General features: G+C 48.6%; 2 protein-coding genes across 3 annotated transcripts; one reads left to right on the top strand and one right to left on the bottom strand.

The window, feature by feature from the left end:
* The first annotated feature begins 22874 nt into the window (after window positions 1–22874).
* On the top strand, window positions 22875–35097 carry SKP1 (S-phase kinase associated protein 1). Its single transcript, XM_068980384.1, has 6 exons — window positions 22875–23001; window positions 25695–25791; window positions 29629–29702; window positions 32451–32594; window positions 33540–33680; window positions 34287–35097. Exons 2-6 carry the CDS (start codon window positions 25695–25697, stop codon window positions 34320–34322), a joined length of 492 nt encoding a protein of 163 aa, XP_068836485.1. The 5' UTR covers window positions 22875–23001; the 3' UTR covers window positions 34323–35097.
* Window positions 35098–39217: 4120 nt separating this feature from the next.
* TCF7 (transcription factor 7) lies at window positions 39218–71034 on the bottom strand. 2 transcript variants are annotated; one of them, XM_068980434.1, is made up of 12 exons: window positions 70795–71034; window positions 70529–70595; window positions 69880–70004; window positions 48644–48752; window positions 47762–47849; window positions 46221–46313; window positions 45004–45123; window positions 44419–44581; window positions 44199–44306; window positions 43657–43705; window positions 40577–40821; window positions 39218–40236 (listed from the first exon to the last, which is right to left on the bottom strand). In XM_068980434.1, the coding sequence occupies exons 1-11, from the start codon at window positions 71032–71034 to the stop codon at window positions 40742–40744; spliced, it is 1242 nt and encodes a 413-aa protein (XP_068836535.1). In that variant the 3' UTR covers window positions 39218–40236; window positions 40577–40741. The 2 variants fall into 2 exon arrangements, with proteins under 2 accessions (XP_068836535.1, XP_068836536.1); XM_068980435.1 differs by lacking the exons at window positions 39218–40236; window positions 40577–40821; window positions 70529–70595; window positions 70795–71034 and adding an exon at window positions 40822–40844 and having other exon boundaries at window positions 69880–69975.
* Between the last annotated feature and the right edge of the window lie 49146 nt (window positions 71035–120180).

The following is a 120180-nucleotide window of genomic DNA, read 5'->3' as shown; positions in this document are numbered from 1 at the left end:
GGTCCACTCTTCTCTGTTCTAATTGATAATATTTTTGGTAGCTCGTGGAGTTGATTGTCCAAAACACCTTAGTTTTTCCATGTCTCCTTTTCATTTTGTTCTTAAATGCTTTCATGAGAAATACATCCTTCTCTCTTTTAAAAAAATCATTTTATGCCTTTTATTTCTGACTGGACAAATAGTTTATTAATGTGCAGTACTGATGATCCAGTGTCCAAATGATCTAGATATAAGCGGTGGTTTTACAAGTCCTGTGGTTAAAATTTACTCCAAAGGAACTCATGCCCTGTAGTTGAGTTTTTATTGTCATCCAGGTACAAATTCTCTAAACTTTGTGGTTAACAGAAGAGGGCTTGTGGGGACTTGCTGGAGGTAAAGTGATTAAGGCTCCCAAGCTTCCACTACAGGGATTTAGGGGATCGATCCCTGCTGGAGCAGTTAGGATCCTGCCATCCTTTCTGTGTGGCCCAAAAAATCCCTGATTATGAAGTGGATAAAGAAAATGCATTGCATACTTCAGTTTAAAAAAGTTTTTAAAAAATAAAATACATTGTTAAGTATAGTAAATTTCCTTTAAAGACATAATTGGTGTTGGTGACTTCTCAGTAACAAAATAACGATTCTCAGTTTTACAAAGCTGCTTGTTCAAAAAAGTGAATGCCTTGCATATTTGAGACTGAAGACTTGGAGAAATTTGCTTTGGAACTTACTTGTAAGGGTGAAATGAATCGATAAAATGATGTACTCATTTCTTAGGTTGAATATCCTAAGCAAACATGACTTTTTCTTGATTGCAGTAGGTGTGTTTTGGATGGAAGTGTAGCGTGTCAATATTGGATAATTTTTCAGAACTTCCTGTGGCTTAATAAGGGAAGGATGTTTTTTCCTATGGTTCTTAACATTGATGCCCACAGAGATTTTATATCTAGATTTAAGAGCCACCGCTCATTTTTCCAACTACAAATTGAAGAATACTGGATTTTGTGGTGATTGATGGTGATCATGGGTTTTAGTGAATAATTAAAATATACCATGTGACTATTCTTTCAGTAGTGACTTAACCTGTCCTGTGTGATAAGTAGTCCTTCATTTTCAACTGTAATGTGTCATTAGGAATGGACCTTAAGATTGAGTAATAGGTGTGTTTGTTATGAGGTAGATTGTGTTCCCATGAGCTAAAATGTTTTTTCATTAAAGCCTTAATCTCTTCTCACATGTTCTTTGATGTATTACTAGCTTTCATGAACTTTTTTTTGGCCACACCACACTACCACACATGTGAGATCTTAATTCCAAGACCAGAGATGGAACCATGTACCCTGCTTTGGAAGCAGACAAGAGGAATGAGAGGAGAAACTATATGGTGTATTTGGCCCTGAACAATCTTAGTTTCTTGGAAAGAAAGTAATGACCAACCTAGATAGCATATTAAAAAGCAGAGACATTACTTTGCCGACTAAGGTTAGTCTAGTCAAGGCTATGGTTTTTCCAGTAGTCATGTATGGATGTGAGAGTTGGACTGTGAAGAAAGCTGAGTGCCGAAGAATTGATGCTTTTGAACTGTGGTGTCGGAGAAGACTTGAGAGTCCCTTGGACTGCAAGGAGATCCAACCAGTCCATTCTGAAGATCAGTCCTGGGTGTTCTTTGGAAGGAATGATGCTAAAGGTGAAACTCCAGTACTTTGGCCACCTCATGTGAAGAGTTGACTCATTGGAGAAGACTCTGATGCTGGGAGGGATTGGAGGCAGAAGGAAAAGGGGACGACCGAGGATGAGATGGCTCGATGGCATCACTGATTGGATGGACGTGAGTTTGAGTGAACTCCAGGAGATGATGATGGACAGGGAGGCCTGGCGTGCTGTGATTCATGGGGTCGCAAAGAGTCAGACACAACAGCAACTGAACTGAACTGAATCTTTGTTTCCTGTAATCACATGGAAAAGAATAATCTCTGTTGTTCAGTTACAAAGTTGTGCCTGACACTGCAGCCCCATGGACTGTGGCATACCGGGCTTTTCCGTTCTTCACTATCTCCCAGAGTTGGTGGTGCCATCCAACCATCTTTTGTTACCCCCTCTTTCCTCCTGCCCTCAATCTTTGCCAGCATCATGGTCTTTTCCAATGAGTTGGGTCTTTGTATCAGGTGGTGAAAGTATTAGAGCTTCAGTATCAGTCCTTCCAGTGAATATTCAGGGTTCCTCGGTCCAAATAAAACTACCTCTAATTTTCATTCTTCTAATGATCTGTGACTGAAAGTAGACCACGAAGACAATAAGCCCTAGCTCACTACTTCCTGCCTGTAGCCACACCAGAGGCAGTTGTCCAGAAAAGGGCTAGAGAGAGGACAATCAAGATATTCTTAATAGTGGTAGAATAGCTTTCATGTCCTCTGTAAAGCTCAAGGTGATAGGAAATCTGGTTACAGCCTCTTTGGTACCACAGCAGCATATTTTGTCCTTGGCTTTGTTTTATTTCTTTAAATTGAAATACGGTTGATTCACAATATTGCATTAGTTTTAAGTGCTGGGTTTCCTTAAAGCAGAAGCTTGCTTTTTTTGACTGTGCTGTCAGGCATGTGGGATCTTAGTTCCCAACCAGTGATCAAACCTATGCCCTTTGCATTGGAAGTGTGGAGTCAACCACTGGGGGTCAGGAAGGTCCGTAAAGCAGGATCTTAATGATTGCAGTGTAGGCCCTTTGTAGTGTGTTTCCAGCTTTTCCTCAGATCCTAGGGAAAATACCCAACACGAGAAATTAGTATCCAGGATGGCTAGATGACTTGGGTGAAGATATTTGTTTAAGCCACCTTTTAGAAGCACATTGACATTTCTGCTTTCATCTTGAGTGGTAGATAGCCTACATCATTAGGTATGTTTGAAGAGTGCACAAGTGATTGGTGGCTTCTGAAGTACATGAATTTGATACTGCAGTCCTAAAAGCAGTTGCTGATGTTCTAAACTAGGTTAGTTCTGGTGGTGTCATTTGTGAATGAGGAGGGGAGAGTGCTGAAATGACCATTACTGTGATGGGGTTAATTAAATTCAGAGTGGTTAGGAGAGCATTAGGGATTGGACCTTCAGGACTTGAAATGGCAGCAATAGCTAATAGTGAGTAATGTCAAACACTAAGCATTTCCCATCTGCCAGACAAATGGATTATTTTATTGAGTTGTCTTAACGGTTTAAAAGGGGTGGGAAGGTGAAGCTGTTTTGGCAGTGTTACCCAATTCCTTCAATTTCAGAAGGCATTAGAGTTCGCTTTCCTTTGCTGAGATTTGTATTCAGTGGCCTTTACGTAAGAGCCTACTCAGCTTTTGGCTCTAGAGAAGGTATGTGCCTGATCCTGCTTCAGATAAGCCACATACGCTGCAGGCCCTTTGGGAAGCATGGTCAAGGAGGTTTTTACACTGGCCCTCTTGAGTGTTGGGTCGAGTCAAGTATCCTGTTCACTGCACTACTGAACTTCTGAAGCTTGTATAATAACTTCACTGTGTGTCTAAAGGACATTTATATGAGGTAGATTCTGAGAATTGAGTCTGATTAAGAAAAATTATTTTTCACTTTTGCTACCTGCCATCACAGCCTTGTTATTCCTGAGGTGAAGGAACATTCACAGGGGACTTAGACTGACAAATGTATTAAAGACAAAAAGGAAAACCTATGATTTATTTTAAGGAGGTATGGGTGGAATGGGATATCCCATCCTCCAGTTTTGTTTTTTTTTTTTTTTTGAGAGAAAATGTGGGTTCACAGCAAAATTGAGATGGGACAGAGGTTTCCCATATGTCCTCTACCCCCACATATGCATAACCTCCCCTACTGTGGACATCCCCTATCAGGGTGGTAAATTTGTTAAAGTTGATGAATATACATTGACATGATCTCCTGGAATTTACAGTTTACGTTAGGGTCCATCCAGTCAGTCTACATTATCTGGTTTTGAAACCATTCACCTCAGATTGGAAGCTGAACCCATGTGCTGGGACTCAAGCCCAGCCAAAACCCACAACCAAGATCACACATCTAATTTCAGGACTGAATTATGCTCAGGTTCTTGATGTCTCATGCCAGAAAGAATTCAGTGAGAAAATGGTAGATAGGAAGTGGATTTATATAAACACTCCACAGAGCGTGGATCATCTCAGAAGCTGAGAGTGGCCTCGAAATGTGATGGGGTTAGCTTTTATGGGCTGGGAAATTTTCATAGAGAAATCTGTATGCAGGTCAAGAAGCAACAATTAGAAGTGGATGTGGAACAACACACTGGTTCCAAATCAGGAAAGGAGTACGTCAGGGATGTATATTGTCACCCTGCTTATTTAACATATATGCAGGGTCCATCATGTGAAATGCAGGGCTGGATAAAGCACAAGCTGGAGTCAAAATTGCTGGGAGAAATATCAATAACCTCAGATATGTAGATGATACCACCCTTATGGCAGAAAGCAAAGAAGAACTAAAGAGCATCTTGATGAAAGTGAAAGAGGAGAATGAAAATTTGGCTTAAAACTCAACATTGAGAAAACTAAGATCATGACATCCGGTCCCATCACTTCATGGCAAATAGATGGGGAAACAATGGAAACAGAGACTTTATTTTTGGGGGCTCCAAAATCACTGCAGTTGGTGCCTGCAGCCGTGAAATTAAAAGATGCTTGCTCCTTGGAAGAAAAGATATGAGCAATCTAGACAGCATATTAAAAAGCATAGATAGTGCCAACAAAGGTCCATCTAGTCAAAGCTAAGGTTTTTCCAGTAGTCATGTATGGATGTGAGAGTTGGAGTATAAAGAAAGCTGAATGCCAAAGAATTGATGCTTTTGAACTGTGGTGCTGGAGAAGACTCTTGAGTCACTTGGACTGCAAGGAGATCCAACTAGTCCATCCTAAAGGAAATTAGTCCTGAATATTCATCATAAGGACTGATGCTGAAGCTAAAACTCCAATACTTTGGCCACCTGACGTGAAAGACTGACTTCACTGGGAAAGACCCTGATCCTGGGAAAGATTGAAGGCAGGAGGAGAAAGGGACAACAGAGGATGAGATGGTTGGATGGCATCACCGACTCGATGGACATGAGTTTGAGCAAGCTCTAGAAGTTGGTGATGAACAGGGAAGCCTGACTACAGGGGGTCACAAAGAGTTGGACAGGACTGAGCAACTGAAGTGAATGGCTTAATTTTTGTTACTCAGTCGCTGAGTCATGTCCGACTTTTTGTAACCCCAGGGTGGTGCTAGTGGTAAACTGTTGGGGTCCTTTAATGAACCGGGACCTGGTGGTCCAGAGGCGACGATAAGAAAGTGAAAGACAGGCTGATACTCCCTGGTTTATGCAGAAAACCAATAAAGCCCTTGACACAGGACTTGCGTCTCTCATGAAGGCACCGGGCGCCTTCTCGAGAGAGTCTTAGAAGCCTGGGCAGGAGAGTGAGCAAGACGGGTCTCTGTGCTCTCAAGAATCAGCTGAGGAGAGAGAAAGAAAGAAAGAAAGACACGGGGACCCAAGCTCTGATGGAGCAAAGGTGCTTTAATGATTTCTCTGTGAGTATATAAAGGCTGTGGTACAAGAAGTTTCTTTCGACAATGATAAAGATCAGAAAACTAAATGTACAGCAACTGTCACCAATGGAACAAGGGATAACAGCCACAAGGTCAGGAGACAATCCATATCTCAAGAAAGGGGATCGAGACTAAGCAGTTTTGTCGTAAAGAGAATGTTTACTAAAGGAGATTCAAGCCTGTCTCACACAATGACCTCAGTTCCTGGGAGCAGAGTGCTGTTCCGCTTAAAAAGAAACAAAGGACTTGTGAGAATCGGCACGTAGGAATCCTGTTAAACATTCCCTGACAGTAAACCCACCTGCCAATGCAGGAGGCATAAGAGATACCAGTTCAATCCCTAGGTCAGGAAGATCCCCTGGAGGAGGCCATAGCAACCCACTCCAATATTCTTGTCTGGAGAATCCCATGGACAGAGGAGCCTGGAGGCCTCATACAGTTCATGGGGTCACAAAGAGTCAGACACACTTGAAGCGACTTAGCATGCATGGACTGCAGCATGCCAGGCTTCCCTGTCCTTCACTATCTCCTGGACTTTGCTGAAGTTCATGTCCATTGAGTTAATGATGCTATCTAACTATCTCATATAGGTTTCTAAAGAGGCAGGTCAAGTGGTCTGGTATTCCCATCTCTTGCAGAATTTTCCACAGTGTATTGTGATCCACACAGTCAAAGACTTTGTCATAGTCAGTAAAGCAGAAATAGATGTTTTTCTGGAACTCTCTTGCTTTTTCCATGATCCAGCGGATGTTGGCAATTTGATCTCTGGTTCCTCTGCCTTTTCTAAAACCAGCTTGAACATCTGGAAGTTCACAGTTCATGTATTGCTGAAGACTGGCTTGGGGAATTTTGAGCATTACTTTACTAGTGTGTGAGATGAGTGCAATTGTGCGGTAGTTTGAGAATTCTTTGGCATTGCCTTTCCTTGGGATTGGAATGAAAACTGACATTTTCCAGTCCTGTGGGTACTGCCAGGGTTTCCAAATTTGCTGGCATATTGAGTGCAGCACTTTCACAGCATCATCTTTCAGGATTTGAAATAGCTCAACTGGAATTCAATCACCTCCACTAGCTTTGTTTGTAGTGATACTTTCTAAGGCCCGCTTGACTTCACATTCCAGGATGTCTGGCTCTGGGTAAGTGATCACACCATCGTGATTATCTTGGTTGTGAAGATCTTTTTTGTACAGTTCTCCTGTGTATTCTTGCTACCTCTTCTTAATATCTTCTGCTTCTGTTAGGTCCATACCATTTCTGTCCTTTATCGAGCCCATTTTGCATGAAATGTTCCCTTGGTATCTCTAATTTTCTTGAAGAGATCTCTAGTCTTTTCCATTCTGTTGTTTTCCTCTATTTCCTTGCATTGATTGCTGAGGAAGGCTTTCTTATCTCTTCTTGCTATTCTTTGAAACTTTGCATTCAGATGCTTATATCTTTTCCTTTCTCCTTTGCTTTTCGCTTCTCTTCCTTTCACAGCTATTTGTAAGGCCTCCTCAGACAGCCACTTTGCTTTTTTGAATTTCTTTTCCATGGGGATGGTCTTGATCCCTGTCTCCTGTACAATGTCATGAACCTTTGTCCATAGTTCATCAGGCACTCATTCTATCAGATCTAGTCCCTTAAATCTATTTCTCACTTCCACTGTATAATCATAAGTGATTTGATTTAGGTCATACCTGAATGGTCTAGTGGTTTTCCCTACTTTCTTCCGTTTAAGTCTGAATTTGGCAATAAGGAGTTCATGATCTGAGCCAGAGGCAGCTCCTGGTCTTGTTTTTGTTGACTGTATAGAGTTTCTCCATCTTTGGCTGCAAAGAATATAATCAATCTGATTTAAGTGTTGACCATCTGGTGATGTCCATGTGTAGTCTTCTCTTGTGTCGTTGGAAGAGAGTGTTTGATATGACCAGTGTATTTTCTTGGCAAAACTCTATTAGCCTTTGCCCTGCTTCATTCCGTATTCCAAGGCCAAATTTGCCTGTTACTCCAGGTGTTTCTTCACTTCCTACTTTTGCATTCCAGTCCCCTATAATGAAAAGGATATCTTTTTTGGGTGTTAGTTCTAAAAGGTCTTGTAGGTCTTCATAGAACCGTTCAACTTCAGCTTCTTCAGCATTACTGGGAAGCAACAGAACTGGACATGGAACAACAGACTGGTTCCAAAGAGGAAAAGGAGTACGTCAAGGCTGTATATTGTCACCCTGCTTATTTAATTTCTATGCAGAGTACATCATGAGAAACGTTGGGCTGGAAGAAGCACAAGCTGGAATCAAGATTGCCAGGAGAAATATCAATCACCTCAGATATGCAGATGACACCACCCTTATGGCAGAAAGTGAAGAGGAACTAAAAAGCCTCTTGATGAAAGTGAAAGTGGAGAGTGAAAAAGTTGGCTTAAAGCTTAACATTCAGAAAACGAAGATCATGGCATCTGGTCCCGTCACTTCATAGGAAATAGACGGGGAAACAGTAGAAACAGTGTCAGATTTTATTTTTTTGGGCTCCAAAATCACTGCAGATTGTGACTGCAGCCATGAAATTAAAAGACACCTACTCCTTTGAAGGAAAGTTATAACCAACCTAGATAGCATATTAAAACGCAGAGACACTACTTTGCCAACAAATGTCTGTGTAGTCAAGGCTATGGTTTTTCAGTCTGCTAGTTTATTAATTGCTGAGGGAGGATTATTAAAATCTTCAGCTGTAATGATGGATTTGTTTGTTTCTCCTTTCAGCTCTAGTAGTAGTTGGTTTCTGCATGTTAAGCTTTGTTACTCAGTTCAGTTCAGTTCAGTTGCTCAGTTGTGTCTGACTCTTTGCTACCCCATGAATCACAGCACGCCAAGCCTCCCTGCCCATCACCATCTCCCGGAGTTCACTCAGACTTACGTTCGTCGAGTCAGTGATGCCATCCAGCCATCTCATCCTCTGTCGTCCCCTTCTCCTCCTGCCCCCAATCCTTCCCAGCATCAGAGTCTTTTCCAATGAGTTACCTCTTCGCATGAGGTGGCCAAAGTACTGGAGTTTCAGCTTTAACATCATTCCTTCCAAAGAAATCCCAGGGCTGATCTCCTTCAGAATGGACTGGTTGGATCTTCTTACAGTCCAAGGGACTCTCAAGAGTCTTCTCCAGCACCACAGTTCAAAAACATCAATTCTTCAGCGCTCAGCCTTCTTTATGGTCCAACTCTCATGTCCATACATAACTACTGGAAAAATGGTAGCTTTGACTAGATGGACCTTTGTCAGCAAAGTGATTTGTCTGCTTTTTACTTTTGTATTAATATTTTGTCTAAGTTTGTCATAGCTTTCCTTCCAAGGAGCAAGCTTCTCTTCATGGCTGCAGTCACCATCTGCAGTGATTTTGCATCCACTATTGTAGTATATATAGAGTGTTCTCACTGCGCCAAATATGTTCTGTGCTCCACCTGTTCACAACTCCCTCACCCCACCCCATTCTGTTGCCTGCTATCTAAGTGTGGTAATTTACTTTTCTCCCTGTTAGCCCAAATTGATTTTTGAGTATTCCATACCAAAACGATCCTGGTATTCTAGACTCTTTAATTAAACATCTGGTATTTTGTACAGGACCGTTGGAAACTAGTCAGTTGTTTAGGCTTTAACAAGGAGAGTAAATGGAAGCTTCTGCTTGCTTTTCATCACTTGACAACCTCTCCTCCTTTCTAAAGACCATTAACTTAGTTGATATTTTAATACTCGTAGTAAATTCAAGCAGTAAAGATGTATACAAAAGTCTCCCCCGCCTTACATCCTGTGAGGTTCTTTTAATGATTCTAGATACCTTCACAAGCATACATACCAGCACGTGCCTTTTTGTATGATGGTCATGCTATATCCCTCATGATAATCATGAAAAGTAAATTTCTTCCCTGGGAGTAACTTGGGTTCGCTTTACATTTGTACTTAATCATCTCCTGGAGTTTGCACATAGTATTCTCTGTGTGTTACTCCTGGCCCTTTTCAAACAAATGGTCACAGACACTTCGGTACACTGCTTTGGTTTAGCACATTATCCAGGTTTTAACATCTTGAATATTGTGCCAACTGTATGCACGTCCACGTATTTCACAAGTAACAATAGTGAGCTGGTGAAAGTATGCTGGGCCTTTGATGTAGCTAAGTTTTAAACAGGGAGGCAAATTAAGTTAATTCACAAGGAGTTTGTTCTGTTTTTGTTTTTAATTTATTTAAGATGTTTGAATATGGTAGTAGTTGGGCACAGTTCCAACATAGGGTGTTTGCGAAGGCCTTGAGAATTTCCCAGGAAGCAGAGCTTTCAGTTTGAGAACTGGAACAGTTGATCACCCAATATGGGGTTCTCTACCTACCTTTTGAGCATACATAAAATCTCTCCTGCTCTTAGCAGCTTGGCAGAATCAAGGCTCTGCTTCGGCTGTCATCTGGGTTTCTGGTGGAGGAGTGTGGGAGGGGAAATGGTAGCTGGATGGATACATTCACACCTGAATCCTAAGTTCTATTGGTGGACTGGTCAGCAGGAACCAACCTATATTTAAAAGCCTGTGTCTCTGGGGTTTACTGATTCCCAGCAAAAAGATATTTGTCTAAAGGGGAGATGAGAAGTAGGAGTATCACAGACAAGTGACAGGATGGCCTGGGGATGGGGGACTTGGGAACGATTTTGATGTCATTGAAGCACAAGGCTGTGTCCTTTCCTCATAAGACAACTGGATGGTGAAGAAAGTGGAAGAGTATACTGAGGCAGGCCTTCTGATTGCTGGTGTGTTGTCCTGGGTAACTGTAGCTTTGAAGTTTCTTCATTAGATACTTCTCTTTTGTTAGCCAGGAGCTTCTTAAAATATAACAGACTTTGAAAGTGCAAACAGATTTAAACACTCATTCAGCAACTACTTACTGAGCCACCTGTTAGGTGCCAGGTGTTATTCATTTCAGTTCAGTTCAGTCTCTCAGTCGTGTCTGACTCTTTGCGACCCCTTGGGCTGCAGCACGCCAGGCCTCTCTGTCCATCACCAACTCCTGGAGCCTACTCAAACTCATGTCCATCGCCTCAGTGATGCCATCCAACCATCTCATCCTCTGTCATCCCCTTCTCCTGCCTTCAATCTTTCCCAGCATCAGGTCTTTTCCAGTGAGTTGGTTCTTTGCATCAAGTGGCCAAAGTATTGGAATTTCAGCTTTAGCTTCAGTCCTTCTGATGAATATTCAGAACTGATTTCCTTTAGGATTGACTGGTTGATCTCCTTGCAGTCTAAGGGGCTCTCAAGAGTCTTCTCCAACACCACAGTTCAAAAGCATCAATTCTTCAGCGCTCAGCTTTCCTTATGGTCCCACTCTCACATCCACACATGACCACTGGAAAACCACAGCCGTGACTAGCCAGACCTCTGTGCACCTGCCTTTTTGTCCCCCATGTCTTAATAGGCAAGACTCCAGCCTCCATGATATTCCCTGAGTTCCAAAGAGCAGAGTCAAACAGTTGCTAATCAAGGGAGGTGGTTGTTATTCAATCACTCAGTTGTGAACAACTCTTTGCGACCACATGGACTGCAGCATGCCAGGCTTCCCTATCCTTCACCATCTCCCAGAACTTACTCAAATTCATGTCCGTTGAGTCAGTGATGTCATCCAACCATCTCATCCTCTGTCGTCCTCTTCTTCTGCATTCAATCTTTCCCAGCATCAGGGTCTTTTCTAATGAGTCAGCTCTTAGCATCAGGTGGCCAAAGTATTGGAGCTTCAGCACCAGTCCTTCCAATGAATATTCAGGATCGATTTCCTTTAGGATTGACTGGTTTGATCTTGCTGTCCAATGGACTCTCCAGAGTCTTCTCCAACACCACAGTTCAAAAGCATCAATTCTTTGACGCTCAACCTTCTTTATGGTCCCACTCTCAAATCCACATACATGACTACTAGAAAACCCATGAAAGTGAAAAGTCACTCAGTCATGTCCGACTCTTTGTGACCCCATGGTCTGTAGCCTGCCAGGCTTCTCTGTCCATGGGGATTCTCCAGACAAGAATACTGGAGTGGGTTTCCTCACCATCCTCCAGGGGATCTTCCCACCCCAGGGATGGAACCCAGGTCTCCCACATTGCAAGCAGCTTCTTTACCATCTGAGCCACCAGGGAAAACCCATAGATTTGACTATAGGGACTTTTGTCCAGATAGGCAAAGATCAAGAGAGGAGCACCCACAAAACTACCTGATTAGGAGAACTGAGCAGCTAAAACCCTCCACCCTAACACCCCAATCTTGTCAGAAACCCTACCCACCCTTTTAAATTTTGTATAAGAGAATGCCAGACTGTTACTCCCTGGATCCTTATCACATAACCCTGCCAGACTATGTAACCTTTCCTTATTCCTGGGGTGGGGGTTTGGGATGGCACAGTTCTTGAGGTTTTAGCCTATGTTTTCCCCTTTGCCTGGCAAATAAATAAAACCACTCTTTCCTTCTCCTCCAAGACTCTGTCTCTATTTCTGTGCACCAAGAGCCAAGATTTGGGTAGCAGCAACATCCCCATCTGCAAGGAGATTAAACCAGTCAGTCCTAAAGGAAATCAGTCCTGAATATTCATTGGAAGGACTGATGCTGAAGCTGAAGCTCCAATACTTTGACCACTTGATGTGAAGAACTGCCTCATTGAAAAAGACCATGATGCTGGGAAAGATTGAAGGCAGGAGGAGAAGGGGGACTACCGAGGATGAGATGGCTGGATGGCATCATAGCCTCAATGGTCATGAGTTTGAGCAAGCTCCAGGAGTTGGTGATGGGCAGAGAAGCCTGGCATGCTGCAGTCCATGGGGTTGCAAAGACTCGGACACTACTGAGTGGCTGAACTAAACTGAATATCCCCAGAAATTTTTGTCTTCACCTGCTGGGACAGAGAGGTTGGGGGCAGCAGGATAGAAGCTGCTGAATAGTAACCTGTTATAATCTAGCCTGGGATTTTCTGACCAAAGCCTGTGGCTGAACCTGAGCAAGCAGGATATGGCTAGGGAAACTGACACAACCATACTGTAGGGACTCATACAAATATCGAAGGGACCTAGTTACCACTGGAGGATCCCCTGCACTTCCTGAGATTTCTTCTCAGTCATCAGAAGGACTGACACAGATTGCCAGCACCTTCCCTCCAGAACTCTGTTTACCTTGCCTGTTAAAACCAGCACAGTATAATCAGACAAGATCTCTTTCCTTCCTCCTGCCACCAGCTCCATCAGCTTATCTCTAATTTTAATCTTCTCAATTGGATTATTCCCAGCAGCATAAACAAACATGGCCCATTATCTTCAATCCTAAAAGCAAACTCCTTTTTTTATATACTCCTCTTCTCAGCAAAGCTCCTTGAAAGAAATGTTATCTATTATTTTCATATTATATTCTTTTCTCAGTACACCACTTTGTTGAAATGATTAACTTTATTAAGATTACTTACATACTGCCAAGAACAGCAGATATTTTTATGAATATTAAATTCCAGTTTCTTGCATTTGAAGCAATTGATCTAAACAGTTTCCTGGAAATAATTTATTCTTCCACATTTACTCAGTTGGAGAAGGAAATGGCAACCCACTATAGTACCCTTGCCTGGAAAATCCCATGGACAGAGGAGCCTGATGGGCTACAATCCATGGGGCCGAAAAGAATCAGACATGACTGAGCAACTTCACTTTCACTTTACTCAGTTCAGTTCAGTCACTCAGTCGTGTCTGACTCTTTGCAACACCATGGACTGCAGCATGCCAGGCAGGCCTCCCTGGCCATCACCAATTCCTGGAGTTTACTCAAACTCATGTCCATTGAGTCGGTGATGCCATCCAACCATCTCATCCACCTTCAGTCTTTCCCAGCATCAAGGTCTTTTAAAATGAGTCAGCATCAGGTGGCCAAAGTATTAGAGCTTCAGCTTCAACATCAGTCCTTCCAATGAATATTCAGGACTGCTCTCCTTTAGGATGGGCTAGTTGGATCTCCTTGCAGTCCAAGGGACTCTCAAGAGTCTTCTCCCACACCACAGTTCTAAATTATCAATTCTGCCCCCTCTCCCCTACTTCAGCTCTTATTTTCTTCACGGTACTTACCTGCTTAACAGTCCCTTATTTGTGCTTGTCACATTAGAAGATAAACTCCCTGGTGTCAGAAGTCTTTTTCTTGTTTACCACCGCCTCTAACATGGTGGGGTGCAGCGGAAGCTAGAGAGTATGAGATAAATACTCATTGAAGAACTGGCGAAGTCCATATACTGGCAGTTTTCTGGGCCAGTTAGTGGGTCACTAGTCACAGATTCTCCTGGGGAAATCCTTGACACTCAGTGGCCTCTTGGCTGATTGGCCTTTCTGCCTGGGCATTCAGTAGTCACAAACTGACACCTGCCTTGTAGGACCTAATCAAACCACACTTGCCTTCACTTCACTGATGTCTTCCTGAGTCTGGCTCCTAGAATGCTCAGCATCTCAGGGCCTGGGCTGGATCTCCATAGGCCAATAGCTAGCAGGCTAGGCTGCAAGCCTTTCAGACAGATTGCTCTGTCTGGTAGTCTCTGTCCCAGTGAGCTGGCTCCAGATTCTACGCTGGTATTGGGGTCTGCCGATCCCCCACATAGGCAAACAGTGGGAAGACACAGCTGGCGATTGTAGGTCATGCCTGTCATAGTTTTGTCATTTGCAGAAGAAACTTTGATGCCCTGCACTGCCCTGCTCCTGACTGAGCCTAGTTGACTCCTGCTGCCAGGACTTGCTGCGTGTGAATTCGATTTCTCAGAATGACACTGTGGTCCTCAGAACTGCAACAACCACAGTGTGTGTGAAAAAGCTGTCCCAGCATTCATGCTCTAGTAGTCAGACCAGGGGTCTGGACAGGATTCTGGGTCCAGAGGGGAGAGAGGGCAGGGCAAAGAGGACAAAACTCGGAGGGGAAAGACTCAGTAAAGATGCTCCCCTTGGAGGGCCATCTGGGCTCTCAGGCACTATCTGCTGCCTAAAACTAGTCAGTGTTGCTAGTTCTTGGGGATTGTCCAAGACCAGCCTGTTGTTGTTGTTTCAGTTGCTCAGTTGTGTCTGACTCTTTGCGACCCCATGGACTGCAGCACGCCAGGCTTCCCTGTCCTTCACCATCTCCCAGAACTCATGTCCACTGAGTCGCTAATGACATCCAACCATTTGTCTTCTGGCGCCTGCTTCTCCTGCCTTCAGTCTTTCCCAGCATCAGGGTCTTTTCTAATGTATCAGCTCTTTGCATCAGATGGTCAAAGTATCAGAACTTCAGCATCTGTCCTTCCAATGAGTATTCAGGATTGATTTCCTTTAGGATTGACTGGTTTGATCTCCTTGCTGTCCAAAGAACTCTCAGGAGTCTTCTCCAGCACTACATTTCGAATACATCAATTCTTCGGTGCTCAGCCTTCTTTATGGTCCAACTCTCACATCCATACATAACTACTGGTAAAAGCATAGCTTTAACTATATGGACCTTTGTTGGCAAAATAATGTCTCTGCTTTTTAATATGCTATTAAGTTTTTTAAGGAGCAAGTGTCTTTTAATTTCAAAGCCATAGTCACCATCTCAGTGATTTTGGAGCCCAAGAAAATAAAGTCAGCCACTGTTTCCATTGTTTTCCTATCTATTTGATATGAAGTGATGGGACCAGATGCCATGATCTTAGTTTTCTGAATGTTGGGTTTTAAGCCAGCTTTTTCACTCTCCTCTTTCAGTTTCATCAAGAGGCTCCTCTTCGTTTTCTGCCATAAGGGTGGTGTCATATGCATATCTGAGGTTATTGATATTTCTCCTGGAAATCTTGATTCCAGCTTGTGCTTCATCCAGCCCAGCATTTCGCATGATGTACTTTGCATATAAGTTAAATAAGCAGGGTGACAATATACAGCCTTGATGTGTTCTGCCCAGAGTCCGAGTCCCCAAAACTGAGAGAATAAGACATCCACAGCAATGCAAAAGCATGAAGGGGTTTTATTTCTAGCTCGAGCTAGGGCTCCCGCCACATCCAACGCAGTGGAGTGGAGCAAGGAGCCCCGAGCCCAGATTTACAGCAGTATTTATAGGTTTTAGAACAGAGAGTTGGCAAGGGCTGATTGGCTGCAGGAGTTTCCTAGTATTTACTAATTGGCTAATCTTTATTGGCTGCAGGGTTTTCCTGGTATTTACTAATTGGCTATTGGCTGCAGGGGGATGTCTTTTACGTCCTGATAAACTCAAACCAGGTTACGGGGAGTATGCTGATTAGACAAGTCCTGGCATCCGTGGGGATGACCTCACTGGGCAATGACTCAGTCTTTCCCGTGAGTCCTACCTTAGTCCCTGAAGCCTATCATGGCGTTTGTTAGGTCCCAACAGATGTACTCCTTTTCCTATTTGGAACCAGTCTGTAGTTCCACGTCCAGTTTTAACTGTTGCTTCTTGACCTGCATACAGATTTCTCAGGAGGCAGGTAAGGTGGTCTGGTATTCCCATCTCTTTAAGAATTTTCCAGTTTCTTGTGATCCACACAGTCAAAGACTTTAGCATAGTCAATGAAATAGAAGCAACCTACTTCTACTTTTCTGAAATTCTCTTGCTTTTTCTATGATCCAATGGATGTTGACAATTTGATTTCTGGTTCCTTGAATCTTTCCTGAATCCAGCTTCAACATCTGGAAGTTCTCTGTTCACGTACTGTTGAAGCCTAGGTTGGAGAATTTTGAGCATTACTTTGCTAGAGTGTGAGATGAGTGCAATTGTGCGGTAATGTGAACATTTTTTGGCATTGCCTTTCTTTGGGATTGGAATGAAAACTGACCTTTCTAGTCCTATGGCCACTGCTGAGTTTTCTGAATTTGCTGGCATACTGAGTGCAGCACTTTCACAGCATCATCTTTTAGGATTTGAAATAGATCAGCTGGAATTCCATCACCTCCACTAGCTTTGTTCGTAGTGATGCTTTTTAAGGCCCACTTGACTTCACAATCCAGGATGTCTGGCTCTAGGTGAGTGATCACAGCATCATGGCTATCTGGATCATTAAGAAATTTTTTGTATAGTTCTTCTGTGTATTCTTGCCACCTCTTCTTAATATCTTCTGCTTCTGTTAGGTCCATACCTTTTCTGTCCTTTATTGTACCCATCTTCTCATGAAATGCAAGACCAGCCTGTAGGGCAACACTATACCTGTCCCTGCCTTCACGGGGTACAGTCTGCCCACTCTGAGCCCAAAGGGGCACCTACATGTTCCCATAAACTTTCCTTCTGGGAGAGAGAGGGGAACAGAGAAGAACTTGTGTTCTTCTGGGAAACCTTGATTTTTCTGCAGTGAGTCAGCCAAAACTAGGTTCAAATCTCACCTCCCCACTTGTCTGCTGTGTGGCTGGGACAATTTTCATAATCCATCTCAGTCTCATGGGCAGGCCCACTCTGGCTTGACAGTCCTCCAATCGAGCCTATGCCCACAGTTCTGTGATGGTGCTTGGTACAAATATGGATCAGGACATTTTCTCCTGTACCGTTTAAGTTGGATACCCTTCTACAGGGAGCTTCCATGGCAACTTCCAGTGGGTGGGTCCATAGTCCTCCAGGGGAGACCCAGGGCACCGACTGGCTGTAACAGAATCAAGGAAGCGGACTAGTGGCCGTTTCCATAATGTTGTCTAAGGCCTCAGTTAGATACTTCCACCCTGGGCAGATGAGACACAGGGGCATGCAAATCTCCTCCACCTTCCCTCCCAATGTCTTTCAGTACTTCTGCAAACTGGGTTGTGGAAGGCTGGTAGTCATGTGAAGGGCAGGCTGTGTGCACATGTGCTTGGTCCCTCAGTCGTGTCCAACTCTGACTCCATGGACTGTATCCCACTAGGCTCCTCTGTCTATGGAATTTTCCAGGCAGGAATACTGGGATGGGTTGCCACTTCCTCCTTCAGGCAATCTTCCTCCCCCAGGGGTGGAACCCGCATCTTCTGAGTCTCCTGTATTCTTTATGCAGATTCTTTACCACTTGAGCCATCTGGGAAGCCCTGAAGGGGAGGCTACAGGGGCTTGAAGTTCCATCTGGATTTGACTCTGGACCCATGCTAAGCACACAACATCCATTTTCATACACCCCCCCCCACTTTTAAATTGCTATGACTTGTATACAATACACAAATATGGTTATAGCTCAGTAAATTTTTATATGTGCATACACCTGTGAAACTGCCACCTGAATCAAGATAGGTAACTGCCAGCATCCCAGAGCTTCCCTCATCAGTACCTGCTTTTCCTGCAAAGGAAACTATTATTCTGTCTTCTCTCACCAACATTAGTTTTGCCTGTTTTTGGTTAATTTTAATGGACTCATAAAATAAGTACTCCTGTGTCTACCTTCTTTTGGTCAACATTGTGAGATACATCCATGGTTATATAAGTGGTTTCTTTTTCATTGCTGTTTAGTATTCCATTGTATAAAGATATAACAATTTATTTTTTCATTTAACAGTTGCTGGATTTATTATTTCTATTTTTTTTTCTCTTAAAAGTTACTGCAAACATTCCTAAACATATCTTTTGATGGATATGAGGACTTACTCCTGTTGGAGATTAGTCCAGAATTGGGATTACTGAGCCACTGGGTATATGCCTGTTTAGTTTTAGTAGATGCTGTCAATTTTCTGAAATATACCGATTGGTACTCCCACCAGCAACGTGTGAGAGTTCCATTTATTCCACATCCTTGGTAATACTTGGTATTTTCACTCATGCTTAGCCATTCTAGTGATTGAAATAAGTTTCATAAAAATTCTGAGGTAGGTATTGCCAAAAGCCCCATTCTACAGACATCAAGACTGAGGCTAGAGAGGGGAAGACATAGAGTCCACCCAGATCACACAGGATGTGAAAAGCAAGTGGGCAGCAGCAGATCTATATGATTCCTGTGCACCATGGATGTATGAAATTTTGTCAGAAATTTTGGGTGTGCCAAAATAATAGGTCTCTTTTTTATATATAATTTTATTTATTTTTGGCTGAGCTGGGTCTTTGTTGCTGCTCTGGATTTTCTCTAGTTGTGGCAAACGGGGGCTACTCTCTAGTTTTAGTGTGTGGGTTCCTCACTGAAGTGACTTTTTTGTGGAGCATGGGCTCTAGGCCACTCTGGCTTCAGTAATTGTGGCTAATGAGCTCAGTAGTTGTAGCTCTTGGGCTTTAGAGCACAGGCCTAATAGTTGTGTTGATTGAGCTTTTTTGTTCTGCAGCATGTGGGATCTTCCTGTTCCAGGGATTGAACCCATGTCTCCTGCACTGGCAGAATTCTTTGCCACTGAGCCACCAGGGAAGGCTGATGGCTTTCATTACTTTCTATAGTACCTACTTCCATTTGACAGCAAAAATATAACCTGTTCATTTCAAATGGTTGTATGATCACTCAGTCATTTCAGGGGTGTGCTCAGTCAAGTTGAGGGTTTTGTCCCTCTTCTATCCAGGGTCACAACTATATCCTGAGCTTATGTGATCATGGCATGGAGTGGGAGTTGAGGGGGCTGGAGATTGTCTGGCCCTTGGTCAACATCCATCTTCCTCCATTGCTCATCGAGGCAGGTAGACTTGACCCCTACTAGTTGTGAACTGTCATCCTTGATTTCTACTGTGCCCACAGATGTCTATGTCTGTCCATGGTCTCTGGCTTGGATTGACCAGATTCTTCTAGGTTCATTTGGTTCTGTTTATTACATCCCACAATCTACTGTCTGCCTATCTAGGCTCTCTTTGAGCAACTTACACACCAAGCACAGATTCTCTTCACTCTCAGAGCTCCCAAACCTTTCTGGGGAGTCCTATTCTCCCCTTATCCCTGGGTAGAGGGGATTGGGGGAGGAAATGAGAGAGAGTCTCTTCTCAGAGACCCACCCCAGTAGCTAACTGTATTGCTCTCTTTGATATAATTTTTTCCCCGCCCCCACTCTTTTGGAAAACTGACTCTGGTATTATCATACCTTCTTCCTGACTCTACTATTGGTGATATAAAACATGAGTCCTTTAGCCTCTTGGGCTTTCACTGCTCCAAAAGAGTTTTCTTGCTCTAAACAGCTTTGGGTTTCAAGAGTCCATTTTGCAAATCAAGATCCAAGAATTTCACTTTTTTTTTTTGCATTCGGCACTCTCTCCACAGGAGTAATAAGGAAGTCTTATTTTAGATGATTTTAGATGGAAGACTTAAGAGTTTGACAACAGGGAAGAAGGAGGGGCTAAGCAGAGGAATGTGAGGCTTAGAGAGGTGAAATAACTTGCCTAAGGTTACATAACAGTCAACAGTGGCTGTGCTCACCACTCTATCAGAAGAGCAAGACTGAGAAAGCTGACACAGGAGGAGAGTACAGCCAGTGGATCTCTGACCATGAAGACTGGGTTACTTCTTAGCTTACACGCTGTCCTATGGCTATGGGTAGTTGTCTGAGAAAGGGAATGTGATTGAATTCTGGGCAGGAAAATCTGATTTTAGATCCACTGAGAGGGCAGGTCTTCATACAAATGCTGTCAACCCTTTTCAGCAGTGAAACTCTATTTACAAAGGGAGATCATCTCTAGAAATGAATTCACCATAAAAACCAGATTTTCCCACCTGGACTGTTTGAATCCCAGGGCTTTAGCTTCCCTGGAGATATAATATGCTGGGAATGGTTAATCAGAAAATATTCCTGGCATTTGGGGATGGGGCTGAAATTCAATATCTGGGTTGTGGTTACAGAAGCATAGCTGGTGCTGGAACCTCAGCCCTGCTCTGCAGTGGCTTTGTGACACTGGAAAAGTCCTTTCTCTTTGGTTTTATTTTCTTCCTCTATAGCACAAAGAGTTTTGCTCACAAGGTGTGTGGAGTAATTGAAGTAAGCATGAGACCTCAGCTTTCTCGATGCCATGTTGGAATCAGTAGAACTCCCCCCACACCCCCATATTCCGAGGGGACTCTGTGGGGGCCAGTCTTTTCTGATATGGGCTAGCGATTATGTATATGTGCTAAGTCGCTTTAGTTGTGTCTGACTCTATGCGACCCTATGGACTGCAGCTCATCAGGCTTCTCTGTCCACGGGATTCTCCAGGCAAGAACACTGGAGTGGACTGTTGTTTCCTTCTCCAGTGATTATGTATAAATGAGTGGAAATTCGTGTTCCCCAGCCTGTAGCTCACAGTGCTGCAACTGTTTTATCTCTCCTGAGTGGACGGTAAGGTTGATTCAGAAAATGTGAAGCTAAATGAGTCACCTTTGACAGACACTGCTGGCCCCTTCTTAGCAGTGCTTCATCACTGAGTTCCTACCATAGTGGTTTCTCAGCTTACCCTTTAAGAATCACTTGAGAGAACTTGTTCAAAGGCAGAAAAACCTGCCCCCAGGGAGTATGATTCATTAGATCAAGACTGGACCTAGGAATCCTCATTTTTCTTGACCTGATGCCAATTTTTAAGTAAAGAAATTTTTGAATATGTAATACATTTATATGGATCAAAATCCAAAAGGTAGAAAGGGTATAAAGTGGAAAATGACCCCAACCCTCTTCTCTCTTCACCTACCTAGTTCCCCTCCCCTGAGGCAAACGACTCCATGTTTATCTTTCCTGAGATAATCTATGCATATGATAGCTGTAAGGGTAATAAGATCTGCATTTTAAAAACAAGACTTTTCAGGGACTTCACCTTCCAATGCAAAGGGAGCTTCCCTGGTCAGGGAGCTAAGATACCACATGTCTCTGGCCAAAAAGCCAAAATAGAACCAATACTGTAACAAATTCAATAAAGATTTTAACAATGGTGTACATCACAAAAAATTAAAAAAAAAAAAAAAAAAAAGATTCTCTTGGTGATTCTAATGCTGAGGGACCACAGACATACTTGGAAAAAGCATACTCTTACTTTATGCCAGGCCCTGTGCCAGATCTTCAGACTAGATGTGTGACTGGCACTGATTAGTATGCTCAACAAGACTAGACGGTACCACCTGGTATGCCATATGCAGGGGAGCAAAGGGACTCCAGTGGGCCTTGAGGGAGACCAGAAACTGGAGCTACTGAGGGCAGGGTTGTGCTGTGACAAAAAAAAAGTATGAGGCCTGTAGGTCCTTTCATCTTCCTGTCATCAGCTGTGGCACCTGGCAGACACTGGATACCACAGCCTGCAGACAAAGACCTGGTAACCCAAGAAGCTGCTTGGCCTCCCTGCCTGGTCCCATCCCAGAAGAGCTGTAGGCCTCTCCTTTCTTTAGGGGCCCCTGTGTGGAAGTGTCTTTTGTCTCTTTGGCGTCAGGAAAACCAGTCACGTGCTTGTTGGTTAGGTGAGCTGGCGCCTTGTCTCCTGGGGTGGGGTGGCTGTTGTTCGCTAGGCAGAGCAGGGTAGAGCTGGTCAAAGTCCCTGACTGGCGAGGGTGGGGGTGGGAATTTTCAGACTAATCCCTTTCCCTTAAGGGTTGGGTTCATCCAAAGGAAAATTATCAGGGAGCATCCCACAGCGGCGTTCAGAGCGGGTTGGACTCTGGCTGCCTAGTTTGCTGCAGAGCTCTTCCCCATTTCAGTCCTCACTCCCACCCCCCAACTCCCGCCCCAGGCTCAATACACTTATGCAGAACGGATGTTCACCGGTAGAGAGAGACCTCCACTCTAGACTTGGGCTCTCCCTGGTTATTTTGGACTAGAGGCCTTTTCAGAAGTCCTTGGTAGGAAATACGGGTTAACAGTATCAAAAACTCCTTGTTCTGCCTCGTTCTGAACCTGTTCCCTCACAAATGAAAAAGGGAGTAACGATATTTCACCATATGGATTATTGTGAAGAGTGAGGTAACTCAGGTTCAGGGGAGGGCACGGAGGCACTAAGCAGAATCTCACAACGCTGACTGGAAACGCCAGCTCCATTCTGAGTCCCAGTTTCCCCACCCTGAAAGGGAGTCACAGCCCCTCCCAAACATCACCCACCCAAGAACACCTCTCGTCGCTCAACCCCTGCTTCCGCACCTCTATCCCCATCCTTCTCCTCCCAGTTCACTCCCTTCCCCCTCCTTCCCCTACGCCCCTGGCTTTTAGGCTTTTCAAGACCTGGGTCTTTAATTCAGTTTAGGACACCCCCGCCTGAAGGACCCCTGGAGACCGTGATTTACAGCAGCCAGTCCGCTGTTCCTGCTTTGAGGAGAGCGAGCCGAGCTTTCGAGGAAGTGGGTGAGAATCAGGGTCCGCCGGATCTCGCACAGCCGCGTCTCCACCTTGCCCGCCCCGCTGGCCTCCGCCTGCCGTCAGGCGATCTCGCCGGCCAGCCCCGCCGGTTCTGTGACGTCACGGGCCCCAGGGTCCTCGGCGCCTGCGCCCGCTCCTATAAAGGCCGACGCCGCGCCGCCCCTCTGCGCTGTAGTGCTCTTGTTCTCCGCTTTTCGGTTTTGCTGATTGACGACGTCGCCCTGCTCACTTCAGCCTGCGGCCCGCCATCTCCTTGAGACCTAACACCGTAAGTGGACGCCGACGGGGCTGGAAGGGGCGGGTTGCGAGCTGGTGGTCATACCGTTAGGGCTTTGGCCAGCTGAAGGCGGGAGGCACCTGGGCCTGGCCTCACCTCAGGCCTGGTGGAACAGTTGTCGACCCCATTCTCCGGGAGGTGCCAGCGGGCGCCGTTCTCCCACCCCTTGGGTCGACTCGAGGAGGCCTCCTCTAGTCGCGCGTCTTCACGGCCCCCCGTGAGTGCCCGGCGGGCGGGAGGGAGAAGGTGCGAGTCGAGCCTGGGATTGGGCCTCCTCTTCACCGGGCGACCATCAGCCGCCGCGGTGTTCGGCTGCAGGCCCAGTCTGGGGCCGGGGGCCTCCCTTGTCCGTAAGCCTGCCGGCCCCAGGACCCAGGGCGAGGGTGGCGGTGGGGCTTTTAATGGAGTTCCCGGGGCTGTCGTGAGTGTGGGCGTGTGTCCATGTTTATTGTTTTGGTGTCCGGAGCGAGCGTGGCAGTGGTAGTCCGGGAACGCTGGCTTCTTGGTTCATATCCTTTCTCTCCCGTGTATCTGGCGTCACTAGTCACCGGTCCTACCTAACTGTTGGGACCGAATCTTGGCAGAGAGCCGCCTGCTCCTTCAGAATATTTCTGTTTTGCCACAGCCAGGGATTGCTGAAACGGTTGTTGTAATAGCAGATGCCATCGTCATAGTGGTGTCGTTTTTTAGGTGCGTTAACTCGAGGTGCCTGGCTTTTTTTTGAAGGGATATTCATTCCCTGCTTTGGTTCATTTTTTAATGGAGACTTAAGGCTTAGATTTGGGGTCATGAATTTTTTTCATCAGAGCCTTATTATAGTAGAAGGTTTCTGTGTTATAGAGCAATGCAGGTTTCATTCTACCCCCTAAAAGGTGTTAGAATTTCGGGTCACTTAAAACAGGCTTTTTCCTTTATGATGATAAAACCCACCTCTTAGAGGGTGATTTAATTTACAAATACCGGAGCATAAGGAGTTGAAGGAATGGTCTTGAAAGCATTTCAAACAAAATTTCATCCATTATTAAATTTTGCAGTGAATTCCAGATGTTTAACACTAAAAAAGAAAATTATTTGAGTATCAAGTTTAGTGTTACAAAGAGCATCAAATTACAGATTAAGCGATTGCTTCCTTGCTGTTGAGTAAGATCTCAACTCCTTTAAAAGTAACCTAATACACGAATTTGACTATGAGTAAGCAGATCTTGCTGTTTATCGAAAGTTATTTGAAATATGCTTAAACGTAATTTTATCAGCTGTTTTGCCAGACGTGAGGTTCTCTAATAATGTTCACTCCAGTACATGGAAAGTAAAAAAAACAACAAAGAATGTTTCATAGTTAGAAATTGAACTCACATTAAAATACTTTTTCGGGGGATACCTTTTGTTATCACCTTGTTACAGAGAAGGTCCTCTGCTCTGGGTCTTTACCCATGGAGCTTGACAACTGCATTATTGGCAGGTAAGGAGCAACATGGAGAAACCACATATTGGTGAAATGAAAAATGAAATGTGATTCTCTCCAACCATGGATGAGGGAGAGCTGGGTATTTCAATGGCTGGTTTTAAAACAACTTTATATTTTTGCTTCCTTGTGCTAATTTGTTTCTTTGGGAAATGGGAATTCTTATCTGGGGAAAGCAGAATAAATATTTTAACTGTTTTAATGGGTTTTAAGTCTTGAGACCTTAACAAAGGTTCAGTCAGTGTTTTCAGTGTCAAATTCTCTGTTTTTAAGTTGTAATGACATCAAAGGATTGAAAAATCTATACTTGAAATTGAAAGAGGTCTTGAATTTTTAGGGTCAGGTATTGCTGCCATTACCCACTTCCCTGAACCACTCCCCCCAAAATCTGAAGATGGTAAGAAATTGCTGGCTTAGAAGCTTAGAACATTTCAGTTTTAAAGAGGGTTTGTTTTTTTTTTTTGGTCAGAATTCAGCTCTTTTGAATTGTTTAATTTTATGTAAGAAGTGTCCTTTTCCTAATGACTCATAATTAATGTTGAGTTAATAAATTTTTTTGGAGCAAGTAATAGGTTTTTACTCTTGAGGATTTTGGAAGATCTCAAACTGGGGATACCTGGACAGTCAGTAATGAAAGATAAAAAGGAAATTTAAGTTATTATGTTTAAGTCATTAGGACAACATCTGCTTATTAAATATTATATTCACTTGTTTATGGTCTTGCATTGATCCAAACATAAGTATATCCTGATCTACTCTTTGATCTGAACTCATTTTTCACTGATAAGTCTCACTGCTGGGAAAATTACTATCTTATTTGGTAGCTTTGTTGATTTTGTACTGACCTATCTCAGGTTTGCAGGTGGTTAACAGTGGCAGTTAACTATTCAAGTAGGGGTAGTCAGTGAGAGCAGAAAGGCAGAGTCAGTAAGTCCATTTTAGATGTATTTTGCATCAAAATTATAAATTATTTTTTTCTAAATCTTAAACCAATGAGAGCAGGTGTTAAAAGCTTCTGTACCTAGGAGTTATACTTAGAAAAAAGGTTTCTATCTTTGTGTGCTAGCCTGTGAATAATGAGTGCTTATAGTGTTATATATTGTAGGTTCTTAGGATTTTATGGTTAATGAGTTGGAAGGGCTCTAACAGGCTACGGTTGATGAAATGCCATATAGAAGTATTATCTCTTAAATTTCAAATTCAGTATAATACCTTTTTTTAGATGCCTTCAATTAAGTTGCAGAGTTCTGATGGAGAGATATTTGAAGTTGACGTTGAAATTGCAAAACAGTCTGTGACCATCAAGACTATGTTGGAAGGTAAGTTTATTAGAAAACCTGGGTCAGGGGAAAGGGGAAGAAATATGTAGTTTGATATAACCTGTAAACATAGTCTGGAAGTAACATTCTGTCAAAATTGCTCGAGGGTATGAAGAGGTAAAGTTTTTTCTTTAAAGTATTAACTACATCTATCTGATAGAAGTCATTTTTTCAGCACTTTCTGAGTTAGTTTTTTCTCTTATTAAGTAGATAATATTGTAGGCTGTTAATAATATGGAAATGATTTCCAGGACTCAGATAATGGCCCATTTCTCTTCCAAGTAAATTTGCATTCACATTTCTAATGGCAAAAACTAAAGCCTTTGTAAAGAGATACTTTATATATGGCAGTTAAATAGAACACCTTGTTTCAACGGAGGGAGTAAGCTGAGTATGTAAACCAAGTAAAAAAACCAAGGTTTTTTTTTTTTAAACAAAGTTTTCCCTTTTATTTTGTCATTCCTTTGAAACTGCAGAGCATGAACACTACATAAAGAAGCCAAGAAAACAAATCCTGAAGCATTTTAAAACTTTTACTATTAACATGGATCTCTTACTAATATCAGTGGGTTGGTAGACATAAATAATATATGGAGATACACAAATCAGTTTCTAGAACTGGTGGAGGAAAATACTTAAGAGTGGTAAGAATGTTCTTTAGTTCAGTTGTCTCCATATCTGCAAGGGATTGGTTTCAGGACCCTCTGTGAATACCAAAATTTATGGATACTCAGTGGTCACATGGTATAATTAATGCATTAGTCCTAGCGGTGCTATGGAAACATCTTGGCTGCTGTTATTCTTTAGGCTTGTGGAGAGAATAGTGTGTAGTCCTAGTGAGGTGATAGTTCAAACTAGTAAAGATGTTTTGGGAGAGCATTCTGAGGTAAACTGAGACAGGATGTGTTTAAAATTTGAGGTTTTTTGTTGGGGTTGTGATTGTGATGCTGTAGTTGATAGAGCTGAGTAACAAGTTTGAGGGGAATGGAAAGTAAATGACTTTGAGCTTGAACATGTTGTGTAAGAGATTCTCTCAAAAGATCTTTGTAATAACCTACTGGTCAATTGACTGTTGGCTCTTGGTCCCTGAGTTATAGATCGCTGGAGATAGACTTAATTTGAGGGGGGGGTGTGTGTATAAGTAAATGAGATTGGCAAGTGGCCATATTGAAGCAGGATGGGGTGTTAGGAATGGAAAAGTCAGAAGTGGAGAAGCTGGAGTAGAATTTATGAAAGCCAAGGGAAAAGGGAGGATTATTAGATTGAAGACTGATCGGATTTCAGGGATAATTTAGACTTCTAACAAGTCAGATACTAGGTGTGGTAGAGATGGAAGCTGAGAGGCAGAAGGTTGGTCTTTTTTTTTTTTTTTTTTAATCTGAACATGCTTTCAGATTTTTCAGTTTTTTAGTTTGGTAGTTGACAACAGTTATATGGTACTTACAGTCCTGTACACTGGTTAGCTTACATGGCTTACTTCAGTTAAGTTGTAAACCCCTTGATACATCCCACAATCACTGTTCATCAAGTATGTGTTGAATGAAGAACTTGGTCACATAGGTGTGAAAGCTAACCAACTATTCCTAAAGGCAGGTGAGTAAGGCTTTATCTAGATGTAGAAACTGATGCCAAAATTATTGCCTAAATACTTGGCTTTGGCAATGAAGTAAAGTGTTCTTTACTTCATCTTCGTTGGTGCCTGGCACCCTAATTGGTCCTTTGCTGCTTCAGAGAAGCATTTGCCAATAAGAACGAACATAGGACTTCTTGGATCACTGAAGCAAGTGAATAGTAGACAGCAACAGTTCATTTCTCCCCATAGCCTTTGGGCTTCAGAGGTGAATGGCTTTATCTAAAGTACCAGTGGTTTATATAGAAATTTAGACACTTGAGGACTGGAGTGTATTGAAATGAAATCTAATCACTGTAAAATCAGAAGTGAAAGTGTCATGTATACACATGAATTGACTGATTTCTTCAGGTCTGGGGTGTGGTATCAGGATACAAGTGTTTTTCAGACATTCTTGAAACTAAATAGCTTAAAGGAATGACTCTTGGTACTTGAGCCATCAGTTAGCAAAAAAATATTGCAAATTCTTGGTTTAAGTGCTAGAGAAGTGGATCATTTACAACCATAAGGCCCTTATTTTTAACATGAGTTATGGCTTCCAAATAACATTTATATCTTCTAAACAAGCTGGTCTTCTGCATTTCCTCTAATATGTTCACTCCCCAAACCACATGTATATTACATAGTAGAACTTTCTCTGCCCTCTGATTTAAAAATATTTCATACCAATTCAAGAAAAGCGTAAGTGGTTTGATCCAAATTGAAATATTGTCATTTTGTAGTTTTACTCTCAGAGATGGAATCAGGGAAAGGCATTGGTGGAGAGTAGAGGGGACATGAGTGAATGCATGCATACAGGAAAATAGGAAACTTGTTGAATCTACTCTTATCTTTACCACTTGATTGGAGAAAGCTCATTGATCTCCATGTTGTCAGGTGCATCATTTCAGTTCTCATCTATACTTACTGAGAGCTTCTGACATTTGATCAGTCCCTTCTAGATTTGGCATTCAACATAGTTATTACTTACCTCACTCACATCCTGTCTCCCTATTTTTAAAGGCTTCAGTTCCCCAGGATTTGCTTAATCATTGTACCTCTTCATTACATCAATACTCTTTCATTCCTTGGTTACCTCAGCTAGTCTTATAGTGTTCAGAATGATTTATGCATCAATTCCCACCTACAGTTCTGATTTCTTTGGATATTCATAGCTAATTCTTCACTGCCTAGGATAGCTGTAAATTAGGGACTCAGAAGGTTGAGCCATGTCAGCATAACTGATGCTGTGAAACAACCAGTATAGCAATGCAGTAATTTTTGACTTCTAATCTTGGCACTGTTACACATTTCTTTGGCAGCTCTGGAAGACAGACCCATTTGGTTTGAAAAACATTCTTTCTTAGAATCTGAGTAACATACAGATTTTGTTTTTTCTTTGGAGCTCAGCAACCACTTTGGTAATCTGAAAGTTATGATGACATCTGGAAGCAAGTGTCCCCAACGTGCCATATGATGTTTAGTTGATACATTCAGAGAAACTTTTCGTCCAAAGAAATGCCAAACAACTATTCTACCAAGAAACTGAGACACTGCTATTCTCTGGAATAAAGTTTCATATTGAGATAATTCTGATATAAGATGCCACAACAGAATGCTTTAAAGCTTGGGAATAGGAATAACATAATTTTGGAAAATCATTCACTTCCTGAGTCATTCCAGAAAAACCCTATCTTTTTAAAATTTTTGCCTTACAGAAACCATGAAAGACTTTTTTGTTAGAGAAACCTGTGTATTACTTTAATATTGAATCATACCAGTAAGTGTGGAGCTGCCTGCATTGTTTTTGTTAGTGGCTGCATAATCTGTTGTGTGTATGTGTGTGAATGTACATTTTTGGGCTTCAGATTTTAACAGACGATTCTGGGAAATAATAATTCACATTGTTTTATTTTCCTAAATGATGTCCATCTAGAGAGTTTGGTATCAAGAGTAAGGGTAGGAGTCTGGCTTTTATTTTTTCCCAAGTGGTTGCCAGTTATCCCACTTATTAAATCACTTTTCCTAATTAAGAACTCTGTTTATATAATACTCCTGTATTTGTTAACTCACATGTTTTTATATAGTTTTGGGTGAACTTGTTTTAATGAGTAAAATACTTTTTTGAGTCTTTCAGATAAACTTATCTTGCAAATTACTTGTTTGAAACAGCCTGATTGTTATAATGGAGTTAGATAATAATGGCAACTCCCCTCTTGTTTTCTTAGATTTGGGAATGGATGATGAAGGAGATGATGATCCAGTCCCCTTGCCAAATGTTAATGCAGCAATATTAAAAAAGGTAAGGGAGCAAACTACACATAAATATATATGTATCCTTTTCTTAATTAGCAATATGTTGGTGATCTTTTTATAGAGATATAAATATAGTGTCCTTAAAAAAAGCTATAGTAAGATTATGACTAAGGTATTTGTTTTGTTAACCAAACCCTGCGAATATTTAAGATGTCTTTTTCATTAGCAGATTTGAATTATTGACATATGATAGTATAAGGTTAGCAAAAAGGAAAATATTTTTGATTGCCTGTCTACTGAGTGGGTGTGCCTCAAAAGGAGTTTGAGAACATGATATGTGCTTTTTGTTGGTTTGTTTTTTCTCAGTTGATCACCTTATCCTGTGCATAAACAGCCATCTACATATTAGTGTTTCAGGGAGTGTGGCTTCTTAATAGAGCCTACTGTGTAATTGAATGCTCTTCTGAAGAAATGGCATCCAGTTTCCACACTAGGGGGAAAACTGGCTAGGCTTAGAGATGGGAATAGTTGGTTCCAATTGGTCCCTTCTTTTTTCAGAGCCATTAACCATACACAGTTGGATTTTATGTGTTCTCTTGAGCTTGGCATGAGATGCAGCTATACTGCATATTTTTCCATATTCTCACTGTGATTGGCTGTTACCAGTCTTTTTAATGTCCCTAGTGTAGGTAAAAAGTATCTTATAATCACTGTTCCGTGTATGAATTTGACTGTACTGGGTATCTTTTAAAAATGGGATCATAGAATATTCTTTGTGTCTGGCTTATTTCACTTAGCATAATGTTTTCCAGGCTAATGCATTTTATAGTCTTTATAGACTTTATAGGAGTTCTCAATGAATTTTTTTTTACCACATTGCTTTTTGTTTAGTCAAAGTCGTGTCTACTCATTGCAACCTCTTGGAGCCTCCAGGCTCCTCTGTTCTACACTGTCTCTTGGAAAGAGAAAGAGTTTGTTGCTCAGTCATGTCCAACTCTTTACAACTTTGTGAACTGTAGCCTGCCAGGCTCTTCAGTCCATGGAATTTTCCAGGCAAGAATACTGAAATGGGTTGCCATTCCCTTCTCCAGAGACCTTCCCGACCCAGGAATTGAACCCAGATCTCCTGCACTGCAAACAGATTCTTTACTGAGCCATCAGGGAAGCCCACTATCTCCTGGAGCTTGCTCAAATTCCTGAGTCAGTGATACTATCTAACCATCTCATCCTCTGCCGCCCCATCCTCCTTTTGCCTCTCCAATCTTTCCCAGCATCAGGGTCTTTTCCAGTGAGTCAGCTCTTCGGCATCAAGTGGCTGCAGTATTGGAGCTTCAGTTTCAGTATCAGTCCTTCTAATGAGTATTCAGGATTGATTTTCTTTAGCTAATGAATATTCAGGGTTGATTTCCTTTAGGGTTGACTGGTTTGATCTTCTCTCAAGAGTCTTCTCCAGCATCACAATTCAAAAGCAGCAGTTTTGTTGGCAAAGTGATGTCTCTCTTTTTTAATACACTGTCTGGGTTTGTCATAGCTTTTCTTCCAGGGAGCAAGCATCTTTTAATTTCATGGCTGCAATGATTTTGGAGCCCAAGAAAATAAAATCTGTCACTGCTTCCACATTTTCCCCTTCTATGTGCCACAAAGTGATGGGACCAGATGCCATGATCTTAGTTTTTTGATTATTGAGTTTCAAGCCAGCTTTTTCACTCTCCTCTTTCACCCTCACCAAGAGACTATCTGTCATTAGAGTGGTATCATGTGCATATCTGAGGTTGTTGATATTTCTCCCAGCAATCTTTATTCCAGATTGTGATTGACCTAGCCCGACATTTCGCATGATGTACTTTGCAAATAAGTTAAATAAGCATGGTGGCAATATACAGCCTTGTTCTACTCCTTTTCCTTTTTTGAACCAGTTGTTCCATATCTGGTTCTAACTGTTGCTTCTTGACCCGCATACAGGTTTCTCAAGAGACAGGTAAGGGGATCTGGTACTCCCATCGCTCTAAGAATTTTCCAGTTTGTTACAATCCACATAGTCAAAGGCTTTAGTGTAGTTATTGAAGCAGCAGTAGATGTTTTTCTGGAATTCTCTTGCTTTCTCCATGAGCCAGCGAACGTTGGCAGTTTGGTCTGGTTCTTCTGCCTTTTCTGAATTCAGCTTGTACTTCTGGAAGTTCTCAGTTCACATACTGCTGAAGCCTAGCCTGAAGGATTTTGAACATAACCTTGCTAGCCTGTGAAATGAATGCAGTTGTACAGTAGTTTGAACATTTCTTTGGCACTGCCTTTCTTTGGCACTGCCTTTCTTTGGGATTGGAATGAAAATTGACTTTTTCTGGTCCTGTGGGCATTGCTGAGTTTTATAGATTTGCTGGTTGAGTACAGCACTTTAACAACATCATCTTTTAGAATTTGAAATAGCTCAGCTAGAATTCCATCACCCCCACTAGCTTTGTTCATAGTAATGGTTCCTAAGGCCCACTTGACTTTCAAACTCCAGGATGTCTAACTCTAACCACACCACCGTGGTTATCTGGGTAATGAAGACCTTTTTTGTACAGTTCTTCTGTGTGTTCTTGCCACCTTTTCTTAATCTCTTCTGCTTTTGTTAGGTCCTTATTGGTTCGCTGTTATGTAAGATCTTCCATTCTCTAGGGTTGTGATTGTCAAGCTTGGCTACTAACTTTATTCAAGTTAGTATAGCTAGTCCCTGTGTAGAAATGAACTTGCCCCAGCAGTGGAAGTACCTTGTTATAAAATGCCACATAAGTATAAACTTTTTATGTTGTAGGTCATTCAGTGGTGCACCCACCACAAGGATGATCCTCCTCCTCCTGAGGATGATGAGAACAAAGAAAAACGAACAGATGATATACCTGTTTGGGATCAAGAATTCCTGAAAGTTGACCAAGGGACACTCTTTGAGCTTATATTGGTATGTTTTTAATACGTAGTATAGGATATTTTTGGCATAACCTTTAGCACTTTTCATTTGTTACATTCATTGATACTGAATTTTAACTTTAAATTTGTGCAGTGCTATATTTAAACCTACGTATCAATAACCACATTAAATGTAAATGGTCTGTGGGGAGGGAGAATGGAGAATTAAATGTTTAATGAGGACAGAGTTTCACTTTAGGAAAGTGAAAAATTTAGGAAATAGAAGATGGTAAGAGCTGCACAGCAGGGTGAATGTAGTTAGTGCCATTGAACTGTGCAGTTAAGTATGGTTAAAGTAGTATGTTTTATATTATGTGGCTTTTTACCAGAATAAAAAGATGTAAATGGTCACCACAAGTAATTGGATAGAAAAATAAGACTTAACTATTTTTACCAGAAAAACTCACTTTGAATATAAAGACACAATTAAGTTTGTAAAGGGTGGAAAAAATATGCTAACAGTAATAACCAAAAGAAAACTAGAGTGACTATATTAGATTTCAGGGCAAAGAATGAAAGGATTAAAGAGGTTCACTGTATAATGATAAAGGATCTGTTCATCATTGAGAGGACATAGGAATCCTAAATGTTTTTCTACCTAAAAGCAGAATTTCTAGAAAGTGAAACAAAACCAATAGAAGGATAAGTATGTAAGTCCACAATCATAATTGTAATCTCAGTTGAGATCTCAACATCTGTCTCTGGTGAAACAAGTAGACAGAATCCATAAGGATGTAGAAGATTAATGACAGCAGAATATACTTTCAAGTATATACTTCCAAGATAGACCTGTTTTGGGCTTTAAAATTTAACAAAGTCTTTAATTTCTTAAAATTGACTAGCATTTTAAGCTAAATTAGATGTTCATAGTTAGTCACTAACTTTGGATTTGATTTAAAGCATCAAGTATATAATAAAAACAACAATTACTTTACAGGCAGCAAACTACTTAGACATCAAAGGTTTGCTTGACGTTACCTGCAAGACTGTTGCTAATATGATCAAGGGCAAAACTCCTGAGGAGATTCGAAAGACATTCAATATCAAAAATGATTTTACTGAAGAAGAGGAAGCCCAGGTAGGTAGCTAACAGCTTGTTCTTAATCAAATGCTTTTAAAGAAACTAAAAACCCATAGCATGCTAGGAATAGAGGTGTTTATATCAATGAGTCTTTACCTTACTTGAGGGGAAATAGGTCCCTTTGGTATGCTAAAAATATACTGGTCTCTTAGTCTAAGCACTTAGATGATACTGATCTTTTATAAGCATAACAGTTAGTTCTTATAGTGCAGTTTGATGTTTGTTCCTTAGCAGTTACTAGTTTTGGACCTGGGACCTTACATGTAAACCATCAATATTTTACTTCAGAAGAGCAGGCCCTGTGGATTGTATGCCAGGATAACTGGTGTACTGAGAAGGAATGAATGAATAGATCAGAATGATTTTGTTGACACAGGTCATGACTAAAGCTGTAATGGCCAATTGTCTTTGCTTTTTTTGATAATCTCAGCAGGGCACAATAAAAAAGCAGGAAGGAAAGAATGGCAACCTGAAAGTATACTCTTAACCTGTTTTTTTCCCCTAGTTTTCAGTCTGTCTTTCTAATCTACCTCACAGGCTGTTGATGAGTAGTGGTTTTAATAAAGACTACTTAAGGTACTTCCTTATATCTGTCTCTTCTAGGTACGCAAAGAGAACCAGTGGTGTGAGGAGAAGTGAAATTTCATGTCTAACGCTGTAACACTGTAAGGATTATTCCAAATACTAGTTGCACTGCTTTGTTTATAATTGTTAATATTAGAAAAACAGTGAACAAATGCAGCAGCAAGTCAATTGTATTAGCAGAATGTTGTCCTCATTGCATGTGTAGTTTCAGTACAGTTCCCAAACTTAAGGCCCAGTTTCTTCTAGTATGATTGAAAGTTTCTTTTCTTTGCTCTGAATAAAACTGAACTGTGGGTTCCCTATAGAAAGTGGCATTTTGGGCTTTCCCTTTTTGTAAAGCAATTTCTGCCTAGTTTATTGTCCAGTTAATTTTAGTTCAGTGACTTTTAAAGTTGGTGTTGTAAATAAAGCAACTTGCAAAAAACCTTCTGAAATAGAATTTAACAATGTATTATCTTTACTCAATTGGAAACTGGATAAAGGCTACTTGAGGTAAATGCTTTGAGTGGGGTTATCAGAGTGGCTTTAATCTTCCTGGAGGAGTAAGTACCCCTGGTATTCACTAGCCTGTATGTAGCAGGGCTTCCTTAATTGGATCTGAGGGCTTATTTTTGCATTTTTAATCCTCTCAGCTTTGAAGGCTCAGTTACTACTCAGTTTGTGGTTTGGGAGGAGATATAATAATTAGTTTGCTAGCTTTTCAGTTAAAAAAGATAGCCTATATGGTGTGTCATCTTTTTATAATCAGTGATCCCATGTGGGGAAAACTATTCATACTACTTGCATGTAGAAAATAATTTAACCTTTAATGGTAAAATGTGTGGCATAACCCAGAAAGCATCCGTCATGAATGCAAGGTACTTTCAATAAAGTTACCTAGTAGGTAGTAAATGGTTTGGTTTTTGTGTACTTAAATGTTTCTCTTAATATTGAAAGAGTTAAATTTGTGTGTGGCTGTTTAGTTGGAAAAGACTTGGAGGCAGTTCTTGTCCTAGTTCTCTGGAGGCTGCTTACATAACTAAGGTTCTGATAGACTTCTGACTCTTCTAATTGTCATTGATACCATTCAGGGGAACCACTGGCTCAGTTTTTTACTGGTGTACTCCAAACTGCTCTGCTCTGGTTTCCAGCCTCTCACTTATGGCTGAATTAAGTTTTTCTTGGTAGTTTGAGATAGCTCACAAATTTTTAATTTTCTTTCTTCCTTGTGCTCCCTGTTTTTCTTACTTTAGAATTATCTGTATCCACATGTAGTTTTAATGTGTTGCCTTCGTGTAGCTCTTGTGGCTCAGATCGTTACTGAACAGTAGTTTGCCTTTTTCCTCTCTTATTTGTCTCATATCTACCTTTACAATAGTGTGTGTGCGCTTAGTCATATCTGACTCTTTGTGACTCTATAGACTATAGCCTGCCAGGCTCCTGTGTCCATGGGATTCTCCAGGCAAGAATGCTGCAGTGGGGTGCCATTTCCTTATCCAGAGGAATAACTGACACACCAAAGACTATACCTGACCAAAAAGCCTAAAATATTTACTCAGTGGCCCTTCACAGAAAAAGAATGCCAACCCTTTGACTACTTCTGGATCCCTGATTCCCTTTACTCAGGAATTAAGCTATTTTTCCATTTGTGCTGGTTTTAGTGGGGAAGGTAGCAGCATTCAGTCTAGCTAGAGTGTCTCATTTCTATTTCCCAGAAGAGAAAGGTCTTTCTGAATATGTAAGATTGAGTGGACAGACAATATAATTATTCCCTTCCTGACTTTCTGTAGACCTTGGCCAAAGTCTTTAAATCATGTTTAATAGAGATCTGACAGCTCATCTAAGAAAACAGGCAATTTACTGACACTATTAAGAGGCCCTTCAAACTGGCTGCAGCACTTACCTAACCTTTTCCCTCTTTCTGCTCTATACTCATCATTTCTTGAATGTGTCTACCAGTCTTCCAGCCTCTTATTTTTATCCAAAGAAAGTGAGGGGCCCTTTCCCACAACATAACAGCAAACCTGTCAACCTGTCTGCCTTCTCATTTCCGAGTTATTCTGAGCTAATTCTGTAGTGTGAAGTCAAGCTGTGAGGCTGGAGTCTTGCCTCTGCCTCTTAGGACCTATGTGGTTTTGGATAAGTTGAAAACAGTAGCTCGCTGAAGTGTAATGCTGTTGGTGAGTTGATGCTTAAGGATATATGCCCTCTAAGAATTCTTAACCTCTTTTGAAGTGCTATTATTAGCTTGCCTTCATAAATCCATCGTTAATATACAAAGTAGATATTACTTAGTTTTGATATTTTTCCAAAGATTCACAGAGGTATCCCTTACAAAAGTTAGAGATCCCAGAGTGGCATTATACTGTGATTTGTTTATTCTACAATTGTTTGTACATACCTGCTGCTGGAATTAATTAAGCAAAATTTGTCTATATTGTAACTTGTTGGATAGCATGACATCATGCTAATTCTTAGTCTGGAACTAGCTGGAGAAGGATGGTGGCAGTGAGTCACTGGGCACGTGTGACTCAGGGCTTACGAAGTTCTCTCTGTGGCTCTCCCTGCTGTACTCCCTGCGTATATTCAGTTAGGGCTCCTCTGAGACCCCCACTGCCCACTGTGGACAAGCAGACCAATATAGAGAGCCTGAGGTCCATGGTGATTTGAGGTCTGAAATGGGTGATTAGAATAGTTGGGATTGGGGGGTGACACAACCTAGGAACCAGTTTCTGCTTTGCTGACTGGCTCTGTTTCAAGAACCCATGTGTGTAAGTGTGCTCAGTTGTGTCTGAGTCTTTGTGACCCCACAGACTGTAGCCCGCCAGGCTCCTCTGTCCAAAGGGTTCTCTAGGCATTTGCCGTGCCCTCAGGGGATCTTCCTGAGATAGGCATCAAACCCTGGTCTCCTGCTTAGGCAGGTGGGTTCTTTACCACTTGCGCCACCTGGGAAGCGCCTGTGGTGAACTCTTAAAGCTCTCTAGAGACTTGAAGCAGTTACAGTAAAACAGCTTTTCTAACCTGACAGAAAAGGCAGTTTAGCTTTTTTAATATAATGAATTAGTTTTTGGTTTCACATCTTATAGGCCTGGCAAGTCTGTGTTACCCTTGCCCACTCTGTGTGCAGTTTTTTCCCCCTAGAATTGCATGCAGGAACTAATAGCCTTTCTGCTTTAGAACAGTGTAGAGAACCATTTAAGCCAGGCTTAACACTGAATAAGGTTGGGCAGCATAGCTTCTGGGCTGTTCAAAATGTTGTTGCAGTTCTGAAGTTAAGCCACAGGGCTTCATATAGAGGGGGGGAATATCGTCTATTTGGGAGGCTTGGGGAGATCCTGCTAGCTTGTTGGGCAGAGCCCTCACCGAGTGTTCCGAGCCCGGGAGGGCAGGGGGAGCAGCTTTAGCAGCGGATGGGACAAGCTCTGTATTTCAAGCAAATCTGCCAGTTGTCTAGGAATCTGTAAGGGAAGTTTGGGTATCTCAGAAATATCTCAGAAAATGACTAGTTTTTGGCTGGAAATGAGGTGGGACTGCTGTGGTATTTGAAATTGAATTTGAGGCTACACTCTCAAGTCACCCTGTGGCCTCACAGGAATGTGCTGGTATGATCTCTGAAGATTTGAGTTTCCTCTTTGAAGTCAAGTTTTCTTTTTAATTTTTATTTTTAAGGCTGGTTCGATTTTAAGAATGTTGCCAAAGCTTTCCTCTTTACCCTCACATACACAAAGAGTGCATTGTTATGTATCCCGTGTGCTTTTAAATAAGACACCAGATCAGATGCAGCAACCCGGTCTTGCATAAGCCTTGGTTAAAATGCGGTTTTTTGAAACAACTAGGCCAGTAGCCAGAGTGGATTTCTTTAAATGGGACAGATGTCAAGAGAATGGCTGGTCTCCTCTAGCACCCAGAAAAAAGCAAGTCTAGGATTACAACTTCCAGTGGCCTACTTCAATAGATACTACCCTGGAAGATGACTTTATATTTTAAAATATAAAGTCCAAAAAATTAACTGCATTAAGTGAAAATTGTAAAATATGATGGTGGCCCAGCAGCTGGCTATTGTGACATATCTTGGTCACCATTTGTATCTAATGGTTGACTGACCTTTTGAGCTGGCTCTGTAACTTCAGAGGTTTTGTATAAAATGAATACTTCAGGGGCTTCCCTGGTGGTCTAGTGGCTAAGACTCTGTGCTCTCAATGGTAGGGGCACGGGTTCCATCCCCGGTCAGGGAACTAGATCCCACATGCCGCAACTAAAGTTCCTGCATGCCTCAACTAATTACCCGGTGCAGTCAAAGAAATAAATTAACATTAAAAAAAATGAATACTTCAGGAAATACATCACACATCTTGCCAGTCTTTGGGAGGAAAGGGTGCTTAAAATACCCTTCTTTTGGATTTTACGATGATACCAAGTTATAAAAGATTGTTTTGTGTTCATGTTTTCCTTAGAATAGGATATGCACTTGTCTTCTCTTTGCCTTCAGAGGGAAATTGAGCCCAGTGATGTGCGCCTGTTTCTGGTTGGGTTGATTTAGGGGCTGTGGGTGGCAGTTTCCAATCCATCCCCGTATAAGCAATGGGGGCAGGTTGGCCTGTGCCTGCATCAGTGTGAGGTCAGAGGACCAGCAGGGTTATGATCGCAGCTTGGAATGGGGGCTGTATACCTACCATGAGCTCTCTAGGTTGGAGCAGGCCCCAAGCCCCTTCAGGAGAGGTGACCAGAGTAAATCCCTGGCTCAAGGTCTTGAACATGTGTACCATAGTAGAGAAGAAACCCACAGTTTTGTGACTGTGGAAAAGAAACAAGTGGCTTACTGTCAGTGAAACAGCTTATTGTTCAGAGGCAGGATTTGAAAAAGAAACCCAGTAAAAAGTATCTTTATTCTCATATCAAAGTTTTTCTGTGATATGCATTAACAATACAAAAATATCTTGAATATTACAATGGTCCTTTTTTCTCTCAAGACTTCTTGCAGCACTACACTAGAACATACGATCTTTGGATTCTGAGAAGCCAGTGGCTAAAGTAGGAACTAGGCTTGTGTTGAGGGGTGTGTGTGGGTCTAAGGATAGCCCTTTCTCTTTGGATTCAGGCTACGTACAGTGAAGTGGAGGCAAAAAGAAAAAAAAACTAAATTAAATTAAATGTTTGTTTTTTAAGGCTCAGGGTTGAAGCTTGGCTCAGAAATGGGTTAAAGTAGGCTGTGGTGAAAACCCGATGTTCACCACTAGAGGGTTTCTGGGCTCCTGCTTTAGTTGTTTGGTCTTCTTCCTGCAGCCCCATAGGGAAACTGAAGCTGGCCTGCTTACACGCTGGAAAATAGGTACTGGCTGTCCTGAGGTTTGGTTTGCCCTTTCTTACAGCTGTCTAAAGAGCTGGCTAGACTGATGTGGATAAGCTAGAACTGGATCTGTGGACAAGGCTGTCAGAAGTGGGGAAGGATGCACACTGGTTTTGAGCCACAACTGACTTGAACCAGTGACTAGGGCATTAGGTATCAGGGCTTCTAGTAGGTTACAGTCCACGGGGTCGCAAAGAGTCGGACACGACTGAGCGACTTCACCTTCACCTTAGGGGGTTGAATTTCTCAGGAAACATTTCCAAGTAATTTGAACTATAGCCACAAACGCTCACCACCCACACTTGCCTGTAAGGTAGTGTCAGGTTATTCCAGTTGCTGGGCTGATAGGCCTAAATCTAACCTATTCCATTCACTTATTGAAAGCTGCTAAAAAGAATGTGGGCAGAAGCTTCCCTTGGTTCAGCTTACAGATAGCAGATGGATTTCTGTAAACAGGGCTTCTCCAGGCCCTTAAGAGAGAAGCAGTGTCATCTTGAGCTTTGTGGTTGTGACCATGCTTACATGTTGTTTGGTAAACCAGCTGGTTCTTGGTCCATGAAGTATCTGGTACAGGGAAGGTGGGGCAGTGGTGGAGGGGATGAGTACGGAAAGCAGCTGGGCTCAGTCCAGTCCACCTATGACCTATAGAGGAAAAGCAAGGGGGGGCAGGGGCATCTGGCTGTCAAGACAGAGGGAGGGAGCCTGCCCTAGGCATGGGGGATGCCCCTGACGAAATGACACAACACAGATCTGATTCCCATCACTTGGAGCAGTTTGAATTGAGGGCCCCAGGTTTAGGCAGAAGTTGTGCAGACTCTGAAATCTCCAGGGCCTGAGCTGTGGGAGGGAGCCAACAGGCCCCCTGGCTGGTTTCCACCTGCTTTGGGACTCTGTCGTCTCCTCTCAGAGGGTGAGCCCCTGGAGGAAGCCATGTGTCCTGTGCATGCTAGGCTGCCTGTCTCTGAGATTCCTGTTGCTGTACCTGTGTACTCTGCTGGTCGCTCTGAGGGGGCTGAGAGGCTGAGAGTGGCTGAGAGGCCTGGTGATGTAGGCGCTGGTTCTGCAGGGCTAGCAAGCAGTTCTGTGGGGAGGTGGGGCAGCAGGAGGTACGAGGGCGAATCCTGGGGAGTTGGGGACCTGGGGCAGCCTAGAGCACTGTCATCGGAAGGAACGGGGCTGGGGCAGCGGCCTTCTCCGGGTAAGTACCGAATGCATTTCTTTTTCCTCCTAGGAATAGTGAAGAGAGTTATCTGTAAACAGAGGGTGAATTCATAGTCATACACCACAACCAAAAAATGCTGTCCTTGCACAGGCCTATCTCCCCATGACTTACATACATATGCCTATGCCTTAGGACTTAGCATGGCAACTGCTGGGCCTGGCCCAGACTGTGGACAGGTGCAGTTCCCAACAGAGCCACTAGATGGCACAGGGACCTTTTGTAGCTCCATGTGTGGGCTGCCTGCTGTCTTCCAGGACAGCTGTCTCCCAGTCTAGGCTGTTGCAGCTTGCTTCACGTGTTTGTGAAGCTCAGATCTGATTAATGTGTGCTTGTGGCTTCTACCCCTGAGCATGTCAGATACTTAGAGCTAGGCTAGGAGCAGAGAAGGAGAAGAAAGGGAATTGCCTCACCCATTCCTACCATCTTATTATCTGTTTGAGGACAGGGCTGCCTACCATCATGTGTACATATGTACATACACTTATTCCCCCAAATTCCTCTTTGTTCTTGGACAGGGAACGTGGGGGTACCCTTCAGGGCTGAACAAGTATTTCTTAAGTCAGTGAACTTACTGCCTGGAGCAGCCTCAGCCTTGGCCCTGGCAGGCCTGGCCTGAGCCTAATATAGGTATATTTGGTAGGTATATTTTCTTTTCCCATATACAAATATTGTATGGTGAAACACAGGTTTAATGCCATAGGATCTGAGTATGGGTGCCAAGGGCACCTGTGTTAACCTCTCCCTACATCTGGTCTTAGTAGGTCACATGGCTATTGTGCATTTGCCTTATTCAGGTTATTCTCTACTGCAGTACTACTTTGCTGTTCTTAGATTTGAGGCTCAGTATGGTACAACAGGGATCCCAATTTGACGTGAAGGAGCTGGTGGACCACGATGACGCTGAGGCCTGGGGACGGGCTTGAGCCACTTAAATGCTGTGTGTGAGATTTGTCTAATATGGACCTGCTCGGCCTGATTAGTACCAGGCAACCATTACCAGGGAACCCTGGGCACCAGGCCTCAGAGATGCCTTTTAAGCCTGCCTTTCCTTCCATCTAGGATATTCTCTCCTGTTCCTTCCACTTAGACCCAAGTGATCTTCCTCAGAAGCTGTGTTCATTCTCATTCTTAGGAGGCATTGGCTTCCCAGTCTGTGGGTATGTTGGGGGGCTAGAGGCCAAAGGAGGACAGCAGGCCCAGCAGAATCTGCAGAGTCAGGGAAGCAGCTTGAAGCAAAGGGAGGGTGGTGGTGGGGACAAACCCACCTGCACGGACCACACCAATCCGTCTGCTGGTTGAGGCCAAAGCGAGCACGGCATTTCTTAGGCGAGCCAGGGTCTGCTCACAGCCATGCCAGAGGGGCAGAGCAGGGCAGAGGGCGAGCAGGCAGGCAGCAGGGCAGAGCAGGGCCCAGAAAGAAGAGGTAATATCAGTGTTAGCCAGTCACAGATACCCCACAGTCCCTACAGGCAAGGGCCTCTCCATGGCCTGTCCAGTCTTAGTGGGAGGCCAAGGGCCCAAAGCCAAGGTATCAGAAGAGGCTGGCACCCAGCTGGCAGTATAGAGGCAGGGGAAAAATGGTGGGGGTGGAAGGGAGCAGACCCTATCAGGCTGGCTCCTCTCTGCCTTGTGGGGCCCCCTGCAGCAAAGGGGCTGAGAGAAGGGCCTGAGGGGCCCATGGGGATCAAGCTTCTGCCTTAGGGCTTCCCATCCCCTCCCCCAAGGTCTTGCCCATTTTATCCATCTATTTTAGCTGTCAGTTTTTCTTCATCTTTGCCAGTGCCCAGTCCTGCCTGACTGATTTCCCCTATGTTATAGCTTAAAGCCTATGCTACACACAATTGAACACTGTCCAATCTTAGAGAAAAGACTGAGGACTCTACTGAGCCCCAGTGCTAGCCTCCTGTGTGGGGGCAGCACAACCGAGAAAGTCATTCATGGATGTGGAGTGTGAATTATCAGAGTTGGGACAGGAATTCACCCACAGGAAGATTACCTAGAGCAGGGTGTGGCTTTCCTGGGTCCTCATGGAGTGTACTTGGCACCTCCATGACAAAGAGGGGTGGGGCAATAGAGAACCTACTAGGCACCAGCCAACAGGCTGTGTGACCATAGGGCTCAGGCCTGGAGCGTGGCTCGCACTCCACCCAGACACCTCCACGAACTAATCTGGATGCAGTGTTTGGGTTTAGTCTTGATTCACACACACAGTTCCTTACTATGTTCTCTGGCAGAGGGTGGCTGTTAGGAGGGCTTACAAAGGAGTGTGTGTTTGTGGTGGGTCACAAACCATTGCTGCAAGAAATGGCTTTGGGCTTCCCTGGTGGCTCAGTGATAAAGAATTCACTGGCAGTGCAGGAGACATGGGTTTGATCCCTGTTCTGGGAAGATCCCACGTGCTGCAGGGCAACTAAGCCTGTGCACCACAACTGTTGAGCTGATGCTTGCAAGCTGGGGAGCCACAGCTACCGAACCCTGCATGCCCTAGAGCCTGTGCCCTTAGGCGGAAATGAAGGCCCAGCCCAGCCAAAAATAAAATTCTGCTGGTCTTCCCTGGGACTTAAAATAGCAAAGAGTATTAGTCACTCAGCCATGTCCAACTCTTTGTGTCCACTCATGGTGCCAGTCTCCTCTGTCCACGGGGTTCTCCAGGCAAGAATACTGGAGTGGGTTGCTGTTCCCTTCTCCAGGGGATCGTCCCGACCCAGGGATCAAACCTGGGTCTCCTGCATGGAAGGCAGATTCTTGACCATCTGAACTCCCTGGGATCTAGTGCAGCTCTTTCTCTGGTGGGGCTTTGATTTGTGAGGTGCAGGCCTAGCTCTGAGGGAAGGCCTCACCTGAGTTGGATTCTTGGTGCTTTTCCCTCGACCGTCTCTTCTTCTTCCCCTGCAGGGAACAAAGTGGATGCTCAGGACTCTGGATGGCAGTTGGGACACCTGCAGCCTACTGCCTAGTCCGGCTGCCCCTGGGGTTCCCGGCCCACCATCCCCTCTGACCTGACCTGGGGCCCTGGTGTTTTCTTGACACCAGTTTTTGCTAGGTAACCACAGGGAAATTGGGGGCTCCTCCTCCCTTCCCCACACTGGCCTCCATTTTGAAGGAGGAGGTGACTTCAGGCTCATTTTCCTCTTTGTGCTGACCTAGTCAAATACTGCACAACGGCCCTGTGTGGAAGCACATCCTGGGGAGGGGACGGATGTGAGTCTGCCTTCAGGGCAGGCTCCCCTCATCTGAGCCTCTCCTGAGCTAGCCATCGAAAGTCTTGAGCCTCTGCTCCACCCTGTCCCCTCCTCCTGTGTGCCTTCAGGACAGCAGTCCTGACTTCCTCTGGGGTATGGCATGCAGAAGGCTCCCCTACTGCGTGTGTCTGGCCACTCACGTAGTTGTCCCGCGCCGACCAGCCTGGGTATAGCTGCATGTGCAGCTGCCTCTCCTTGCGGGCCAGCTCATAATACTTGGCCTGCTCTTCCCGGGACAGTGCGTGCCACTGCAGTGGGGAAGGGGGGCAGATGGAGGATGCATCAGAGTTGGCAGGCTGCTCAGCGTGAAGGTAGTCAGGGTAGTCACCCCTACCAGCCCTCTTGCCCCCGCGGCCTCACCCGACGGCCCAGGATCTGGTTGATGGCAGCACTCTCCTTGAGTGTGCATTCCGCAATGACTTTGGCTCTCATCTCCTTCATGTATAGCATGAAGGCGTTGAGTGGCTTCTTGATGGTCGGCTTCTTGGCTTCCTTCTCTGCCTTCGAGTCTGCTTGAGCTTTCCTGAGGGACATGTGAACACTCAGGAGCCCTCACGGTGTGCACCTAATGCGCCCCTCTCGTGTCCCGTGTGTCTGTCTCTATCTGTGATTGGGTAGATATACTAGGGTTTTGTAAATGGTATCTTATTTTCGCTGCCCCAGAGTAGGTGAGCGGAGCTCACTGTTGTTCCTTATAGGAATTTTGTAGCTAAGTAAGGAAAGCCCCTCCTCTCTGGGCTCAAACTAAATCCTTGTTCCCCATTCCATCCACCCCCCTCCTGCTTCTGAGGGTCAAAAAAACAGTGGTCAGTGGTAAACTGCCACAAGATGGCTTGACAGGGGATCTGGCAGTCCCTGGAGGGAGGGCTTGGCCCTGGTGAGAGGAATGTGTGTCCTGGGGTCTGCTTATTTTCCCTCCCCGCCCCCAAGTGTTTGTTCACTCACAGGCTGCGGTCATAGGGCTGCAGCTCCTGCTTCCCTGAAGAGGGTACGATGGCTGGGTGGGGGATGGCTGCGGGGTGACCAGGGACACCAGAACCTAGCATCAGGGGTGGATGGGTGAACCTAGAGGCAAAAGAAGAGTTAACGCTGAGCCAGGCATCACGGCCCAGATCTGTGGACACACAGAGGCCGCTGCACAGCACGCGAGGACAGGCGAACGGTCACCCAACTCCACTGGCTGCATACAAGACACAGAAATACAGACACCTGCTCCCAGCACTGCCCAGACACTGCGAGAATCTACATGTGCAGCAGATTCAGGTGCTTCCTGGCGTCCTGAATAACTTGTGAATCTGTCCCCTTCTCACCTCCTGCTCTCACCAGCTCAGCCTCAACCTGCAGCTGCCCTGTGGGCTTCCTTCCTTTCCTCATTGACCCCTCCAGGTCTCCCTCCATATAACAGCACTTGAGTGCTGTTCCCCCTAATGCTCATAGAATAAAACCCAGGCTTCTTCCTACGGATTGCACACCCATTCTGCACCCCATTTCCCATCACTTCCTGCCCCTCAGCCATCTCCGGCTGGTTGCTGTTATCTTTGTCCCCCTCGCTCAAGAGCTATCCTCATGAAGCTTGTCCTGACGCATCAGACATGGCTGGGTCTCCTTAGGGCTTCCCCTTCACCCAGATAGCTGCTATATCTCTCCCTCCCACCCTGGGCTGGCGGCTCCAGTAGGTCTAGAAGTGTCTGCTGACAGACCTGTTCCATCCCTGGACAGGTCTGTCTCCGAGGAAGTGAGCTAAGTGAGAGGACACACATGGACACATAGTTCCCACTTGTACAGTATGGAGTCACTGAGCAGGTGGCCCCTAAGACATGTAAAAGGTGCTGCCTCAGTTTGGACAGAGCTCCAGGAATGTCCAAGAGAGGTGTCCTGACCCTTTTCGGGATGCACAAGAGGTGAGTGTGCACACACCTGCACACGTGTGCCTGCACGCTCTCTGGCTGCTCTGGTGCTTTGCACAGTATGACTTGGGCTTAAGCCTCCTACACACCCACTGGCTTCACTCTCAGTCACAGGGCAGCTCGGGGCTGGAGAATGACAGACGGACGGATGGACAGACGACAAGAGGGCAAGCACTGGTCTGGGCATAGCCTCTTGTGGGCACTGAAGCCTGGGCAACAGGAAGCAGGAGCCTAGCTGCAGGGTGGGGGACTCACCTGGGGTAGGGGGCGCCAGGGGCTGCGGTGGGGGCAGGGAAGTGCTGTCTATATCCGCAGGAAGGGGACAGGGGGTAGAGAGGAGGGCTGGGCCTGTGGTTGGGAGAGATAGCTGTTAGCAGTCTGGCTACTGGCCAACTGTTAGTCTGACTACTGGCCAGATGTGGGGAAGGAGTTCCCCACTGTGCTCAGGCCTGACCCCTAGTGTAATAAGGTAAACTGGCTTCCGCTTGGACCACTCTAGTGTATGTTTTAAACATCTGCCACCAGAGGGCAACCTTTCTCTCTGCAAGCTAACCTTTCTACTAGTGTCTAAGGGCCAGAAATGGCAGCACTCTCCTGGCACTGAGCTTAGAAGATCCCTGGGTCCCCTCCAGTCTCATCTTGTGAAATTTGGGCTTGATATTTGCATACCTGCCAATAGGACCTTCATGCCCACTGTTAACACTTAGGATTGTTCTGTCCCACTTTGCTTCAAACTCCTGGTCATCTGTCAAGGTCTTACTTGGCCAAAACAGCCTTTCTTCTGAAACAGCCCTGGGAATCCCAAGCTGGACGAGGTGTCCCCCCAGGCTTCTACAGCCCTCAATCAAAGCACTGCTCCCATGCTTTGTAACTGGCCTCTTGTCTGAGTTGTACACAAGGTGGACTGAGATATGAGAGGGCAGGGACCTGAGGATCAACCTGCTGCAGCAGTGCTTCTCTGGTGCCCAGAGCTTGCCTGCCACACGTCAATCCTAGGGGTAGTCCTGATTTGTATTCAAGGTGGAGCTTTATCCAGAGAGAATCTGGACATGGAAGAGTGAGCTGAACGTGGATAAACAACAAGTAGAAAGAGGCAGGCAGGCCCAGGGAAGCCAACCTTTCCTACTTGTGGGTGACCGTCCCAACCTAGAGAGGCCAGAGACCTGCCTCGGTCAAACTGCGGTTGATGAGCAAAAGGTCACATACTCTGCCAAGACTCTGCTCCAGCCAAAGACAGGCCCTTTGGCTCATGGTTCGATTTGCTGCATAGGATCCAGGCTGGCTTTTCCTGGCCCAGCATTAGTGGACTCGACAAGCAGGCTGCCAGGAGTTTGGACTGAAGCAGGCACCATAGGGGCAAAGACGGACCCTGACCTTCGAGCAGCTCTGCCAAGGAGGAGACCAGCCGGCAGCAGACACAGAGACGAGTGGGTAGCATCCCCCTGTCCGTCAGGCCACTGAGAAACAGGGGCCTCTCCTGTGTCCCTGCAAGCTGCCACCTCCCTGCTCAGGCCTGCCTTTCTATCTCACACACTCATATGACCCTAAACAGCCCAGGGTTCCCCCATTCAAGTCTCAGACATTAAGGCAGAGCACGACAGGGCTGGGTCTCCTGCCTTTCCAAAGGGAGTTTGTGTGGCTGGCTGAGGTATGGCTAGAGGCGCTGGCCAACCCCTGTTACCTGTATAGAGCTGGCAGCAAGGTGCTCAGCACAGAAGAGTGGAGGAGGAAAGTGGAAGGGCGGGTATGGGTCCAGCCAGCACAAGGGGCCCCTTTCCCACTGAGCCCTCACTTACCAGCTCACAGTGTGGGGCAGCTGTCCCATGCTGCCTGAGGTCAGAGAGTAGAAGCCAGAGAGGTCAGGGGTCTGCAGAGGCCTGTGAACTCCTGCAGGGGAGAGGGGCAGAGTAAGTGAGCTAGCCTGACCTAGAAGCCACTCCAGCTGGTTCCTGCATCCTAGAGCCTCCCGTGGGGCCCTCAAGATCCCGTGTCCCTGTGCTACAGGCCCAGACATACTGGTCTTTTCAGGACTAGCATGGTGTGATCAGAGTGCCCCATCTGCAGACTGTGGGCACAAGGGCAGATGGTTGGTGTGACTTGCTTGTGGACAGTGGCTGGGTAGTGGCAGAGCTGGAGTCATGAAGGAGTGGAAGACCAAACCTTGCCACGCCCTGGCTCATTGCTGATCTATAACTGGGGCCTCTCTGCTGGGGTCTCTAGCCTGGCTTTCTGGGCAGGAGGCAGACCCCTTGGCCCAGGAGCCCAGGGACCCAGGGCTCCACCCATTGCTCTTGCCCCCTCCTCCCCAGGGTTGAGTCAGCAGGTTTCCCACAGCCGACAGTGGCTGATTTCAGAATGACTTTGCCTGAGGCTGAGGTGAATCAGCCATCACAACCACCACTTTCCATTTTCTCACTGTGGGGAGGGAAAGACTACAAGTTCTCTATTTATCATCTTCACACAGAGGCCTACTCCCATACTGGCACTGGTTAGCCACTTAGGATTCAGTCTCCTACCTAAACCTCAAACCTTCAAATTTTGACCTGGTACCATCTTGCCCAACCCTTTGGTGCCTTCAAAAAGGGTCTAGCCTCTTGCTCTCAGAAGGCAGGGACTTGATCCCCATTCCCCGCCACTCCTCTGGGTCTTGTTGGGCCCTTCCCATCCAGGATCCATACCTTGCTTCTGGCTGATGTCAGCTGGTGCAGGTGTGGGGTGTGGGCTGCTGAAGTGGTCATAGAGAGGAGAAAGTTGGGGGACGCCATGGGAAGGCTGACTGGCCTTGTTCTGAAAAACAAGGAGGGTGGGTGGGTGAATGTGGGAGACCCGAGGAAGGCACAGGACTGGGGTGCACATATAAGCAAAGTCCCAATTTGCTGTGTGCGGGTAGCCCAACCATCAGAGCAAAGTGGAGGTGGTCAAAACCACAGGCTTCACTGTACAGAACCCCACTCAAGCCACCCTGTGTCCAGTGGCTCTGTTGCCCCTCTCCACCACCCTCGCCCCAGACTTTGCTCAAGGAGTCCAATCTCCCAGAGTCTCAGTCTTTCTTTGCCCTCAGCTCTAGGAGGCATTTTCCCCCTGCCCAGGAAATTCTTCCTGTCTCTTGGTTTCAGAGATCCCCGAGTTTCTCTGAGGCCCAATTGCTTGTCTGGTGAGTTGCTCACAAGCCTTCAGCCTTAGGACAGCCTAGAGCTTGCTTTTCTCCTCTGGCCCCCAGACTGAGGGGCTTGTGTCTGACCCTCTGGAGCCACCACTTAAGAGGATTTTATGACAGTGGAGGGGGCCTTTTCTTTCTCAAGGGAGGTGGAGCAAGCTGGCTCCAGGTGTGGCTAGGCTCCCTCCAGAGCCAACCCACCCAGCCTCCACACTTCCTGTTTCCTCGGCACCACAGGACTCTTACTTTTCACACTGGTCACATGGATTTGTCATGAGATGACTCATTCAGGCTGGGACGGGGGCTCCCCATCAGAACCTAGCCACAGGGAGTGTTCTGCTCAGGGCCACGGCTCAGCTCTGCATATCCTCAGTGCACACCTTTGCTGGCTTGGCCCTGGAGACATCATCTAAAGCTCAAGGTTAGCACCACTTGTAAAAGCCCACCTATGGGGACGCTGCCGGCTGGGCTCACAGATGAGCAACCACTAACCCATGGCACAGAAGAAGTATCTTTGGGACGTATCTGGGGCAAGACACTAATGATTATAGAGACTGTGGTCTTGGCTTCTTCCCAGCCCATAAGTGAAATTTCTCACTGGATGAATGTAGCCAGTATGATGGATGCGGCTCATAACCCCTTCATCACCAGCTTTGGGGAAGGTTAGGGTAGCTCTTGGTGGGAAGACCTGGCTTAGGTCCTCTGGCACTGGCTCTTGGCAGTCCAGGTGAGGCTAAAGGGACCGGCAGGTATGAATCACACTGTAGCCGTGGCAGGAGGCTCCCAGGTGGGCACAGGATCCCACACGCGTCTGCAGCAGTCCTGGCCACCATCTCCCCCACATTCCTGCCTCCAGGGGAGCTTCAGGCTGGGCTACAAGCTGCACCGTTCCCCCCCAGACTTTGGTAAGTTGCCGACATTACCACCTGTCAGCCTCCCGCTCATCCCTCTGCCATCCACCAGGAGGAGTCTTAGATCCCAGGGCTAATCGGCATGTCTCAGGAAGGTAGGAATTAATGTTCTAATAGTGCTGGCTCCTTTGTGGCTGGCATGGATTTGACACTACACCTACTTCCTGAGGCCAATGCCTCAGCTCCGACCAGAGCCTGCTCCTGAGCTCTTGGGGCAGGCAGGAGAGCTTTCTGAGGGCTCTCCACTGGAAGCCTGAGAGAGTCTGCCAACTAGGTTCAGTTCCTGGAGCTAACTTTATTGCCATACCCGGGCACCCGTTACCCTGTCGCAAATGGCTGTCATGACGACATGTAAGAAGCCCCTCATTCACCCTGAAGAGTGAGGATGAAACGCTACTCATAGTACCTTCCCTTTCCCTCTGGTGCCCGATCCCACATGGCCCAGACCCTTTGGTCTTATTATGCCAAAGGAGGTCTGCCTGGAGATGGCAGACATGCCTGGCAGCATCACTTGGGGAGACTGATGACAGGGCCATGTCATTTCCAGGGTTTGGTTGCTGTGACCGAAGGCCAGGCTTTCTGAGCAAGCTGGGGAAAGGAAGGTCCTGTCACTCTCAGGTCCTCTTTTACTCCCAGCACAGACCCAGACAACGGTAACAGGTTTGGACTGTGTGGGGGAATGGAAGGTGGAATGTAGGGTTCTTAGGCCCGCAGGTGTCTGGCAGGAGAGAGAGGAAACTGGGACAGATACGGGATATGTGGGGAATGTGATTTCTTCATGTACTGAGTTTTTGCCACACGCCAGGCCCTGTGCTAGACCACTCTTTATTCCCACTCAGGGCACCAGCAGACTGCCATTTCTCCAAGCTGTAAATGTTCCGGGTGTCACCTCATTTCTTGCTTCCCTTTATTGCACATCTCAGCAGGGCAGTCCTTGTTCTCTACCTCCAGTCCTCAGCCCATGTTATCCCTTCCCTCCAAGCCAGCTTCTTGCCCCCGTCCCCAGTGACTTGCACGTTGCTGAACACAGCAGTCAGTTCTCAGTCTTCACTGTACCTGGCTTCTTGGCACATTGAACACAACTAACTTCTCCCTCCTCCTCGCAGTGGGCTCTTCACTTTGATTCCAGAATGCCACACTTCCTGACTGTCTTCTAACCTCTGAGGCCACTCCTTCTTGGCCTTGTTTCTGGCTCTTCATCATTTCCCTGTCCTGACCCAAGCATGGCCCTCAGTTCTTTAGCAATCCTCACCTCACAAGGGTGCTCTCATCCAAGCTCACGGCTTTAAACTTCATCTGATGACGCTACATCTGTATCTCTGCAGCCTCTACTTCTCCCCGGAACGCTACTCTCCAAATGCTCCCAAATGCAACACGTCCAAAGTAGAACCTTTGACTTTTTGCTCCAAACATTCCTCTCCATATTCCTCAGTTAATATCAATTCCGTCCTTCCAGTTGCTGAGACCAAACAGCTTGGAGTCATCTCTGATGCTCCTTTTTCTCACACTCCACCTCTAGTGTGTCAGCAAATCCTAATGGCTCTACTTTCAAAATATATCAGAACCCAACCGTCCCTTCCTCTCTCCCTGTGCCCACCCAGTCTAAGCCACAGTCACTTCCCACCTGGCGAATGCAGCAGTCTCCTGCTCCGCCATCCACAGCCATATAAATCACATCATGTCCCTCATCAACCTGGAGCCCGCTCCAGACTTGCCCAGCCTCTACCACCCTAGGTCAGACCCTAATCACCTCTCCAACCCTAACACCTTCCTCTCTCCCTGCTCATTATGTCCAGGACTTTACCTCGTTGCTTTAGCCTCCAGCCACCTCTTCCACTTACTCCAGTGGTCATTTTTTAAGTGTCCCTAGGATACGGAGGAGCCTGGTGGGCTGCAGTCCATGGGGTTGCTAAGAGTCGGACACGACTGAGCAACTTCACTTTCACTTTTCACTTTCATGCATTGGAGAAGGAAATGGCAACCCACTCCAGTGTTCTTGCCTGGAGAATCCCAGGGATGGGGGGGGCCTGGTAGGCTGCCGTCTATGGGGTCGCCCAGAGTCGGACATGACTGAAGCGACTTAGTAGCAGTAGTAGGATATGAAGTGGGTTGGGAAGCACAACTGCCAGGCTTGCTGACCTTTTCAGTGACCTTACCTCTGTAGGATCCAGGGCCAGTTTGCTCCTTATAAAATAAGCATGAGCCTATTCAACCCTGCTACCTAATTGGTCACAGATGCAAAAATCCTGCTTTATCCTAGAATTTTGGAGGCAGGAACCCAGGGCCTATGAAGGTAGAAAGCTTTCTAGAAACCTCAGTGGCCTCCTTAACCTGATAAATTCCTAGGATAGGGATTAGCCAGATCCGAGGCCTCGTGGCACACAGGGAAGACGAAACTGGGACCTTGGTGGGGGCCTCCCACATTTGCCATCTTAAGGGCACAAATGCCTGGAGCTCAGTGCAGGTGGTGGAGTGAACAGGTCCCTCCAGGCCATAGGGCTTTCAAGTTTAAACCGCTTCAGCGAAGGCCCTGCCATCCCACCTTGGTGCTGGCTTTTCAGCCCTCGGGTAAAAGCCTGGCTGGTGGAGTGGGCAGCTCTGAGCTTGGGAAATCTTAGGAGCAGAGCCTGGGGTCCAAGGTGCCAGCTCTAGGAGGACAGTCCCAGAGTGCCACCCTTCCCGGGCTGGGAGGGTGAGAGGCGGTATCTGCTCCAAGGCAAGGAGAGGATGGCTCCACAGTGGATTTCTCAGCAAACCACCTTCCCTGCAGATGGCTAGCATGGGCCAGAAGTCCTAGAGAGCTCTCTCACTTGACAGATGGCTAGAGCTGACCCTCCTCGGCCAGGCTAGTTAAGCTCCATGTTGTATGTAGCACAGCTCACTCTAAGCCGAGGAACCCTCAGAATCTAGCTCAGCCTCAAGCCTGGTATGTACGTGTCCAACAGGGGCAGGTGCACTGAGGCCTCATCCTGTACACCAGCCTTCCCTGGGAACTGGGGAAAAGCCTCATTAAACAGGAGGCTCCTGCCAAACCACAGGAGAGGTGCCAGGTGGGCAGAGGGGGCGCTGAGAACCTGCGGGCAGCTGGAGGACCCGAGGTGCCAGGGCTCCAGGGCAGAGCACTGAGGGCCTGGCCGGTCCTTCCCACGTTCGTGCAGGCTGCCTCTGAGTTCACTCCCCAGCCCCCTCCACGCCTGGTGGTGGTGGCTGGGGGGTGGGAACTGTCTGGCGCAGGACCTGGTGCCCCATGCCCCCCTCGGCCAACGGAACGTCCCGCTCCACGGCCTCAGCACAAGGCTGTCTCAGGGCTAGGCTGCCCAGACAGCAGGGTGGAATTGCCTGGGGCCTGGCCTGCGTCTGGGGAACTTAGTGACTGGAGCTTCTCTCCTCCCCTGATGGTGACTGCCCCATTCCTAGGGAAGGAGGCAGGCCTTGATGGATTGTCTGCCATCCCTCGTCCCTGAATATCTGGATGGCACAGCCTCTTCTAGAGAGCTGGGCACTCGTGGTAGGATGTATAAGCCAATGACAGACTCGACAGCAGACTGTATTCCTTGACCAGTACACTCCCACACCCTTTTGACCTTTGCATCCAGCCCTTTCCTGTTTCCCTCCAGACTGCAGCACTCAGGACGAGTCCAGGACTCCTGGGCTGGGAGGCCATGCCTGCTGAGGCCTTAGCACAGGCGGACCTTCCTGCCTTGGCATTGCTCTTACTGTTCCTCCCACGCCACTTCAAAACCCATCATCCCAAAGGGGGTCCTCATCCTTCTGGGGTTAGCCCATGGCTGGAGATTCCTCACTCTGGTGCCCTCATATGTCCTCCTCCTGTTGAACAGGCTGGAGCTAGGAAGGGGCCCAAGGGCAGGGCCAGGCAGGAGGAGGTGGAAAGGAGGGACTCCTGAGGTCGGTCTCCCCTGCTCTGAAGGCGAGCTTGGGCCTGGCTGCTCCGGCCTCCCTCTCCCCACCCCCACTTCCTGCAGGCTCAGGTGAAAAATAAACACAGTCGGCATTTTCCCTGCAGACCGCAGAGGTCCGCTTACAGGCTGTGTGCACCCTGAGAGCCCTTGCCACCGCCAGCAGAGAAACTCCCTCGCCTCTGACGGTTGACTCTGAAAACCCCCAAACGCTTGAGCCCCACAACACTTTCCCAGCGAAGAAAGTTGCTGCTTCCTCTGGTCTCAAGCCTGGCGGGGGTGGGGAGCATGTGAAGCCTGACAAGGTCCTCCCAAGAAGGCCTCCCCTTGGCAGAGGACTGTGCCAGGAGAAGCACCCCCACCCTCCCTGCCCCCACCCAAACACACACATAAACACACTGTACCAGAATTCACAGTTGATCACTATCAGCAGACACATTCAGTCAGACTGTATTTACTAAGCTCCTACTATGTATCAGGCAAAATAACGTTCTCGGCTAGAAGAAAGAGCATCTGCCAATGGCAGATGATTAGGAGAGGGATAGGTGTACCCTGTGCAGGCATAGTTCTGAGCGCCTTGCAGATTTTAACTCATAGACTCCTAAAGCAAACCTGTGATACAAGGTGTAATTATTATCCCCATTTGATAGATGAGGAAACTTGAGGCAGAGACATTACATAGCTTGCCAAACGTCACACAGTTTGTAAAGGGCAAAGCTGAGCTTCCTTCCACCCACCGTGCTGCAGAGGCCCTCTGGTTGTCATGGACTGACAAGGGGGAGCAGGGGAAGGAGCCCCAGTCCTCAAATCAGTCTCCCTGCTTCAGCCTAGTTGGTCAGTCACCCAAGTCAGTGCTTCCCTGACCCTAAAAAATGCTCCTGTAAGTCCTGAGACCCTGCACTGGGAGCTTCCCTGACAACAGTATTTAAGACATGACCCCCAGGTCCCCAGCTCACATCACTCCTCACCCTCTCACAGCCACACCCCAGCCTTGTCCAGCCTCACAGGCCTGCTTTTCTCTTACCCGGGCACCCAGCTCAACTTCACCTCAACACCTTTGCCTACCGCCTGCACGCTGCGCTCTCCTCCTAGCTTTCCGTATTTCCTCCTACTCTTCGCCAGATTCCTTCTCATCCTGACCTCACTCTAAGGGCCACTTCCTTAGAAAGGGCTGTGACCTGGGAGGGGCTCCAGCAGCCCCGCAGGTGGATGTGCCTACTTGCTGCAGGAGTGGCTGGGGGTCCTGGAGGGCAGAAGGGGTTTGTTGGTCCTCTCTGCCTCTCCAGGGTCTGTACTTGGCTTGTTCACTAAGCCTTTTAAACAAAGGCCTCTAGAAATTCTGGTGCCCCAGGACTTCTGCATGCCCACTCACTCATCCACCATGGACCTGACTCCAGTCTCCTGGCTCCTAGAAGGCGGGGGAGGGTATTCCTGATGCCTGATTTGAAGCTGGGGAAAGGCCTTTGGGGACAAGTCCACAGAAGGAGTCAGATCCACACCCTGAACACAAGGTAGCCTATTGAGAGTGATTGCTCTCTGTGCCAAGGGCACGGACATGAAGTTGAGTACTGTAAACGCTCATTTGAGGCCAGCATTATCCTCCCCATTTTACACGTGAGGGAAGTGAGGCTGAGGGACACTGGGAAAGTTGCTCAAACATACTCCCTCGAGTCAGTGCTGGGGACCCCTTTAGGACTCTCGGGGTCTTCAGCGATGTCAAACACAGTCTCATCTCTCCCCTCCTGTCCCTCTGCTCCAGCCACTGAGGGCTGCTGGCTCAAGGGCGAGGCTGTTCCCTCTGCCTGGAGAGCCATCGTCCACAACGTGCTGGGTCCTTTCGCAGTGTATGTGGGCAGGGCCCAATACAAGCCAGAGTTTAGGGAGAATGAGGCAGCACTGGACCACAGCAGCACACAGGAGGCTGGGAGGAGCTGGGCGACTGCCGGGACTCAGGGACATCCTGCCTGGCACCTGGGAACCCGTGCCGCCTTCCATCTCATCTCCTTTCTCCAGACAGTCAAAGCCAGGGTTGCCAAGTTCATACAGTACCTTTGTGCTAATTGGAAGAAGCACCTCCTCTGGAGAGGCACCTGGGTCCACACCAGGGCACACGGCTTGGGGGACATAGTGCAGGCTGGGTCTCAACTCCTTGGCCCAGATCCCCTGCGTAATCCCACAGAGTGGCCCTGCTCATAAGGCCCTCTCCAGTTCTCACTTCTCTTCCCTGCATTGCCAGAAACTACACGTGTCAACTCTGAGTGCCCCTGAGCATCCACTCTGGTCTTGATCAGTTCCTCTGGACCCTCCCAGCTCCAGGGTCCCCTAGCGCCTACCACAGCTCCCCCAGGCCTCTCTATCATCGATGGTGCTTAAGTGCCAAGGAGTCTGGCCAGTTGCTGAGTGGTAACCACCTCCCCCCCACCCCCAAAGGCCTGGGACAATGAGAGTGAAATTCCCAGAAGGAAGCAGGTCCCCTTTCCTAAGGGGAACTCACCTGTGTATCAGCCAAGCCTTGACGTGTGGGCTCCCACAGATCCCACCTCTGCAGATACACCCTAGCTGGGCTCATGCCCTTTTATCCCCACCCCTACTCTGGGCCCTTCTGCCCAGAACATGGCGCTCTCCAGGGGATGGCCCTCCAGCTCCCCACCCCCAACAGAGCATGGAGCCGTGGCACTGTGGCCCGCGGAGCTGGGGGACTGGGGGATGGCTGGGCCACCCCCTAGTAGACCAGGAGGCTTCAGTCCTCCCGCCAGCACTGGGCCCTTGCCAGGGATGCACAGAGCCCTACCAGGCCCCTGTGGCCAGTCCACCAGCTGCCTGGTCCTGACATCAGATAGTGGGGCCCTGCCACAGCAGAGGTGAGGACCGGAGACCCACAGGCAGCCTTGGCAAACCACAGGCCTGCTCTAGACCCAGCCCAGCCCCGAGGCGCCCTCAGAGCTAGCGGAACCTCACTGAGTTGAGTGGCCTGGCCCACAGCCTCCAGCGGTTTCTATGCATTCGTTTACTTTTGTTTTCCTTCTTCCTCTTTGAGGTAAACGCCCCTCAGGACAGGATGTTTTTAGAGGAAAATATAAGCTTCCGGGAGCTGCTGCAGCGGAGCTGCTAGTTGATAGCGCGACACATTTTTGAGGACACTGTAGCAGCCCTGGGGCTGGGCATCCCCTGGTCCAGGGAGTCACTCTCCCAGCTCGTTGATCTCAGTGCCCAGCCATCTGGGACCCTGGGCGGGCTGAGGCAGGCCAGGGGCACAGCATCAGCTCAGGCTGTCTAAGGCAGTAGGGAAAGCTGGGCTCTTGGAGGACAGCATCTGAGGAGGTCAGAGGTTTTGTTACCCTGGGAGTTAAACCAAGAGGCTTTGTGGAAAAGTCCTGAAGAAGGTGAACGTGCAGGTATAGAGGTGGCAGCCCCTACTAGTGACAGCCTCCTATATGCCTGGCACCCTGCAGAGTCCCACCTGCAGAGCCTTCCCAGCCACTGTGTCATCTGTGTGTACAGTCTGTGCAGATGAGGAACAGGAAGACAGGAGAGGGAAAATGACTTGCCCAAGGTCTCAGAACAAGTCGTGATAGATCTGGATTTGAATCCAGCCTCTTGGGTTCCCGGCTAGAGGTCTTTACCACTCAGTGACAGGCCCCACAGGCCAGCTGGTGGTAGCCAGCAAGGAGACCACACATGTGAGGCCCAGGGGCTGAGTGGTTGCCAGATTCTCCCTTGCCCACACTGGATCTCCTCACTGAGACCTCCACCCACCCAGGACCCCAGGGATCACCGACTTCACCAGCAACACCCTGCCAGTAATCTCTCTTAGAAAAAACTGAGCTGCTGTGTGACTCTGACCCCCATCTCGCTCTGTGTGAAGGGCGTTTTCACCCTGCCCTATAGGTGGTGATTTTGGTCCTCAGTCATAAATGACTAAAGGAACCGTGAGAACAAATTCTTCCCACGGGGTTTGGCCTCTGTTTTCCCAGTCCGCGTGCAGCATTTGCAGGGGTGGGGATGGCAGGCAGGGATGGCCACTGGCAGAAGAGTGAGTGTTCTGCTTAGGAGCAGGAGCCAGGCAGGCCCTGGAGAGGTGGGGGCTGATGGTTAGCAATGGCTCGAGGCTGGGAGGTGGAGACTTGGAGATCTCATCCCCAACCTTGGCACTGCACTCCTGCCCCAGTTAATTCCAGCCAGCTTCTGAGGACCAAAGATAAGAGAAGGGTCTGTGAGTTTCCCAGTCTGTTTAGCTGCCTGTACCAACCCCGGTAGGACAATTCTGCCGTGGGGCCACAGTTAGGAAGCTCACTTGGGTCTGACCCTGGCAGCTAAGGCCCTTGGGGCTCTGCCCAGACTCAGTCCAGCTAAAGGTTTATCCCCTGTGAACAAGGAGTGAAAAGGAGTTGCTGGAGGCTTTGGGCCCCAGGATGCTCCCCTCCCCAAACCCTCACGCCCAGTGTAAGCTGACAGAGGAGGGCAGGGCTGCTTCAACTGCCACAGAGGCCCTCGTGAGGTGGAGCACTCTAATGAGGTTGAGTCAGGGGATTCTGAAAAAAGCCACACCAAACAGCTTTTACAGACACACACCTGCGTCTAACAGTATAAAAACACAGGGGAGAGGGTAAAATACTACATTCTTGGGGGGGCGGGGAGCCACGGGGACCCAACTGTAGCTAAAAAACCCAATTTTTCAAAAAATGAGTGGATAGCTATGTTGCTTAAGAGGCAGAGAGGCATGTGATAAGGGCAGGGAACAGAGAGGTAGATGTCGGAACTCATGTTGGCTTCCCCATCTGTACTGTGTCCATATCTCATAGGGATGAAATGAAATCATATTTGTGTCTGGTAATTTTTTTTTAATTAATGAAGAAGAAAACAGAAGACAAAGGAGAGCATGTTCCTAGACCAAGGCTTTTCAGGAAAGCTGGCCTTTGTATCAGGCTGGGGCTGCTGGCCCTTGATCTCCTTTGGACTGCAGCCAGATCGCTGTTGGGCCAGACTGCTGAGCTCCTGACTAGCCTTCAGTGACAAGAGCCGGGGCGGAACCAGGGTGGGAGGTGCAGAGGAGGGCAGCGGTAGAAGCAGAAACTCTCAAAATGTCCTAGCAAGGTTGGCAGGTGGATCTGGTTCCCAAGCAACTTTCCCAAGGGGTTTGGGAAGGGGACACCCACACCCAGGGATGCCCTCAGATTCCTCAGTCCAGCCAGTCCCACTGTCTCAGAACCGAGGATACCCCCTAGTCCATTCCTGGACCACACAGAGGGGGGCCCCTGGGCCAGAGAAGTCTAACAATGAGCTTCCAGCTGAGCCCGGACCAAGGTTAGAAAGAGGGAATCCACTGATACACAGTCCTAAACTGTTCTTGCATCAAGCATCAGAACCTGATGCAATCTTGTTTTTAATTTGGCCCCGCTTAGTGGCTTGAGGAACCTTAGTTCTCTGACTAGGGATTGAACCCATGCCATTGGCAGTGAAAGTGCAAAATCCTAGCCACTGGACTGCCAGGGAATTCCCAAACCTAATGTAATCTTGAATGTCATTTATAAACACTTTTCCAGGTAAAACACTTTTCCAGGTACTATTTATTCTGGAAGCCCTGAGGTCTGCTTTCAACCAAGAAACACAGCTCTTGGCCCTGGTAACCCTGACCTTGCCAGGCATTGGTCCAGCCCTGACCCAAGTCCAGAACTTTGAGGTCATGCCCAAGGGGGGGCAGGAAAGGACCAAATCTTCCCTTGAGACCAGAAGAATCCAGCTCATAAACTCAACGGGAGTGGGGGTAACGTTCAGCTTTGCAGCCTACAGTGACCCCAAATAATTGCACATATTTGAGAGCAGAGGGACAGAGCAGAGTCTGGGCTCTGAGGGAAAAGAGTCCACGTCCTGACTCTGCCAGGTACTAGCACATTCTTAACCTCTCTGAGCCCGAGTTTCCCCCTCTGTAAAACGAGAGCTATATAGTGACTACTTTCTTGGCTTCTTGTAAGGATCTTGATATCAGGATTAAAGGTCCCTGGCACAGGTCTGGCACTTGGGAGGCTCTTGACACATGCACTATTACTGCGGCTGTTGTTACTCTTTCAACAGCTGTTTACAAGCACCTACTTATGTGTCATGCCCTGTGCTGGCCACTGAGAGAGTCTAGCAGTGAAGAGGACAGATATGGTCCTGGCCCTGTAGATCCTCTCTCGCCCTTTTGATCCAAACCACCATCCCTAAACCCCTATCCCAACATGGTCATCAACCCCTATGGCCTCTGCAGTCCCAGCTTCATCTGTCCCACACCCTCTGGTCTATGTTCATGCCCCAGCCCCACCCAGGGGGTTGCCCACCACAGCTGGGAGGTTCCTGGGCTGCATAGTGCTTCAGAGCCTGCCAGCGAGCTCTGGGCTGGCTGCTGCAGCACAGCATATACTCAGGGCTGCCCTGCCTGGACCCCAGCTACAGCCAGCAGAGACCTCACTGCAAAACTCTCCAGAGGCTGCTGCTCAGCGTCCCTAAGGGCCCACCCACCCTCTGCCTGCCTGGCCACCAGGCCAGCCACAGAGCCATCTGATTTAAATGAAACTTAAAACTTAATGACTTTCATGCTGGTTATTTAAAACGCAATGTAATTTTCTTAAACACCCTATTATTTCCTTTGATAGCTACAAAGCTTCCCCCAGTCCCATAAGCATGTTTATTTTTAGGGAAAAGAGTGGTTTTGCAGTTGGTCATAGAGACCAGAGGGAAAGGAGCCCACAGAAAATAGGGCAAAGAGTCAACCTTGGCAGCCTGGAGACCCACAGCTGCCCTGTGTTCGTGCTGGGACAGATTCCCCACTGACACCATGGGGTCCAGGGCAGGACCCTGCCCTTCTCATACCAGTACATCCACCAGTGGCCCTCCTGTCCACCATCTGACGGCAGTCAAGTCCCCCTTCCCGTGCTTCACCTCCACAGGGCCCCAGTGTCCCTCCTGTGAGACAGTTCCACTGGCTTCCCACAGACATGCCAGCCATATACAGGTCTGGGGAAGGGGGCCTGTGGTTACTGACACACCCTGGGCAGCCTCCTCCTGGCTCCTCCAGACATTGTGCTTTAGGGAAGGCCTTGAGGCCTGAAGCTTTGACCAGCTAGATGAGATCTGTGCTCAGATAAAGTGGCCTCAGGCAGTGGCTGCCCACATTGGGAGGGTGGGTGGGTGTGGCCCTGCCAGTCGGGGCTCCCTGGCAAGGGGGACAGCCTAGTGGTGGGTGTGCGTGCGGAGGTCAGCTGAGCCCCGCCAATGCGGGGCGTCCTCTGGGAGTGGCTATTTTTAGATCCCAAGCTTTCATGTGGCCGAGTGATGTGCAGTTTACAAAGCATTGGTAATGTGTTTCAGATGGCGGCCCAGCAGACTGGGAGGCTGGGCCTGCTGCCACCAGAGCCAGGTCAGAGTTAGTCAGAATACCCTCAGCTGGACTCCTGTCACCTGTCCCTCCTGCCCTCCGATTCCTTCTTGCCTGATGGGGAGGCTGGGTGGGGAGCAGTTCTTGCAGTGGCCAGCAAAGCCCCAGCTGAGGCCCACCAGAGCAGCAGGCCTCTCCCACTAATGCTTATCTGACCCTCAGGAATCCTCAGGGCCAGGGCTCCCTACCCCCATTTACAGGGGGAAACTGAGACCTAGAGAGGTTGACAGATTTACTTGAGGTCACACGCCAGGGAGGAGGTGGCCTTGGCTCCTGGCTTCCTTGCCCAACAGAGCCTCCTCCCGTCATGGGCAAATTGGGCTCCCTGGGAGGGGATGATCTGCCCTCCCTGGCCAGGCTGCCCAGACGTGGTGGGCTAGGGCAGCTCTGACCACGTAAACCCCCAGAACCCACTGTTCCCTGGGGCCACATCCTGCCCATCCATGCCTGCAGCCCTAGCCACATATTCGTCGTTATTTGCAAGCAGACAGTGTGGGGCCCAGACAGCCTCCCGTCCTTGGAGAGAAGAGATGGTTGTTTCAGTGGGAGGGGTAAAGGGGTTGGCAAAGCATCTGCTTTCTCTGATCTCCAAGGAGCTCTAGCTGTGGAGTTGGCTGTGACATGAAGGCCGTGTGTCACCATCTCCCTCTGCGCTCTAAAGCCGTATCTGCTGGTACAGCCCAGGCAGGCAGGATCCATGGGTAGGATAGAATACAAGGCAGCCTCCCCACAAGAGAGGGCCACACTCAGGCCCACCTTGGCCAGGGACCCTATCCAGTAAGGGACAGTCCCTTTTCCCCCCAGGGAATGGGAGCCCCATGTCCTGCAGGTCCCTCTGACCAGGACAAACCCTCCAGGCTGCAGCTCAGAGACTACGTGTGCCAGGGATGATGAGGTCCACACCTCTTTAAGGGGAGGGAGGCGGCACCCACATCCAAATCCCAAGCATCACAGGTCTGTGAGCTGAGGCAGCACACTACATGAAAGAAGGAGATAATAATGTCCTGGGTTCTCAGACTCCTGGGGCCTTGGCGTCCTGCTAGAGACAGAGCTGATGAGGGGGGCTATCCAAACCCTGGCCGAAGCACCAGTGGCTCCACCCCCTTCCCTCCGGGGTTCAGTCCCCTCAGGGACAGGAGGCGAGGCCCTGGCCTCATGACCCTGGAGACAGACTGAGAGTCAAATGAAGTAACACAAAACTTCCACCTCTGAGGCACTCCTGCCTGGCATGTGCCAACTCGCTCGGGTCTCCCCTGCCCAAAGCCCACCCCCTCCCTGGCCCTGCCCGCCTCCTCCAGTCACCCTGTGCCTCCCAGCATCCGCCTGCCTGCCTCCCCCTCTCTGTCCAGTCAGACCATCTCCCATGGGCACCATGCTGCCCTTCAGGCCGCCAACTCCTGGGCTGTGGCACCAGCACCGCCTGGGCACATGCTAGGCCTTCCATGCTGGCCCTTCTCCAGCCTCACAGACCCTGGGCTTTGGCGGGCCCTTCCAGTGGCCAAGAACATAACTCATTTCTGCCCCTCCTCCTCTCTCCAGCTGTCCCCCAACCTAGAGCGTTCCTCCACTCCCGCCTTCAGAGGTTCTGGGCCTGCCAGAACAGCCCCCTGTCAGGAAGCCTTCCTAGCTGCCCCACCGGCCCCTCTCCCTCCTCAGCATGCTTTATCCCACATGGCAGGCACTGAGCCCCAGGAGAGTCTCTCTGCCTTGCCAGAACTGAGCTCTGGGGTGGGGGTGGCGGGTGGCGCAGAGGCAGCCGTCCCCTCTGTGCTGAGCCAAGGCCAAGTACCCGGGGGTGCTCAGTGAATACCAGTTAGGGGTCTGGACCAGGATCCCAGATACAGCGGGCACCACGTCGTTGACCAGCTGAGGGCCCTTGGGCTGGCCGGGCGGACAGCTGTCCTCTTTGCTCTGCCCCAGGGGAGCCGGCTGAGGGGCCGAGGACAGACTGCGTCGGGGGCTTCAGCCCAGCCCCCTTCAGGGGTACTTACTGCACCTGCTGGCATGGCGTCCTTTACAAAGGCCATTCCCCACAGTGTTAACCCCTCCCAGGCTGGCACCGACTGTGTGGCAACAACTCCATATACATGAGCTCATTCCATTCCACAGCAACCCAGGGAGCTAGGAACCTTCACTATCCTTTTTTTCAGGTGAGACAATAAAGCCCAGAAGAGTTAACTTACCCAGAGCCACTCAGCCAAGGAGTGGAAGGTAAGGCGTCTGAGGGTGGAGTTTCCCAACTCAGGCCTTCCACCTCCACTCCTCTAAGGGGCCATGGATAAGTCCCTTCCCTGACATGACCTGCTGTTCCCACCTGCAGAGGAGGGTTGGCACCCCAGGACCCATGCACTGTACCACTGGGGGAGGGGGGAGCCCTGTGACCTGATAAAACACCTGTTTCCTCCACCGGAGTCTTGTTTGTCCACAGTGGCAGGAAGCAGCCAGTCACAAGGTATGAGGGAGTGTGACTGTATGGCTTCGGGACCGCAGCTGCTCCCCCTGCCCCTCCACGCGGCTCTGTGCCCACCCTGCTCCACCCGGACCTCAGCTGTTGTGTGACTTGAAACCACTGCCCTCAGAGCTCATTCTCACAGCTCAGCTAAACCTCCCTTCATGCGGGGACAGGGCGTGGGGAGTGATCTCAAGGGGGTCCAGGAGGGCATGGGCTGCCAACTGTCTGTGAGAAGGGACCACCAAGGACCCCACCCCCAACTCCAACCCCACTCACATCTAAGTCTCGGGGCGCCTGGGGAGGTGGGCAGAGCTGGTATGGACAGCCCTGTTTGCTGCCTGTGACAGCTGGCTCGGGAAACCCTGTTCAGGCTGGGGGAAGAACACCTGGGTGCCAGTGACCCACACAGGGCTTGCTGTCAGCCCCTCCCTCTGCTCCTGAGCTGGAGGCGCAGATGGGCAGTCCTAAGCTAAAGCCGCGGTGGCAGGTAGGGCAGGTCTGCAGGACGGGCAGGCCTCCCCCAGGGTGCCTCCCTGGGCCTGAAAGGCATCACGGAGGGCCCCCTGAAACAGTTACCACCCTGATTTTCCAAATACCACACAGCCCTCCAAGTCAGGAAGGAATCCAAGTCAAAATTACTTTTAAGACTCACTGCCCAGCTCGAACCTATAAAATGAACAACAAAAGAGGGGAAACGCCATGTGGGCTGGGCTTGGGCTCTGGCAGGAACCCTCCGTGAACTGGGGCCACAGGGAAGCAAAGCCACGATGCCTTCCTACCTCTTGAGCCCACAGTTCTCACACTTTGCTCCAGGAAAACAATCAAACAGTGAACATCATTCCCACTGGTAAAGAAGGCAACCTGTGAGAAAACTAGAAGCCACATGAGGGAGAAGCGAATAATAAACATGAGGGGAGACAAGCAAAGAAGCCACACGTGGGCACTGCCCGGGGTGCAGCCCACACGAGGGAAGCACTGGGACGAGACACAGGAGGTTGTGCACAGGGGGACGTGTGAGAAGAGCTCGGAATGGTTCAGAGGCTAATGGCCACAAAGGTCTTTCCCCTTTTTTCCCTTACAAAATAGCTTCAGCCCCTAACATCATATGTAAAGGGCTTCTGTATGGCTAGGGAAGGAGGAGGGACCTCTTACAGACAAGTAGGAGAGGATTCTCAGGACAGAATGAGTGGCTGTGGCTGTGGCTCCCAGCCTGGTCCCAGGATTCACACTTTTCCTCCCAAGAATCCATCCCTGGGTCAGGAAGTCATCGAGGAGGGGCCCATATACCCAAGTCCCTACTCCAGCGTTCAGACCCCAGACTCTGTGGCCCAAAGTAGAGTTAGTACTACTGAGCCACCACTGGTCCCAGAGGGGCCAGGACAGCAAAGGAGAAGGGATCAGTTGTGGCCAAATCCTGACCCCCAAGCCCACGCCACACTGGCACCTTCCTGGGCACGTCCCTGGTCCCCCTGCCCCTAGTCCTCACTCCAACTCTGGGAGGAGGGCTTACTACTCCCGTTGTGCAGAGGAGGAAACTAAGGCTGAAAGATACTTCTGACACATGGGCCGCCTCTGGCCTGAGCATGGCAACTGCATCATAAACCAGTGTCAACCTCCTTGGCCTGAAACACTGCTAGGGTGGGCAAGGCGGCTGAGGCCTGGGGCAGGGTGTGATGGAGGGCCCCACTTGGATGGTCAGAGCCAAGCATCTCTGAAGAGGTGACATCTGAATAAACCCTGGGTGAGGAATGAGAAAGTGGCACGAGGTGAAGAGCTGAAGAGAATGCCAAGCTGAAGGAATGAGCGTGAAGGTCTTGAGGTGCAAAGAACTCAGGGCACTGGGGGGCTGCTTTTTAGGGAGAGAGGAAGAGTGTGGTGCAGATGAGGAGGGGGGTCAGCAGGGGCTGGCCATCTAGGCACTAAGGCTGTGCTGAGTGGCTCAGATTTTACTCCAAGAGCAATGGGAGCCTCTACAGGGTTTAATCCGGTGAGAGATGGGGTCTGACTTCTGTTCAGCTCCTTAGGGATCCTGGATTGAGGGTGAGGGTTAGGGTGGGGACCCAGGTCTGTCAGAGGGACTATAGAGGCGGCTGCCCTCCTAGGGGAGAATGGTTTGGGCTCGGGGGTGGCAAATTCAGTAGAGAAGCAGATGATCTGGGATGTCAGAGAGGAGCCCAGATGCCTGCCAGTCCCTGGTGCCTTTATTTGGCAGACTACTCCTTCAAGGAGCCGCTCAGGAGACCCTCTCCCATAGCCCAGCAGGGGCCAGGTATGCCCAGGACACTGCCAGCAGGCCCTTTTGTGACAGGACTCCTCTGGCCAGGGATCCAAGTCTATTCATCTGTCTCCTCCGCTCAGCTGGGCACCCTCAGAGAGGCTGCTTCTGGTCCATCTGGTACCCAGCCTGGTGCCAAACTCATTCACCCCAACTGGTGACCAACCATCACTAACCCTCCCCCGCAAGGCCTCAATGCTTGTCTTCTGAGGGATGTGGAGGGCTGGGTGGGTGCATCTCTGCAGAGCTCCCCAGGACAGGCTGGCCATGCGTCAGCAGCACTTCCTTCCTCTGCTCAAGTCTTGCTATTACCCTCACCTCCTGCTCCCCCAGGCTCGCTTGCACGATCCTCACTTGGACCTCAGACCTTGGAGTCAGAGAATGTGAGCCCGATGGCCAGGAGCCCAAGCATGAGACCACTGCTTCAAGTGGGCACCTCCACCTCAGAGGTCTCGGGGCATGCCCAGACACCAGGGTGGCACAGGGAAACAGCCCCAAGTCCCTGCAAGAGCCAAAAGGCTCAGCTCAACGTTTTTTTTTGGAATTGAGATGTAATTTACATACCTTGAAATTGACCGTTTTAAAGTACACAATTCAGTGGCTTTTAATATGCTCACAAGGTTGTGCAACCATCCCCATGATCTAATTCCAGAACATATTCATCACCCCAAAAAGAAATCCTATACCCATTAGCAGTCACTCCCTATTCTCTTCTTCCCTGAGCCCCAGCAAACATTCCCCTACTTTCTGTCTCTGGATTTGCCTATTCTGGGCATTTCACCTAAATGGTGAAAGGCTCACCAGCCTTCTGGGCCACAGACACCAAGCGGAGCCCCTGGAAAGGGCCAGAAGAGTGACAAGGCCTCATATCCTTTCTGAGATGAGAATTTGCACCAAATTTTCAGTTCTGCACATCCTAGAGTCTGAGTTTCCCTAAGGAGTGATGCCTCACTCATCCCAGAAATCCCTCAAAGTCTGGCCCAAGAGCAGGTCATTGCCCTCCCCACTACAATCCGAGAGTGGAGCAAACAAAACAAGCAGTAGCTGCGGGTCTAGGTTTGTCTGCAAACCTACATGAGACTCCTGAAAGACATTAGCTGTGAGATTAACTTTGACCTAATTTCCACTTCCAAAACCAGAGTTTGCGAGGAGCTAAGTATCAAAAAGAAGAAAAATCTCCCTCTGCATCCCCCTGGTAGCTCCTGACAAGATTCCAGTCTGCCTACTTTGAGGTGTCCAGCATAGTAGCCACATGGGCGTTCCATCCAGACAAGGGCAGAGGAGGTCCCTGGCATGGGTTTTCCCTACTGTCAGGGAAGGTCAAGCGATCAGCCTTAAGCTCCCCAGCACAACTGTTGACCAGTTGATTCTCTCAGAGAGGGCAAAGAGCAAGAAGGGCTGACTTTCTGCGCCCATGGGCTAGTTCCAAAGCCCTGGGCAGCGTGTCCTCTCTTCCCTGAAGATGGCCTCAGGAAAACACAGCATTGGGGGAAAATACCTCCAAAGGCAATTCTTCCTGAGGACCTCACAAGGGGCTCCTAACCCACTGTAAGAGTCTTTCCTCATTCTAGACACAGGAACCTTGAATCACATGAGAAATGGGTTCCCAAAACACAGGGTCAATTAATTTTGCCTTTTAAAAGCTCACCATATTTTAAATGTCCACATAACTCTTCTAGTAACACAAACACCTACTACTCTTCTAGCTGTGTCTTTGTAACAGGTTTGCTTAAAGGAGGCCCCCCATATTTGCGTACATCTTCCTCACCCAGCGTCTCCCCAGTGCAGGCCCTTCTGTGCCTCTGTTCTTGTCTCCGGCCCTACGGAGCAGCCACTGCCAGGGCACAGAAAGTCAGCTCCAGAGCCTGCCCTCTTCCTGGGAGCCCAGAAGCCAGGCTGTGGGAGGCAACGGCAGGCTGGGGAGGACAAAGGGATTCGTCCCTATAAGAGAGAGTGTGACACACCAAAATGCATCTGCTGCAGCTTGAGAAAGATCTCAAAGTTTAAAAGGTGACTGATCCAGGCCAGGGGAGTGGTGGTGTGCCTGCTCCAGCCCCCGCTCCCCCGAGTCCTGACTGCTGGAGGCAGCCGGCCATCTGCAACACTCTGACCAGTATAAGCTAAAGGACACCAAATGGTTCCATCACCACACCCTTGTGGAGAACAAGGCACTCCCACTCTGGGCGCTCCCCTACAACTTGCCCAGACTGTGAAAGGAACTCAGAAACACCACCTTTCCCCTGCACCTCTGTGGGATCACAAGACGCTGGAGGGAACCTGCCTGCAAGGTCTGTTTTGAGCCTTTTGTTTAGTTTTAGTTATCAGCAACCCCAGCCTCCTGTCAGCAACTCAGCTGCCGGTGTTCAGGCAGTGGTGGATTATGTCCCACCACTTGGCCCCAAGTCTAAGAGTTTATACCTTGTAGGGAGCCCCCAAAGCATTTTTGTTAATAGCAGGCTCATGGAAGGTAGAGGTCTCTGAGGAGAGCTGCTGTGTCAGGTGGCAAGGTCAGAAGGCAAGCAAGCCCCTTCCCCCACAGACTTGGAAGGAAGCAAATACCTCACAGACGGAGCCAGAAAGCGACAGACCACTCAACCAACCAACGTGTTCCTTTACAGATGAAGGAACGGGGGTCCAAAGGGCAAGGAGCTTATTTCCAGGCAGCTGTCTACCAGGTTTTCCATCTTGGCTTTCTGGAGAGAAGCCCCAGTCTACTTTCTCACGCCCCACCAGCTTCAGCATGAAACTGCTTTCAGAACCTACCCTCCTCGCTCTTGATCGGAAAGAGCCTGGCAGTCACTCTCCACCCTCTGGGTGATAGGTGACCCCCCACCACTAGCATATGAACATCCCCCTGCTGGCCTGACCTGCACGAGGGACTATGTTTGCACCCAACACCCACCCACCACAGACCCGAGGCCCTTTCATGTACTCTCGAAGCTCTAATCTCACCCCTGACTTGGGCCAGCTGAACACAGTCTGGAACACTAATCTGAGTTTTTCGTTAAGCACAGCTTTACTGCTGGCCCGAAGCACTCAGAAAAGGCTCTTCACACTTTAGGTCATCTGCACCAATGGGCAGAAAAGCACGGTTTGTAATGATCATGCAGTCTTCTCAAAGCACTGCGTACTTAAACCAGTTCAATTTGCAAATTGATTAAACAGGCCCCTAACTGACACTACTGATTTGAAACACCTTTGCAAGCCCTTCCTGGTGCATTTGAGACCAAGCCAGCTTCTTAAAAACCTAATTTCCCCACATTGTGGTCAGGTTCTTTCTCTGGGAAGGCCACATTCATGCCAACAAGGACAGAACGAGTAGGAGATGTTTCTCCTGTACATCCGGAAGATCTGAAGCAGCCCAGCTTTTCTACCCATTCCCCCCAGCTTGGGACTTAAGTGGGAGAAGGCTAACAGCAAAACTCACAACTCCATGCGACTTACACCACCCTGAGGAGGGGGTGGGTGGTCTCAGCTTAAAAATTCTTCAAGAAGATGCCACCCCAGCATCGCCAAACTCCAAGACAGAGCCAGCACCTGCTAGTGACCAAGCTGGGAAGACAAAAGCCAACCGCTGGAGGTAAGCGGGGGTGCCTGCGGCTGTCCTCTTTCCTTCAGGAACAATCTCCTTCTGGTGCAGATCCCACTGGGTGTGTATGGGGAAAGGGACAAGAACAGCGTTCTTCCGTATCTATTTTGTTCTAGGTAAAAGTCACTTGCCCATGCCTCACATACCTGATGAAGGAGGTAGCAGGCACAAGGCGGGCTGGGCTGCTGGGGCCACTTACCAGCGGGGGCTGCGGCTGGGGGTGCTGCCCTGCTCCCGAGGGGGGCGGGTAGTGCATGAGCAGATTGAAGGCGGAGTAGACGGTGTCTTTGTACATGCCGCTGGTGCACTCCGGGGCCTTCAGGCCTGGAAAAACCACAGCTGGTCAGAAGCGCCAGCCCGGGGCGGCTGGGGCTGAAGACTGTCTGCTCGATCGAGAGAAGATCAGAATTGCCAAGGGGTCCCCTTCAAGTTCCTGACTTGAAGGGCTGGGGCGTGGGGTCCCCGCAGTGCCAAGGTTTGACGAAGGACCCCGAGTTCCGGCCTCCCTTCCTCGACCCCAACTCCGCCCTCCGGCCAAGGAACCTTGGCCAGCGCTTCCTCCTCAAGACGGGGGATTAGTCAAGTCACCTGGACAGGAGGGGAGGCGGAGATGGCGGGGGTCTGTTTACTCCTATAAAGGTCAGGGCACCGGAAGTGACTCGAGCCTGGCGGCGCCCGGGAAACCCGCCCCCCACTCCCCCACCCCCTCGGTTTTACCGCCTCCTCGAGCTGCCGTGGGGGGCGGGGGGAGGCACCCCCTCGGCTCCCTCCCGTACTCGGCGGCCCGGCTCTCCCACCGAGGCCGGGCCTTAGCGGGAGGAGGGGAGCTGGGCCGGGCAGAAACTCACCGTCTTCCAGAGACTCTGGAAGTTTGTCGGGGAAAAGTCTCTGCGAAGTGTGTGCCCGCCCGAGAGCCTGCGGGGAGATCCAAAGGGGCCTTCAGAGGGCTGGGAAAGCTTGGGGCTCGGGGCCCAGGAGGGGTCTGAGGGATGGGGACCCCTGAGAGCCGCGGGAGGGAGGGGCGGGGCAGCGCGAGCCGAGCGCCAGGGGCGATGGAGCGACGAGGCTTCTGGGGAGCAACGGGGCGCGGGCCAGCGCTCACCTCCGCCCCGACCTCGGCCTCGCCGCGGGCACCGGCGCCCGCCCCCGGGACCCCCGCGTCGCTGGCCGCGCCCTCGGACTCATTGACGAGCGACGACTTGAGCTCAGCCAGGTCGCGCTCGGGGCCCACGGCGCTGTCGCGGCTCTTGTCGTCCTGCTCCTCGCCCTCGTCCTGGAAGGCCAGCAGCTCGTCCGGCGCGCCGAGGTCGTCGCCGCCGCCCGCGCCACCCCCGCCCGAGTCCAGCTGCGGCATGGTGCGCTCAGCCTGCGGGGGCGCGGGGCTCGGGGGTGCGGGGCGCGGAGCCGGCCCGGGAGGCGGCGAGCCCGGAGTCCGGACCTCCGAGCCCGGATCGCAGCGGGCGGAGCGCGGGCTGACTCCGCCTGGGCGGGCTGCGGGCGCGGGGCGCGGGGCGCGGGGCGCGGGCGCGGGGTTGAGAGGCTCCGGGAGCTGGCGGGTCAGAACATCAAAGGCGCCGCCGGCGGAGTGCCGGGGGCGGGGCGGGGACGCCGGGGGGCGGGCCCGATCGGGGCGGAGCCAAAGCGCCCCGCCCCTCCTCTCCTGGAAGAGGCCAGGACGCGTCCAGTGGGCATAGTCTTAAAGGGCTCGCTCTCCCAGGCGTAAACCGAATGGTGCGTCGGAGGAGCCTGAAAAGCATCACCCTTCTCCTGAAATGCTGGGAATCTAAAGGAGGTTCTTAACCCTGATTCCTCACTTACAACCAGGGATTCCTTTCCTGCGCCCAGGTTTCTTCCTCAGCTATGTAGTGCTCAGGTCCCCTAGGCCTTTGGGGTTTGGGAGTGCCTTGCTTCCCTGGTGTCTCAGACAGTAAAGCCTCTGCCTGCAATGCAGGAAACCCGGGTTCGATCCCTGGGTCGGAAAGATCTCCTGGAGAAGGAAATGGCAACCCACTCCACTTGCCTGGAAAATTCCATGGACTGAGGAGCCTGGTAGGAGCCTGCTCCATGGGGTCGCAAAGAGTCGGACACGACTGAGCGACTTCACTTTGTCACGTTGGATAGGGAGCCAAGTTGTAAACAGTTTCTGTACCTGGGCTCAGTATAGCATGTCCTGGGCTTGGAACTGGGGTCTTCCTTGAGCTTAGGGGCTGCTCGAGGCTATGCTCGAACACCGGGCCGGCAGAGTTAGGACTCCTCAAAACTCCATTCTCTGGGTGCATCTTCCAGCCCTCTGCCAATCTGGGACCTCCTTCCAGGTTCCCCTCACACAGCGCGAGCACAGGCATTATACCTTCTCATACATTTATTGAGTGCCTCTTATATGAGGGACTCATACATTGCATAATTGTGACGGGCCTCGCAGCCACGTGGCGGCTCAGAGGCGCGAACGCAGCCAAGAGGGCAAGAAAGAAGTATCCCTCCAGGCCCATGCCAATCCTCCAGACCCGACCCACCCCCCACAACAACTCGTCCAACTGAGTTCCATGCCTGGAACCGTGGCCCGGCCTGGGAGGTGAGGCTTTGGGCAGCTCCATGGGCTGCTGGATTGTGATGAGGGGTTGACGGTCCCAAGCAACTTAACCGGGAAGTCCCATTCGCGCAGAGTCTATTGACTCCGAGCCTGGCGCAGGCCGGCCCTCAAAAGATCTAGGCTTCAGGGTCTATACGCGGAGGAGCGCCGGAACGTGAGACAACTTCCATCCGAACTACCAGGCCCCTTGGGTCTTGTCCACGCGGGCCTCTTCAGCACACTTGACGTCAGCTCAGGCACTGTATCTAGGCAAGATACAGGCCCTTTAGAGTCGCGGTGCAGTAAACCGCAGACCCAGCAGGTTTCCGTGTTGGATTTATTGTTGACCTTACCATGTCTCTCGAAAGCAACCGGTGCTGAGGGTATTTGAGAAGAGAGAGCGTCTTAGACGCTTGTCCGGTTCAGAGTCCCACAGGACTGCAGCGGCGTAAAGCCTGGCCGGAAGAGGGCCGAGCCGCCCGGCGGGTCCAGGCCCAGCCGGGCTGGCTGCGGATCAAAGAGCCGCCCTTCTCTGCGTTCAGATCCTATCTGCACCCGCCCAGCGGGGCGCCTCGGCCCCTCACTTCAGGGCTAGAGTGCCCATTTTTCCTCCCTTCCTGGTGCTGCGGGTGGGGTGAGGGCGTTTGGGGGCACTAGTACTCAGTTTGGTGATGGAGATGTGGGAAGACCCTGCCTATTAGGTCTCCCCAGACTCCTTTTTTGGGTGTGAGCTGTCTGCTCAATCTCACTCATCCCCGAGAGAGAGCGAGCGAGAGAGCGAGCGAGCGAGCGAGCTCATCCCCTCTAGAGTGTGTGTTGAGGGCGGGGTTGTTTCAGCCTGACTCAGCCCAGTTGGGAGGGGAGAAGGTACTGGAGGAGGGGCTCGCAGCTTCCGCCACCTTCTCTGCCCCCGAGGTCGCTGGGTCTGGCCTTTGACTGAGCCTCCTCTGGGAAGCTGAATGGGTGTATAAATCTGCCCAACCCAAAAGGTTTGGAGGTCCTCCTCTGTTTTCGGGTGGCCCCAGCTTGGCAGGAGCCTCCTCTGGCACAAAGGTCCGCAAGCCCATGCGGTCTCAGTGGACGTAGGCCAGTGGGGATTGAAGATTTCTCCATGGAGAAAGGAGAGAAGTCAGGGCAACAGTGAAGTGGCTGGTTTGTTTTTCCCAATAAGGCTAAATTTTTTTTCAGCTTAAAATATTAGCCTTTAGTCAGAGCTTATGAGCTTTCTATTCTATTGGTGTGAAAACAGCCTTTCTTTTCTAAAATAATGGTAAGAACTGATTTTTAAAATATTTTTATTTATCAGAAGAAAAACTTGGCCACTCTCTATTCCCTCTCCAAAATTTCTTTGGACATTTTACGGGGCTGTGAAATCCCACCGTCTGGGAACTGCTGTCCTATGGGGTGATGGCCCCAACCTCTTGCTCTGCTGGGAGGGGTAGGTGAGTAGGGAGAACAAGGTGTGAGATGGGGTAAGGTAGGGAGAGAGAGACTGAGGCTCAGACTTCCACAGCCACACTGGAATCAGCCTGAAGGTGTACTGAGGGAGCATCTATCCTGTACCTAACCCTGGACTCAGGCTGTGGAGAAGGGAGGGGCCGAGGAGGGGACCTGCCCTCCGGGAGGCATTGACTGCTAAAGAAGCTGAGAAATTACTAGAGCTGAGTCTGCCACTTCATTAACGTATTCAGATGATGGGCAGAAGGAGCTCAGATATGGGGAGATCAGTGTGGCTGGACTGGTCAGGCCGGCTTCCTGAAGGAGATGGACATACTTCATCTGGGCCTGGAAAGCTCTGTAAGGCTTAGGGAAAGAGAGAGGAAAAGATATTCGGGCTTGTCCCCATAAGACAGATCCACCTGTGCAGCAGCCCGTTGTCTGGTCAGCACGGATTCCAGCAGCAGCATCCACACAGAGATGTCATAGTACTGATTACTATGTGCCAGGCATCAGGTCAAGAGCTTCACACACATTATCTCATTTAATCACCATATCAATTCTATAACATAGGGACAGTTATCCCCATTTATGGATGAGGAAACTAAGCCTCAGAAAGGTTAAGTAAGTTATCCCAGGTCTCACAGCTTAGAAGTAAGAGTATTTAGTATTCTGAACCCTGGCAGTCTAACTTCTGAGCTCCCCTAACTAATACATTCTAGTGTTTCATTATGACTTCTAAAATTCCAGAGTGTGTCCTTATCTGCTTTGTGATCTTTGAAGACAAATGGGGATGAGTGAGCTGTCACTGGGGACTTCCCCAGTGGCTAAGACTCCACGCTCCCAATGTGGGGGCCTGGGTTTGATTCCTGATTAGGAAACTAGATCCCACATGCTACAAGTAAGGGTTTGCATGCCTCAGCTAAAGACTGAAGATACACTACAACTGACTTGGCACAGCCAAATAAAATTTTTTAAAAAAAGAAAGAACTGTCATTAATAGAATCTTAGCTTTCTGGGTGGCTCACGTTGCATACAGGGGCCACCCGGAGGATCGGGGAAACTTCCCGACTGGTCTATATAAAGTAGCTCAAGCCATTTGCTGGCTGAGAGGGCCCAACCAGCCTCGTCTCCCTTGAGTCAGATGGACCTTGGCCTGTACCATCTCTCTCATGATGTGCCATCTCTCATCCCACTCTAGACACCTGCTCTGGGCACTGACTCAGATCCCAAACAGAGATGGTAGGCTCTGGGGTATTTCTAAGGGGTGGTGAGTAGAATCTGTGGCTGCTCCCCTGAAGGTGACCAGGGAGTTTGGGGACCAAGGCCAGCTGCAGGGAGGCCCCAGAATCTTCTGGGTTCCTGCAGCCCAGGATTTTAATGGGGCTTCATCTTCACGCTAATGAACATGGTGGACTGTGCTGTCCATCTGAACGCAGGACAAAGTCAGAGCGCTTAAGAGTTGAGGGATGGAACAAAAGAGCTCTGGGTTTGGATTTAGACAGACCTGGTTTCTATCCCTGCCCTGTCATTTGTTAGCTGGGGGGCCCCAGACAAATCACTGACCCTCTCTGAGCCTCAGCTTCCTCATGGGTAAAATGGGCATCACCCTGAGCCTGCCTTGCTCTGTGGGAGCGAGGCTGAGATGACTCATGTTTCCTAGGAAAGAGCTTAGCACGACACCCAGCACATTCCAAGCACTCTAATAAATGGCTGCTCTTGAGCTAGATATTTTTCGGAAGTTGTTAGGCTAATTGGCTCTTCATGTAACGTCATGTAAATCATCTAAATGTTCTCATGGCCCGAGCCCACTTAATCACAACTATAAGACTGAAAATATACATTTCCTTTCCTTTTCTTTCAAGTTCCTTTAACATGAAAGGATCACATGAACCCTCTGACCTTTTCTAACAGGGAGACCCTTGAGATGTGGGGTTTCCAGAAAAAAGCTCAAAGGAGCCCCAGATGGATTTGCTAAATTACAACGAGGAGAGGTTCAGAGTGGGTCTCTTCCTGCCCGCCAGCCGCCTGGCATCCTGTTAGGGCTTGCTGAATACTGCCTGGAGGCTGGGCTGCTGGCTCTAGGCAGGAACTCTTCCCGTGGAGCTTTCTTTCTCAGGGCAAAGCCTGGTCACACATCCTAGAGGCAGACTGTGGTTTGTTACTAGAAACACAGTTTGCTCTCTGAAAACTCTGTGTAGTCTCACTGCATGTCTGTGCATGTGTGTCTGTGTGTGTACATGTGGGAGGCTGTGGCCTGCAGAATGGTGAAGATACACGGTTGCTGGAGGCAACAGCTCTGGCAGCTGCCTTTAAAATAAAGCAAGAGGGGACTTCCCTGGCAATCCAGTGGCTAAGACTCCTCACTCCCAATGCAGGGGCTCTGGGTTCAATTTCCTGGTCAAGTAACTAGATCTGGCCTGCCACAACTAAAAGATGCTGTGTGCCGCAACTAAGACCTGGTACAGCCAAATAAAAAAATAAAAATAAGTAAATGTTTAGAAAATAATAATAAAATGAAGCAAGAGGGTTTGCTTTATAATCTTCTGTGTGTTCTCCCCTAGGCTGCTCCCCCCATGAATGGAATAACCAAGAATATACTTAAAAAAAAAAAAATTATTTATTTGGCTGTGAGAGGTCTTAGTTGCAGCATGTGGGATCTAGTTCCCTGACCAGGGATCAAACCCAGGAGCCCTGCATTGGGAGCTCAGAGTCTTAGCCACTGGACCACCAGGGAAGTCCAAGAATTACTTTTAAAGTAGAAATTTAATAATGAAGCTCCATGTTAACTTTCCCTGATGATAACCCAAGGAAGTTTGACCAAATTGGCTTGAGGGGCTGTGGTGGGGAGAGTGTAAAGAGAGCTGCCCCACAAGTTCCTCGGGCTCCTAGGATGATTTCCCAGGACTAATTTACCATATATGGGCCAGCTATTGTTCCCAGTGAATGCGGCTGGAATTCGCTCACCCACCCACCTGCAGGAATAAATAGCCCTGGGTTTCCACTTGAAGGGGTCTGCAGTCACAGGCACTAAGGTGTCAGCAGCAAAGGCAAGCTGGGAGTGGCTGCTGTGTGCCAACCATGGTGTGCCAAGCACCCTGTGTGCCACCAGGATGCACTGATCTCCGAAGAGCTCAGTGCAGGTGGCTGGGTCCCAAACCCTGCTCCACCACTGGACTGCTGGGTGAACTGCCTTCTCCAGGCCCAGGACTCCTTACCTAGTTTCAGGGATGCAGTGAGGAGTCTCTGGCAATGAGTCCAGAGGTGAGAGACAAGAGGCACCAGAAATGCCACAGGAAGTGGGCCCAGGGTCCATGGAAGACGCACCTTCAGCTTCACAGAGGAGCGTGTCCACGTTCACTTCTGTCTGGGGTGTGGGAACACCCCTGGACATATTGACATATGAATGTGTTACCATTCAATGTCTCTTTTTGAAACAGGGATGTCAAGGCTTTGCTGCTTATCGCTAGGGTCTGACACAGAGCTGGCCAACTGCAATGCTCAGAAATTTGTAGATGGATGACTTACTGGCTGGCTGGATGTATGAGTAGATGGATAGATGGATGGGTGAATCATTCACAGTGGTGATCACTTAGAATTCAGGGAGAAAGCAGCAAGCCCAGTACCTGCTTTCAAGGAACTTGTCATCTTGTGGGGGACATCAGGGCAATAGAGTTCCCAGGAGTCAGGCGTTTGGAAACATGACTGTTATATGCATGGTATGGTAGACGAGGAGGGCTTCCTGGAGGAAGAAGGTCAGGAGGCAAGTAGAATTTAGGAGGTGGGGCAGTAGCCTACACTAGGTGAGCCAGGATCTTGGAGGAGAGTTTGGTTATCTGTTGAGCCTTGCTCAGCATGGTACATCTTCGTGGCCTAGTTCCTACAGTCCTCTCTAGGGTCCCCTCATCCCTCCTGTCCACCAACTGGGACAATTTCTCCTAAGAACCCCCTCTCCAGGCACTGGCTCTCCCTGTTTGCCCCCGTCCTAGGACAGACTACCTCCGGGGTGCACAATCTACCATCTCGTACTGGGCCTCAAGGCTTTCCTGGCTCCGTGCCCCATGTGGAATACCCTCTGTTTTCCAGCAGCTAGAGGTAGGGGTGGAGAAACAGGACGTGGAAGGCAGGGAGGATTGAAGCGGATCTTTACCAGATCCTGGAGTCACTGCCAGTCCCAGTGTGCGTGGCCAGTAAAGATTTTGAGAAGTCCTGTACCAGAGAACTCCTGTCTAGCCCCCTTTGTTTAGGTGCCTTCCAAGTTTAAACTCTTTTTCCACATATGTATGATTTTCCAAAGAACATGGCTCCCCTGAAAGTCTTTTGGGGGAATGCTCTTATCTCCGGTTTCAGGAAGCAGGGATGGGCACTCCTTATCCAACACACTTTCCAATTTTGTCCCTGATATGGAGGAAATTAGCAACACTTGCACTTCAAATTGGTCTTCACAGCTTTAACCAGGCTTCACTCGAGCCCTACTAGGTTCTTGGCTTCTTGGAATCATAGAACTTTCATCTGTGTCCTTGCTGAGCACTAACATGGACCAAGCATACTGTGGCATTTAATAAATGCCTGCTGACCATAGGATGGGGCTGTTGTGTAAAAGTCCAACCCAACTCGGTTCCTCAAACTCGCGTGGCTGTTTCCTTTGGTTTGTTAGCATCTGAGAGGCTGTGCTTTTTCAAGGCTCATCTCTGGTCTCTCTCTCATTCAGGAAGCCTTCTTGGCTACTTGGGTCCACAGGGATCTCTCTCCTGTCCAAAAGCAAGATTCTCATTGCTTTTAGAATTGGAGCCCCTCAACTGCTCCTGAGCTGTTCCGTCTGTTTCCTGTGAATGAGTCCTCCTGACCTTTGACTACAGCAGGGCTTGGAGCTCACAGCCTGTGTGTGAACTAGGGCTTCTCCACCTATGCACCGTGGGAAGGACCTTGGGCGAGTCACCTCCTTCTAGGAGCCTTTGGTTCCTCATCTGTTAAGAGGGAGCTTTAATAGTATAGTCTGGGACTTCCCTGGGGGTCCAGTGGCTAAGACTCTGTGCTTCCAGTACAGGGAGCCGGGGTTTCGATCCCTGGTTGGGTGAGGACCTGGATCCTACCTGTTGCAAGTAAGAGTTTGCAAGCTGCAACTAAGACCCTATGCAGCTAAATAAATACATAAAAATTTTAAAATATTTAAAATAATCATATTGTCTCAAGAGCTGGGAAGATGAGTTCTTGCTTGTAAAGTCCTTGGCACAGTGTCAAGTGTGGAGTAGTTTCTTGCTAAGTGGCAACCAGTTTCAATTATTATTGTTGCTCCCAGCCAGCAGGGCTGCGCTCAGGCCCAGCTCTTTGAAGTGCTTCACAGAAGCTATCCCAGCCAGCCTGCAGTCCTGCTAGTCATGGGTGGGGAGTGGGGACCAGAGTGGGGAAGGCACAAGGAACCCTATCTTCTGAGGCCAGGCCGAGGCTACCAAGTGTTCAGCCTGAGTGGGAACTCCTCATGCCAAGAGATGGCCTTTTCCAAATGTCTGCAGGCCGGAGGGAGCCAGCTGGCCTGTGGGGCCCGAGGGCAGAGACTGGACTAATGGGAGGAAATTACACGGAGAGATTTCATCTCGGCTTGAGGAAGCACGTCTACCAGGCAGAGCTGGCCAACCATGGACTGCCCAGGCCACCAACAAGAGGCAGCGAGCTCCCTGTCACCAGAGGTGTGTGAGCAGAGGCTGGGAGCTTCCAAGGGAGGGGAGCCACTGAGCAGGTTTCTGCCCCTTAGGCCCCTCCAAAGCTGTGGACAGTCTCTTGTACTTCCTGAGTGGGTCTGCCCCTTGCTGGCTCGTCAGTCCACAGCAGGTGTCTAAGAGTGAGGGCAAAAGCGTGGGTACCTCTGACTCTAACCTGGGCCTGGAGGCTGGAGAGGAAAGGGTATTGCTCTAAGAGGCTGATCTCAAGTAGGTTAACAACCACAATGTCACCCTCCTGAGGTAGCAACTCAGTGGATCCCACCTTAGGCCTGCTAGGGTCAGGGAGGACAGAGATTGGTGGTGGGAGGGGGCTTATTCTTAAGTCAGCCTCCCCCAACTTGCTTCAACTTCTAAAACTAGGGGCTGAGGAGAAAGATGGGAAAGAGCAGGAGAGCAGAGAGCCTGGGTTTCAATGTCAGTTCTGCCACTTGGTAGCTGTATGACTTTGGACAAGTCACTTAACCGCTCTGTGCTTCAGTTTTCTCTGTAAGACAGAAAGACAATAACACTTACTTCACTGCGTTCTTGTGATGATTAAGTGAGTGTTTATTTGTGGTCCATAGTAAGTACCATGCAAATATTTATTAGATAAAAATTAATTGATAAACTCATCTATGCCTAGCCTAGTACCATGCAAGTTTTTTTTTTTCTTTTTTTTTAAGGTATCAGTGACTTTTTATTTTATTTACTTGGCCACACCCTGCAGCATGCAGGATCTTAGTTCCCCAACCAGGGATTGAACCTATACCCCCTGCCCTTGTGGAGTCTTAACCACTGGACCGCCAGGGAAGTCCCCAAGGGTATTTATATCGTTCAGTTTGTTTAGTCTCCACAACAACCTAATGAGGTTGAAACTACTATTAGTAGTACTATTAGTAGAAAGTGAATCTGAGAAAGTCAAGTTCCTTGCTCAAGGTCCCACTGCTGGTGGGAGGCACAGTGAAGGTTTAAATTTAGGAGGGTCTGACTCTCAGTCCCCCACAGGTCTGCAACCTCTCTAGGGAGGTAGAGTGCCAACGAGAGCAGGGTAACAACAGATGAGTTGGCAGGAAGGGGTCAGAGGTGTCCCCCTACCCCCATCCACCTTGCTCAGGCGGGAAGCCACCTCTCGTGGCTGCTGCCTGGGAGAGATTTATCTGACTAATTTGTGGAAACATTGCTGGGTGACTTTGATGACAAATTACAGCCTTGCTTCCTTCAGCTGAGTAATCTCCAAGGTGGGTGGAGGGGATGGTCTTGGAAGTAGCTGGAGTTCTGGGCTGGCAGTGTTTGCCTTGGGGGTGACACTGCCAAGGGAGCCGTGCCACCCCAGACAAGCTCCAGGGATAAGGGACAGGAGCTGGGCAAGAGCACAGCCTCTCTGGGTGGTGCAGGGCTATGGACCCAGGGTGTCCTGCTCGCTCCCACTTTCTCTTGTCCCAGCTGGACTCCTCTCTCTTACTCATGACTGTGTGCCCCGGGCTGAGCCAGGGCCTAGCAGAGAGCTGAAGTCCAATAAATACGTGTCAGATTCCAGAATATCTCCAGACATGGTACTTCACTGTTTACGAAACTCCTTCCCCTCTATTATCTCATCTGATCCTTACAACAACCCTGAGAGGTAGCTCTTTTAACCCCATTTTACAGATGAGGAAACTGTGGCTCAGAGAGAGGAAGTGACTCGCCCAAGGTCACACAGCTCAAACCCCGTTTCTGAGGCTCTTAAATTAACTGCAGCTCCGTAGCCCACAGAGATGTCTCCCCTGTCCTTGTGTGAGAACAGTGGGAGGACAGAGGGAAGCCCTCGTGGATGGAGGCCCCGCATGGCCTCCTTCGGCACAGAAGTACTCCTCAGAAATGGTCAGGGAAGCTGTTCTTACTTGTCTACTGGGGCACGGAGCCCCTCGGGCTTCAGACTGGGAGTGGGGGCTCTAGCATGCTAGGTTCTCTCCCAGCCTCTCCTGGATGTCAGATGGACAGGTCCAGGCCCTCAGAAGCGGAGGCAGTTTGTCCTAGCCACCGGCCCAGAGGCCAGCCTCCATTCTGCAGCGGTGAAAGTACTTCACTTCACCTCTGGGTCACGGGTGGGCCTCTGCTGACAACTGCGGTTTTCTTTGTCAGCTCTGCTGTTTTTACTTTTTGTTCACTGCTCTATTATTACTGATATTTTAAAGGGTTTCCCCTTCTGGTCAAGCTTTGTCTTTTGTTTTTATAATTTGGGAGCTACTCTCCTCTTTTCTTTCTCCTCTCAGCCTGGTTTTGGAAGATGCTGAAGCAGGAGGTGGGTGGGAGGCAGTTTAAAAGCCTCATCCCCTTGCATCCTTCCTCTCCGTGTCCCAGCCCCCAGCAGGCCTGAGGAGCCTCCCTGGTGGACCCAGCTCTGAGGGCAGCACTCAGGGTAGAAGACACTCCTTTGAACTAGGAATTCTTTTTCTTATTCTAAGTGGGGCCCTGCACATACAAACCCCCTTGGTGCCATGACCCCACCCCTTCTCCTTCCTTCCAACATTCTCCCCCCACTCAAGGCTGCCCCCACTGCTAGGGGAAGCTTCTAGCACAGATGAGACCATTGACCATAAAGAAGTCACCTTACTTCTTAGCGTCTGTAGTGCCTGGGAATATAGCCCATGGCAGATTCTGATGAGCTGGGGTTAGGAAAAAGCTTTTGTGGGGCCTCTCTGCGCATCCTGATTCATTGTGGGACTAGATCTAGGCCAAAATCTCCCCTTCTGAAATTTGCAGCCCTCTCCCTGGGGCAGGGGTTTCTGCAGCTGCAACACTTGGGCCACAGCCACTGACCCATTTGCAGTGGATTCAGGGCCTTAGGCAAGGGCTGCGATGGCCCTTCCTTCCTGACTGTGGGGCTACTGCTTGGCAGTTGGTATTTGGGAGGGCAGGACTGCAGAGCTCTCAGAGATTAACTTGAATTCCTTCCTCCTCCATCTTGGAGCCAGAGAAACGCTCCTGGCTTCTTGCTCAGCCCTGTACCCAGAATCCTCAACTGAAGGGACAGAGCTGAAGGCTTTTTGCCTCAGTTCTTCCCCCTCCAAAATAGTGCGGTCGAGACCTGGCTGATTCTCGAACGACTTGCTTTTGTGACTGAGCTCTAACTTTTCGTTTTATGTTCGAAGATGAGATTCAGATCTGCAGGGGGAAAGGACTTCACACCCCTTTGGTTGCTGAGTCCTGTACCTGGGACAGACCCACAGCGTACCAGGGTGGGAAATGCTGGCCTGGCCTTTGCTTTACACCCACAGAAATTCCCAGAGGTGCCCAGGGCACCAGCTCACAGGCTGGTTGGGGAGCTGAGCCATGACGATTGCATAGGGAGGACAGGGCCTGTCTTGCTGACGCTGGTGGAAGTTAGAGGGTTCCGCTCCATAGACAAGAGCCTGGTGTAGCTCCAGGCCCCCAGATCGCAGGATCTAGCTGTGCTGGCCTCAGAAGGAAGAGAGCAGTGAGGACCAGAGCGGTCAGGGAGGGTCCCGTGTGGAGGGGCCAGAGCTGCGCTGGAGGGCGAGTGAGATGGGACACAGGAAAGCCAGCCCTAAGCACCAAGGAAAGCCAGCTGGTTAGAGCTCAGAGACACCCAGGAGATGGCCAAGACCCCCAGTTGTGCAGACAGGGGGAAGTGAGGCCCAGAGAGGAGGTCTCACAGGCCATTGGAACTGCTTTGTTTATTCCATGGCCCAGAGAATTCAGGAGCCCCTCACCCCAAGTTCAGGACAACGAGAAACATGCAGCAACCTAAACAAAATTCAAAGCACCCGTTTAGGACACTGAGCTTTTTGCTTTTGTAATAAAAAATAAACCACTGAATGTTATTTTATTTTTAATGCAGGTGGAAATAAACACTTTGGGGATTGGGCGGGGCTTGGGAGCTTGCAGCATTATACTTAGTTCACACCCTCACTGCCCTGGCCCAGGGTGACCAGCCTGAAAGGCTGGCTCCTTCCACAGCCTCCTCTCTACCCATCTTGGGAAGGCCTGAACTTGCTGGGGAGCAGTCGGGTCTGTGTACAGCGCCCCCTGGTGGCTATCTCTGGAAGAGGCTCTGTGTGAAGGACAAGTTCAGTTCAGTTCAGTTCAGTTCAGTGGCTCAACTGCGGCCGACTCTTTACGACCCCATGGACTGCAGCATGCCAGGCCTCCCTGTCCATCACCAACTCCCGGAGTCTACCCAAACTCATGTCCATTGAGTCACTGATGCCATCTAACCATCTCATCCTCTGTTGTCCCCTTCTCCCCACACCCTCAATCTTTCCCAGCATCAGGGTCTTTTCAAATGAGTCAGTTCTTCACAACAGTGGCCAAAGTATTGGACAGGGGTGGGAATTAAGGAAGTTGGTCCTTGCCTCCCTCCTCAGCTGCTCACACTGAATACTAGGGACAGACGCTCGATCTTACTGGCAGAATTCACCTCCCTCAGTTATCCAGGAGCTGTGACAGGGTTCTCACCTAGGCTCTGGAGCAGGCCTGGCAGCCAGATGTGCAGATTCAACTGAGCCCAGAAGGGGAGTCTTCTAGAACACAGCTGCTCCCATGGAACCCAACAGGTCTGGCTGGCTGCAGGATAGCCTGGAAGCCTCCTGTTGCTCCTGAGCCTCAGTCTGAGCCTCACCTTCAGGGTTGCTGACAGACCTGTGGTGTACAGCTGGTGACCGACCCCCCATGGTGTGGGCTGTCCTGAGTGGCCCGGCTCCCCCCCACTCAGCTGCTCAGGCTGGCAGGACAATAACAACGATAAAGCAGTAGCAATGTCCCTTGGCCTTCACTGAGTGCCTCCTGTGAGCCAGCGCAGCCAAAGCCTCACAACAGCTCCATGAGGCAGGTAGGGTTTTTCCTTTACCTTAAAGGTAGAGATGAATTCACATACGTCCCATCACCCCAGTTTCACAGTTGTCAAGAGTTACCACCAGTGTTTCCCTTTTCCTTCCTCCCTTCATTCCTAGTTTCTCTCCTCCTTTCCTTCCTTTTCTTTCTTTCTGCCTTTTAAATATTTTAAAGCAAATCCCATATATCATGTCATCTCACTCTAGCATGTGTTAGTGTGTATTTCTAAAAACATGGACATGTGAAATATTTAATTAACTGATTTGTCTGCACCAGCTCTTAGTTGCGGCATGTGGGATCTAGTTCCCTGACGAGGGATCAAACCTGGGCCCCCTGCGTTGGGAGCATGGAGTCTTAGCCACTGGACCACCAGGGAAGTCCCTGGACACTTTCTTAATAACTGCAAAGCCATTATCACATTTTAAAAAATGAGTACTAATTCCTTGATGTTATCTAATACCTAGCCTGTGAAGCAGGTACTCTCATTGTCCCCATTTTAAAGATGAGGAAGCGGAGATTCTGAGAGGACCGGTAACTTGACCACATGTTACACAGCTTGTGAGTGATGAGGATGGGATCTGAACCCACAGAGTCTGACTTGGGAGCCCACCCACTAAACCATTCTTTCTGATTCCCCAATTTCCCTCTCTGTAAAGTGAGGACTACTTCATAGGATAATGCATGCATGTACCATATTATTCTTACTTCTAACAAAAACAATGAAAATATTAATAAAATAAAACAATCAGAAGAATTAATATGATGTTGATATGACAGCAAAAAAATATGGCAGTTAAAGGAAATTAAGGTTTGCTTTGTCCACACTCATCTCTCAGCTTATGTTTATCTCATGTAATCTTTAACCCAATCCTATGTTTCCTGATTAGCAGCTTCATTCTATAAGTGAGGGAACTAGAGGCACAGAGGCAGGAAGGGCCTTTCCAAGGTCAGGATACTGGTAGCTGACAGGAGGAGGCTTTGAAGCCAGGCTGGTCTCTCAGGGATGACAGACATCCCTGGGGTGTGTCAGTGAAGATGACCTTTGCTGAGGGCTCCAGGTCATTCTGCCATCACAGGGAAAGTGTCAGCTGGGATTACTACTTGCAAGCAACAGAAATCAGCTTTGGGAATTGGGGGCACAATAGAAGTTGTAAGGATTGGAAGGGTATGGGATGGCTCACAAAACGGACTGGAAGGAGACAGCCAGGCAGTCAGGCTGGGAAAAGATGAATGTGAAGTCACCCTAGGGCCTGGAAGGCAGCAACTACTCAGAGGTCTCAACTGGCATACCCCTGCCCCACCACCGCCAGCTGCCAATCCACACCCTGGGATAAATCCACTTCTGCCTATTTTTGTGCTTCCACCCAGAGACCTAGGAGAGAGCAGTCAAGGAACCCAGCCTGGAGGCACAGCCACTGCCCATCATGGCTGGGAAAGCACAGCACTTTCCCTGAGGGTTCCAGCGCGCTGGGCGGTGCCAGGGCTTTTTAAAGGAGTGAAACAGAAGGGAGCTGGAGGGGATTCCCCAGAGAAGACTGCCGGCTCTAGTTTTCACACTGTAATTTTGCTTTTAGTGCTTAGTGTGTGAGTCACATGTGAAAGTCTCTTGTTTTTTGAGGCCTGTGTCTGCTGCTGCTACCACCTTCAGAGCAGCTGCCACCTCTAGGTAGGAGGCCCAGTTCAAGGGCAGGATCCCCCGTCTGCCACTGTGTGCTCCAGATATGGGAGCACAGAATTAGGGACTGTCATCTTGGGGCCCACTGTTGGGGAGGGATTTTCCATCCTTTGCATCACAGGCAAAATGGATGCTAATATTATGCAAATGAGTGGATGCCCTCAACACCCAGCTGGGTAAGATGTGATGGGAGGGGACTTGGCTCTGGTTGGCTTGTGACCTCCAGAAAATGCTCACTTGCCCCAGCTTGCCCCCAGGGAGAGCCTCGACTTTGGGCAAATTTGCTGACACCACCTTCTCCTAGAAGTGTGCCCTGGGCACTGCTAGAGTCTGTACCCCTGGGCACTTAGTACTTCCTGAGGGGCCTCAAATCCTTGTGAGAAGTAGGTAGAACATAAAATCTACATGAATAAACAAAAGGTATCCTGCTGCTGCCATTTGCTCCACCTGTGGTCCATGCGCAGGGCTGGACACACAAGGCCTGCTGGATTGGCCCAGGGCCACCAAGGAGCTGGGCTGTACCAGCAAGGCCTGGGAGACATGGGGCAACGCCCTTCCCACTGGGCCTAAGCCCTAGGCCTAGATAGTGGCTTTTGGTGAGGCGAGGGAGGCAGTTGGGAAAGGCTGACTCCAGGCAGGGTGTATGAGGGCTGTTTAACAGCTGGCAGAGGCCTGAAAACTTCCTAGACATGATACCCTGCTCTCTGCAGGCTGTGACAGGTAGTTCAGACAAGAAGACAAGCCAGTGGGGTAAGTGGAGAGGAAGGGAGAGGGAGGGACCCCTGTGGGCCTTCAGGGCCGAGAGAGGTAGGAGGGCTTTAACTTCTGGGCACTTAAAGGGCCAACCCCATCAAGGGGCAAGTCTATGGTGATCAGAAGGCAAGCCAGAAACAGTCCCCTAAACCAGGCCCAGCCAGATGCTGACTGGTCCAAATTACAGTCTCCCCAAAGCCCTGCTTCGAAGAGCCTGGCCTCAGCCTGAAGCTCTCCAGGCTCTGGTCTGGTAAATTTCCATGAGTTCTGTCTTTTCTGCCCATCTGTTTACTTTCTCTCCTCCTCCTTTCCTTTCCCTCTCATGCCTTTTCTTCATGAGGCTTCATTATTCCTTGGCCTCAGAATTTTATCTCCACTGGGGCAGCCGTGGAGGGTCTCACCTTCCTGCTCATCATAGTGTAGGATCTGAGCCTGGACTCCAGCCTGGCTTGCTCGCTGGTCCTGAATATACATAGACCCCCAGACTCACAGGCCCTCAAACCCAACTTGGAATCCAGGGTAGCCCGCCTGGATTGTTGTCCTTATGGACCCAGACTTGGCCTGTTTGGACTTGGCTCCGTTGCCAGGGCCTCAGTCTCTCTGGGTGAGCCTCCAGGCATGATTACCATGGCTTGAACCCTCTACTTATGCAGCTGCAGATAGTTTCAAGGATGAGGTTGGGCTGAGCAAATTCAAGAAGCCTCAGATGCCTGCGGTCAAGGATCTTCATGTGACGGAGATGCAGCTGGCGGTCAGGGCCACACAGGGGATCACCACCGGTCCAGGCACAGAGGATTGGAGGGTGAGAGGGGAGCAGTGCCAGAAGTTGGCAGAGGATTGTCCAAAAAAAGAAATCCTTGTGTTGGCAAGACCTGTCCGACTTGTCCCATGAGGGTACCAATGGGAAATTCCCCAGGAACCTGAGCCCCAGTTGCACAGAAATTAGACAGTTACCTCCTTGATGGTTGTGACCTTCAAACACACACTGCTGCTCCTGTCCCCCTACCACCCAGAGGGGCACCCACTCACCAGCAGCCCCTTCACCATAGATGGGGGTGTGCAGAGTGGCAGAAAACAAGCACCCTTGAGTCACTGGCGTGACCTCTCCCTGGTGACACAAGGGGGGCTGTGGGTTTCCTGAAAGAGGTGGCTTCCCTATGCCCGTGCCCAGCTGCCACTGGAAACACTCCCTCACCATTTCATCATCTGGAGATTTATTGAAGATTTTGTGTTGTGGCTATTCTGGGTGAAGCTCTGATCTTAAAAAGCCTTTTTCTCTGCCTGGACCCTCAGCAGGTTGCCCTAGAGATACTTTAGAGGCAAAAACAGAGCTAATGAGCCTGGCTGTGCCTTTGTGATCCAGAATGTTTTCCATTCTGAGCCCTTAACTTATAATTAAAGATTACTTAGCATGGACTTTTTCTTTTATCATAAATTAATTTCAAAACCAAGTTCTGAGGTTAAAAAATGATTGTTAATCAATCCAAACTGGGTTTCCTTCTAGAAGAAAACCGGATGCCATTGTTTAAATGTTGGGAATGGAATGTTTGAGAATTTAGGGGTTTTGCTGATTGCAGAGACGTTAAGGGTCCTAATGGTGCTGATATGTGTCCATGTCTTTTCATTAGACAGGGATGGGCTTTGCAAAGAGGTGAAACTGGAGATGATGATAGGAATACGAGCTGGGAGCCGTGAACCTCCAGCTATGTTTTGGGCCTAGGAAATTTAGAGCTCCGTTGAAGGGGACTGTTGGCCCCTTGGCCAGGCCTCAGCTTGCCTGCTGGAGAGCTCATAGGTGTCTACACAAACTCGGAGAAGCGGATAAGGAGGGCTTGCCGCTCGAGCCGTGAGACAGGTTAGATCCTCTTCCAGTTTCTCATGCTGCGCTCCCCCAGTCTCTCTGTTAGAGAGATTTCTGATGCTTTCCTCAGAGTTTCGCAGGCTTGGTACTATTGACATGTCAGCCAGATAGTTCATTTTTGTTGGGGGTTGTCCTGTGTGTCGTGGGATGTTTAGCAACATCACTGACCTCTACCCACTAGATGCCAGTAGCACATACCCACCCCTCCCCCACTGCCGAGACACCAAAAGTGTCTGCAGATGTTGCCAAATGTCCCCTTGGGGACAGAATTATCCCCAGTTGAGAACTACTGAATTAAAATATAATACATGTTCATGGTAGAAAATGAGAGAAAAACGGTCTATAATTTCAGTACCCAGAGTTAACCCCTTTTAAAGTTTTGTTTGTTTGTTTGCTTTTGGCCGAGCCATGTGGCATGAAGGATCTTGGTTCCCTGACTAGGAATGGGGCTGTGCCTCTTGCAGTGAAAGCTCTCGGAGTCTTAACCAATGGACCACCAGGGAAGTCCCCGTTTTAAGGTTGTGATGTTCTTCCTTCAGACTTTTTTTTTCCATGGATGTATGAATTTTAGCTTTTTTTTGAACCCAAGGCCATACAGTCCACTGTTTTGTCACTTGCCAAGCCATGGGCTGCACAGTGGATATTCCCCTTTGTCTCCAGATCTACTCCACAGCACCTCTTTTCAAGCTCTGTTGGCAGCATCCGTCTTCAGTAATGGTGAACTGGAGGGCCTGGAAGAGAGGTGTGAAACACACCAGGATCACACTTTAAGCTTTCGGGGTCTGGGCAATTGATATGCTCATTCACCAAGAGTTGATGTGGGGACTGACCCCATGCACACCCGGGCACCATCTACCAACGAGTCACCCCAGACCCGTTCCTACCTGGCCCAGAGCCTGGTTGTGCTCTGTTGGGCTTGTGTTTTGATGGATAGGCCTGGCGGAAAGCCCACCTTACAAGGAGGGGGATGCAGGGCGGACCAAGGCAAATCAGAAGCTGTCAGGTACCAGGCAGCAGGTGGAGGAGGGTTCTGAACTTATGATGGATTGTGGCCCCTTTGAGCATCTGATGAAAGTAGGAGCCTTTCTCAGGAAAAATACCCACATCTGCCTGGTTCTGCATCTAAGTCCAGAGCCCACAGGTTAGGAACTTCTGAGGGCAGTGGTTTTCCTGAGGACTTGTGATCACCTAGCTGGACATATATTCCTCTCTTCTAGGAATATATGTCCAGGCCCAGGGCAGGCTGTGACCTCTGCCCTCCCCATTACACAGGGCAGGGTCTCTTTCACAGGACAGCAGTGTCATTCCAGGCAACAGATGGATGGATGGGTGGATGGATAAATGCAGGCATTCATGGATCTGGAGAACTGGTACTAAGATGTGAGCTTCTCCAATGATAATGTTGATTAAAGCTAGCATTTGCTGAGCCAGGCTACTCACCTGGTGTGCTCGGCTTCCAATCCCATGGAAAGGAAGGTACCATGATTCTAAGTGAGTTGACATTTTCCTGAGCTGGAAGCAGGCTGAGACTTGTTCAAGGACATGGAACCTTGAGAGTGGAAAGCCAGAATGTCCATGCTGTCAACCTTGATGATGTGTTGCATGTATGGAGGGCAAGATGGTGTTGCTGGAGCTGTGAAAGGTGAGTGTACCCTGACCCACTGGGAATTTTGGCCCTGGGTTATCTTCCCAGCTTGGGGCTTCCCCAGGTGGGTAAGTGGTAAAGAATCTGCCTGCAATGCGGGAGACCTGGGTTTGATCCCTGGGTCAGGAAGATCCCCTGGAGAAGGAAATGGCAACCCAATCCAGTATTCTTGTCTGGAGAATTCCATGGACAGAGAAGCCTGGTGGGCTAAGGTCCATGGGGTCAACTGAGCATGCATGCGTATCTTCCCAGCAGGGATCCCATTTTATGCTTAGAAGCAGGAGGCAGAAGGGTGGGTGAAAGGGCTGGAGCAGAGGGAGGGGAATCAGCCTTTCGTGGGCATGGAGTTTGAGTGTGGAAAGATGAAAAAGTCTAGAATTCCATTGCAGAACAATGTGAATTCACTTAACACTACTGAACTGTACACTTGAAAATGCTTAATATGGTAAAATTTATGTTATGCGATTTTTACCACAATAAGAAAATGCAGGGGGAAGAAGCCAGTTGTGGAAAGCTGAATGCTGGAAGAAAAGAAAAGGAGAAGAATGCTTCTCGCTCTGGCCTCTTTCCCTTGAAGGTGGGCAGCTCCCCACCTGCTTCTCTATCTGAGCTCCAAGGGGTGGTCTTACCACATTATCTGCAGGAGTCTAATGGGACCAGAGAGAAGCTAGCAGTTTGGGGGAGATCTGTGAGAGGGTGGCACTTGGACCAGCCTGGGGGCTGAGAAATGGAAAATATTTGTGCACCCCAAAGGAGCTTTATGAAATTTTTAAAATATAAATTTATTTATTTTAATTGGATGAAATTTTATTTTATTTATCTTTTGAAAAGACTATAGGTAGTAGGACAAACTTCACAGAGTACAGATACGCAGTGAAAGTTGCCTCCTTTCTTTCTCCTCCCCTCCCCCATCCCTTCCCAGAGATAGCCATTGCCACCACTTTCCTGCATATCTTTTCAGAAATAATCAATGCTCCTACAAGCGTATTTGTAGGCAATTTTTTTTCTGCCATAAAAGCATATTAAACATGTGGTCCTGCATTCTGTTTGTTTTTTTTTTTTCACTTAACAGTATATGTTGGAGATTGCTTTATGTTAGTACAGAGAGATGGCTCTCCACCTCCTTTGATAGCGGAATAGTATTCCACTATGTAAACGAATCGTATTTGAATGGATCAGTCTCCTCGTGACCATCACTTGGGTTGTTTTGGATATTTGCGGTCATAAACAATGCTGGCGTGAATGATCTGGTACATTCACCATTTCACACATGGGCAAGCTATTTGTGGGCTGCTTCGCAGCTGTGGAAGCGCTGGGTGAAAGAGGATGTGCATTAGTAGCTGTGAGGGCAATAACCAAGCGCTGTTCCATTGAGGCACACCGCTCAGAAGGGTGCCGTGCCCTCCACTGCCTCACCAACACTCAGTGTTATAAAATGTGTCAGTCTTTTTTGTTCTGATGGGAGAAGGATGGTATCCTGTTGTAGTTGTTTCTCTTTTTATCTTCTCATATGTTTAAGAGCTGTTTTTTAAGTTTTTGTTGCTTCTTTATCCTTTGCCTGTTTTTCCTTTGGGTTGTTAGCCTTCTTACAATGAGTTTATTGGAGCACTTTTTTTTAAATTTAAGAATTAAGGTTTTATTCTAATGAGAGTCCACCAAGATTTTAATCCAGGAAGTGACATGATTTAACTAACGTTGTTTAAAGATCTCTCTTTTTTTTTTTTTGGCCACATGGCATTCCAACCAGCGATGATCGAACTGGCACAGTGGAAGTGCAGAGTTTTAACCACTGGATCATCAGGGAAGTCCCTAGAGTGCTTCTTGAATTACAGGAGTGTGCCTGTGATTCAAATGGCAGCTTTTTAGAGAAAGAGCCTGTGGGTTCTTGGCCTCTCCCTGCCCCACGTCCCATGCTAATGGCCTAGGTTGGGCTCGTGGAGGAACTGGCTGGGGCCAGACTCTGGGCTGAAGCAGTCGCTCCAGGAAAGGAGGGGTGAACTCCCTGCCCTGCATTGCGGACAGTGGGAGCCCCTTCAGGACATGCCCCCTGTCAGCCTGGCTCCATCTAGGGCTGCTGTATGTGGCCACCAAGCTTGGCCCGCCCGACGCTAGAAGGCCTTGTTTATGTGGACTGTCGTGTGAATGGCGACCCCAGGAATCCTGAGACGTGGTGGCCCTATTGGTCCAAGTAGACCCAGGGGTGGGCGGCTAAACTGGTCTCTACTTTCCGGTTGTTGGGAAGGCCGTGTGAACTCCTAAGCATGCAGGCCTGGACAGGGCCAGTCCACAGCCAGCTGTGTGTAGACCTACATCCAGGTAGGGCAGGACAGCCACGTGTGGTGTCTGTTATCACAGGCTTGGCTTCCTACAGGGTCTATTAGCTCCCCAACATAGCAAGCTGCCCTGGAGGGGAGTGCCCAGGGTCCCCTCCCCTTGAGGGAAGGCGCAGTCCTCTCTGGGCAGCAGGGAAGAGGGTCCTCATCCCTACTCCCCCCAGAACTCCGTGGGTACAGGCCTCTGCCCTGCAGATAGGCCTGTTTTCTCCTGTCAAGATCCAAGCTTTGAACTTGATTTGAGGAACCCTGATGGGAGATCTGGAATGCTCCCTGCTGTCTGCTCTGGGAGGTCTGAGGACACTTCTCTCTGGAAGATCTGGTTGGGCCTTGTGAAGACATCACCAGCACCTGGGCAATTACAGGGCTGTCAGGCTTGGGCTGAGGGGGGATGCTCAGCTCTGCCTCAGTCTGGTGTTCTGTGGCTGGACCTGTCTCCCTGCAAGGGCACTGGACGCACAAGCAGGTTACCATGGAAACACTCTGGGAGCACCACTCACATGGGAGCCCTGTGGCTGTGCTGGGGCCATACACACACGCATGTGTGTCAGTTTTGTCCCCATGCACATCTTTGCTCAGCACTGTTCAGTACCCCCATTACGTGACAATCCAATTTGATTAAAAGTAACAGGCAGTGATCTTACCCACCCTTGGAAACAAATGGCGTCCTTTGGGGCATTTGGAGTGGGTTCCATTGACATCTAAATTTGCAGGACCACATCCAGCTCTATCAGGTGAGGAGCACCTGTGCTCCGATGACTCACATGCATTCGGGTTGCCAAAGGCCAGGGTAGCAGCTGCTCCCAACTACAGCAGATCGCTGGCAGATTTACAAATCCATCAGTCACCTTTATTCCCTGGAAGGATGACTGAGCATTAGATTGAAAGAGACCTTTGCTGCAAGTGTCTTTGGCAAACCCTGGTCAAAACTTTTAGCCATCATCAGGAAACTCCGGCCGTTCTGCTGGTTCCTGAGAAGTTGTTGTTGTTCAGTCACCCAGTCGTGTCTGACTCTTTGCGACCCCATGGACTGCAGCACATCAGGCCCGTCTGTCCCTCACCATCTCCCAGAGTTTGTCCAAGTTCATATTGATTGCATCAGTGATGCCATCCAGCCATCTCATCCTTTGGCGCCCTCTTCTCCTGCCCTTGATCTTTCCCAGCCTCAGGGTCTTTTCCAGTGAGTTGTCTGTTCACATCAGATGACCAAAATATTGGAGCTTCAGCTTCAGCATCAATCCTTCCAGTAAATATTCAGAGTTGATCTCCCTTCAGATTGACTGGTTTGATCTCCTTGCTTTCCAAGGGACTTTCAGGAGTCTTCTCCAGCACCAGAGTTCGAAGGCATCAATTCTTTTGCATTCTGCCTTCTTTCCTGAGAAGTGCTAAGGGCCAAAAGCAAGAAAGACTTGGATGAGGATCTGTGGTAACCTATGCCCCAGAAGTGAATTTACTGAACTAGGCAGCAATACTGCAAGTGCAGTATCTTTCTTCTGTCCTCGTGGGGGGCCAGCGGAGGTTGGTGGTGGGCATTGGCAGGAGTGGGAATATCTAAAACCCAGAGAAAACTGCACATCTTCTAGATGAGGCAAGAGATCCAGAATGATGATTTAACAGTATGTGAGGGGCAGAGCCAGGACCCCAGCCTTGGCCTTCCACGCCTGGCCCCCATCCTGGAGCCCTCCCACACACAGCTCTCTCTCCAGAACAGACAGCCAAGACGGTGACTCACAACCCACTTGGCAGTTTTGCTGATAAATTTTTTTGTTTTGAAGCAAGAGGTTCTGCCTCTATTAAAGTCTTTAGGAAATTATAGTGATCTTGACTTTTTCAGACATGTTTGAATTACTCACAGTCTGGAATTCCCAGGCAGAGGGTGAGACCCAGAGAGGCTGCACAGAAGTTAGGGGCTCAGGATCTGGGGTCGGATGGATCTGAATTCAAAACTGTACTCTGCCACTTAGTAATTGTAAGCTAACCACTCTGAGCCTCAGTTTCCTCACCTGTTTTGGTAACGAACACCGTGATTTTGCTGGAGTTGCTGTGGGACTAAATGAGGTCAGGAGCAGAGAAGGCGTGGCCCCTGGAGAAATGGGCAGTGGAGTCATTCCCTGTCTGAGCTGGAAGGCTGGGGTCTTGCTCAGCAAGCACAGAATAGGCCTGTGCTGAGACCTTATGGATCATGAGCAGGGCTGCCTCAATTCTAATGCAACTCCAACTGAACTGGGGCCCAAAGGACTTGCCCTCTCCGAGGCTGTTTCCCTGAAGGAAGAATGAATGCAGATCATGACAGCGGAGGTCTGTTGCAAGGACCTGCATATTCAGCGCTTAGAATTGCTGCCTGGCATCCAGCTGGGGCTCATGGATGATCACTTCATCACTGTCCCTGTTCTCGCTACCTGTGTTTCCGGCAAGGCAGCAATGGCTCATGCAGACAGAGGTAGTAGGAGAGTTTCCATAGCTCTATTTCTGCCAAATATGGTGTGAATTAGAAGCTTCTCTTGTTAGGTCTGTGGCTAAGCCTTTGCCAATGCTGTTCCATTGCTAAGAAGTCCCTTGCTTCTCCATCCCTGTCTCTCAGCATCCTTCCAAGGGCCTAGCCCACAAGGCTGGGGAAAGAATGGGAAGAACTTTCCTGATCTCGCCAGTCTGCAGCCTTCGCTGAAAGTTCAACATATACTTAGTGAGTGTCCAGCACCAAGCTGACACTAACTTCCCCATTCTTTTTCTCCAGTCCATTTCTGTACTTGAACTCTTAAATATTCCACCTTATCCTGTAGCATGATTTTTCTCTCTAGATTTTAGAAAGCAAAGGGCCTTATAAAACCAGCAGCCTCTAGGTCTTTCCTGACTTTTCTCCTTGCCCATAGACTCACCCAAGGAGCAGATGTGTCTGTCCCCTACCCCCAGCCAATGGCAGATGAATCTGAGCATGCTCAGTAGGATCGAGGGGGGTACCATCACCCAGCTGGGGATTCAAAGCCCTTGAGAGGTAGCCCCCAAGGAAAGACAAAGGCTTTAAACTGTTATTGTGTGTCTTCTCTCCGTGGGTTGCATGGAGATCAAAGTCTGAAGGAAGTAGAAGGTTGCTCTCTGACAAAAACACCGTATTTTTAGAAGCGCTTGGTGGTTTAGGATGTTTGCCCCAATGCTGCCTTTCAGTGGCAGGGGGTGGGGCTGGGGGTGGAGGCCGAGGGATGGGACCTCAGGCTGAGGGTTGGTGGGAGTGGGTTTCCTGGCAGCAGAGGGCCTGAGGGTGGAGGCTGAGGGGACACTCTATCATCACTTCTCTTTCCTGAAGAGCCCCCAGACCTGACACTAGGCAGGCAAGAGGGGTGCCTGTGAGGCCTCTGGCTCCATCTCCTTCCAAAGATGGGAGCACTAAAGCTGAGAAAAGGAGCAGAGAATTGGCTAATTTCCACCTCTCCATTCCCTCCACGCTTCCCTGTCTGGGGATTTGGGACTTGCATACATGAAACCGTTAAAGAACAATGCATGCATTCTGTAATCAGTGCTAATTGGTGTGGTTCAGAGGAGCAGGGAGGAATGGCAGGCATTTGGGGCAGGACATCAGTGGGCTGTTAAACCAACTGCTCACGAATAGCCCATGGAGAATTAGAATCACTCCCAGGGTCTGGAAAGGTAAAGGGGTCTGTTAGGATAACCCCACAGCCGTGGGCAAAAGTTAGGAGGTGGAAACTCACTGGGCCTGAACATGGGGAATGATTGGAGACACGCGGTGGGGGCAGGGGCTTGACAAGACGGGAGGGGGCCTCTCTGTCCTCCCATTGCTTGGAGCCTGCCTCACTAGGTTCTGTTGAGCCTCATTTTCAATGGTGACAGGGAGAGGTGAACTGGCTACTCCCCACACCCAGAGGGGAGCAGAGAGACTGTTGGGGGGCTGCCCATCTCACCCCACCTCTCTCCAGGGCCCCTACCTTATAATCAGGGTGGCCCTTCCTTAATGTTTATGCCAACGTCCCAAACAGCCAGGCTGGGATGGTGAACTATAATTTATATCATTTTTCATATGGGTTATAGGCTCCAAAGGCTTAGACTCCTTCAAATGGGAACCACATTGAAGAAGGGGTAAGCCAATGTTAAGAAATCTGGTCCCAGGAAGCCACCTGCTTCTCATTTGGGATGTTCCTGGGTTTATTGTTTGTTTCCAAGGCCCAGCTGGATTTGAGAGATGGCAGGGCAGCCATGGATCACTGCCCTTGCCAGGCGTCCGTGCTGAGGCTGGAGTAAGCCTCCACTCTGAGTCCTCGGAGTCTCTGGCATGCCCCCACATGGAGCTCTGTGGGGGGAAGCTGTGCGGGAGCACGCTGTCTTTGTTACTCGCGTGTCCTCACAGAGCAAAGCCAGCTGGAGACAACCAAGTCTGGGCAAAGCCCCATGGCCTGTGGGAGGCCTGGCGCCCCAGGCTGGTTTGGGGGAGCAGGGTCTCTGGGCCTCCCCCAGCTACTGCTTCTTGCAAACTGAGAGGCAGGGCAGCAAACAGGCCAGGGAGCTGGCTACAGTGAAGATGAATGAACCGAAGCTCCTCACGACAACATGGATGGATCTTAAACACAAGGTGTCGAATGAAAGAATACGAATGATGGGCTCCATTCATACATGGTCCCAAACCAGGTAAAACTACTCTGTGGTGTTGGAGATAAAACTAAAGTCGGAAGGGGTTACCCTGGAGGTTGGGCTAATGGTACCCTTTAGTGAGGAGTTTGGTGGTTGGATGAGGCAAGGAGATTCCAGGCAGCAGTCCATGTTCTTGCTGGGTACAGGAGTGTTCTCTCCAATCATTCATTAAGCTGTACAGGATTATGCTTTATGAACTTTCTGAATAGGATATTTTTCCCAATAAAAAAGATGGGGACTTCCCTGGTAGTCCAGTGGCTAAGACTCTGTGTTCCCAATGCAGGGGGCCCGAGTTTGATCCCTGGTCAGGGAATTAGATCCCACATGCCACAACCAAGACCTGTCTGACTCTGTGCGACCCCATAGATGGCAGCCCACCAGGCTCCCCCGTCCCTGGGATTCTCCAGGCAAGAGCACTAGAGTGGGCTGCCAGTTCCTTCTCCAGTACATGGAAGTGAAAAGTGAAAGTGAAGTCTCTCAGTCGTGTCCGACTCTTAGTGACCCCATGGACCACAGCCTACCAGGCTCCTCCATCCATGGGATTTTCCAGGCAACAGTACTGGAGTGGGGTGCCATTGCCTTCTCCAACCAAGACCCAGTGCAGTCAAATAAATAAATTTTTAAAAAGCCTAAGAGGGAACTCCCTGGCAGTCTACCCACAGAGTGAGTAAAACTCTGTGATTCCACTGCAGGGGCACGGGTTCAATCCCCAGTCGGGGAACTGAGATCTTATGTGCTGTGTGGTGCTGCCAAAAGAAAAACAAAACCACTAAGAAAACAAAACCAGGATGTCTGACGACTGAATGCAGCCCTCACTGCCCTCTCCTCTCCATCTCACTTTGTCCTCAGGGCCCTGAAACATCTCTCCCTCTTCTCTCCCCACCTAGTCCCCATCGCGTGAGTGAGCGGTCAACCCTTCCCACTTGTCCCACCCTAGCCTGGCTCAGGCCCAGGCCTTCCCTCATGCTGACAGCATCACAGGTGAGGGGGGAATTCCTGGTTCCCAGAGGGCTCTGAAGCCCAGTCTTGGGCCCCTGATGGACAGGCACAGCTTTCCTGGCTCTGAGTGGTCCTACCTGGTCCCTCACCAGGTTAAGGGGCGCCAGAGCTGCCTGGACTTCCTGCCTCAGTTCTTGAGTGGATGGGTCAGAGGACTTCTGAGGATGGCCTTTGGATGACCTCTGATAGCAGGTCTGCCCTGGCAACTTCAGTTTTCTCTGAGGGATGCCTTGGGGGGACCCTGGGTTCACTGTGAACCAAGGGCAATCTTTAGAACATGCATCATTTTTGAAGAAAAAAAAATCTCTGATCTTCAAAGTTCTGTTTGCTCTTTTAAAGGGAGGTATAGGAGAAAATGAAAAGTGTGGGGTTGGGGTTCCTAGGTGGGAGAGGCAGGCTCTGGGGACTGACTTCCTCCACACTTGTAATTTCTGGGAGCAGATGAGTCTCCCCCCAGTGCACCCAGGCTTGTGAGGGGGGTAGGGGGCTCTTCCGCAGACCTTTCAGGTGAGAAAACTTTCCATTGTTGCCTTATCTCGCGGCAATCCTTGCCTCGCTGCAACCACAGGTGCGCGCAGATCTGAGGCCCTGATCTGTTCCACTCGCTTTGTGCCAAGCAGAGCTGGGGACGCGAACCCCGGCATGAAACGGCGCCCACAACCGCAAGGCCCGGTGTGCGCCCTCTGAAACTGTAGGTAAAGACAATTACCGGCAATTTCCACAGCACGAATTGTTTTCTGTTCAAAGGCCATGAAGGCATTCTCAGCAGCAGGCCCAAAATATAGTATTCCCACCGCATGCCGCCCTCATAATGTGCGATAAAAGCTGTGGTCGCTTTGTCCCGGCTCTTCCTTTTAACAGTCACCCCTTCAAGTCTGATGTTGAAACTGCTTTTTTCTCAGTGTGTACTTTGATGGCCCAGATAACGCTCCATGATAAGGAACTGCCTTCAAAACCACTCACTGTACCTCGTGCTCACCAGTAGGATGCGCGTCACAAGAGAAAATCAGGCGCTCGAACTTATGAGAAGTGGGATAGGAATGTGCTGAGTCTGAAATTCTCCTCTCTGCTGCCTGTACTGAAGATTTTGCAAAGAGAAAAAGAAGCAGGCACCAATCGGAAGAGGAGAAAATGCTGGACCACATCCTAGAAAGAGATGGTTCTCCTTGGCAACAGTTGCCAAGACTGTGCACCCAGGTCCATCAGTTTTCTTTAAAGGAAAAGACTCCATGAGGCTGATGTTAGTCGGCCTGAAGAGCTTGGGAATTTGGAGGTCTCCTGGGGGAGTCTTGAGGTTCTAGTCTCATCAGGCACTGCATCTCTCATGGTTGAGTGTAAGCTCTTTTATTTGCTCATCAGTATTTGGAATCTAGTAGCTCAGATGGGAAAGAATCTGCCTGCAGTGCAAGAGACCTGGGTTCAAACCCTGGGTTGGGAAGATCCCCTGGAGAAGGGAATGGCAACCCACTCCAGTATTCATGCCTAGAGAATTCCATGGGGCTGCAAAGAATCAGACACGACTGAGCAACTAACACTTTCAACACTTTCACTGAGGGTTGCACTGGAGGGTTCCACTCCACACTGGAGTCATTACCTCAAAATCAGAATAGACCCTTGTGTTGTGAAAAGAACGGTTGTTGTGTTTTTTTTTTTTTTTTTTAAATATTGGTTTATTTGGCAGCACTGGGTCTTCGTTGTGGCATATGGGATCTTTAGTTGTGGCATGTGGAATCTAGTTCCCTGACCAGTGATCGAACACAGGCCCCTGCATTGGGAGTGTAGATTTTCAGCCACTGGATCACCAGGGAAAGTCACAATGCTTGGATTTTCCAAAGAATTTTTCATGTCCATTATTTCATCTCCCAACCCATGGAGAAGACTGACATCGATATGGTGGCCAGCACAAGCCCCAGGTAAGGTAAGAGTGACTAAAGTGACAAGGTCAAGAGAGGGGCTTCTCAGTGGAGGTCTCATAATCATGTTTGCATTTTCAAAGGTTTCTAAGCTTCGGGCTAAAATCAGTGGCTGCCCAAGTCTCTTGGGAGAGACCATCTTGACTTCATTTCTGGCTCTTGACTTCATTTTTCACTTTGCCTTGTTCCCAGGAACCCCAGAGATCCCCAGCATGCGAAGCAGAGGGATTAGAAATGGCTTAGATCACACAAACTGAGGCTTGGTGAGTTACTTTACGTCTCTGGGCCTCCGTTGCTTCATCGGGAAAATACAAGTGTCATGGTGAAAGCGCTTCAGGGTCCTTAGTAGGCATGACAGTCTGTGATTTTGTGATTCTATGAATTACCCTGAATTTGCATAAACATAACATCTTATAGGTTTCGAAGCACTTTCACATACCTTTTAGCAGTTCATTTGATCTCGGCCACAGCTCTGTGGGGTAGGTAGGCAGGCAGGCGTGCCATATTTTCACAACCCCATTTGAGAGATGGAGAAATCGAGGTGCGGAAAGGTTAAGTGGCTAGCTGTAGGTACTCTGGCAAGCTGGTGCTGGCCAGGACCTGAGCAGACATGTGGAGATTTCTGTAAGGTCTCATGGGCAGCTCCTTCATTCAGGGATCCCTACTGTGATATCCTGGAGGGACGAAGACGTGCCAGAGCTTCAAGGTCTGGCACAGAGTGCCTGGCCCTCTGGGCTTCCTTATCATGTGCAGCTCCAGTGGCTAGATCAGACAAACTGAGACCCACACAGAACAGCTGGCAACATTTTAGGAGATGCTCTGGGAGCCAGCTACGAAGGCCTTTCTGGGGCCGAGGCAGGGGAATCACCACTCTGGCAGACTCTTCCCACCACAGCCCCTTTCCTATGTGCCTTGGATCACACAGGTTTCCCCCACTGGAATCACCTCATTCCTCCTGCAAGTCAAATCCTTAGCTATCCTCAAAGTCCAGACCAAAAAGCCCTCCTTTGAGCCAAGTGCTCTGCATACACTTTCTTGTTTAATCCTTTGTTTCTCATCTATAAAATGGGAATACAAATACCCACAACCAACATCATTTATCCCCCAGTTTGAAGATGGGGAAACTGGGGCTCAGAGGGTCAAGCCGCATGCCTGAGGTCACCCAGCTGAAAGGGACTGGAGCCTGTATTTGAACCTTATTATGTAAAATGCTCACGGTTGTAGGCGTCATGCAGCACTGACTTCTTTATGCCTCTCACAAAGCACCTGGGGACCACACCTCTGTCTTCTGAGCATTCCATCCTCACTGTATGTTCCATGGATCTCACTTGTCTCCTCCTCTGGGCTCTGAGCCTTGCAGGTCAGAAGTTGTATCCTTTTTTTCAGCACCATCTGCTCCACACACCTGCCGGGCACATAGTTGGCCTTGGGAAGCCCTTGCTAGCTGAAGGCTCAGAGTGAAGGCCCCTGGTGTGTGGAGGGGGCCTGTCAGCCTGGAGGCTGCCTTTCTGTCCACCTGGTCCCACAGGGCCAGGCTACTGATGCTCCAGCGCTCTGACCTAGCACTTACGGGATGGCATTGCAGTAGGGTAGCCCAGTGTGTGTTTTTCACATTGCCCACAAACTTGCTCCTGATATTTTTTAACTATATAGAATAATGTGCTATTTAAAAGACAGGGTCAAGGTTGGACACTCTGTCCCCTATCCACTGTGTGACTTGGGGCAAATGACTTCATATATTTTGTGAATCTGATTCCATCCGTCATAAGGTACACACTATTTTATGTCCCAACAATAAAGGAAAAAAACCCCTCCCTGCCAGTTAAGCTATGTTAAGCCATCAACTTTAAGATATATCTCAGTTTCAGAGATATTAAGACTTGTCTAGACACTTCACACACAAAAATTCAAATGGCCGATAAGCATGTGAAAAGATGTTCAACATTGTTAGTTGTCAGGGAAGTACAACTTAAAACCACAGTGAGATACCACTACCATATCCATCAAAATGGTTTTTAAAAAATCCCAAACTGACTATACTGGGTGTTGGCAAGAAAATGAAACAACTGTATTGCTTCTGGGGACTGTAAAACCACTTTGGGTGATAGCTTGACAGTTTCTTGAAAAGCTAAGCATACACCTATTATATAATCCAAACCATCTACCGCTAGATATTTACCCGGAAAAATGAGAACATGTGCATACAATGATTTTTGCATGAATGTTTATAACAAACCTATTTTGTAATAGCTCCAAACTGGAAACATCCCAAATATCTACCAGACAGTGAATGGATCAACAAATTGTGGTACATCCATTCAATGGACTGTTGCTGCTGCTGCTAAGTCACTTCAGTCGTGTCCGACTCTGTGCGACCCCATGGATAGCAGCCCACCAGGCTCCTCCGTCCCTGGGATTCTCCAGGCAAGAACACTGGAGTGGGTTGCCATGTCCTTCTCCAATGCATGAAAGTGAAAAGTGAAAGTGTAGTCGCTTAGTTGTGTCCGACCCTCAGTGACCCCATGGACTGCAGCCTTTCAGGCTCCTCCATCCATGGGATTTTCCAGGCAAGAGTACTGGAGTGGGGTGCCATTGCCTTCTCCACAATGGACTAGTACTCAGCAATTAAAAGTAGTTAACTATTGCCATCTATAACAACATGGATAAATCCCACAATAATTATGCTGAATGAGGAAATCCCGATAAAAGAGAAAACATATTGTATGTTTTTACTTCTATAAAACTCTAGAAAATGTAAAGGAATCTATATTAACAGAGACTATGTCCGCAGGTGCCTAGGGCTGGGGTGGAAGGAGGGAGGAATGGATTACAAAGAGGTATGAGGAAGCTTTGGGGGGTGATGGGAATACTTGTTAAGCTGATTGTGTGGGTATAAACAGGTCAGAACTAGTTCATCGTACACTTTATTTTTATGACTATTGATTCATTTTTGGCCGTGCTGGGTCTTCATTGCTATGTGGGCTTTCCTCCAGCTGCAGTGAGCAGGGGCTACTCTCTGGTCGAGGTGTGAGGCCTTCTCACTGCAGCGGCTTCTCTTGTTGTGGAGCACAGGCTTTAGGGCACTCAGGCTTCAGTAGCTGCGGACCCTGGGATCTAGAGCACAGGCTCAGCAGTTGTGATGCCCAGGCTTAGTTGCTCCTTGGCATGTGGGGTCTTCTCGCATCAGGGATCGAACCTGTGTCTCCTGCATTCACAAGCAGATGCTTTACCACTGAGCCAGGGAAGCCCCATTGTATGCTTTAAACGTGTACACTTTATACCTCAATACAGCTGAACAATGTGTGCATTTAGGAAAGCATGCTTTCCATGTCTGTGACCCAGGAAGATTGCTATGAGGCTTCAGTGGGGTAAGACATTAGCCCAGCATCTGGGGCTTTACCTCTGCAGGTGTCTTGCAGTTTTTATTTCACCATGAGGCCCCGTTAGCGACAGAGGCCTGGGGCTGGGACAGGCTGAGGACCCTGCCCAAGATCTGATGGGGAGTTGGTACAGTGCAGGTCAGCATTCCCGGTCAGAATGTGTCCCCGGCCTCATGTGTCATGCACTGGTCCAACCTCAAGCAGAGAAAAAGGAAACAGTCCCGGTCTCCAAGGGCCTGAGAATGGTCTGGCTGGTGGCAGCCAGGGCCACTGGTGACTGTGACTTGAGAAGCCCTCAGCATCTGATGCTGGGTCCTTCTTGAGGGTGACTGACTGCACCAAGCAGAGTGGATGTTGCCCACCCTGCCGCCTACCCCTGTCAACGCAGTGGTCCTTCTATGCAGCCTGCCCAGGGCGGGCCCCAGGTCCCCTGCCAGCGAGTGATTCAAAGCCACTCTTCACAGAAAGTGTGAGAAGCCCCCACCGCAGGCCGCCTTCGCCTTCGGGGCAGGCCAAGATTCGACATTACTCACAGCTTCCAGTACCTGCCCAAGTTCAAACAGGAAGCCTGGTTTTTCCTCTCGTGTCAACAACAGCCTTTCTTTCTCTCTTCTATTCTGGCCTCTGGGCTGTCTTGTGGAGAGGGTTTCTTGGGGGTGAAGGTCTGAGGCAGCAGTGGGCCCCACCAGCAGATGCCTCAGCCGGTACCTCCTTACCTGGGAAGGCCTGGAAGAGGGTTTTGTGCCAGTAAGCTGTGAAAATGACGCAGCTCATCTACCGCTTTGTAAACCCAGGGAGCACCTGGCCAGGCACACAGTAAGCCTTCCATTTATTTTTGTTTAACTGATCTAGATTGAAATGTAGTACCGTGTGTCACCAAACAAATGCAGTTCCACCTAGGTTTCCGGCTAAACAAATAGCCTCCACCTGCTCCCTTGGCCTAGACGTGTTGGAGACCGCCCTCTGGCTTCTCTATTCCCTCATTCCTCGCCCCGAGTGGACACCGAGGGCACGGGTCCTTCTTCCTCAGTGTTCCCCAATCCACACCTCCCCCAACCCTGTCTGAGGTGGCCCCTTTCCGGCCCCTGTCATGTGATGTGATCACTCTCTCCTCCATCTCCTCTGGCCCCATTCCATCCACATCCACACGGTGCCCAAAGCCATCCTTTCCAGATACTTGAGGGACCACACCACAAGTGGACCCTCTCTGCTCACTGTCCTTGCACACCCTGTGTGGGACACCTAGAGCCCCTCCTGTGGTCTGCAAGGCCCATCTCTCAGAAAGCATCCTGCTCCCAGAACGTTCTCTGTGCTGAGAATTCTCGGCCACTTGGGCTTCCCTAAGCAAGCCTTAGTCCTCCTGGCCTCCTGAGATTTGCACAATGTTCTGAGCAGGCCCCTGCCTGCCCCTGCTCTCTCCCTTCCAGTGCAACTGCTCCCACCCTCTAGCCGAATTTCCATCCACCTCCCCACGACCCATTGCCCTTCGCCTTTCCTGTGCAGCAGTGAGTTGATTTCCCTCCTGTGCACATATGTGTGTGCAGCTCGCTTTTGTATGCATCACCCATGTGTATTTCCAGCCTCTGAGGGCAGGGGTCCCATTTGGCTCTGTGTGTGCAAGCCAACCCAGCCTTGTTGGGTCAAGGCAAGTCCAACGTGGAGCAGGCAGGTATGTTCTGGATAGCCATTCCTCTGTGCACTTCACAATCTCAGGAGAACTGATTCTAGAAACAGCTGGCACCTGGTGGCGACTCCCCACTTCTCCCTTGCCCGCTGCCCCAGGCTCCCTGATACAGCTTGCTTTATAAGGAACACATCCCATGGCACTGATAATTAGGGCCAGGGCCAAGGGGAAAGGGTCTCTCTCTGGAGGGAATTTCTATGGACATTGAATATCTTTTGTGTCCTTCTCTGGCTTTAGCTGGAGATCTGACCTGTGGCCAAGGCTGGAACACTCAGATGACTATATTGTGTTTTTTGCCAAGTTCTGAAGACAATATTCCTGGATTGCCAGAGAAAAGGGCCTTCCTGGGTTGGATGCGTGCTAGGAAGACGAAAGGGAGGCCTAGCTCTTCTCTGTGGTTATTGTGGAAATCAAATGGGTAAATATCCACGAACAGACATGGACACATGGTTAGTGCCATATTTCTTGATGGTGGTGGTGGTGATGATGATGGGGGTCTGTGGGCATCCCACTGTGGTGGGAAGTGGACTGATCCAAGTATGGGGAGGACAGGCCCCAAGCACATGGGGCTGGGCCACACACCTCTCTCTCATGAGGGCTAAGTTCTGTGAGGGTTGAGGCTGCGTCTGACACATGCTAGATGCTCAGTTTTTTGAGAGGAGTTACAGGTTTTGTGTGTGTGTGTATTTTAGACCAGGTGGTGGTAAAGTGTTTCCTCCTGTGTCAGGGAAGGAAGACTTTGTGGGACAATTGGGAGTAAGGAGGTTTAAGGATGAATGTTTAATCTCTAAAAAGGAAAAACACTTTATGTGTTTATTCATGAGGGTAGTGCTAATTAGTAATAATTCTTATCTGGTCATTAAGTCAAACCTCCCCCTAGAATTGTTAGGTACCCACACAGACCCAAATTGGGCTAAGAGCAAGGAAACTGCATTTTTTTTAAAAAAAAAAAACAACAACCTGATTCAGCTCCCAGAGCGTCAGGTATTTGTCTCTCTTGCCCTTTCAGCCTCCTGCACCTAATGGCCTGGGGCTTTGGATGGTGCCCTGTAGAGGCCATCTGGTCCAGCCCTCTGCCTCAGGAATGAACGTACATGGCCACCATGGAGGAAAGGCCATGTCTTGAACACTTTGAAGACTGTCATGCTGCAAGAACTCTCAGCCTGGGTCTGGAATCCCTCCCCCACAACACAGCTCCTCCGTGGACCTGAATCCCACTGGGTACCAGGTTGTGCTGGGTGCTGGGGAGAGAGCGGCGAGCCAAACCAACTCTACCCTGCTCACACGGGGCTCAGGGGCCAGGAGGGGAGGTGGGGAGACAGACATTGCACAAGCATGAGGCGTGTATACACATCATGATAACGTGTGCTGCGTACAAAGGAAATGTCCGAGACGAAAACGAGGCTGACCTCAGCAGGAAGTGACCTGGTCTGAGGGACTCAGGAAGGCCTCCCTGAGAAGCTGGTGTTCAGCAGAGATCTGAAGCGCATGTTGGAGTTATCTGGGTGAGTGGGGGTTTGGGGAGAGAGCGCAGTAGGCCTAGCAGTGTGTGAGAAGGTCCTGGGGCCAGAAAGACAGAGGGAGGAGGGGCTGCTTGATTGAGCAAGGTTACAGGGGATCTAGAAGAGAGGCAGGGACCCGCCCATGAGGGCGCCCTTAGCTCTGTCTAGATTTCCATGGGAAATGAGCCTTGGGCGTTGGACAGCATGTGCGAAGACTATCTCATACCAAATCTTTGTTCACCTGCTTGGCATTCCCTCCATGGCCCACGATTCTTTGCAGGGTGGGGAAAGCATTGTTCTTCTCCAGGTTTCTTGAGAAAGAGGAGCCAATAGTTCTCCCACTGCTAAGTGGTTGGGGTTAAGGTTGCTACAGATACCTTACAGGTTAGGTTGACCAGGCCTAACCAGAAAACCTAGTGCCTTCCACTTGCCTGATCCAGCACTTCCTTCTCCTCCAGGTGCCCTGGTGACTGTGAGCCAGGGTGGGACCTCTGGCATCCGATGTCCACCCAGGCTCTGTGCTGACACCAGCTTACAGTACACCCCCACCTCAGTATGCTTGCCTCTGGAGTTAATTTTCTTTCTCAAATCAGATTGACTTCAAAGTTTTTATTCATTCTTTTAAATTGACTTAATGATTAATTCTTCCTAATTAAGAGATATTGGAAAAGAAAAGAAATAGTATGGTTAGAACTAGAGTTCTCCCATTCCACGCCCCTCCCTAGAGGGTATCAGTCTTTTTCAATGCATTTTCATTTATATGTATATAAATACATAGACAGATAATTTTGTTTGGTGTATGTTGGATTTTTTTTTTTTTAATTGAAGTATAGTTGATTCACAATGTTGTGTCAGTTTTTGGTGTATAGCAAGTGATTTAGTTATATATTATTTTTCATATTCTTTTCTGTTATGGTTTATTATAGGATATTGCATATAGTTCCCTGTGCTATACAGTAGGTCCCTATTTTTTATTTTCTGTATAGTAATGTGTATCTGTTAATCCCAAACTTCTAATTTATCCTTCCCGTATCCTCTTTCCCTTTGATAACCATAAGTTTATTGTCTACATCTGTGAGTCTATTTCTGTTTTGTAAATAAGCTGATTTGTATCCTATCTTAGACGCCACGTATCAGTGCTATCACACTTATGTCTTTGTCTTTCTCTGTCTGACTTAACTAGTGAGGTAGTCTCTGCGTCCATCCATGGTGCACGCACGGCACCCTTTCACTCTTCTCTGTCTGAGCGATATTCTGCTCCATGGGTGCCTCCCCTCCCTTGCCAACCCCTCCCTTATCATAGCTTCTCTGGATCTGCCTAGGAGCAGCACGCTGCCTCATACAGCAAGTCCATTTTTAGTTTCTGAGGAACCTCTACACTGTTTTCTCTAGTGACTGCATGTCCTTTTTTAAAAAACATAAGTCTGAGTCCTTTGTTTTATTTACTAACTTTCTTTTTCACCTAATGGTACATCTTGGAAATCTTTGCATATCAATATATGCAGTCTTACAATGTTCCTTTTTAATGACTGCATAGTATTCCAAAGTATATATTCCTATGGGTTATTTACTCATTCTTTCACTGATGAACATTCATTTACATTGTTTACAGATTTCACTATCACAAGCAAATCCTGGTAGGGGACTCTCAGTCTAGCTCAAAGCAAGACTATCTGTCTTAATTGGTGGTGAGGTCTCCATCAGAGGAGGTATTCAAGTAAAAGGTGAAATAGTGTCTTCTTTAGCCCAGAACAGTGATGCTTAAACTTTCCTGTGCATGAGAATAACCAGAAGAGCTTTTAAAGATACAGATTTCTGGGATTGCTGGGCCAGACCCCCAGAGTTTCTGATTCAGGTGGTCTTGGATGGACCTGAGAATCTGCATTCCTAACAAGTTCCCGGGTTAGGCTGCTGGTTTAGGAACCCTAATTTGAGAATCATTGCCTCAGGATGGCTGGCTTCTCAGCCTCTACTCACTTACTTTAAGAGTCATCTCCCCCTTGGAAACAATGTTCAGGAAGAATTCACTCTGGGCCCCTCCCTCTGCTAGGAAGCAGGTTTTCTACCCAGCATCCCTCTGGGAGGCAGGGCCCTTCAGGGCTCTGGTAATGGGTCCAGAGGTCTGGCAAGCAAGGCTGTTGGGCAGATGCTCCAGCTGGGGCTGTGAGCTCCAGGGCCTCTTGACTAGACACAGCCTGCAGCACCAGACTTTTCTGGGTACCACCCCCCTACACGCACACTCTTGACCTCACCCCATTCTTCCCTGCAGAGTCTAATGAAGAGCTGAGATTGAGTGAGCTGTTTACACAGCCTGATTGGGAAGTGCTCTGGGGTTTTCATAAAAGAAACAACTGGAGACCACATCCCCAGAGAGGGTCTTCTAAAGGTCTTGAGGTTTCAGAAGGACCCCAAGGCACTCTTTGTTCCCAGCTGGACTGCAAGGGGTCACACTGTGGTTGGGGGAGAGCCTCTCTGGGGTGGGAGTGGGGAGACTAGGCACCTGGACCTTAGGAACTGAAAAGCATCACCCTTCTCCGACCTTCCCGGTAACTGTTTGAAGAGGATACTTCTGTGCTTAAGGGTGGTCAAGCTGCAAGTTGATAGTCAGACCCCCATGGGCATTTGGCCCATACCACCTCCCAGAGCGAGATTCTGATACCCTGCAGCTCACCAGGTTCCTTGCTCTTTGACCCCAAGTGTGTTGTCCATGAGCATCAGCAGTCTGGCTCATCAGAAGAAAGCTTCCTCTGAGTTCAGTGTTCAAAGGTAACAGAAGGGAGAAGGGGAAGATGCCTCATTCACTATGCCCCAAATCCACTGGGAGGAAGAGGAGAGCTGTTCCAGGCCCCTGTTATTCATGGGGGCAAAGTTTAGACCCAGTTCTCATCCCATGCAGGAATGTCAGTTGAGCCTGTGTGCCGCACTCTCTTGGGTTGTTTAAGGTTTTGAATATTCTATCTGATTTGTAACCCTGGCATCTAGCATATGGTAAGAGTCTAACAGATCCTTGTTGGATAAACGAACAAATATCTTAGACGGTATTTGCAGGATGGGCTCAGGCTTCACATCCCTTGGATGTGAGGTTAGATCCTAAGGGCAGCTATTCAGCTATTCAGCGCAGCAGCTGTGAGGAGCCGGGTCCCATCACAGAAACTACCTCTACACAATCTCAGATATGAAAGGGGCCCTGGGGCAGCTCTGCCTCCTAAGCGGGACGTACTCTGGAAGGGGCTGACAGCACAGAGTGTGGGGAGGCGGACTGGCTTCCGGCTTCCCAGGATGCGTGCTTTCAGGGCGCAGCCGAGGTCTGGCGGACTGCACTCAGGGCAGAGGCAAGCTCTGTCCAGGGTCCCATCCCCCATCCACCGCTCCACCCGCCTTCTCTTGCAAACTCTGCAGTAATACTGGAACTGGCGGGGTAGGGAGAGAGAGAGTTTTTTCATCCTTTCAGACTCAAAACTTAACTTCTCATTTATCTCAAGATACCCGCTCCTAACCCAAAAAGCGAAAGCGAGGCTGGGGGAATTCTGCTTGGTGGAAAAGCTCAGGGTGTTACTTTTGGTCTGGGTGGGGCCAGTCTTCCGCGTTCACAAGTCGCTCCTTGCAGCAAACGTGCCCCAGACTGAGGGCATCGAGGGTCTGTGGGTCGGGTCCCTGAGCTGGGTTATGGGGGCAGGGGCACGGAGGACCCCCACCCCCCCCACCCCAGGGGCTAGGCGAGGAAGCTGTCCGGCCCCCTGCATAGCGGTGGCACGATAGGGCCACAAGTGAGCTCCCGGCTCCGTGGGAAGGAGCGCATCCTCTGGAGGCTTCCCTCTGTGGGTCTCCAAGCCAGGCCCCTTCCCCTGCCCCTCTAACCGAGCGCTTTGAAGTGGCCGAGTCTGCAGCCCTGGTCCCCAGCGCGGCGCCACTCCCTGCTGTGCCCGCACCTTGGCAGTGGGCTAGTGTTTTACATGGGAATGCGCCCCGGAGCGCCCGCTGGGCTCCCTTTGTAAATTTGTACCTGGAAAGGTCCCACCAGAGGCCTCTGGGTCCCAGGGCCGGAGCCTACAGGCTTAGCTTCTCTCCTCACCTCCAAAAGCTCTTCCAGGGTTAGATACCTCCTTTGGACTTAGGGTTGCACAGTGGAGCCCTCACAGATTCCTCTGAGGAAAGTGGAATCAGCTGGGCAGGACTGAGGAGTCTGCTGGGGCAGGGCATCCACCGAGTTTTCAGCGAAAATCCAACCGGCTATTTGCAACATGTTTGTATCAGTGCTTAAAAACTGTGCAGACCCTTTGATCCAGCAACTCCATTGCTGCTAAGAAAATAATCATTCACTTCAGTCACTCAGTCGTGTCCAACTCTTTGTGACCCCATGGACTGCAGCACACCAGGCCTCCCTGTCCATCACCAACTCCTGGAGTTTACTCAAACTCATGTCCATTGAGTCGGTGATGCCATCCAACCATCTCATCCTCTGTCATCCCCTTCTCTTGCCTTCAATCCTTCCCAGCGTCAGGGTCTTTTCCAATGAGTCAGTTCTTCGCATCAGGCCAAAATATTGGAGTTTGAACTTCAGCATCAGTACTTCCAATGAATATTCAGGACTGATTTCCTAAAGGATGGACTGGTTGGATCTCCTTGCAGTCCAAGGGACTCTCAAGAGTCTTCTCCAACACCACAATTCAAACGCATCATTTCTGCAGTGCTCAGCTTTCTTTATAGTCCAACTCTCACATCCATACATGACTACTGGAAAAATTATAGCTTTGACTAGACGGACCTTTGTTGGCAAAGTAATGTCTCTGCTTTTTAATATGCTGTCTAGGTTGGTCATATCTTTTCTTCCAAGGAGCAAGCGTCTTTTAATTTCATGGCTGCAGTCACCATCTGCAGTCATTTTGGAGCCCCCCAAAATAAAGTCTGTCACTTTCCACTGTTTCCCCATCTACTTGCCATGAAGTGCTGGGCCCAGATGTCACGATCTTAGTTTCTGAAATAATCATAGCTTTCTGTAAAGACGACTGTACATACAACACACTGGAGTGTTGTTTAGCACTGGGAGACTGCACACACCCAGCTGTGACAGTGTGAAAGTGTTAGTCACACAGTCATTTTCAGCTCTTTGTGACCCCCATGGACTGTAGCCTGCTAGGCTCCTCTGTCCATGGAATTCTCCAGGCAAAAATATTGGAATGGGCAGCTGTTCCCTTCTCCAGGGGACCTTCCTGACTTAGGGATCAAACCTGCGTCTCCTGCATTGCAAGCAAATTCTTTACTATCTGAGCCACCAGGGAAGTCCTATCCAGCTCTAGAGCTTGCTTATATTCACTAATGAATTAGTTTACCAGGGATCAGATATCACTGGAGGAAATACTTAACTTCAAATCATTAGCAAAGATGATACAGAATATTTACTACCCCCCTAATCCTCTTAATATTGAATTAAGGCAACAGAGTATATATGTATATGGCAAAAACTGCAAGGTAGAAGATAACAAATTATTAGTGGTGGTTTTCTTTGGATCATGAGATAAAAGATGACTATTATTGTCTTAGGTTTTTCTGAAATTTGTTATAATTTATCATATAATCATGTATTTAAGATAAGCTTTAAATAAAACTCCAGTTCTAAGAATTTAAAACACAATCTTGGGGGACTTCCAGGTGGTCCAGTGGGTAAGATACCATGTTCCCAATGCAGGGGATGTGGGTTTGATCCCTGGTCAGGAAACTACATCCCATATGCCCCAACCTGGCAGAGCCAAATAAATAAATAAAAATATTTTTTTAAAAACCCACAATTTTGTCAGGCTTCTCCATAATTTCTAAATGTGAACAGCATGCCTCACAGCACTTTAATATGTGTTTCTCTTTGATTTTCAGAACAGGCCTCCAGCTCTGAGGGGTGAGTGGGCAATTACTGTTATCCTCATTTCACAGAGGAGAGGGCTGGTGCCTCAGGAGGGATGGTTGGTAGGTAGGAGGCAGAGGAGAGCCAGACACTGGGCCTTCCATGGTGAGAATCTATTTGCAGATCATCCATGGAGTCAGCAAGTGGAAAATGGGGAGAGGGTGGCATGCAGAGTGAAGCCTCCTGAGCAGGCTCCCTTGGGCTTCCCCTGCTGCAGGTCAGATATCCCTGCGGGTGTGGCCAGAACCCAGGCATTCTGGGTTTCCTTGCTACCACCAATATGCAACACCCTACCCTCAATGGCAACCCAAACCCTTAATGGTGGAGAAATGAGAAGTGCGAAAAAGTGTCAAACAGCAGGAACATGACCCCCAGTCTCCCAGAGGTCCTGGCTCTGGTTTTTTTCATCCTTTTCTCTGATGCCACTCAGGAACCCTGCGGTGATGGGAGGAGGCTTCTACAGGACTTGGACTTGTCCAGGGTTCAGCTTTCTTCCTAAAATGTGGTGACTAGCTAGCTGTAGGAAAGTCCCTCCACCTTTGTGTGGTCATCCCTCCACCTCCGTAAGTCCCTTCCCGGCTGTCCCCTCACATGGTAAAGAACAGGCATGGGTGATGGGGAAGAAGTGTCAAGGAGAGGCTTGTTGTCTTGGGGTGTATTCACAGGGTTGGAGCCCAATTGAAATGGCTTCTGTGATAGAAATGGGCCCCTCAGTCTTCCCCATAAGGTTTAGAGAACACTAAAAAAAAATTTCCCTTTTCTCTAGTTAGCTTCGGTGATCTTTGATGTTCTTGTTTCTAACTTGGCAGTTTATTACTCTAAGTCATTCTACGCTTCTGACTTCTTTAACATTCATCCTTGTTTTCTTCTGAAAGCACACTAAAACCTGGGGGGTGGCTGTGTGGGCTGAGTTTTGCTGGGGCCCCCGGGTACTGCTGCTAAGTAAAATTTGGTTTCACTAAAACACACAAAAATTACCTCCCCCAAATTTTTCTGTTCTAAATTCACTTTAGACAAAGGTACCAATTCAGTATAGAGATTTTTAAAAGATTGAAAATAAATGAGAAAAAGAAACCAAGAAATTGAGAAGGATGGAAAAGCAGAGCATAGAAAAGCAGGTCAAATACCTCTAATATGAATTTCAGAAGACGATAGTTGAGGGAATGGGAAAGAAGCAACATGCAAAGAGCTGACAGCTACTAATTTTGCAGAACTGATGGGTACAAAAATCTTTCAATTGAGAGGCACAGTAATTCCCGGGTAGAGAAAATATAAATTGCCTGTATTTTGCTGCATTGTAGTGAAAATTCATGACACCAGAGATAATGAGAAAATCCTAAGAGAAACCACGGTAAAAAGAAAAATTCCCTACAAAGAAATGATAATTAAACAGCAATAAAGGAGGTGAGAATATTTTGCTCAGAGTGCTGGAAGAAGGAAACAGTCATCCTCAAATTCTCTGCTGAACGACTTGTCCTTCAGAATGAGGGCAAAATAAGGACTTTTCAAACAAAAAAGGACTGAAGAAGATTTTTTCACTTAGATGCCTCCAATGAAAGCAGTCCTAAAGGATATTCCTCAGAAAGAAGGAAATTGATACCTGAAGTAAGGGGTGAATGAAATAAGCAACACTGAGGGAAAAAAGGTATATGTTTGGGTAAACCTAAATAAGCCTTGTTTGTAAAAAGCAACAACAGTAACACTGGAAACTGATTGCAGAGGGGTTAAAAATAAGGGAAAAAGTTCTAAACAACAATAATTAGTAAGATAGAAGAAGATGATTGGAGTAAAGCATTGTAGGATTTTTCTGTTATTTTGGAAAACAGAAGAGTAGAAAGGGAATTTATCACGAAGCTAAGGAAGCATGAACTGCAGGACTAATTATCTTACTCTTCTTTCCCTAAGCTGAATAAACTGCAGATCCCATAAAACCTTGATCTGCCTCTGTGTGCATGTGTGTGTGCTCACTCAGTCCTGTCCCACTCTTTTGTGACCACATGGTATGTAGCCTGCCAGGCTCCACTGTCCATGAGCTTTTCCAGGCAAGAATACTTGCTGCTACTGCTACTGCTTAGTCCCTTCAGTCGTGTCCGACTCTGTGCGACCCCATAGACGGCAGCCCACCAGGCTCCTCTGTCTCTGGGATTCTCCAGACAAGAACACTGGAGTGGGTTGCCATTTCCTTCTCCAATGCATGAAAGTGAAAAGTGAAAGTGAAGTCGCTCAGTCGTGCCCGACTCAGCGACCCCATGGACTGCAGCCTACCAGGCTCCTCCATCCATGGGATTTTCCAGACAAGTGGGTTGCCATTGTGGGGGTTGCAGTTTCCTCTTCCAGGGGATCTTCCTGATACAGGGATCGAACCTGAGTCTCTTGCATCTCCTGCATCAGCAGGTGGATTCTTTACCACTGTACCACCTGGGTCAGAGGATCTAGCTCTGGCGTCATGTTAATGTTTTACACACGTTAGTAAAGTAATGCTCAAAATTCTCCAAGCCAGGCTTCAACAATACGTGAACCGTGAACTTCCTGATGTTCAGGCTGGTTTTAGAAAAGGCAGAGGAACCAGAGATCAAATTGCCAACATCTATTGGATCATCGAAAAAGCAAGAGAGTTCCAGAAAAACACCTATTTCTGCTTTATTGACTATGCCAAAGCCTTTGACTGTGTGGATCACAATAAACTGTGGAAAATTCTGAAAGAGATGGGAATACCAGACCACCTGCCCTGCCTCTTGAGAAACCTATATGCAGGTCAGGAAGCAACAGTTAGAACTGGACATAGAACAACAGACTGGTTCCAAATAGGAAAAGGAGTACGTCAAGGCTGTATACTGTCACCCTGCTTATTTAACTTATATGCAGAGTACATTATGAGAAACGCTGGGCTGGAAGAAGCACAAGCTGAAATCAAGATTGCCGGGAGAAATATCAATCACCTCAGATATACAGATGACACCACCCTTATGGCAGAAAGTGAAGAGGAACTCAAAAGCCTCTTGATGAAAGTTAAAGTGGAGAGTGAAAAAGTTGGCTTAAAGCTCAACATTCAGAAAACGAAGATCATGGCATCTGGTCCCATCACTTCATGGGAAATAGATGGGGAAACAGTGGAAACAGTGTCAGACTTTATTTTTGGGGGCTCCAAAATCACTGCAGATGGTGACTGCAGCCATGAAATTAAAAGACGTTACTCCTTGGAAGGAAAGTTATGACCAACCTAGATAGCATATTCAAAAGCAGAGACATTACTTTGCCAACAAAGGTCCGTCTAGTCAAGGCTATGGTTTTTCCTGTGGTCAGGTATGGATGTGAGAGTTGGACTGTGAAGAAAGTTGAGTGCCGAAGAATCAATGCTTTTGAACTGTGGTGTTGGAGAAGACTCTTGAGAGTCCCTTGGACTGCAAGGAGATCCAACCAGTCTATTCTGAAGGAGATCAGTCCTGGGATTTGTTTGGAAGGAATGATGCTAAAGCTGAAAGTCCAGTACTTTGGCCACCTCATGCGAAGAGTTGACTCATTGGAAAAGACTGATGCTGGGAGGGATTGGGGGCAGGACAAGGGGATGACCGAGGATGAGATGGCTGGATGGCATCACGGACTCGATGGACGTGAGTCTGAGTGAACTCCGGGAGCTGGTGATGGACAGGGAGGCCTGGCGTGCTGCGATTCATGGGGTCACAGAGTCGGACACGACTGAGCGACTGAACTGAACTGAACTGAAAGCAGTCTGTGTGTAAAAAGTTGTAAATATAGCTACTGAAAGTATAAGAAACTGTGTAGTTTCTAATGTGATAAGGAAATTAAAGATAAGAAAATTGATCGAGAGTTCCGCGGTGGTCCAGCAGTTAAGAATCTCCCTTGCAATGCAGGGGATGTGAAGTGGATCCCTGGTCAGGGAACTTAGATCACACGTGCTGAGTGGCAGCTAAGCCCAAGCGCCCTGGAGCCCGCATGCACAGCTAGAGTGCAGGCGATGTTGGCTGTGACAGGCCTCCGCAGGTTGTCCTGTGCTTCCCATGTTAGCTGAGGGAGTCTTAGCAAGCAGTAGCATGGGCAAGACCCAGTGCACAAGTATCTTCAAGCCTCTGCCTGTGTCACACTTTTCTGTGTCTCATTGGCCAGATGTAACAAATCACGGCCAAGGCAAGTCTCTGTGGGAGGAATTGTATATTGGTAAGAATACAGGGACAGGCATTCACTGAGGGCTTGTTTCTATAGCAATCAACCAAAACTGTAAAGGAAACATGAAAATCAACCCTCCCTAAATATTATGTGGTAGTCCACACTGGATGCTGGGACAGAAGAAGGACATGGTGGAAAAACTGGTGAAATCTTAGTGAAGTCTCGAGTTTAGTTAATAATGATGTATCACTGTTAGTTTCTTATTTTGACAAATGTACTACGGTTTTGAACCCTTATATTAAATTAGGGAAATCTAGGCAAGATATATAGGGGAAACCTCTTTGCTATCTTTGCAAAACTTTTCTGTAAATCAAAACTTATTCCCTGGCAGTCCAGTAGTTAAGACTCCATGCTTCCAATGCAAGGGGCACAGGTTTGATCCCTGGTTGGGGAACTAAGATTCTGCATGCCACGCATGGTGTGACCAAAAATAAAAGAACACTTATTGCAAAATTTAAACTTATTTTTTTAAAAAAGAATCCACCCTCCAACACATTGAAGCACAACCCAGATAGTTTTATGGGTGATTTTTGCCAAATTATTCAAGAAACAGATATTCTTTTTTTATTTAGACTTTCAGAAGATGGAAAAAGAAGAGACATCTTGTAATTAACTTTATGAGGTTAGTGTAATCTTAATATGCAAGCTGGTTAATGATAATATGAGAAAAGAAAATTATAGGCCAACCTCAGTTATGAAGAGAAAGGCAAAAATCATAAATCAAATATTAGCAAGCTGAATATATATATATATATATATATATATAATTGACTTAGCAGTTACAAAAGAACAGTTTAAAATGAGAAAATTCAAAGTAACTTACCAAATTAAGTGCTGCAAGGAGATTAAACCAGTCAGTCCTATTGAAATCAACCCTGAATATTCACTGGAAAGACTGATGCTAAAGCTGAAAGTCCAATACTTCGGCCACCTGATGTGAAGAGCCGACTCATTGGAAAAGACCCTGATGCTGGGAAAGATTGAAGGCAGGAGAAGGGGACGACAGAGGACGAGATGGTTGGATGGCATCACTGACTCAATGGACATGAGTTTGAGCAAGCTTCAGGAGATGGTGAAGGACAGGGAAGCCTGGCGTGCTGGTGTCCCTGGGCTCGCAAAGAGTCAGACATAGCTGAGCGACTGAACAACAGCAAAGAAGAGGAAAACTCACATAATAAAGTCAATAGGTGCAAACAGAAAAAGCACTTGGTACAAATTTAGCTTCACTGATTATAAAAACTCTTGACCAATTCAGAATTGATGCAAACTTCCTGAACCTGATAAAGGCTGTCTGGCAAATACCAACAGCAAACAATATCCTTGGTGGCGAAATATTTGAGGCATTTCCTTTAAAATCATGCATGGGAGAAATCTGCCTGCTATTGCCGATACCATTCAACTTTGTACTACATGTTTTAGCCAGCAAAGTGAGACAAAAAAATAATAATAATACAATTTACAATGGAAGAAAAAATTGCCATTTTATGTGCAGATGACATGATTGTCTACAAAAACAATTCAAGGAAATCTACAGGTAAACTGTTTGAAGAAAGAGTTCAGCAAGATGGCTGGATGTAAGGTCAATGTATAAAAATTCATGTACAAATGATGACATGTACAGTGTACAAACTGTTGTCTCCAGTTGTCTCCAGGAGGAAAGATGGGAAACAGGATGGAGGATAGGCTTTGGTCACACGTGTAAAGTTTATTTATTAAAGGACAGAAAGAGAACGTCTGAAGCAAATAAAATCTTACTTGTTAAATCTGGATGCTAAATCTTACCTGTAATATATATTATATGGTTTTCTGTTTTAAAAGTTTCTGTAGTTCATGTGATTTATGCAACAGATACGTGTCTTAGGAATTATAATTTAAAAATGAAAAGTGAGCCTGGTGGCGACGCCAACACCATTTTGCTGCCTGTGTTCCGCTTGCCCATTCCTCGTCTTAAGCCCTATCCTGAATGTTGCATCTATAAATTCTTTGCTGTTTTAAAAATAGAGTTTGAGAACTTCCCTGGTGGCAAAGTGCATAGGAATGCACCTGCCAATGCAGGGGACATGAGTTCTACCCCTGGTCCAGGAAGATTCCACATGCCTAGGAGCAACGAAGCGCCTGTGCCACGACTACCAAGCCTGTGCTCTGGACCCCACAAGCCGCAGCTGTTGAGCGCAAGCGACTAGAGCTCTGCAGCAAGAGGAGCCACTGCAATGAGAAGCCCCAGCGCCACAACGAAGGTAGCCCCTACTGACCACAGTCAGAGAAAGCCCAAGTACAGCAGCAAAGACCACAGCCAAAAAAAAAGGAGTTTGATGTATCATATTTTTTCTACACTTTTCCATGTGTTCGAAATGCTTCAAAATTAAAATGAATAAAGCAAAATGTGTCTGTTTACAGTCTTGAAAAGAAAAGTGATTCTAAGAAAGAAAATTTGGAAAGAGTACCTTGGTGGAGAACTCTGATTTCTTCTTCTGTGTCCACTTCGCTATTCATGCAACGATATTTCCTGAGTGAGTGCGTCCCTAGTGTCAGGAATTGGGGATTTGGGCTCTTAGCATTGTTGGGTGGGTGGCTGAGGCTGGGATCACACGTGTGTGTTGCACTGGCATGGTGACTGGAGCACGGCTGCCACTCAATGTATGGGGACCATTACTATTATCAGGTCTTAAGACATGGCACAACTGCCAAGTTTTCAGCTGCCAAGGCAAAAAAAAGTCATCTGTCCCTCATTAATCCTAGCCTTGGCTTCACTGTGCCCAGTGCCTGCTCATTACAGTCAATGTTCAGCCCGGCGTGTAAACAACTCATCGCCAGTAGGGCTTTTGGTGGTGTAACTTGGGTACTGGAGGGCATGGAGGTTGCAGGAAGGCCTGTAGATTTCCTGAGCCAGAGAGTGAAGGACGGAGCCCTGGTGGGGGTGTGATTGTTCCTGCAGGAGACGCACAGTCTCCTTGGGCCTCTGCCCAGGCCTGGCTTTGGCCCTTCTTCCTCACTGCCCGTGCCTTTCTGCGTCACCTTCAGCCACACAATCAAACATGTATAACAAAAGAAAATAAACAAGACATCCAACTTGGGTAGCCTGGGTAGCATTTACTGTTTGCTGTTGCTGAGAATCTGTCTTTGAACTAAAAGGCACAGCGTGTGGGGCAGGGTTGGGGGTGGGGGTGCAGTATGTCTGGCTTCACTATTCTAGAACAGAAGAATCACCCAGGTCCCTGAAGACTCTGGAAGCCCTTGCATGCTAAAATGGCTTGGGGAATGTGCAGATGCTCAGGAGTCCCGTCTGGTGACTGTGAGCACGGCGGCTTTGGCGCCAGATATGGGGCATGTCTTGGAGGATTGGGGAGCCCCTCCCAGGGCCCAACACCCACTGCATGTGGCAGACGCCCTGGCACTGGACTCTGCTGGAGTTTCGGATGGAAGATGGAGGCTTTGACACTCCACTAGACTCTGAGGCCAGCCAGTTTCCTTCTTGTCTGGAGCTGGGGAAGACCTGGG

The sequence above is a fragment of the Capricornis sumatraensis genome, chromosome 9, assembly GCF_032405125.1.
Source record: "Capricornis sumatraensis isolate serow.1 chromosome 9, serow.2, whole genome shotgun sequence".
Lineage (NCBI taxonomy): Eukaryota > Metazoa > Chordata > Mammalia > Artiodactyla > Bovidae > Capricornis > Capricornis sumatraensis.
The sequence above is the reverse complement of the archived record's forward strand: the minus strand, read 5'-3'. Positions and strand labels throughout refer to the sequence as shown.

What these genes read in the sequence shown, in the direction of transcription:
- SKP1 (XM_068980384.1), top strand. Translation starts at nt 25,695, where the DNA reads ATGCCTTCAATTAAGTTGCAGAGTTCTGATGGAGAGATATTTGAAGTT. An exon ending in CACTCTTTGAGCTTATATTG is followed by an intron (nt 32,595 to 33,539) that starts GTATGTTTTTAA and finishes ATTACTTTACAG; the next exon opens with GCAGCAAACTACTTAGACAT. An exon ending in CTGAAGAAGAGGAAGCCCAG is followed by an intron (nt 33,681 to 34,286) that starts GTAGGTAGCTAA and finishes TGTCTCTTCTAG; the next exon opens with GTACGCAAAGAGAACCAGTG.
- TCF7 (XM_068980434.1), bottom strand. Translation starts at nt 71,034, where the DNA reads ATGCCGCAGCTGGACTCGGGCGGGGGTGGCGCGGGCGGCGGCGACGAC. An exon ending in TCCAGAGTCTCTGGAAGACG is followed by an intron (nt 70,005 to 70,528) that starts GTGAGTTTCTGC and finishes TGGTTTTTCCAG; the next exon opens with GCCTGAAGGCCCCGGAGTGC. An exon ending in CCTGGCGCCCCCTACCCCAG is followed by an intron (nt 45,124 to 46,220) that starts GTGAGTCCCCCA and finishes TTTTGCCTCTAG; the next exon opens with GTTCACCCATCCACCCCTGA.